This window comes from Entelurus aequoreus, linkage group LG06 (assembly GCF_033978785.1).
Source record: "Entelurus aequoreus isolate RoL-2023_Sb linkage group LG06, RoL_Eaeq_v1.1, whole genome shotgun sequence".
Lineage (NCBI taxonomy): Eukaryota > Metazoa > Chordata > Actinopteri > Syngnathiformes > Syngnathidae > Entelurus > Entelurus aequoreus.
Window position 1 is genome coordinate 63,379,024 of NC_084736.1, and position 110,000 is coordinate 63,489,023.

The window sequence follows — 110,000 nt, forward strand, 5'->3', positions numbered from 1 at the left end:
ACGGGCTTCACTGACATCGCTTTCCCTCGAGCAGCGAGCGTGCTCGCAGTCAAAATGGATATCTTTGCAATTGAACCAGGTGCGCACAACACCATGACTGACAAGCGCTTGGGTGCATGAGAGCTCAGAATTGGTTCTTAGGTACACTGAGGGTGTTGATTTGCATGTAAATGGCTTGTAGGAATTGCTTCTCTATCTAAAGCAAAAGTGCTCAACATGGCTGACGAAGTAATTGATCAATCAGCCTGATAAACGGTGATTATTATTGAAGTGGGTCGTCTTTGGCGTTGGTCGATTTGCGCCCAGTAAAGTCATGGGCGGAGCTTTGAGCAAGTCTGTTTTTAAAATACAGGTGCTTAGGTTGCCGATACATCAGAAGTGCAGAAAAATACTGATATTGTTTTATATATAATATCAAACAACCCTTTATTTATTGATTAGTTATTTTTTTCCTGGTTTGCATACTGTTGCTGATTTAGTCAGATGTGTTTTTCATGCTGTGGAGAAGACCACACTACAGATGGAAGAAAGAAAAATGGTTTGGCAATAAAAAAGTAAGATTGAACAGAAACCTCACTTAATGTTTGTGTGTATTTGTTTCAAAACCAACATTATTTGTACTTTGTGACCCAGTAGTGTTACTATGCATGTCAGACGTTTTCAGATTGAGAAGATTGATTTCAATTGTGATCAGTGTGGTGATTTTACAGTATGTTTACACTATTTCTGCGCTTTATCCCAGCATTTTAGTTTATATGTTTGTCATCTGTGTAAATATTGTTTATACATTTAAAGCGTGTTCAAAATAAAACAAATGCTTCATTTTGTTGTTTTGTGTTTTGTCATCCACATTTTGGGCCCGATTTAACATACAGTTAATACAGAAATGAAAGTGAATTTATATTTGATTAATGGGTGTCTTTTGCATGTAAATGTCCTTCGAACGTTTCAGGAGTTGGGAGATAAAAAATAGTGGCCGGTTTTTATATTGGAGATAAAAATTCACAACATTACAAGAATATTTGATAGTCCAGTTAAAGGACACCTACTCTGAAATAACTTGCAGTGAAAATATGGCCTGTCTACAAATAATTTTTGACTTAATTTGGCTCATTGGATTATTAATGTGTGTATGTCTTTAAAAGAACAATGAACCTAAAGTATTTGGACCATGAAAGGATTTATGAAATGTAAAATTAATAAAAATGTTGGTATCAGGAACTGAATGTAACATTAGCACAGTATTGAACATTATACACTCTTATACACTCCTATTCATTCTTATACACCTAGACGTTCTTATACTTGCCTATTATATTCTTACACCCTCCTATACACGCCTTGCACTGTGATGCACTCTTATACTGTACATAAGTACAGTATTGTAGTATACATTTGTATACTTGCCTAATATATTCTTATACACTCTTTTACACACCTATTCATTTTTATACACTCTTAAAACATTCTTATACGTTCTTATACATTTTTATATTTTTCTACACTCTTATACACTCTTTTACACACCTATAAATTCATATACACTGTTGCACACTCTTATACACTCATACACTCTCATATCTATGTGTCAAAGTCAATGAATGAATTATCTATGGCCCCTGGGATGATATTTGATTGGTATTAGAACCGGCCCGCAGGCCACAGCCGCCTGCTGCTGTTTTGCACGCACCAAAACTCCATCAGTGTTGGCGCTAGGAATTTTCAAAAAGGGGTCGACCCCATCAAGTCATAAAAATGGCGTTCCACAGTAAATTTTGTAACCCTTTTGAAAACAAATGATAAATGTATGCATTATCCTGTTATATGTCACATTCTATATTGTGTTTTGGAAAAAGCTTGTCATAAACGTTAATTCATTAAAAAAAAAAAAATACAAAAGAAAACACATTTTTATGCATATGTAAATGTATTCAGTTATAAACATTCATTCACTTTCTTCTTTCCTTCATGGATTTAAACTTTACCGCTGCCGGTATTTTTTTCTATATTTTTATTGTAATATTTTCAAGATGTGTTTGTTCTATTTTTGGCCAAAGTAAGACAAAGAAAACAATCTGAAGTTGTCTTTATTTTTTAGTTTTAATGCTATCATTTTAATAGATTTTCCTCCATGCGGCCCCTGAGCTAAAATGAGTTTGACACCCCTGCTCTTATACTATCCCAGGGGTCACCAACCTTTTTGAAACCAAGAGCTACTTCTTGGGTACTGATTAATGCGAAGGGCTACCAGTTTGATACACACTTAAATAAATTGCCAGAAATAGCCAATTTGCTCAATTTACCTTTAACTCTGTTATTATTAATATTTAATTATATTTAGACTTAATTGAACAGTTTAAAAGAGGAGAAAACACGAACAAAATTACAATTAAATTTTGAAACATAGTTTATCTTCAATTTCGACTCTTTAAAATTCAAAATTCAACCAAAAAAAAGAAGAGAAAAAATAGCTAATTCGAATCTTTTTGAAAAAAATTTAAAAAATAATTTATGGGACATCATTAGTAATTTTTCCTGATTAAGATTAATTTTAGAATTTTGATGACATGTTTTAAATAGGTTAAAATCCAATCTGCACTTTGTTAGAATATATAATAAATTGGACCAAGCTATATTTCTAACAAAGACAAATCATTATTTCTTCTAGATTTTCCAGAACAAAATTAAAAGAAATTCAAAAGACTTTGAAATAAGATTTAAATTTAATTCTACAGATTTTGTAGATTTGCCAAAATGATTTTTTTGAATTTGAATCATAAGTTTGAAGAAATATTTAACAAATATTCTTCGTCGAAAAAACAGAAGCTAAAATTAAGAATTAAATTAAAATGTATTTATTATTGTTTACAATAAAAAAAAAAAATACTTGAACATTGATTTAAATTGTCAGGAAAGAAGAGGAAGGAATTTAAAAGGTAAAAAGGTATATGTGCTTAAAAATCCTAAAATCATTTTTAGGGTTGTATTTTTTCTCTAAAATTGTCTTTCTGAAAGTTATAAGAAGCAAAGTAAAAAAATGTATGAATTTATTTAAACAAGTGAAATATTTTCTTGGATTTTCAAATTCTATTTGAGTTTTGTCTCTCTTAGAATTAAAAATGTCGGGCAAAGCGAGACCAGCTTGCTAGTAAATAAATACAATTTAAAAAATAGAGGCAGCTCACTGGTAAGTGCTGCTATTTGAGCTATTTTTAGAACAGGCCAGCGGGCTACTCATCTGGTCCTTACGGGCTACCTGGTGCCCGCGGGCACCGCGTTGGTGACCCCTGTACTATCCTATACACTCACATACACTCTTTTACACAACTATACATTCATATACACTCTTACACACTCTTATACTATCCTATACACTCTTATACACTCACATACACTCTTTTACACACCTATACACTCACATACACTCTTTTACACACCTACCGTATACACTCTTATACACTCTTGGACAGTTCCAAAGTTTGATGCTGTCCATACGTTCCAGGCAGTGATTACCTACAAATTTCCCACTAATACTATACACTCTGGACTTACAGTGAGCGTCCTGCCCGAAGTCGTAATCGAACAACATATTGAATCTGACATCTGCGACTCACTGAGATATTTCGGTGTTCGCCAGTCTAGACGTTGTCGATCAAACACGGTGTTACTGCGCCTAAGAGCCTTACAACTTAATAGTCTTAAAAGGACATACAACTTCCTTTGGTATGTGGCAAGAAATCCGATTGATTAGCAGCGCAATAAGCTGTTGGCCCTGCGATGAGGTGGCGACTTGTCCAGGGTGTACACCGCCTTCCGCCCGATTGTAGCTGAGATAGGCTCCAGCGCCCCCCGCGACCCCGAAGGGAATAAGCGGTAGAAAATGGATGGATGGATAAGCTGCATTGGCCTAAACGCCCTGCAGATCAAAAGAATTTGTGAAATATTTTCCAGTTTGAAAGATGGTTTCTTCCACGTTATTTAGGACAGGAAGCAAGAGAGCAGTTTGTGTGCGCAGACTCGTGTTGAAAGCTGGAAAGCTACTCTGCGGTTAAGTGACTTAAGTTAATGAGCAAATAAACAAGGCATTAAAAAGAAAAGGGTAAGGTGAAACACTCCTGTCTCTTCTAAGAAAATACAGCTTACGTGATGACGTCCCACGGTGGACTCAGCAGGTGGTATTTATACGCCGCCTCACGTAGGAGCTTCATTCTGAGCGTCAACCATGCTGGCATCCAGGGCTCTGCTGTCCAAACAGACGCTGGCGGTTCTCGTCCAACAGCCAGCAGCCTTTGTCCATCAAGGCAGCTGGGGGAACACCAACGTGGCCGTGGTAAGTGACGCAGAACCGCCGCCTCGTCAAGTTGTTTTTGCAATGGCGAGTGGCTGAGAGCTGATGTTTTGCAGGTGTTTTCAGGATGCGGCTGGTGGGACGGCACCGATGTCCACGAGGGCGTGTAGTGAGTATCCCGGGTTGACTTCCCACCCAGCAAGCTGGAACTGTAACTCGCACCTTTGTCCTCAGCACCATGTACCATCTGAGCCGCAATGGCGCCCGCTTCCAGATGTTTGCTCCCAATCAGCAGCAGACTGAAGTGATGGACCACATGAAGAAGCAGCCCGCCTCTGGAGACCACCGGTACGTCACCCTTTTGATGTCGTCAGCGTTATCGTGACGCAGTCTTGCCTGTCCACACAGAAACACGATGGTGGAGTCTGCTCGCTTCAGTCATAACCAAGGAGAGATGCTCATGCACGATCTGTCCAAGCTGGACGTCAACACTTTTGACGCCGTCATATTTCCAGGAGGCTACGGGGTCATCAAGAACCTGTGAGGAGCAGTGAAGACACGTGATGGAGGAGGAGGTTCATGTGTCGCTTTCTCTTCTGCAGGTCCTCTTTTGTGAAGGATGGCAAAGACTGCAAGCTGCACGCTGACGTGGAGAGAGTGCTGAAAGATTTCCATCGCTCTCGTAAGCCCATTGGGTGAGTTCCTCTTTTTAAGTCAACAAAAGGCTGACTGTAATTCACAAAATTCACTCTTTTACACTCTTAAACACCCCTCTACACTTTTATACACCCCTCGACGCTCCTATATACTCTTATACACCCTTCAACACTCCTATACACTCTAATACACCCCTCGACACTCCTATACACTCTTATACACCTCTCGACACTCATATACACTCTTATACACCCTTCGACACTCCTATACACTCTTATACGCCCATCTACACTCATATACACTCCTCGACACTCTTTTTTACTCTTATACACCCCTCAACACTCCTATACACCCATAGGTGGATTAATGACCGGGCCTACCGGGCCCAGGCCCAGGGGGCCAGAGGCCCCAAGGGGCCAGGCCAACTTGGCCCCGCGGCCGCGACCCAAGCAAAACTACTTTTGCAAAAATAATAATCTTAAGCCCCAAGGGGCCAGGCCAACTTGGCCCCGCGGCCATGATCCATAGAGGGTAAGAGGCCCCAAGGGGCCAGGTCAACTTGGCCCCGCGGCCGCGACCCGCAGAGGGCCAGAGGCCCCAAGGGGCCAGGCCAACATGGCCCCGCGGCCATGATCCATAGACGGTCAGAGGTTGGGGGCCAGGCCAACTTGGCCCCGCGGCCACGATCCATAGAGGGTCAGAGGCCCCAGGGGGCCAGGTCAACTTGGCCCCGCGGCCACGATCCATAGACGGTCAGAGGCCCCAAGGGGCCAGGCCAACTTGGCCCCGCGGCCACGACCCACAGAAGGCCAGAGGCCCCAAAGGGCCAGGCCAACTTGGCCCCGCGGCCGCGAGCCACAGAAGGCCAGAGGCCCCAAGGGGCCAGGTCAACTTGGCCCCGCGGCCACGATCCATAGAGGGTAAGAGGCCCCAAGGGGCCAGGTCAACTTGGCCCCGCGGCCGCGACCCACAGAGGGCCTGAGGTCCTAAGGGGTCAGGCCAACTTGGCCCCGCGGCCATGATCCATAGAGGGCCAGAGGCCCCGAGGGGTCAGGCCAACTTGGCCCCGATCCATAGAGGGTCAGAGGCCCCAAGGGGCCAGGCCAACTTGGCCCCGCGGCCACGACCCACAGAGGCCCCAAGGGGCCAGGCAAAATTGGCCCCGCGGCCATGATCCACAGAGGGCCAGAGGCTCTCAATCATTATTATCAAAGCTAATTCTCAAATTGGATGGATCACACAACCTCACTCACATATTCTTTATCAATTATTAAAGGTTGTTTCTGAATTTTGATCACAGAACTTAATGCAAATATTCTTGATTGATTGACAAAGCTCATTCTCAAATTTTGATTACACAACCTTACTCTGACAAATTATCATTATCAAAAAGCTCTATCTCGAATTTGGATCACAGAATCTCACTCAAGTATTCTTAGCTGTGCCCCTCCCCCATCAAGTCTTTCATAAACCGGTCTGTTCTTTTAGAATCTCCTCATTTGGTATTTTGAACTCGTGAGAGACTGCTCAAAATTTGGTTTCCTTTCCCTCAGTTCAGACTCAGAGATAATTTGAAATCATTCAACAAGAAGTTTAACGCGCGCACACACACACACACACACACTTGAGTTGAGCATTACTTGGAAATTCTTATATTTTCCATTTTGCTGTTATTATCAGCATCTTCCCATTTTGTCCTTTTCTTTCGAGAAAGTTTACAGTCTGACATTTGTCACTGCTGTCAGTTAATAACTTTTTGGTCTTTGACCCATTTTGTCATTTTCTCGATTCGATCGTCACTGACCACTCTCTCCTGTCTGGCAGACATCGTTGCTGCCATCATAGCTAGCAAGCTGCCTGCAGCGGGTCATCCCTATGTTCCCCGTCCCTATGTTACCCGGGTCCTATGTTCCCCTCTACCGGGGAACTAAGGACCCTTTTTAAAAAAAAGGGTTCTATGTTCCCCGCTGCGGGGAACGTACAACACTTTTTCCAGAAAAGGGTTCTATGTTCCCCGCTGCTTCCAATGCGCGACTAAGTAAGACGCACGCAGACACGCATGACAGAGACGCGTTTAAGTTGTCGAAGGAAGGAAGTTCGCGTTTGAGTTGCTCTATCTGCTGCCGCACGCCCTGTGACAGGTTAGGTTTAGGGATGGTTTTGGTCAGGGCACAATTTCGCCAAAAAAGTGCTCCACAACGCCCTGTGACAGGTTAGGTTTAGGGATAGTTTTGGTCAGGGCACAATTTCGCCAAAAAAAAGTGCTCCACAACGCCCTGGGACAGGTTAGGTTTAGGGATGGTTTTGGTCAGGGCACAATTTCGCAATTTCGCCAGATACAATGCAGGGAACATAGGACCCTTTTTTAGAAAAAGGGTCCTAAGTTCCCCGGTCGCATACAAAGACCCAGGAACAACCGGGGAACATAGGACCCGGGGAACATAGGACCCGGGGAACATAGGCACGCTCCCGCCTGCAGATAGCAACATTTTGGTGTCCTTTGGGAAAATATTTAGAAAGAAGACAAAAGTACACACAGTTGTACAACTATTATCTTTATGATCTTTTTTTTGTTAGTTTCTCTGTTACTGTGTGTGGCCAATTAAGCGACTTTTGGCCATACCTGGCTGGTGACATTTAGCGACTTTCTGGTTGATGTTAAGATTAATAATAGCAACAGTTCTCTTCATCTTAATGCAATTTATTGTGTCTGTCTCTCCACATTTTGCCATTAGGTACTTTGAGCTCTTGTTGGTCAGTCACTCTAAGGTACATTGTTGCTGCCATCATAGCTAGCAAGCTGCCTGCAGATAGCGACATTTTGGTGTCCTTTGAGAAATATTAAGAAAGAAGACAAAAGTACAAGACATTGTACGATTACTATCTTTTTAAAATTATTTGTTTCACTGTGTGATTGACCGACTTTGCCGCTAGATTTCGCGTCTTTTGGCCATACCTGGCTAGCGACTAAAAACATCATTTAGCGACTTTTTGGTTGTGAAGATAAGTGGTAAAAGCAGATCTTCCTGTTGGTCTTCCCACATTTTGCCATTTGGTACTTTGCACTCTTCTTGGTCACTCCAAGGCATTTGTCCCTGCCTTCAGCTAGTCACTTGGCTCTTTTGGAATATATTTCACTGTAATTGGCTCTCTCTCTCTTTCTCCTCAGTACAAATCAGTCTGTTCCCTTGCCATTTAGACATTTTCTTGATTGGATCATCACTGACCACTCTGCTCTCCTGCTGTCTATCAGACATTGTTGCTCCCATCATAGCTAGCAAGCTGCCTTGTTGTCCTTTGTGAAAATATTTAGATAGAAGACTAAAGTGCACAAAGGTGTACAATTATTATCTTTTCAAAATATTTGTTTCACTGTCAGTGTGATTGACCGACTTTGCCGCTAGATTTCGCGTCTTTTGGCCATACCTGGCTAGCGACTGAAAACATCATTTAGCAACTTTTTGGTTGTGAAGATAAGAGGTAAAAGCAGATCTGCCTGTTGGTCTTTCCACATTTTGCCATTTGGTACTTTGCACTCTTGTTGGTCACTCCAAGGCATTTGTCCCTGCCTTCAGCTAGTCACTTGGCTCTTTTGGAATATATTTCACTGTAATTGGCTCTCTCTCTCTTTCTCCTCAGTACAAATCAGTCTGTTCCCTTGCCATTTAGACATTTTCTTGATTCGATCATCACTGACCACTCTGCTCTCCTGCTGTCTATCAGACGAATCAGTTGATTCTCTGCTCTCAATTGTCTATGCTAGTAAGCTGTTATTCTCTGCTTTGGAGTGTTGATGCTGGGTTGCTAGTTTTCTAAATCACCTCACACACTTGAAGGAAGCAGCACCGATCATAAACACACAAACAAACTCACACACACACACACACACACACACACACACACACACACACACACACACACACACACACACACACACACACACACACACACACACACACACACACACACACACACACACACACATAGTTGGTTTATCTGTTGTGATAGGCAAAGAGCCAATGTGCAAAGAAAGAAGGGAAATATGGATCATAAACGTTTAAGTGGAGGAGCTAGAAAAAAAATTCAGCAAGAAAAGAAAAAAAAGGAATCAGTTTTACTTGAGAGTGTTCCAAATATCTCCAGCTTCTTCAGTACAAAGACATCTGCTGAAAGCAATTCTATAAATGCTACTGCAAATTCAGCTAAGGTTAGCAATGCACCTGAGCTAGCATGTAGCTCCCAAGATCCTGAGACCACTACAAGTGTAGACACTGAACCAAATGCTTCTGATGCTTATGATTCAACCAATTCAGCAGTAGCCAGTTGCTCGGATGAATGTGAGGTCACTGCACCTCTGGACAGCATAGAAAATGAGCTGAATCTTTCTTCAACACCATCTACAGTGACAACTCTACCTAGTGATCCCGCTAAATGGGCTGAGACCCTCACTGAGTCAATGAAGGAAGTTCTTATTCAAAGAGGTGCAAAATCATTTCACAACCGTCACAGCCATTATCCAGCTTCTGTGAGGAACAGTGGGCTAGGAGGCAAAACCCGATGCCTAAACAATGAACATTTTACTTCACACTTGCCCAATGGACAACGAGTACAAAGAGAGTGGCTGATGTACTCTCCCTCTACTGGTAATGTTTACTGCTTTGCATGCAAACTGTTTTCCCCAAAAACGCATTCTTTTGTGACAGGCTATTGTGATTGGAAACACTCAGAAAGATTTGGTGAACATGAGCGAAGTGCTGAGCACATAACCTGCATGCAAGCAGTCTTGAACCGCGCCAAAGGTGCCACAGTTGATGCAGACCTGTTCAAACAGTTTCAGGCAGAGAGCAGCTATTGGAGGCAGGTGTTACAAAGAGTTGTTGCAGTCATTAAATTCCTTGCAGAAAGGGGCCTTGCATTTAGGGGTAAAAATGAATCGTTAGGGTCTCCTCTCAATGGGAACTACCTTGGTATTCTGGAGGTCCTGGCTGAATTTGATCCCTTTCTAAAGGATCACATCAGAAAGTTTGGGCAGATGGGTCGAGGTAATACCTCATATCTGTCCTCCACCATTTGTGAGGAATTCATTGAATTGATGGGTGCAAAAACCAAACAGGCTATAGCAGATGAACTGCAAGCAAGCAAATACTACTCTATCATTGTGGATTCAACCCCAGATTTATCTCATGTGGACCAATTGACATTCATATTCCGTTTTGTTAGCAAAGAGGGCAGTGTTGTTGAACGCTTTGTGGGTTTTGAGCCCATTACTAGCCATACAGGTGAAAGTTTGGCTAACTGTGTCATGTCTGTGTTGGAAAATCTAGGGTTAGAGCTGTCAAATTGCAGGGGGCAGGCTTATGATAATGCCAGCAACATGTCAGGGAGGTATAATGGGTTGCAGGCTCACTTAAAGAAAAGCAACCCATTAATACACTATATTCCATGTGCAGCTCACTCTTTGAATTTGGTGGGAGGCAACAGCATTGACAGATGTGGAAATGAAGTCTCTAAGTATTTTGACTTGATTCAGTCTATTTACAACTTCACAACTGCATCCACACACCGATGGGACAGGGTATTTGGCAATTCCAACATAGATCTCACACTTAAAGCTTTATCCAACACGCGTTGGAGTTGCCGTGCAGAATCTACCAAAGCACTGTGGCAGAACTACAGTAAAATAAAAGCAGCACTACAGGTTATTTCCACTGATGACACAGAGAAACGAGACACACGAACTGAAGCTGACAGTCTAGTGCGGAAGCTGGATTCACTTGAGATGGCCTTCATGGCAGGCTTTTGGGACACTGTTCTGTCCAGATTTCAGGCCACAAGTCTGCAACTTCAAAAAGCAGACATGGACCTTGGTACAGCAGTTAGATTGCTGGAATCTCTGCGCACCTTTGTTCTCTCCCAAAGAGATCTATTTGATCATTTTGAGCAGAAAGCCTTAAACATGTTGGGTGGCACCCCATCTTACAGGGCTGAACGGACGAGGAAACGTAAAAAGTTTGCTGATGAATCAGCATCCCCAGATGTTGTGCTTGAGGGAAGGCAACTGTTTCAAATAGAGACATTTATTGCCTCTATTGATCAACTGAGTTCAAGCCTTAATCACCGTCTGGAGGCCTACAAACATCTGAACAATTTGTTCAGTGTCCTTTTCTCTTTGGATACAGAGTCCAATGCTTCAGTCCTTCACAAGGCCAAGATTCTCACTGAATCATACCCATCTGACCTCAATGAAAGTCTTGGACAGGAGCTTATACAGTTCAAATCTTTTATACAGCTCAACAACACTGATGAGGAGAGGACCCCTTCAGGACTGCTCAAAACAATAATACATTTTGGACTACAGCCTACGTTTCCTAATACATACATTGCGCTACAGATTTTTCTCACTCTACCGGTCAGTAACTGTGAGGGAGAACGCTCATTCTCTCTTTTGTCAAGAGTAAAAAATGAGCTGCGCACAAGAATGACTCAGAAAAGATTAAATGCGTTATCTCTAATGGCAATTGAGAGTGAGCTGACAAGAGAGTTGGACTTCAATGATGTGGTGGATGATTTTGCAAAATTGAAAGCACGAAAGAAACCCCTTGCTTAAAGGTGCACTGTGTAAGATTTTTAGGTTATTTCCAGAATTCACCCATTCACTAATGTTAGGCTACCTGTTTTCATGAATACTTACCACCACCATAAAATTCTAAGTATCCATTATGACTTGGAGAATTGCACTTTTGCCATTTCTGGGAAGTGTCACCTGGATTGTGAAGATAGGATTGACTTTAGGCAGAAGCTTGGTGCTTTCTCTGGCAAACTGAACCTCAAGCTTCATTCTCTGCAGCTTTGCATTCTTGTGCAGACTTTCATCCACAAGGAACTTTTCAACTTCCCCACTATCGTGAAGGGGCCATCAAAAGATTTCAGTGTGTCCAGCATGTCTAGTCTCTTACTCTCCTTTCTTTGAGCCATCTCTTGTTTCTCATCTGCCCTACTCTCGAATTTTGCCTTCATGAATTTACTCCAGTTGAGTTCAACCTCCCTTTTTGCTTGTGCTGCTGCCTTGAAACCTCTGAAGCTCCTGGCTCTTCTGTAAAATTATTGACCTATTGACTGCGTTCAGTGTGCCCAACTTCTTCAGTTTGTAGTCCACCTTGCCACATTGTCTCTCCATCCCAATGTTGTGCACAGGGGTGCCATCAATGTTACTAGCCTGTTCACTGACAGGGTCCATTGGGAAGGTCTCCTCATCCATCCTCTGCCTGGCCAGGACAGTCTTCAGATGGGGCAGCATGAGATCTGTCAGATGCTTCACTTCATCCAAGTATTCGGCAGCCACGTCTGACACTGAGTTCAGGACATGTCCAGTGCCTGTCCAGCCACTATAGCATTCTTGGAAATGGGCTATCTTGACCTGCATGCAGCCCTTGTACCATGAACTGGCCTACACCTTTCTTTGTGGTGCTCTCCGATGCATGTTATCATTTTACCTTTCTCCTTCTCCTCAAGCTTAACCACAAATAGATACAGACTTTGAGCCTCAATTTGCTGCACAGCTGCCGTTATGCCAATGTGTTTTCCTAAGATATTATTTTATTTTTAATGATAGAAGGGAGGAAAAGGGGGCAAAAATCATGTCCGATTTAGTTTTTTGGGTGGGTTGGGGGGTTTATTTCATGATAGCTACCAACTTCCAATACATAATATCTCTCAAATGACCCAATGCACCATCACTGAAGTGGGCGTAATCATTTTCAAAAATGTTTATTTTTAGGCCATTTATCCCCTCCCCCTGTGTCTGTGTGAAACCTGTGCTTGTCAGTGTCTGTGTGGTATACCTAATAGTGTGTGTGCAGTATGTGCACTCTTCTGTACAGTACAGTGTGCATGTCTGTTCACAGTATACAGTATTTCTTGCATAGTGCGTGCGTGTGTGTGCGCCCACACGCGCGGGGGGTTGAGGGGCCAAGACCATGTCAGGCCCAGGGGGCCAAAATTTCTTAATCCGCCCCTGTATACACCCCTCTACACTTCTATACACTATTATACACCCCTCGACACTCCTATACACTCTTATACACCTCTCGACACTCATATATACTCTTATACACCCTTCGACACTCCTATACACTCTTATACGCCCATCTACACTCATATACACTCCTCGACACTCTTTTTTACTCTTATACACCCCTCAACACTCCTATACACCCCTCTACACTTCTATACACTATTATACACCCCTCGACACTCATATACACTCTTATACACCCTTCGACACTCCTATACACTCTTATACGCCCATCTACACTCATATACACTCCTCGACACTCTTTTTTACTCTTATACACCCCTCAACACTCCTATACACCCCTCTACACTTCTATACACTATTATACACCCCTCGACACTTCTATACACTCTTATACACTATTATACACCCCTCTGTACTCCTATACACTCTTATACACCCCTCTCCATTCCTATACACTCTTATACACCCATCGACACTCCTATACACCCCTCTGCACTCTTATACACCCCTCTGCACTCCTATACACTCTTATACACCCCTCTACACTCATATACACTCTTATAGATCCCTCTACACTCCTATACACCCCTCTGTACTCCTATACCAGGGGTCACCAACGCGGTGCCCGCGGGCACCAGGTCGCCCGTAAGGACCAGATGAGTCGCCCGCGGGCCTGTTCTAAAAAAAAATTTTTTTTTAAATTAAATCTTCATAGAAAAAACACAAGATACACTTTCAATCAGTGCATCAACCCAAACAACCTCCCCCATGCACACTCATCCACACCCACTCACACAAAAGGGGTTATTTCTTTCTGCTACCAATATTCTGGTTCCCACAACATAGACAACACATCTGCAAGGGACACAGCCCCTGAAGCACACATGATTGTATAGGCTGCTGGTCCACTAACATTTTCATTAATTACTATTTTTTATGTAATTATTTTTATATTGTTTTACTTTCTTTTTTATCCAAGAAAATGTTTTTTATTTATTTATCTTATTTTATTTCATTTTTTTAAAAAAGGGCCTTATCTTCAACAGACCAGGTTGTCAATGAAATTAGATTTGTTTAAAGGGTTTTTTAAACCAGGCCCAGTCCAGATAATGTCCAAGTCGGACTCAGCAACACACACCTTCATTCATGTACACAGAAAAAAATTAGGGAACACAACAGATTGCATATAATTTAAAAACAAAATTACATTTTCAAAATAAGCATTTATGTACAGTCCAGATTATGTCCAGGTCACTCAAATTAGGGAACACAACAACAGATATCATATAATCTATAAACATAATTATACTTTCAAAATAAGCCTTTGAGGACTTCTCATCTTTTTTTTTAATGTTTTTTGGCATCATTATCGTTTTCAACGAAAGTAATACTAAGTGAATATCTGTTTTTGGCCTTAAAAATAAACATTTTACCGAGTACTATAATTAAATTGACTAAATCATGATTGTCAATGAACTCTCCTAAAATAACAGAAACCACATTAAGCTTCATAAACAAACCAATCCTTAAACACATTTTTTCAACTTCCACCCAAAACAAAGACACAATATGACAATACCAAAACAAATGCAGGGTGGATTCAGGCTCCTGACAACAAAATCGGCAATCATCTGACTCTGTCATATTCCATAATTTTAACATTTTCCCTGTGGGTAAGAAGTTATCATTTTAATTTGAAAATAACGATTTTGCACATTGATAGTGGTTTTATAGATTAGTTTGAATATGGCATCCCATGGCAACGGGCAGTCAAAAAAGTCCTCCCATTTTCCATTTGTGTTGTATGAGGCAGCCTTCAAAGATTTCTTTATTAAATAAAAAATATATATTTTTCTATTTATTTTAGTTCCTTTTTGCCAACTAGAATTTCTTATTAGAGGTTTACAAACTAATAATTTAGTAGTTCCATAATTAATTATTTGTTTCCATCTTTTCCCAATTACTCCAGTTAGTTGATAAAATGAAAAAGCTTGAGCAAGCATCACCATACATAGCTCTAAATTCATCATACTTCATAATTTTACCATTCTCATTGATAATATCATTGACAAAAATGATTCCTCTTTCAAACATATTTTTCCAAAAGAAAGGCTTTCCATCTATTACAATATTAGAGTTCATCCATATTAACTGCTGCAAAATATTGTCTCTTTTTTCTGGCACATAAAATTGAAAACACCACTATGAGTGGATTGTTTCCTTTATGAACCCCGCCATGTTTCCCAGCAGACTCTCTGGGAGGGGATCACTTGTAAAAAAGGATACAATTCTTTTGATACAGTACATATTTTTTGTCCAACAGGACATTTGTGTACCACTCAATGTTTAAATACATCTTTGGAACAATTGATGCTTTTAAAGACAGACACATAGCTTCAAGGTTGAGAAGTTTCAGGCCCCCATATTCATACTCTTTGTACAAAACCTTTCTTTTACTCTTTTCTGGTTTGCCGTTCCAGACAAAATCGAAGACCCTCCGCTCATAAATCTTAAAAAAGTTTTGTGATGGAGCTGGTAATGACAAAAAGAAATAAATAAATTGAGGAATAATTAACGAGTTGGCAATAGACATTTTACCATACAAGGTTAGGGATTTCCCTTTCCATAATTGCATAATTTTGTCCAGCTTTCTTAGTCGATTATCATAATTTACTGAGCCTAGATCTTCCAGATTTTCTGGGACAACAACACCAAGTATGTTAACTGGTCCATCTGTCCACAAAACAGGCACTTTGCATTCCATTCGAAAGGACGTTCCCTTTAGATTTACGATCCTTAACATTTTACATTTATCATAATTAAGCTTAAGGCCAGATTGCTGTGAAAATTTGTCCAAAAGATTAAGAAGGTTCCGCAAACAATGAGGAAAAATCTTATCTTTGTGAATCAGCCTTTTCTGACATGAACTTCATCAAGAACAAACACAGAACACGCCTCACTGATGCACATCTGCAAGACTCACTCAGAGTTGCAGTGTCAAGTTACACACCAGAGTACAACACACTAGTTAACAGCATGCAATGCCAGGCTTCCCACTAACTGACAAAGAAACAGATAACAGATTTGGTGTCCAGTTGGAAGTGTGACATGATTTAAAAATTTGAGAGTTTACTTTTGTATTTTACATGAGTTATTATTTGTACAAACATGGTGCAAAGTAATTCATGATTTGTTAAAAAATGTTAGTGGCTAGCTAGTTAAAATGGGATATTGTGATTTCACAAGACTGTCTTAGAAGTGATCATTTGAAAATGTTCAATTTGAAAAATGTGCACTTAGAGAAAATATAAAAATAAAGTGTTGCATATTGATATTTATCTGTTTCTATATATATTTATTGTGAGAAATCATTAAGATGATCAGTGTTTCCACAAAGATAAATATCATTAATTATTAATAATAACAGAGTTAAAGGTAAATTGAGCAAATTGGCTACTTCTGGCCATTTATTTAAGTGTGTATCTAACTGGTAGCCCTTCGCATTAATCAGTACCCAAGAAGTAGCCCTTGGTTTCAAAAAGGTTGGTGACCCCTGTCCTATACACTCTTATACACCGCTCTCCATTCCTATACACTCTTATACACCCCTCGACACTCCTATACACCCCTCTACACTCATATACACTCTTATAGATCCCTCTGCACTCCTATACACCCCTGTACACTCCTATACACCCCTCTACACTCCTATACACCCCTCTACACTCATATACACTCTTATAGATCCCTCTGCACTCCTATACACCCCTCAACACTTATATACACCCCTCTACACTCATATACACTCTTATAGATCCCTCTACACTCTTATACACCCCTCAACACTCATATACACTCTTATACACCCCTCGACACTCCTATACAACCGTATACACTCTTATACAATTGTATACATTCCATTAGACTCCTATACTCTCGTATAAGCTCTTATACACTCATACACACTCCTTTACACTCTTGTACACTCATAACCATTCTTAAACACTTTTATACACTCTCTTACACTTCTATACACTCTAAATATTCCTATACACTCTCGTACACTTTTATACACTCCTGTAGACTCTCATACACTCTTACTGTATATACTCTAAACAGTCCTATACTCTACTATACACTCTTATACATTTTTAAACATGCTTATACCCTCCTAAACTTTACTATACACTTATACACTCCTCTACTCTCCTATACACTCCTATACTTTACTATACACTCGTATACATTTTTATACACTCTTATACCCTCCTAAACACTCCTATACTTTACTATACACTCTTATACATTTTTATACACTCTTAAATACTCCTATACTCTACTATACACTCTTATACATTTTTAAACACTCTTATACCCTCCTAAACTTTACTATACACTTATAGACTCCTCTACTCTCCTATACACTCTTATACCCTCCTAAACTTTACTATACACTTATAGACTCCTCTACTCTCCTATACACTCTTATACCCTCCTAAACACTCCTATACTTTACTATACACTCTTATACATTTTAAACACTCTAATACCCTCCTAAACACTCCTATACTTTACTATACACTCTTATACATGTTATACACTCTAATACTTTACTATACACTCTTATACATGTTATACACTCTAATACCCTCCTAAACACTCCTATACTTTACTGTACACTCTTATACATTTTATACACTCTTATACCCTCCTAAACACTCCAAAAAAATTTTAATTTTTTTTTGTCATAAAGAAATACAATCATGTGTGTTTACGGACTGTATCCCTGCAGACTGTATTTATTTATATTGATATATAATGTATATATTGTGTTTTTTATGTTGATTTAATTAAAAAAAAAATATATATATATGTATGTGCAGCCGCGGCCCGGTGGTTGGGGACCACTGCTCTACTGTACACTCTTATACATTTGTATACACTCTTATACCCTCCTAAACACTCCTACATGTTACTATACAGTCATACATTTTTATACACTCTTATTCCCTCCTACACACTCCTATACGTTACTATACACTCTTATACATTTTTATACACTATTATACCCTCCTAAAAACTCCTATACTTTACTATACACTCTTATACATTTTTATACACTCTTATACCCTTCTAAACACTCCTATACTTTACTATACACTCTTATACATTTTTATACAATCTTATACCCTCCTAAACACTCCTATACTTTACTATACACTGGTATACATTTTTATACACTCTTATACCCTCCTAAAAACTCCTATACTTTACTATACACTCTTATACATTTTTATACAGTCTTATACCCTCCTAAACACTCCTATACTTTACTATGCACTCTTATACATTTTAATACACTCTTATACCCTCCTAAACACTCCTATACTTTACTATACACTCTTATACATTTGTAAACACTCTTGTACCCTCCTAAACACTCCTATACACTATTATACATTTATAAACACTCTTGTACCCTCCTAAACACTCCTATACACTATTATACATTTGTAAACACTCTTGTACCCTCCTAAACACTCCTATACACTATTATACATTTATAAACACTCTTGTACCCTCCTAAACACTCCTATACACTATTATACATTTGTAAACACTCTTGTACCCTCCTAAACACTCCTATACACTATTATACATTTGTAAACACTCTTGTACCCTCCTAAACACTCCTATACACTATTATACATTTGTAAACACTCTTGTACCCTCCTAAACAATCCTATACACTATTATACATTTGTAAACACTCTTGTACCCTCCTAAACACTCCTATACACTATTATACATTTGTAAACACTCTTGTACCCTCCTAAACACTCCTATACACTATTATACATTTGTAAACACTCTTGTACCCTCCTAAACACTCCTATACACTATTATACATTTGTAAACACTCTTGTACCCTCCTAAACACTCCTATACACTATTATACATTTGTAAACACTCTTGTACCCTCCTAAACACTCCTATACACTCCTATACACTATTATACATTTGTAAACACTCTTGTACCCTCCTAAACACTCCTATACACTCCTATACACTATTATACATTTGTAAACACTCTTGTACCCTCCTAAACACTCCTATACACTATTATACATTTGTAAACACTCTTGTACCCTCCTAAACACTCCTATACACTATTATACATTTGTAAACACTCTTGTACCCTCCTAAACACTCCTATACACTATTATACATTTGTAAACACTCTTGTACCCTCCTAAACACTCCTATACACTATTATACATTTGTAAACACTCTTGTACCCTCCTAAACACTCCTATACACTATTATACATTTGTAAACACTCTTGTACCCTCCTAAACACTCCTATACACTCCTATACACTATTATACATTTGTAAACACTCTTGTACCCTCCTAAACACTCCTATACACTATTATACATTTGTAAACACTCTTGTACCCTCCTAAACACTCCTATACACTATTATACATTTGTAAACACTCTTGTACCCTCCTAAACACTCCTCTACTCTAGTATACACTCTCGTACACTATTGTATGCGCTTATACGTAAAGCAAACAAATGCAAAGGTCTAAGTGCAGCGACAGAGTTGACACTAATAAATCAACTTTGACAAATTGGCCTTCTTGAGGCTGATGAGGTCAAGGCGTAGGGCTCGAGATCTGGTCGGGTCAAGACACAGGGTCAGGTGAGGGGACGCCTGGTGGTCAAGTATGAGAAGGACAGGATTTAGCAGGGACAAGGGATTTGCAGGGATTTTAGGTGGAAGGAAGTATCTTTACAGAGAGTTTAAATTGTCCTTCAGTGTGAATGGTTGTTGGTCTATATGTGTCATGTGATTGGCTGGTGACCAGTCCAGGGTTTACCCCGCCGCTCACCATAAGTCAGCTGGGATAGCCTCCAGCTCACCTGAGACCCTACGAATGGTATAGAAAATGGATTGATATACCGGTATGCCATTTTCTTCTGGCAGGAGAACAATTTCAGCCCCTAAATAAAAAGTAATATGCAAATAGTAAATACATAATATTATAACATTTGTACAATGTAAACAAGTTGTAGAGAGTATGTAGAAATCTTGCCACAGCCAAACTGTCATATTGACTCAAATGTAGGTGACCATTAATATATAGGACAGTTTTTCAAAAAAGTATTTTCAAAGCAAATAAAATTATTACCGTATTTTTCGGACTATAAGTCGCAGTTTTTTTCATAGTTTGGCCGGGGGTGCGACTTATACTCAGGAGCGACTTATGTGTGAAATTATTAACACATTACCGTAAAATATCAAATAATATTATTTAGCTCATTCACGTAAGAGACTAGACGTATAAGATTTCATGGGATTTAGCCATTCGGAGTGACAGATTGTTTGGTAAACGTATAGCATGTTCTATATGTTATAGTTATTTGAATGACTCTTACCATAATATGTTACGTTAACATACCAGGCACGTTCTCAGTTGGTTATTTATGCCTTATATAACGTACACTTATTCAGCCTGTTTTAAATTGCCTTTCAAATGTCTATTATTGATGTTGGGTTTTATCAAATAAATTTCCCCAAAAAATGCGACTTATACTCCAGTGCGACTTATATATGTTTTTTCCCTTCTTTATTATGCATTTTCGGCCGGTGCGACTTATACTCCGGAGCAATCTATACTCCGAAAAATACGGTACAAGCAAACAATAAAACATAATCTTATTTTTAAAAATCATATTATATTATGTTATTTTTGTTATTTGTTTATATATCTATTTTATAATTTTATGTTTATCATGTAGTATAATTATTAGATCAAGGTGAATGTTTATTTATTTATATAGCAACATTTTAAAACAGCTTCTACTGCCCCAAAGTGCTGTACAGATTAAAAACAGAAAGGTAAAAGATAAAAAAAAATAATACCAATAATAATAAAATCACAATAAGTACAGAACATTCTATATATAAAACACAAATAAACAAAATAACAATACAATGGTAACATCTAAATAAGTACTACGCATAAAAAAACAATAAAACACTATTAATAGAATAAAAAAAAAAAAAATGTATAAAAATAGTAAAAAAAATTATATATAAATTAAAAAAAAGATTATTATTTTGGCTTTTACCCTCAGGAGTCATCACAGTGAGTCAATGAGGTTTAATGTGGCTTAGTTTTTTTTACGAGGGTATGCCCTTCTCGGCACAACCTTTGGGAGTGTGAGTATGCTTTAAACCTATGTCTTTGTGCAGTCTGTCCAGCACGGCTCCCGTGCTGGCATGCCGTGTGCTGCCCAGCCTGGAGGTGACCATGGGCTACGAACGAGAAGACAACACCAACCGCTGGGGGAAGTGGCCTCACACCAACATGGTGCAGGCAGTCAAGAGCATGGGGGCTCGTCACAATGTCCGTGAACCATACATATCCTTCCGAAAAAACAGCATACACTACCGTTCAAAAGTTTGGGGTCACATTGAAATGTCCTTATTTTTTAAGGAAAAGCACTGTACTTTTCAATGAAGATAACTTTAAACTAGTCTTAACTTTAAAGAAATACACTCTATACATTGCTAATGTGGTAAATGACTATTCTAGCGGCAAATGTCTGGTTTTTGGTGCAATATCTACATAGGTGTATAGAGGCCCATTTCCAGTAACTATCACTCCAGTGTTCTAATGGTACAATGTGTTTGCTCATTGGCTCAGAAGGCTAATTAATGATTAGAAAACCCTTGTGCAATCATGTTCACACATCTGAAAACAGTTTAGCTCGTTACAGAAGCTACAAAACTGACCTTCCTTTGAGCAGATTGAGTTTCTGGAGCATCACATTTGTGGGGTCAATTAAACGCTCAAAATGGCCAGAAAAAGAGAACTTTCATCTGAAACTCGACAGTCTATTCTTGTTCTTAGAAATGAAGGCTATTCCACAAAATTGTTTGGGTGACCCCAAACTTTTGAACGGTAGTGTATGTTCCCTCATAAAAGCTTTGTTTGTTGCGTTGTGACCTTAACCCTTTTTCTTGCACGAGGCCCACGTGGACGAGAAGAACAAAGTGGTCAGCACTCCGTCCTTCATGTGGGAGACGGAGCAGCACTACCATTATATATTTGACGGCATCGGCAACATGGTCAAGCATGTCATGCGCATGACCAGCAAGTGATGGAAAACAAGGAAGATAACATTAGTGTCAAACATCATAACCTCTGAATGACATGCACGGGCCACGACATTAGGTACACGTGCACAATCCAATGAGATTCAATACACAATGATCATGACCAACTTACTCAGTTTTTGAACATCTGCTGTGGAAATTCGAAACTACAATATTAGCACTACAACAAATTATTTTACAGAACTGGATTTCAGATGTACCTAATGAAATGGCGAGTGTGTGTGGAGGCTTTAGTCAAAGCAAGTGCTCTGTGGTGTACTTGAGTAATCGAAGTATTGTGTACGATTTTAAGGGTAATTTGAACTGAACGCAGTACAATGACAGGAGTTAGTCAACACATTCCAATATTTCAACCTGTGTTGCACCACTGCCCAATAAACATACAGCACTACACACATACATTACATTAATTTAGCTATATAGCTTGGATGTGAATATAAAAATGCCCTCATAATTCCAAAATAAAGAGAAATAATGAGCGACATTTTCTGAAGACGAGTCAATTTTTTTTTAACAATTTAAAAAAAATTTCAGGACATCAGTGTAACTGTTGTGTACAGGAGGAAGGAGACGGCACATACAGCAGGGATGTAGTTTATATATATATATATATATATACATATATATATGTATGTACATATATATGTATGTATATATATATATGTATATATATATATATACATATATATATATGTATATATATATACATATATATATATATGTATATATATATACATATATATATATGTATATATATATATATATATATATATATGTACATACATATATATATATATATATGTATATATATATAAACTACATATATATATATGTATATATATATACATATATATATATATGTATATATATATATATATATATGTACATACATATATATATATATATATATAAACTACATATATATATGTATATACATATATACATATATATATATATATATATATATATATATATATATATATATATATATATATATATATATATATATATATATATATATATATATATATATATATATATATGTATATCAATCAATCAATGTTTATTTATATAGCCCTAAATCACAAAAGTCTCAAAGGGCTGCACAAGCCACAACGACATCCTCGGCACAGAGCCCACACAAGGGACGTCGATGTGAATGACTATGAGAAACCTTGGGGAGGATCGCATATGTGGGTAACCCCCCCTCTAAGTACAGTCCCTAGTGGATCCAACATAACAGTGAGAGTCCAGTCCATAGTGGGGCCAGCAGGAGACCATCCTGAACGGAGACAGGTCAGTAGCGCAGAGACGTCCCCAACCGATGCACAGGCGAGCGGTCCACCCCGGGTCCCAACTCTGGACAGCCAGCACCTCATCCATGGTCACCGGAACCGGAATAACCCGGCGAGGGGGCAAAGGAGAAAAGAAAACGGCAGATCAACTGGTTTAAAAAAGGGGGGTCTATTTAAAGGCTAGAGTATACAAATGAGTTTTAAGATGGGACTTAAATGCTTCTACTGAGGTAGCATCTCTAACTGTTACCGGGAGGGCATTCCATAGTACTGGAGCTAGAATAGAAAACGCTCTATAGCCCGCAGACTTTTTTGGGCTCTGGGAATCACTAATAAGTCGGAGTTCTTTGAACGCAGATTTCTTGCCGGGACATATGGTACAATACAGTCAGCAAGATAGGATGGAGCTAGACCGTGTAGTATTTTATACGTAAGTAGTAAAACTTTAAAGTCACATTTTAAGTGCACAGGAAGCCAGTGCAGGTGAGCCAGTATAGGCGTAATATGATCAAACTTCCTTGTTCTTGTCAAGAGTCTAGCAGCCGCATTTTGTACCAACTGTAATCTTTTAATGCTAGACATAGGGAGACCCGAAAATAATACGTTACAGTAATCGAGACGAGACGTAACGAACGCATGAATAATAATCTCAGCGTCGCTAGTGGACAAAATGGAACGAATTTTAGCGATATTACGGAGATGAAAGAAGGCCGTTTTAGTAACACTCTTAATGTGTGACTCAAACGAGAGAGTTGGGTCTAAGATAATACCCAGATTCTTTACCGAGTCGCCTTGTGTAATTGTTTGGTTGTCAAATGTTAAGGTGGTATTATTAAATAGATGTCGGTGTCTAGCAGGACCGATAATCAGCATTTCCGTTTTCTTAGTGTTGAGTTGCAAAAAGTTAGTGGACATCCATTTCAATAAGACACGCCTCCAGCTGACTACAATCCGGCGTGTTGGTCAGCTTTAGGGGCATGTAGAGTTGGGTGTCATCAGCATAACAGTGAAAGCTAACACCGTATTTGTATATATATATACAGTATACGTATGTATATATATATATATATGTATATATATATTGTATATATATATATGTATATATATATATATATATTGTATATATATATATGTATGTATATATATATATGTATGTATATATATGTATATGTATATATATATATATATACATATTGTATATATATATAAAAATATACATATATATATGTCTATATATATGTCTATATATATATATATATATATATATATATATATATATATATATATATATATATATATATATATATATATATATATATATATATATATATGTCCTTACCAGTGACGTGCGGTGAGGTTCATGGCTGGTGAGGCACTGACTTCATCACAGTCAGATTTACAAACATATGAACCCTAAAGAGTATCTTATTCACCATTTGATTGGCAGCAGTTAACGGGTTATGTTTAAAAGCTCATACCAGCATTCTTCCCTGCTTGGCACTCAGCATCAAGGGTTGGAATTGGGGGTTAAATCACCAAAAATTATTCCCGGGTGCGGCGCCATTCCTGTAACTTTCTCTAGTAACAGTAGTGATGGGTCCGGCAACACAGATGAATCGGCGCATGCGTCGAGCAGCTCATAGAGCGAAACTCTGTGTCGGTGCGCGTACCGCTTTTAGAAAGTCACGTGACCGATCATGAGCTGCTTTGGTCACGTGACCGATACGCGAACTGTATCGCACTGACGCCTCCTCTGTGCCCTGTGCAACGTTCCCTCTAAGGTGCGCGCCTGCGCAATTGCGCACTGCTCAAGCGCCGCACATCAAATATATGCCGCGCACCAAATCAAACCCATCTGAATTCTAAACAAATTAAACACATTTATTCTGTGTAATTTTTAAATGCAACTTTAGTGACAGTGACAACAAGCGGCCCTAACGGTGTTCGTCAACAACACGCATACCACTAAGCGTTTAAGGCCACACAAAAAGTCGGACAACTCAAACACCACACAAAGTTACACTATGACTCCTCAGTCATACGTGTGCTTATTTTTCTGTCATTTATTATTAATATTAATTTATTGATATTAATCATGGAATGCTGTTAGTCAATAAATAATGTGAACATGTATCAGAACATGGAAATCTAAGAGAACGTGTTGTGAATGATGATGCTTGTGGACTGGGATTTTTTTTTTTTTTACATATTTTTATTAAAAAAAAACAGTTTTTCCAAAGTATTAAATTTTAAACGATTTCTCTTTTTGGTTATTATTTCTCCGGCTGTAGAAAATACCCGCTCACAGGGCACAGAGGAGGCGGGAGTGCAGAGGAAATGAAGTGATAGCTGGAAGAGGTTTGGGAAGGTGGTTTTCTGTTGGTCCCAGTATTTTAATGGGTCCTGGGACCTAGCTACATTTCCCTCTGCCAGGTACCGTTGGACCTCTTGTATGGCATCTGCAGTAGAGTTTTTTGTCTGCCTTCCCACTTCCATATCCAGATGTTTCCAAAGGTTATCTTAAAAACAAAAAATATGCATTTTATTACATGATTTCAAACAACAACAAACAAATAATGCTGAATAAATGCCTGAAGTGGGTGCAGACAGCTGTTCTGCAGATGGTCCTGGCAGGGGCTCATTTGTGTGTCCGATGACAGACGCGCATTCGGAACGTAGGCGAATGATGGCGTCATTTAATTTAAAAGAACTGCGGAACCCGAGTGATTTATATCTGGGGTCAAGAAGTGTTGCTAGGGTCAACACACTTAATGACTCCAGATTGGAAGTAGTGTCTGTGACTCGACGCTTCCAATTTTCATGGAGGTGTTTGGCTGCCTGTGTTTGCAAGGTTGAAGCACTATGCTCTAGTGCAAGGTAGAGCATTTTCATCATCGGGATGACCTTTGACCCTGACACTCGCCTCTCCTCAGACAACTCCACTGTGGCTTGATGGAAAGGAGCAAGCACAATAAGTGTTTCTCCTACGATGTTAAACTCATCAGCTGTAAGTGGAGTCAAATCTGTTTTTAGAGAGGCCAGAGATACCCACACTGACTCCTTCTCATCATGTAGCCTTGACAGCATTTCATATGTGCTGTTCCAGCGTGTTGCCACCTCATTGATGAGTTTCAGGGTTGGCCGTCCCATCTGTTGCTGCACTTGAGCAAGCTTCTCCTTAGCTGTAGTGCTCGATCTGAAGTATGTGACAATGTGCCTAGCTTTGTGTCTGATGGATGCAAGTGTGGGGATCTGGTCACATGATTTTCTAACTAATAAATTAAGACTATGTGCAATGCAAATTGAGTGTCGAATTTGGAGCTGTCTAGTGGATGCAATCATGTTTGGTGCTGCGTCGGTCACAAAACACTTTACTTTATTAGTTATGGCCCAGTCTGCCATCATGTCCCTTTTGACCTGGGCCAAATTGTCAGCAGTGTGACTTTGTGGAAAGTATTGCACACCCAACACAGATGTACACAACTGCAAATTATCATTGATGTAGTGACAGGTAAGAGCCAAGTAAGCCTCCATGTTTACAGATGTCCACATGTCAGCTGTTATACTCACTGCCACAGCTTGCTGTACTTCCAATTTCACTCGTTCCCGTTCCTCCTCATATTTTGTCACCAGCATTTTTTTGATGGTCTGAAAATAACACCAAGTCAAACCAAAAGCAACTCAACGTATTCAATTTAAATATTAAATAAATTGGATGTATCAACTACAACTTTAGATAATTTCCACACAAACCTTTCTGGTAGGCAAAACATATGATGGCTCAAGGACCTGCACCAGTTCCCTGAACCCTTCACTCTCCACAATGCTGAAGAGCTGGCAGTCTTTCACAATGAAGTTCAGCAGAGCCTCATCCAGCATCTGCTTCCTGGTAGCTTGATGGTTAAAAATGAGATAAAGAAGAAGGGAATTAATTCTCAAAAAATTAACTGAGTAAGTTGTAGAATGGCTGTATACCTGAGTTTATCCTGGGTGTCTCTGGAACTTCATTTTCATGCCTGGCCCTATAATGCCTCAGCATTGAGGAGGTGGATTTGTTGATGTACGACAATTCTGTCGAACAAATGCGACATTTAACCCGCAGAAAATATGAATAGTAAACTAAGAATCATTTTGAAGAGATTTTGAATTCTAATAGATCAAGTGGAAACTTTGAGAGAAGAGGATGAAACGAGAAGGAAATGAACACCAATACCTTATTATCCGGTATTTGATCAAAATAGTCCCACACGGCGTAACTTTCTAAAGTTAGAAAATACTGAATAAATGTTTTAAAGAAAGTAATAATAAGTGAATATCTGTTTTTGGCCTTAAAAATAAACATTTTACCGAGTACTATAATTAAATTGACTAAATCATGATTGTCAATGAACTCTCCTAAAATAACAGAAACCACATTAAGCTTCATAAACAAACCAATCCTTAAACACATTTTTTCAACTTCCACCCAAAACAAAGACACAATATGACAATACCAAAACAAATGCAGGGTGGATTCAGGCTCCTGACAACAAAATCGGCAATCATCTGACTCTGTCATATTCCATAATTTTAACATTTTCCCTGTGGGTAAGAAGTTATAAATAATTTTAATTTGAAAATAACGATTTTGCACATCGATAGTGGTTTTATAGATTAGTTTGAATATGGCATCCCATGGCAACGGGCAGTCAAAAAAGTCCTCCCATTTTCCATTTGTGTTGTATGAGGCAGCCTTCAAAGATTTCTTTATTAAATAAAAATTATATATTTTTCTATTTATTTTAGTTCCTTTTTGCCAACTAGAATTTCTTATTAGAGGTTTACAAACTAATAATTTAGTAGTTCCATAATTAATTATTTGTTTCCATCTTTTCCCAATTACTCCAGTTAGTTGATAAAATGAAAAGCTTGAGCAAGCATCACCATACATAGCTCTAAATTCATCATACTTCATAATTTTACCATTCTCATTGATAATATCATTGACAAAAATGATTCCTCTTTCAAACATATTTTTCCAAAAGAAAGGCTTTCCATCTATTACAATATTAGAGTTCATCCATATTAACTGCTGCAAAATATCGTCTCTTTTTTCTGGCACATAAAATTGAAAACACCACTATGAGTGGATTGTTTCCTTTATGAACCCTGCCATGTTTCCCAGCAGACTCTCTGGGAGGGGATCACTTGTAAAAAAGGATACAATTTCTTTTGATTCCTTTACATGTTTTTTGTCCAACAGGACATTTGTGTACCACTCAATGTTTAAATACATCTTTGGAACAATTGATGCTTTTAAAGACAGACACATAGCTTCAAGGTTGAGAAGTTTCAGGCCCCCATATTCATACTCTTTGTACAAAACCTTTCTTTTAATCTTTTCTGGTTTGCCGTTCCAGACAAAATCGAAGACCCTCCGCTCATAAATCTTAAAAAAGTTTTGTGATGGAGCTGGTAATGACAAAAACAAATAAATAAATTGAGGAATAATTAACGAGTTGGCAATAGACATTTTACCATACAAGGTTAGGGATTTCCCTTTCCATAATTGCATAATTTTGTCCAGCTTTCTTAGTCGATTATCATAATTTACTGAGCCTAGATCTTCCAGATTTTCTGGGACAACAACACCAAGTATGTTAACTGGTCCATCTGTCCACAAAACAGGCACTTTGCATTCCATTCGAAAGGACGTTCCCTTTAGATTTACGATCCTTAACATTTTACATTTATCATAATTAAGCTTAAGGCCAGATTGCTGTGAAAATATGTCCATAAGATTAAGAAGGTTCCGCAAACAATGAGGAAAAATCTTATCTTTGTGAATCAGCCTTTTCTGACATGAACTTCATCAAGAACAAACACAGAACACGCCTCACTGATGCACATCTGCAAGACTCACTCAGAGTTGCAGTGTCAAGTTACACACCAGAGTACAACACACTAGTTAACAGCATGCAATGCCAGGCTTCCCACTAACTGACAAAGAAACACATAACAGATTTGGTGTCCAGTTCAAAGTGTGACATGATTTAAAAATTTGAGAGTTTACTTTTGTATTTTACATGAGTTATTATTTGTACAAACATGGTGCAAAGTAATTCATGATTTGTTAAAAAATGTTAGTGGCTAGCTAGTTAAAATGGGATATTGTGATTTCACAAGACTGTCTTAGAAGTGATCATTTGAAAATGTTCAATTTGAAAAATGTGCACTTAGAGAAAATATAAAAATAAAGTGTTGCATATTGATATTTATCTGTTTCTATATATATTTATTGTGAGAAATCATTAAGATGATCAGTGTTTCCACAAAGATAAATATCATTCATTATTAATAATAACAGAGTTAAAGGTAAATTGAGCAAATTGGCTACTTCTGGCAATGTATTTAAGTGTGTATCTAACTGGTAGCCCTTCGCATTAATCAGTACCCAAGAAGTAGCCCTTGGTTTCAAAAAGGTTGGTGACCCCTGCTCTAGTATACCTTTGAGTCTTTCATATATATATATATATATATATATATATATATATATATATATATATATATATATATATATATATATATATACAGATGTGCTCATAAGTTTACATACCCTGGGAGAATTTATGATTTATTGGCCATTCTTCAGAGAATATGAATGATAACACAAAAACCTTTCTTCCACTCATGCTTAATGGTTGTGAGAAGCTATTTATTGGCAAACAACTGTTTACTCTTTTTAAATCAAAAAGACAAAAGAAAGTACCCATATGACCATGATCAAAAGTTTACATACCCCAGTGACTTTGATCTGATAACATGCACAAAAGTTGACACAAACAGGTTTGAATGGCTAATCAAGGTTCCAATCCTCACCTGTGACCTGTTTGTTTGTAATTAATGTGTGAAAAATGGGCTGCATGGTCGAGTGGCCAAAAAGTAAAATTTTGGTTTCATCACTCCAAATTACTTTGTTCCAGATGTTTTGAGGCTTGTCTCTGTGCTGTTTGGCATAATGTGAGCAGGATACTTTGTGACATTTGCGCAGAAATGGCTTTCTTCTGGCGACTCGACCATGCAGCACATTTTTCTTCAAGTGCCTCCTTATTGTGCATCTTGAAACAGCCACACCACAATTTTTCAGAGAGTCCTGTATTTCAGTTGAAGTTATTTGTGGATTTTTCTTTGCATCTCAAACAATTTTCCTGGCAGTTGTGGCTGAAATCTTTGCTGGTCTACCTGAATCCCTCATTTCCCACTTCTTAATCAGCGTTTGAACACTGCTGATTGGCATTCTCAATTCCTTGGATATCTTTTTATACCCCTTTCCTGTTTTATGCAGTTCAATTACCTTTTCATGCAGATCCTTTGACAATTATTTTGCCTTCCCCATGACTCAGAATCCAGAAACATCTGTGCAGCATTGGATGAAAGATGCAATGGTCTGTCAGAAGCCCAGAAACTCACTGACCTTTTATACACACACATTAATTACAAACAAACAGGTCACAGGTGAGGATTGGAACCTTGATTAGCCATTCAAACCTGTTTGTGTCAACTTTTGTGCATGTTATCAGATCAAAGTCACTGGGGTATGTAAACTTTTGATCAGGGTCATTTGGGTACTTTCTTCTGTCATTTTGATTTAAAAAGAGTAAACACAGTTGTTTGCCAATAAATAGCTTCACACAACCATTAAGCATGAGTGGAAGAAAGGTTTTTGTGTTATCATTCATATTCTCTGAAGAATGGCCAAGAATCATAAATTCTCCCAGGGTATGCAAACGTAGGAGCACAACTGTGTGTGTGTATATAAATATATATATATATATATATATATATATATATATATATATATATATATATATATATATATATATATATATATATATATATATATATATATATATATATATATATATATATATATATATATATATACAGTATATAAGAAAAACTCAGACACCATCTTTTTAGTCATTTTTCTCCTGCGTGGACTTCCGTCTTCCTTTACAATGAGTGAAGCTGCACGAAACCTTGTGTCTGCAATTGTAAATAATTTAGTTTTTAAGTTTTGTGTTTCTTGTAGAATCTATATAAAGTAATATACATTAGCCTATTGTTAAAATAATGAAAAAAACGTCATTAAATATATTTGTTTTATTGTATTGTTGCATTAATAGCTGTTGTATTATTATAGGATGGCTTGTTAAACATGTCATAGGATTTTCAGAGGGAGGAAAAAACAAGACATTTAATATAAAATGTAAAATGAATAAATACATAATAGGAAAAAGAAAAAAAATGGTTAAAAGCCATCGTCCCGGGGAGCTTTTCATTTCGTCCCGTGCATTTTTTTTACCGTCCCCGGGACGACGGGACTACATTACTCTCAAGCCCTGGAAGTTACATTTTATTGTTTGCATTATTTGTTTCAGCATTGTACTTTGAAGATGGTCCCTCAGCTCTTTGACAGGTTTGGCTCTTTTTCAGATCAGCAGACTGTCTTTCTTATTTACAGTATATATAAACGTTTCTCATTTCTATTCAGACTTCCATATATATTTAATTTCCTTAACGGCTTGCCATAATATATATATATAAATATATTATATATAAGCCAAATTATCCCGATCCAGATATTACTTTAAAGGCCTACTGAAATGAAATGTTCTTATTTAAACAGGGATAGCAGATCCATTCTATGTGTCATACTTGATCATTTCGCGATATTGCCATATTTTTGCTGAAAGGATATAGTAGAGAACATCGACGATAAAGTTTTGGTTGCTGATAAAAAAGCCTTGGCTGTACCGGAAGTAGCGTGACGTCACAGGTTGAAGGTCTCCTCACATTTGCAAATTGTTTACACCAGCAGCGAGAACGATTCGGACCGAGAAAGCGACGATTACACCATTAATTTGAGCCAGGATGGAAGATTCGTGGATGAGGTACGTGAGAGTGAAGGATTAGAGTGCAGTGCAGGACGTATCTTTTTTCGCTCTGACCGTAACTTAGGTACAAGGGTTCATTGGATTCCACACTCTCTCCTTTTTCTATTGTGGATCACGGATTTGTATTTTAAACCACCTCGGATACTATATCAACTTGAAAATGAGAGTCGAGAACGCGAAATGGACATTCACAGTGACTTTTATCTCCACGACAATACATCGGCGAAGCACTTTAGCTACGGAGCTTGACGTGATAGCATTGTGCTTAACTGCAAATAGAAACAGACGAAATAAGCCCCTGACTGGAAGGATAGACAGAAGATCAACAATACTATTAAACCATGGACCTGTAACCACACGGTTAATGCTGTACCGCCTGGCGAAGCCTAGCAATGCTGTTGCTAACGACGCCATTGAAGCTACGGGACCTCGACAGAGCTATGCTAAAAACATTAGCTCTCCACCTACGCCAGCTCTCATCTGCTCATCACGACCCGTGCTCACCTGCGTTCCAGCGATCGACGGCGCGACAAAGGACTTCACCACGATGATCGGTGCGGTCGGCGGCCCGGAGACGGAGGAAGTCAAGGTGAGGACAGCGGCGCGGCGGCGGGCGTTGTAGCTTTCGACGACAACCCGGCCGCCATCAGAGTCGGCAAGAAACATATATTTCCCCAAAGTTACGTACGTGACATGCACATAGCGCCACGCACGTACGGGCAATCGATCAAATGTTTGGAAGCCACGGTAGCATGTCTGCTATCCAACTCAAAGTCCTCCTGGTTGTGTTGCTGTAGCCAGCCGCTAATACACCAATCCCACCTACAGCTTTCTTCTTTGCAGTCTTCATTGTTAATTGAACAAATTGCAAAAGATTCACCAACACAGATGTCCAGAATACTGTGGAATTTTGCGATGAAAACAGAGCTGTTTGCATTGGGATACAATAGTGTCCCAATACTTCCGCTTCAACCCTTGACGTCACGCGCAAACGTCATCATACCTAGACGTTTTCAGCCGGAAGTTTCCCGGGAAATTTAAAATTGCACTTTATAAGTTAACCCGGCCGTATTGGCATGTGTTGCAATGTTAAGATTTCATCATTGATATATAAACTATCAGACTGCGTGGTCGGTAGTAGTGGGTTTCAGTAGGCTTTTAAATCAAGTAATTAAGTAATATTTCCAGGGCTTGAATTTACAACCATTTTAGATGTGCCCAAAATGTAATCTGTGTAACCTCAAAATATTTGGGAACAAACAATTATTGTATTGTGAGCGAAAGTCGTGGCATTAGCCTCTATGTTGTGAATTAAGAGGCTAATGCCATGACTTTCATTGTGTTTCAGTGTATCTTGAAGGATCATGCAAGTAATTGTTTCTTGTTGATGCTGTAAACAAAATGCCACTGTGCAAACCCATGTTTGTTGTTGTACTGAACACAGATTGAAAATAAACCGACTGAAATAATAATGAACCAATGAACAACCAATGAATAATTTCTAACTCTTTGTTAGCCGTTTGTGAAGCATTGATTTCACATACATATCAGAAAGAATCCTACCTCATAAACTCCAAGGGAATAAAGTTTATTTTCAATCCGAGGCTCCATTAATGTCTTCTACATCAAACACGTGTTGTCTCATGCTGCTTCCTTAATTCCGTCACATATTAATTGTCCCCCCAACACAGTGACCAAATCGGAACAAAAAATATATTCCCCTCCAATTTACATGGGTTTTGTAATAAAAACAAAGTTAACATAAACTTGCATGAATTAACCCAAGGAAATATCTTATTAATCACATCATGTGTACAATATGAACTTATATTTATGCATTGTATTTATTTATTCTCACCAACTATGAAATTATATAACAAATATACATGTTGCATCTGTCAGCAGCTACACAGCATATTGTCCAAAAAAACAACAGTTAAAAAAAGGGCAAAAAGACTCAGGGCTGATCTACTAAAGCAGTGATTCTCAAACTATGTGATACTGGGGCTCCATCTAGTGGTACGCCAAAGATTTGATTCATTATTTAAGTAAATTGTTTTATTTTCCTGCAATGAGCTAGCGACTTGTCCAGGGTGTACCCCGCCTTCCGCCCGAATGCAGCTGAGATAGGCTCCAGCACCCCCCGTGACCCCAAAAGGGACAAGCGGTAGAAATGGATGGATGGATGGATGGATTCGATTCCGGAGAGGAAGCCTGAGAAACTGGCTTTATTTTCCTATATTCGATAGACGACTTCAGGGGCTGATTAAAACTAATCAAATTGATGTGTTGTGGTGTCTGCTGATATTCTTCAATTACATTTTTTTCATATAGGAAATATTATGATATATCTCCTGTATAAAAAAATAACTGAAAAAAGTGGGTTTTGTCGAATTTCGCCCAGCAGGACTGCTTCTATAATGCCCAGAAAAATCACAACATATAGGGTCATGACAATACGAATGTGCCGTAAATGAGTGTTTCCATGGTGAAATTTCCATAGTACACGCACAAACCTCATTTAAATAGGGTGGTGGACATGCAACTTACCCACTAACAGTACATATCATTTTATAGTTTACACATGCTGTTCAGCGTGTGGTATTTAGATCTTAGCAGATCAGGCCCATAATGTAGCGTGAAGAAGTTGAAATGTTGATCCTAATAACTAGTAATAATATGTTTGCCACATACTGTACAACAAAAACAAATATTGTCTTTAAAAACATGTCTGCTTTATCTTTTTTTTTTTTAAACAAAATACAACAGTATAAAAATGTCCTGCGTATACTTTGACTTTTCAGTAAAAGTTTGGACACCCCCGTCTTACGTTAAATAAAAACAAACAATAACTGCATTTTTCTGGAATAAAACAATTTATTCATTACAAATGTACAAGACCACCAGATATAAAACATTTGCTTTTGTACAAAACTTCCAAATCTTTCAGCAGAAATGAACACTGCCACCACGTGTGACAACTGCCTGGGAGTAAAAATTGTACTTCTCAAAGTACAACAGCTGGTCATGTGACATACCATCATCAGTAAATAACAACAGAATTCATAAAAGACTGAACCACTCACAGTGTTGTCTTCACATCAGTGAATTGTAAACATATTGCATATTAGACCTCACAAAACGTATGTGAGCAAACGATAGGTTAAAAAATAAAAAAGTACATACTTTTAGCTTGTTTATGAAATCCTGCTGGTCAATCAAGTAGAATTTTGAAAATACAAAGGATAAAAATAAGGCATGTGTTTTCTTTGAACTATCATAGCTGACCATTTAGACAGTAATTTAAACACATTTCTTTAGGCAAACAGGAGGGGAATATGGCAAATAAAACATTGTTCTAGTTAGAAAACTAATCAACTGCCCTGAGGTTGTGGCCCTAAAGGGATAAGAACAATATTTATAAGAGAATGCAAGTAGGGAAATGTTTGGAAAAAAATAATGGTACCACATTTCAATTTCAGAACAAAATAATTGTCATAAGCATTCTTTTTTTTTGTCGTAAAAATAATTATTACCATGAAAATGAACACCTTTACTCTGTTGTTAGCTGAAGTAGTTTGTTCCCAGGAGTGCCTGTGTCAGATTGTCAACAAAAAAACAACACAGATGCAAAAAAAATAAATAATCCCTTCTCAGCATCATAATCCAAAGTACAGAGATGGCCATCGGATGACAAATGTGAGCAAACCGCTGGGATTATCAGATGTAACAGATGATGGATGCTACTTCCACAATGTCAAAGGTCACAGTAGTCTGCCGGGTGCACACCTGTGGAAAGAAAGAGTATTGCAGCATTAAAGAATACATGGAAAGAGCAGCAGCTTTGTCAAAACGTTGGCCTGCAAGCACAAATTCACAACATGTAGAAGGAAACAGTGACAAGAGGAAAGTGGGTGAGCAAAGACGGGAGGCGGGCAGGAGAGTGACGGACCGAGTTTAGCTTCTACAGCAGAGCCGAGTTGCCGTCGGAGTCCGAATCGTTGTCACGGGAACACATGGACTCCTGAGCCTGTCTGTACTGTTGGTACTCCTGCCGGAGAGCGTGGAAGCGCGCCTCGCTAAGGGAGTGGCTGCGAGTTGGGTTGGAGACCGGTGGGCGGGCGGAGGGAGACGGGCCTGGGGGAGGGCATGGCGGAGAGGAAATGCATGGGACAAGCTCACAATAATCGGGGCGAGCACATGCAGCACCGTCACGTCCAATGGCACAATGACACATGCAACATCAAGATGGCTGCAGACACAATACCAACCTTTGTGGGTTTGGTCCTGGAGGCCAGCGGGTTGATCGCGCACAAGCCCCTCTCCGGCTATCCAAAAATCTGCTTTAGAGCGATCCAACCTCAAGGCCTCCAGGACTTCCATGTCCACACACGCTTCTCCAGAGTCCCACTCATAACTCTCATCTACTGACGTGTTCCTTCTAGTGGGATAGAACAAAATGGTCAGGAACAATACGAAAGACAAAAACCACAGTGTTACTTTGGCAAGATGAATAAATCCCTCCACCGAGAGTACAGTCCTGTTTGTCGTCTATTTCCTGGTGAGGCAATACTTCACCTTTTCGATCTCCTCCCAGGTAGATCCAGCTCAGCTCTGTGCCGCTCGCTCTCCTCCGTGGTTTCAGGGGAGCTGAGCAGCGTGGGAGTGATGGACAGCGACTGGCGGAAGAGACCAGCACTACCCCTCCCACTGCTCTGACTGGCGTAGCTGGCCCTCCCGCCCTCTCTGACCTCCCGAGGGTCTGTCTCACCCCCCCTCCCCATGGGTCTGTCTACCGGTCGGTAGTTGTCCCCTCCCCTCTGAGGAAAAGGCATGCAGTAGGGTGAGGGCCAGCTGATGCCTCTGGGCAGGTAGGACCTCGGGGGGCCTCTCCTGGGATCCATCTGCCTCATGTCTTCTGTGGGTCTGTGTCCTGGCCACATTTGGTGATGGGGGGGAATGGATGCGGGCATGGGGACATATCTGTACTGAGCAGACCTTAGTGTGTCCGGGTATGAGGGGGACCACCGTGAGGAATCAGAGAAAACGGTAGTCTGCCTTCGTGGATTGCAGGGCTCCGACATTGGGGACAGTGATCTCTCTCTGGGTGGGTACATTGCAGGGGTGAGGTAGGAGGGACTAGATCTTTGCCCACATTGGGATCTCTCTAAGCTGCTCATGCTGGGACGTCTGAAAGGGACATACTCCCTCCACGAAGGACCTGGCCTGAGAAAAGAAGATGAAGGAGCATGACCTAAACTGTAAGATTTCACCCTGACATCAGGATTTGGGAACTCGTCCCAGTAACATCTCTCAGAGATGTATGTTCTCGGGCTCTCAAAGTGCTCCCATTTTTGGGAGCCGAAGCTGATAGATTTCTTAAGGAAAGGTCTGGGTGGTCCCATACCTGAGAGGGTTCGACAAGGGCCAACGCTGAAGGATTTTTTAAGAAACGGTACAGGGGCTTGATTTATTCGCGATGCAATGTTATTGGTCCTGTTTCCTTGAGAACCTTGTCTTTTTGGTTGCTCTGATAAAGATTCACTACTGTCTCCAAAGCTCTGAGACTGTTTTGACACTATATCGACCATACCTTTAGCGGCACTGAGCAAAGTATGAGCTGGCCTAGAACCTAGTCTTGAATCAGTGCCTTTAGTCTCAGCTCTAATCTGTGTTTTCTCGTTGTACAGCTGCTTGCTAGTTTTTTCTGGAGCTGGCGATGGTGATCTGACGCTGTCTGTAAACCTTACACAAAGTAAAGACTCACTTTCGTTGTTATGCCTAGAGCCATGTTTATCTCTAGAAAGTGAAGGTTCAAAACAAGCCTTCCGTTTATTTGATTCACCTTTTTCTTGGACATGAACCTCCCAGTTTTTAGGGACTACGTCTGGCTTAGTCACCTTGGATTCTCCAGATTTTTGTTCCAAACTTTGTACGGCAGTGTCAGACACTTCCGCTGGTTCGAGAGGCTCATCAACGCTCATCTCAATAAAACCCGGAAGGCTCAGATATTCCAGAATTGCACTTGTCTGAAGTGATGACATTTGAGGTGATGCGACAGGCTTGGTCTTGAAAGACCCTGACATTCTCGGGACAGAACATTTGGACTGGTCCCTTTCAGCTTCTTCTACCAGAGTCAACATCGACACAGGGCTGGGACTATCAGAGAAAATACATTTGTCACTCCTCCTGGACCGTGCTCTGACATTTTCTCTTTCTAAACCTAAACTTTGGCGGTCATCACAGCCTTCCCTGTCTTTGGCCTTTGACTTTGTGTGATGTTCGTAGGGTAATGTAGGGAAACCCAAGGGACTGGGACCCCTTGTGGTTGCGTATGATGTTGAAGGTTGAGCTGGACTTTCAGCCCTCTCACTGCAAACTAAAGGACTTCTGGAAGCTGAATCCCAATTTTGTGTTCCATAAGCATAAGATCTTCTGGACCGAGAAGGAGCACCTCTGTCACTGATATTTTGCCTCAGGCTTTCGGCCATAGGCATTGTACACATATCCGAATCTCTCTGAGGACTCAATGACCTGGCTCTGAGGGGTGTCTCTAGACAGCGAGTTTTTTCAAAGGTCACATCAGTGGAAGGCAGAGGCAGGGACGTGTTCTCAGTGACTCGAGAATCAGCCAGTGAATCATCTGCAGTTCTTTCACAGGTACGAGAATGCTGTATCTTGGCCGGCTCCCAGCTGCTCTTTACTGGAACCATGTTTGTGACCGATGTAACAGGGCTAATGTCCCACGGTATGTGAGACATAGGAAGTCGGTCCATGGGACTACTAGTGCTCCCAAAGTAGCACGCTCTTCTGTAGTCTGCTACGCGACTTGTGTGGCCTGAGGGCCTGGGCTTTTGACGGAGAGTAACAGCTTGTGGTTTCCATATAGGTTCGTCATCAGACTGGGATATGCTACAATGAGGGCTCTGTGACTTGGTAAATTGTACATCTTTTCCTTGATCTTGGTTTTTGTGACTATTTGTATAGCGTTGTAGTTCCCGCTCCATTTTCTCCCTCTCCTTGGCTAGTTGTATGCATTTTTGGATGCTATCGTTTTCCAGTTCACTGTCAAGTTGGGTGACTTGTGTGCTATCGTCCGTCAAGTGACTGGTCATTGGTTGATAGCCTGAAGACTGTGCACCGTCTTCTTCTCTATCTAAAATATAAGTTCTCCTGGTCAAAACAGGGAATAAGTCCTCAATGCGGGCAGGCATGCGATGCCTTCTAAGGGGATCGCTGGGCTTTTTCTCACTGTTGTCTGAATAGAAGCTTGCTCTTTCCAGTAGGTTCTCTGAGCCATGTTCATCATCAGAGTAAAAGCAGCCATGACGGGACAAGTTTTGAGCAATAGCCAGAACCCTTCCTGGGGAGGATGAAGGCCTGCTAAGTTCAGGTGCATCCACAGTAAGTGGAGATTTTTTTCTCTCGTTCTTGTCAGAACTCAAGATGCTCGATTTTGGGGAGCCCCTGAATGAGGTCTGGTTGCTTCCGGAGCTACTTGCACCACCATTGCTGAGCAAGATGTCTTTCAAATTTTTCTTATTAGAGGGACTAGAACCCTCTATTAGGGGTTGGATTATGAAACGTCCATCTGGGCCTCTGGAAATTGACTCCAAAGCTGTTGGGGAGGGGGCCTGCGACCCCAGGTGGCTCTCAAAAAGAGCGTAATGTGGTGGTGGAGATGAGTTAGCCAAGAGTTGTTTGCGCTGGTCTTGGTATTCTCCTCGGCTGCCTTTATCAAAGGAGGAGCCATACTGGGAGGAGGAGGTGGGGAAGAAAGGAAGCGGTGGACATAGCTTAAGCTTCAAGACACTGTCGGGGCTGCGAGGAGGAGATCGGGCTCTAAGGAAAAAAAAAAGATGAGACCATAAAAATGTTAAAATTATTCAACAGTCATTCAGCAAGTATATTAAATTAGTATGACTGAAATAAACATATTTCATTCATTCATTCAATTGACATTACATGTCAGAGAAAACTATAAGGACATTATTATAACTAAAAAATGGTGTACTATCTATGTTAGTTCCAGTTGTTTTTTCATGTTTAAGATCTTCACTTACTCTGAAGATGGGCTCTTCTGGAAAGCAGATGGGAGATCTAAAATAAAAGCATAAATTAAAACATAAGACTTGTTGTCCATTCATGACAGTGCACATATATTTAAAGGGGACCAATGATGATTTTCGTCTCTTCTGACTTATAAATGTTGTTACAATGTTAGATACTCATGTTAAACAATATCTACTTTATGCTGTAAGACTGTTATGGCGGCTGCCTGCAGCCTTGTGTGTTATTCATTCTCATATAATGCCCTACCACCTGCTCTAATGTCTGTAAGGCAATTACTTATGTGTTTATTTGTCTTTATGACATTTAACACAGAACTTTTTTGACCAGATGGACCAGTACAAAATTGGACTGAACTCAGATGAAAAAAGAAGGCGACATTACTACTTGGTTTGAGAAAACACAAGAAAATGTAAGATAACGTATTATTTGATTATCTAATCTTGGCATATGCACAATAACTCTTATGTGTGACATGCAGAAAAATAAATAATGCGGAAAAACTGCTTTTTTATGCAGCTCTGTATCATATGGCGAATGGGCAAGCATACCTAATGTTGCCGGGGAGTCAATATAATATTTATTAAGTTTATTTTCGATCGTGTCGGGAAAAAAACATTAATATTTAAACAGTGTACATTTTCAAAAGATACATTGTAATACTTTTGGAGAGGGTGGGAACTGCATTTGCAACCTGGGAACACCGCCACAAAAGATCATCGTGCACACATATGCAGAAAGTACAAACCCCGTTTCCATATGAGTTGGGAAATTGTGTTAGATGTAAATATAAACGGAATACAATGATTTGCAAATCCTTTTCAACCCATATTCAGTTGAATATGCTTCAAAGACAACATATTTCTCAACCAGCTATTGCAAGGAATTTAGGGATTTCACCATCTACGGTCCGTAAAATCATCAAAGGGTTCAGAGATTCTGGAGAAATTCCTGCACGTAAGCAGCTAAGCCCGTGACCTTCGATCCCTCAGGCTGTACTGCATCAACAAGCGATATCAGTGTGTAAAGGATATCACCACATGGGCTCAGGAACACTTCAGAAACCCACTGTCAGTAACTACAGTTGGTCGCTAAATCTATAAGTGCAAGTTAAAACTCTACTATGCAAGGCGAAAACCGTTTATGAACAACACCCAGAAACGCTGTCGGCTTCGCTGGGCCTGAGCTCATCTAAGATGGACTGATACAAAGTGGAAAAGTGTTCTGTGGTCTGACGAGTCCACATTTCAAATTGTTTTTGGAAACTGTGGACGTCGTGTCCTCCGGACCAAAGAGGAAAAGAACCATCCGGATTGTTACAGGCGCAAAGTTGAAAAGCCAGCATCTGTGATGGTATGGGGGTGTATTAGTGCCCAAGACATGGGTAACTTACACATCTGTGAAGGCGCCATTAATGCTGAAAGGTACATACAGGTTTTGGAGCAACATATGTTGCCATACAAGCAACGTTACCATGGACGCCCCTGCTTATTTCAGCAAGACAATGCCAAGCCACGTGTTACATCAACGTGGCTTCATAGTAAAAGAGTGCAGGTACTAGCTTGGCCTGCCTGTAGTCCAGACCTGTCTCCCATTGAAAATGTGTGGTGCATTATGAAGCTTAAAATACCACAACGGAGACCCCCGGACTGTTGAACAACTTAAGCTGTACATCAAGCAAGAATGGGAAAGAATTCCACCTGAGAAGCTTAAAAAATTTGTCTCCTCAGTTCCCAAACTTTTACTGAGTGTTGTTAAAAGGAAAGGCCATGTAACACAGTGGTGAACATGCCCTTTCCCAACTACTTTGGCACGTGTTGCAGCCATGAAATTCTAAGTTCATTATTATTTGCAAAAAAAAAAAAAAAGTTTATGAGTTTGAACATCAAATATCTTGTCTTTGTAGTGCATTCAATTGAATATGGGTTGAGAAGGATTTGCAAATCATTGTATTCCGTTTATATTTACATCTAACACAATTTCCCAACTCACATGGAAACCGGGTTTGTAGGTTATAAACGTGACTATGAAGCTAAATTTACACCAAAGTATATCCAATACATATTATCTAGACCAGGGGTTCTTAACCTTTTTTTTACCTCAGGGCCAAACTTTTCCACTAAAGAGGGGCTCAGGGTTGACTCCAATATTAACACTGGATTAGTAATCTTACTATTGATTTTAATCATACTCACTAATTACTGTATATACAGTATAACCTACTTACAGTTTGACAGGACAAACCTTGTCAAATTATATGAAATCATGTGTCAATCACAACGATTATAATCAAGGCTTCATGACTTTTTAAGCCATTCTGATTACCAAATTAAGTACTAATCAAATTTACTGCAAAAGAAGGGACTCATAAAAACTGCAAAAAAAAAAATACTAACAGTTATGTAGTGCTAAAATAAATGAATTCTAACTATATTGATATTAATAAATAAACTTAAATAAATTGTCAATACAATTTAAGTGACAATGAAAACACAGGTTTTAGGTTAATTGAAGACTAAATTGTCACTAGGTATGAATGTGAGTGTGAATGGTTGTCTATATGTGCCCTGTGATTGGCTGGCGACCAGTCTATGGTGTATCTGGCCTCTTGCCAGAAGTCAGCTGGGATAGGCTCCAGCTAATCCTCTCCACTCAAGTCAACATTTTTGCGCTTAAGAAACGTCTCTATGACTTTAGCTCCAGACTTTTTCTGTATGTTGAATGTTGTCTGTCTATCTGTGTTGGCCCTGCGATGAGGTGGTGACTTGTCCAGGGTGTACCCCGCCTTCCGCTCGAATGCAGCTGGGATAGACTCCAGCCACCCCCACGACCCCGAGAGGGACAAGCGGTAGAAATTGAAGGGATGGAATTGTCATTACTGCCACATGTGGTGGAAAACGTGTATTACAACAGAGTATCGCTGCGGCCCATACAGACCACAGCTGATGAACAGATATTTTTATGCGGCCCAACTATGGTCAAGACACACTGATTCAGACCACGAGAAAGTGTTTTAAATGTAGATTCAAATCATCATAGGTCTCCTTTAAATGATTGTGTTTTATTCCACATCAAAGGCATTCGTATTAGTAAGTAAGATATCTATAAATATGATATTTGACCTTTTTGTCTCTTCCTGCGCCGGCGTTCTCTCCAGTTACTCATATAGCAAGCCGTTACCAAGGATAGCACAATGGCCATGAAAAGGAAGCACACTCCAGCGATTACACCTGCCAGCAGCGGCTCGGGGACACGCTCCAAGAAACTTGGGCGTAGAGGGTAAATCTCCATCCCTGTAAGCCCATCAGTCACATCGTCGTCATTAATATTTTTCAATAAACAATAAATCTGTGCATGCAATATTTTTTAAAACAAGAAAACCTGTCTCTCACCTGTGGTAGATATATTGACGAAATCACTTGGTTCACTGAACACTTTGTTGCTGCAGGACAACAGCCTCAGTTCATAACTGGAGTCCTGAAACACAGCAATGTGATTAACTCATCTTGGAGTAAAACAAAACAATTATTATACTTTTTTTAGGATAAAATGTGCATGCATTGTAACCACAACTGTATGTTTGATTTCAAACACGCCTTACACGAAGCAGCCCTTGTACTAGGATTTCACTCTGATTGGCACTGATGTTGCTGCTGAGGGTGACCCATTGGCCCTGATTCCGGCGAGCCTGCAGCACATAACCTGTCAGCGGAGAGGACGGACCCTCAGGAGGTGACCACTGGAGGAGAACACCTCGTCTGGTGCGGTTGGCAGACAAGAAAATGGGGGGTTCCAGTATTGGTAGAGTGGTGATGACAGTTGGGGCTTCTGTTGGCAGAGCTAACAGGAAAACACAAAGTTAAGTTAAGTCCATGCATTTCACAATACAAAAGTGGTTCAATATATTCACAGACCTTCAGTTGTAACAGTAACTATTTCACTGAAAGGTCCAGAGCCGAGTTTATTCTGAGGTAGGACACTGAACTGATAACTAGTCCCAGCCAGAAGACCAGTAACCAGCAGGTAGTTCTTGGACGTGGGTACAGGTAACGAGGCCCATTCATGTTTCCCTCTAGATGACTGCTTGACCCTAACATTAAAAAGCCATATATAAACGCATGTCAAGAGTTGACAAGGACGACACAATAATGGTGTTATTTACCACACAGTGAACCTCTGGGTGTATCCGCCATCAAATCCAGGCGCCCAGGATACATTGGCCTGGTGCATCTCTGTGTTGACAGATACTGAAGACACAACATGAGGACTGGTGCCTGAAACAGACAAGTAGTTTTGTGAGTTTAACGTGTTGAATTATGAACATTTGCATGCTGATTGCTCCTGTTTTTTTGACAGCGACTCCACTTACCCAACACCATGACCACTGTGCCTGCACTGACAGTTGCTACACGGTTAGAGGCCAAGCATTCCCATCCTCCATGGTGGTCTTTACTGAGAGGTTGAAGCAGGAGGGAACCGTTACTCAACACGTAGTACTGAGAACGGGGAGTAGGGCCAATCTGGTAAAGAAGATGTATTTGGTTGTTTTTTTTAAACTATTTTCTTTTATTAAGCAAAAATTGTGCACCTTGCTCCATGTTATGTTGGGGGCGGGATCTCCACTGGCTTCACAGGAGATGATCAACTCTCTGCCCACCTCTTGAAGATACTCCGGCCGAGGAGGCATTAGGAATGTGGGTGGATCCTGGAATATAGAACCAGTCTTTGTCAAAAAATGTTTCTCTGAGACTAAACAGAGTTCCGTACCTGCAGAAAGACCTGGGTGGGCTCAGACTGACCCATGGTCCCGTAGCTGTTATACGCAGTGCAAGTGTACATGCCCACCGCAATGTCGTTTGCTGTTGCTATAAAAACTGAGCCCTCTGAGTTCACCATCCAACCTGGGAGCTAGAAAGACAGAACATGATAAATGTCCACTGCAAAAGAGTAGTGGTGCTACATTACAGTGCATCTGCAAAGTATTCACAGCACTTCACGTTTTCCATATTTTTTTATGTAACAGCTTTATTCTGAAATGGAATAAATTAATTTTTGTCCTCAAAATTCTTCAGAAAAATCCCCATAATGACAATGTGAAAGTTTTTATTTTATTTAGCAAATTTATTAAAACCAAAAAAATCACATGTACACAATTATTCACAGCCTTTGCTCAATACTTTGTTGATGCACCTTTGGCAGCAATTACAGCCTCAAGTCTTTTTAAATACAATGCCACAAGCTTGGCACACCTATCTTTGGGTAGTTTTGCCCATTCCTCTTTGCAGCACCTCAGATTGGATGGGAAGCGTTGGGTTTCATCAAGGATGTCTCTGTACATTGCTGTATTCATCTTAGTCTAGTCAGGGAGCTGACCAAGACCGATGGTCACTCTGTCAGAGCTACAGCATTCCTCTGATGAGAGAGGAGAACCTTCCAGAAGGACAAACATCTCTGAAACAATCCACCAATCAGGCATGTATGGGATAGTGACCAGGTGGAAGCCATTTTTTAGTAAAAAGTTTGCCAACATGCACATGAAATACTCTCAGACCATGAGAAACAAAATTCCCTGGTCTGATGAGACAAAGATTGAACTCTTTGGCGTGAATGCCAGGCATCATGTTTGTAGGAAACCAGGCACCGCTCTTTACCAGGCCAACACCACCCCTATAGTGAAGCATGGCGGTGGCAGCATCATGCTGTGGGGATGTTTTTCTGTGGCAGAAACTGGGAGACTAGTCAGGATAGCGTGAAATATAAATGCAGCAATGTACAGAGACATCCTGGATGAAAACCGCTTCCCATCCTACTTGGTGCTGCAAAGAGGAATGGGCAAAGAGGAAACAGGCTAAACAGCCCAAAAATAGGTGTGCCAAACTTGTGGCATTGTATTCGAAGATACTTGTGGCCGTAATTGCTGCCAAAGGTGGATCAACAAAATATTGAGCGAAGGCTGTAAATATTTAGTTAAATGTGATTTTTCAAAAGTTTTTTGTAGTTTTTAATAAATTAGCTAACTTTAAAAAAATAAAAATAAAAAATAAAAAATGTTTTAAAGTTTCACATTGTCATTATTATTGTCATTATGTCATTAAAGCGAAAGGAAACTAGATATCATGCTGTTGTGAATGCAGAGAGTCAACATCGCGGCATGGCCACAATTATTGCAATAACAAAAAAACAAAAAATAAATTACAATCTAAAAATTTTAAAGTAGAATTTTGAGGACACAAATTATTTTTTTTGTAACATAACAAAATGTGGAAAAAGTGGAGCACTGTAAATATTTTCCAGATGCACTGTACATAACTTACTTTGTCAAGATTCAAATTATTCCCATCTTTGGTCCAGTTCACATAGAGCACAGGAGGATCAGCCTGGACAGGACAAACAATGACACCCTCCATACCAGACGGCAAGTAGGTTTCTTTGAGCATTCGTCCAACTCGAGCAGGGTCTGCAGTGGGGAGGAGGAATTAGCTACTAACAGAATGCAACATGGAGGGCTCCCTTTTCTTACGTTTCACTTTGAGGTGTGCTGAGGCTGAGGGTGGGGACAGTATCCCATTGGTTGGGACGCAAGTGTAGTTGCCAGCATCTTCTGGGATTAGATTAGGGATCAGAAGGGTTCCATCCACCAAAACCTTCACTCTGGACTTTAGAGATCTGAAGTCAAACATGACAAGAGGTAATTTAATTGACAGAGGAGAAACTGTGTGGTCAACAAATGTTAATTGATATATAACAAGAAATAATTAGAATACATTTTGTCAAATGTGCTGTTTTGTATCTACTATGCTTGGCAAGTATGGCAGTGATCGGACAATGTATGGGCCGAGGGGGGAAAAATACTGTATACAAATGTACGTTAAATTTAATTGTAACATTTTTTTTTCATTATCATTTCACTATCCACTTCAGCCATAGTAGAGTTGAATATCTTAACATGTGTTTTAAGTTAAGTTAAAGTACCACTGATAGTCACACACACACTAGGTTACTCTCTGCATTTGACCCATCCCCTTGTTCCACCCGCTGGGGGGTGATTTTATTTTTATTTTTATAAAGGATCCCCATTAGCTGGTTGCCTCAACAACCCACTAGTCTTCCTGGGGTCCACAATTCAATACAATTACAAGTAAAAACATATAATTATAACTACACAATAAACAAACAAATAAAAAAATAAAAGCATCAATAAGAAAACAAGCAAACAATTTACAGTCACAGAATAATAATTACCATATAAATATAACTACACAATATAAAACCAAACAACTCATCAACGAGCAAACTAATTTAAAGACTCAGATAAAATATTACTCTCTTTTTAAAAACCTGTTTACTTTCAAAGCCGGTGAGAATTTGAGGCAGGTTATTCCAGAGCGATAAAGAGCTATAAATAAAAGATTTCCGCTAAGCATTCTTCCTGGGACGAGGGAGTACAAAATGCCCCTCACTGGACGCCCTGGTATTCAATCAATCAATCAATGGTTATTTTGTGATTATGTATAGTGCTACTGTGAACTATTTGGGCCATGAGAAAAGCAGGAGTTTTACTACTGAGGGGAGCAGTGAGCAGCAGCAATGGCCGTGCTCGGGAATCATTTTGGTGATTTAACCCCCAATTCCAACCCTTGATGCTGAGTGCCAAGCAGGGTGGTAATGGGTCCCATTTTTATAGTCTTTGGTATGACTCGGCCGGGGTTGGAACTCACGACCTATCGATCTCAGGGCGGACACTCCAACCACAAGGTCACTTTTGTGGTGATTCTAACTTTGACCACAGCGTTGTTGCTATTTAGAGCGGCCCTTTCCATCATTTTCAACAGACTGCATTACAAAATAACCAACCTCCACATATTGGTTGATTATTGGGGCCATATGAATCCCTTCCTTACTGTATGTGTCTTATCAAATTTATAGTTAAAAAAAGACACAGAAGTCCTAAACTAAAACAATCAATGGCAGCATTGTGTCTATAAATTTATGAAGATACTATATTTGACACAAAGTACACATGTAATAAACACTATGGATGGCAATATTCGAAAGACTCACTCAATATGGTAAACATTCTGCCCTTGTTTCATCCATTCATATGTGAGGTTGGAAGGGTAAGCATCAGCCTGGCACTGCAGAACTGCATCCTGGGACATGTTGAGAGTGGTGTCTTCTGGTGAGATGATGATGATTGGCGGTCCTTCATAGGCAAAGCGAAAGGAAACTTGATATCATGCTGTTGTGAATGCAGAGAGTCAACTTCGCAGCATGGCCACAATTATTGCAATAACACAAAAAAAACTGCAGGGGTCACTACAGACCATGAGTGTCAAACAGGCTGCAACATCACTGCCAATAATAATGTAGACCTTTAAGTCTGACTTATTTCAAGTTCACCTATGCCACGGATAAACGTTTCGGTGTTACTTCACAAACAATGTGTCTCTCTTGCTATTCCTCAGCACTCACCTTTGACCTGCAGCTGGGTTGTGTGTGTCAGGTTGCCCTCTGAATTGGAAACGTGACATTTGTACACTCCTGAGATGTTTCTTGTGACTGAGGCCAACGACAAGCTACCATTGTAGACCTGAAAATTGCCAAATGAGAAAGAAAGAGCACACATTTCAAAGATGTCATTGTTTATTATCATTAGTACACTAGCTACAACTTTATTAATTGTAATTAATTAATTATGAATGTATTATTATTATTATAACTGTATTTACAATTAGCTACAACTATCACAGATAATTGTTAAGGGTTTCATTAAGATTTGCAAATGCAAGCAAGGCATCTTTCTCACTTTGATTTTTTCATGTTTCTCAATTGGGCTCTCATCTTTGTGCCACACAACAGTTGGACGAGGGTTTCCATGAGCTCCACAGCTGAGTGTCAGTGAGTCTCCAAGAAGAACCTCCACAAAAGTTGGTGGCCTCTTGATAAACACTGGTGGAGCTGAAACAAAGGCAGCACAGGGGAAATAGTTATTCTGTTTATTTCTACCACACCTGTGGCTCAGACTAACAGACTAAATTTTTTCTTTCTATTGCATCACTGCCATCACTTGCACCATTCACTTAAAATGAATGTAACATCAGATATTTTTGTCTATTTTTGGAATGACTTCACCTATTTATACATTTATATGTAACATGACACATTCAACCACTATTGTGTACGAGAATGAATACTGCAACGTGATACACCAAAAGTAGGTATTTCATTCACTAAATGGACAATCAAATCAAATCTACTTTCACATTCACAGTTACATCTTTGGCAGAACTGAAAGAATGGCACAAAACAATGACAAAACCTATGTTGAGCTCTCATATTTGATCATTTAACCAAAAAATATTGAGCTCACACAAAGAGTCTGTAGGGTCAAATGGGACAGAATTAAATAAATACATACATCTTCAAATAATTACTTAAATGTGTAATTAACTACTGACTGAGTTTGACGGATAAACTAAATTAATGAAGCTGCCACACAGGTTAATCAAATAAAAACTTAAATAATTGAATAACTACAAACGTAATTTAAATGTGAAATAATCTATTCATGATATATTTAAATCCAACATGAACTACTTAAATTGTGAAATGAACAATTAACTTGTGAAATATTAAATAATTAATTATACATTGACATAAATACTTAAATAAATATAACTTTACATTAAAACAATAATTGGCACATTTAATAACACATTTTCCTCATGAAATCCCAATTTCAATTAAATAAAGAAACATTTAGAGATATATTTGAATATGTATTTATTTTAAAGACGTCAAAAATAACAAGTTAACTCATGTGAGTAAACATAAAAAATTATTGCCTTAATCATGCATATTAGGGTGCGCAAAAATAATCGATTTACATCCGAACCACGATTATTTTTTTATCCTGCTATTCTTATTCATAATCTAAATCGATTAATATCCATCCATCCATCCATTTTCTACCGCTTATTCCCTTCGGGGTCGCGGGGGCACTGGAGCCTATCTCAGCTACAATCAGGCGGAAGGCGGGGTACACCCTGGACAAGTCGCCACCTCATTAATATTTTTCAAAAATCTATTTTGTTTTTAAAATCCATTTTTTTTAGAATACATTTTTGAAAAGATAAGTTTAAAAAAAGCGTACGTGCTTAGTAAATATGTTTGAATCAACAGTCGTATTGAATCGAGAATCGATTCTAAACCAAATCATCGCTCTAAGAATCAGAATTTAATTGTGAACAAATAAATAACGTGCATTCATGAAAAACATTAAAAAAGTGTTCCTGTATGACATTCTGACAATAAAATTGCATTTGTGTCCAAATATTGGGCTCTTTTTTAAAGTTAATTTTAAATTTTAATTTTAATTTTAAAAGTGTGATTAATCTGATTTTAAAAAATGTATCATTTGGCAGCACTAATTTATTTCATTTGGTCCCATTTGCCCCTCCACAAAGGAGTGGAAAACGTACTGCCTTCTCTCTACAAAGACAGAACGATGCGCTCATCATTGCATAACACAGTGAGAACTGAGGTTGCCAGCACCTTTTTAGCCACATGCTGTGCCCACTGTAAACAATCAAAGTACCAATAATGAACCAGCAAAATAAGCAGCTCTTGTTTGTCCAAAAACCCTGCAGGGCTGCACCTGTGATGGAGAGGAAGGTCCATGTGCCGTTTTGAAAGTCGTCCGTTTTGCTATCTAGGAGCAGGATGCGGCATTCGAACCAGCCCTCATCCTCCAGGGTCAGCTTTTCCACCAGCAGGGAGGCGCCCCGTGACAGAGAGACACGCCCTGCGGGAGGAAGGGAGAGGAGACACAGAGGGGTCAGTGCACTCAGGCGGTCAGAAAGCCACAGTCAGCAAATGCAGGAGCAGAGATTACAGTGTGGATGACACAAAGGCCACAGCCGCTCATGAACTTTACAGCTGAGCCCCTAATATTTTCAGCATATATTTACTGTATCATGAGGGATAAGAAACTGTTCAGGCGTCTCTTCTATAAAACTGCTTAAAGGACTCCGTACAAAATGAATGAACCTTCATTCATTCCAGTAAATGTTTTTATTGATCACATACACACAGTCCGCAACTTTTCAGTTTGCGGTGTTTTGTCGGGCCTCAGAAGTTGAGCTGAATTTGAGTGCATTATCAAATTGCGGCAAGAAAATTTTAGATCCAGCGAAATCTATGAACGGGCGACTGCACATGCTCACCACAAACAGGTACCCATGCATTCCTACACACTCTCACACACTGGACATTTCACATCTCACTATCACATCTTCCTGAATCCACTCCTTCTGTGTACTTGGTCTATTTCCTTTTTAGACTTTGAAACTTGATCTGTTGGTTGCCTAGTGACTGCAGACTGAAGCCCCCCCCCACCTTACGCTTTCTTTCCTTTTATTCTGCCTCTCAATGAACTCTTTTTTATTTTTTTACCCCCTTCAGCCTTTTAACGACAGAGGGATGTGAGAAGGAGGGGGAAACACACACGTTGTTCATACCAGGCCGTGGCCAAAGCAGTTTGAAAGTAAATATGGGGAAGTTCCCAGCATTCCGTCATTCTTGTTTGCGACAAACAATTTTCTTAGGTTACGTAGTGTCGTCAAACATCCGTTCTAGGACTGCAGCTATCAATTATTTCAGTAATCAAGCAATCTATCATTAGTTTGTTCGATTAATCAAGTAATCGGATAAAACGTTATAACCTTTTTGGTGAAAAACTAGTTAAACTAAATAAATAGTTGAAATACAATTGTTCTGCTTGCCATAACTAGGTTTGCGCAATATGCGGTATCAATTATATCAATTTGGCCGACGATAGAGTCAATCAATCAATCAAAGTTGACTTATATAGCCCTAAATCACGAGTGTCTCAAAGGGCTGCACAAGCCACAACGACATCCTCGGCTCAGATCCCACATCAGGGCAAGAAAAAACTCAACCCAATGGGATGACAATGAGAAACCTTGGAGGGGACCGCAGATGTCCATTGTACCCCCCGGTGCAATGGACGTCGAGTGGATCTAGCATACTATTGTGAGAGTCCAGTCCATCGTGGATCCAACATAATAGTGTGAGAGTCCAGTCCATAGTGGGGCCAGCAGGAGATCATCTTGAGTGGAGAAAGGTCAGCAGCGCAGAGACATCCCCAACTGATGCACAGATGAGTGGTCCACCCCGGGTCCCGATAGAGCTTTTATTGCTATCGTTGTATCGTGATAATGCATATTAATGACACATTCTAGCTGTGTCCCACAAATTTGACAGCGACAAGCGAACAACCGCGTCCTCAAAGCAATGTAGCGTCTTCGCTACTGGCTAATGTCCCTCCACAGTGCAACTGCAAACCCACTAAGTCTGTAATCCTCGCTGCCTTGGCAGCAAATAAACGATGTTTCTTACAGATATCATCCCAATAGGACGAGGAATAGCTAAACATGCTGCACGACACACCGTAGGGGAATATGCCAACCGCTAACTACAAGATAGAGCTCTTGAATGGAAACAAGGGTGGACAAATTGATACAAATATCGACAGTAAGTAACAGCAAGTAGTACAATATCAGGTTGATACCACAGTGGTTAGAGAAATATTTTTTTACCATCAAAACATCTTTTGTTGTTGTTTGTTATTGCTAACAAACTCCGGAAATAAGTCCTTGGACACACAAAAGGGCTTTAAGGACAAAAATCAAAGGATTTGGTCATAATCGGTTGTTGTGGTTTGTGCAGACCTTAGAGACATTTGTGATTAAGAGCTATATAAATAAACTTTGATTGATTGATTACATTTAAAAATGCAATTGATATTGTTACACCGCCATTCTGTGTTTTTGTCTGATTGTAATTGTGATCAAAAATTTTATCATTCAATGATCTTGAAAATTCAAAGTATCAGTGTCAGCATTGGTATGACCAATACTGCCCTTGTAAATACTTAGTATTGGATCAATACCCAAATTTGTAGTGTCGTCAAAACTACTGGGGTGTCAAACGTACAGCCCGAACAGGTTTTATCCGGCCCATGGGATGAGTTTGCTCAGTATAAAAATGAGCCGGAATTTTTGAATGAAAGAAACTGCTGTTTTAAATGTGTCCACTAGATGTCGCAATAGCAATTCTTTGTATCTTTGTAGATGATGCTCTATATATATACTGTATATATATATATATATATATATATATATATATATATATATATATATATATATACTGTATATATATATATATATATATATATATATATATATATATATATATATATATATATATATATATATATATATATATATATATATATATATATATATATATATATATATATATAAAAACACATGATGTTAGTGCACCAGTCGAGGAAAATGAGAGAACTACATAAATAACATCCTGTAATTTGATTTTGATATAATTTTTTTTATCTTGATAGATTGAAAATTAACACCAATGAGTTGACTGATGAACATTATCACATCATTTATTCAGAAAGTATAAATAACAACAAATAAAGATAGATTACTATTAACCGCAACATGTATGTGTAAAAAAAACACAACAACATTCTGATTTGTACATTTTCAGAATGTGCTTGTTCTAGTTCTAAACAAAGAAAACAATCTGAAGTTGTCTTTATTTTTAAGTTATCGTGCTGTGATTTTACCTGTCAGGCCCACTTGACAGGTAAAGAGGGTAAAGATGTTTCTCCATGTGGTACCCCAATCTAAAATGAGTTTGACACCCATGCTTTAATACGATTAATAATTGCAACCAATCAGTTCCTTGGTGCAAGGTGTTCAACTAACACAGTTGTGCAATTAATTCTTTTTAGCTGGGCCCTTCACTTTATATTTCACACAAAAGAAACAATTGTATAAAAGAGGTAACAATACGAAATGGCGTGGAACCTTGAAGCAGGCACAGCACACAACAAAGCCAACATCCTCACTATTGACTTCCCTTCACAAAAGCAGTGTCTGGATGCGAGCCTGGAAGCTATGAAATTCATTTTGACTTCAGAAACAGGGTGAAACACACACTGAGCATAGACAAGCAACAATAGCTTCTAATTAACTCTGCATTCCTGACTGGGGCTGTTGCTGTGCTTAATAGTCGGGTTTAATGATTGACCGAACTCATGCAAGCGTTTGATGGGCAGTACTCTCCTCAGAGACGCTCCATAAAATGAATACCTCGGATCTCAGGTCAGTATCGGGCAAACAAGGGGGCGGATTATGGCTCGAGAAAATGTGCCTGAAAACAGGTGAGGGATAACTTCAGGCATTTATCTCAGAGGAGTACGTGATATGCTCATTTCCCAAGAAGCATTTCCTCCTCCAGTTGTATATGGAATTAAATGCAGTGTGAGAGGCAAAACACTTTCACGTGTAAAACCAAAGCTAATCCTTGAAAAAATATCCCACCTTCGGACCATGAGTGCTGCTGATCTTGTGGTTTCAGCAGCACGTGAGCGTGTGTTGATTTTCAAAAATTGGTGCTCGCCCCCCCTGGCTCACGACCAGGGAATTCTGGTTTGCCTGTTGGACATTTAACCCTTTCCCGCTGCCTCTCTCTTGTCTGTCACTACAAAGAGACGACAGCCCCCCACTCCGCATTTTCACAGGTTGCCATAGCGACGAGGCAGTGAGTTTAGATTTAAATTCGGTTGCTGTGGAAACGGGACGGCATGGATAGGAGACGGTCGACCACGTGGGGAGGGGGCAGATTTGAAAAATTACAGGAAGAGGAAGTACATGTTTGGATTTGAAAAGCAAAGTCTCGTACAGCGAGGGGACTGGAGACGACTTCATTTTGCATCCAAACAAAAGGCTGCCGCTGCGTGACAAATGTTGCCTTTTTAGTTGAAAGCTTAGTCTCTGAACTTGAACTGGCGTTTTGGCAGGTGTAACCCTGCATCAAGAGCTGATGCACACGTACAATGCAAATACCTCAACACATGACCCAATCACATTAGAAGAACAACAACCAAGGAAGGGAATGAGAGGTTGTGGAAAGGTTACTCAAATTGTGAGCATCAATAATCCACTGACAACCAATAAAAGGTGGACCCTTTTGACCTCTTTGCGCCGTAACTCCCCCGCAGACACATCTATCACTCTCCTCTGCTTGAAGGGACAAACATCATTAGACTGCATGGCAGAAAACGGGAGAGAAAGGCGAGACAATAGCTGCTGCGTCTCCCTCGTGCACACCCTCCTCGTCTTACTCCTCTTCCTCTGGAATACTTTTCTCCAGCAGATATCACATGACAGTTTCAGTCGACCTTAAAATCAACCCTTGTTCCAACAGGCTATGCTTCAGTGCAACTAAGTGCAGGAAATGGATATGCTAATCCACTGGTGCGGTGAAAAGATCTACCAATTACTCACCCAAAGCAGGGTTTCCCCTAAATGTTATTGATTGTGGCGGTGCGCCATGGCAATATATTAGCCGCTACACCTTAAAAATGTGGGTTTTTTACGTGAAAACAAATTAAAATAATATAATGTATTGTAGCATCCAGAAGAAGACCCACAAAGTGCAACACTCTTTTTAGCTTTTATTGCCAATTTTATGCTTGCAATGGGCCCAATTCCAACAAGTATTTCCTCCGTGCACCCTCCGTGTTTCACTCCTAGACACACAACACTTCCAATCTCCGCCGACACGGTGTGTTCACAGACCATGGGAAAAATGAACATCATAACACACTAACATACACATTACCGGCAGGTAGTTACAGTATTAATGGATATATATAGTTATATATTATTTGTGCACTATTTACTAGTCCTACACAGACAATTTGGCCGAAAAAAGACGTACTTTGATCAATGGAACAGCGCTGCCGAAACCGAATGTTGTGATGATGTAAAGAATACGCACGGGGTTGTCTGGAGCAGAGACAGCATGTCCGCGATGTAGACATACTTTAAGTATCCCAGCTATGCCCGCAGATAGCGATCTTCCAAATTTAAGATGACAGTGACGCATACTTGCCAACCTTGAGACCTTCGAATTCGGGAGATTGGGATTGGTGGTAGCGGGGGTGTATATTGTAGCCCGGAAGCGTTAGGGATGCAAGGGATTCTGGGTATTTGTTCTGTTGTGTTTATGTTGTGTTACGGTGCGGATGTTCTCCCGAAATGTGTTTGTCATTCTTGTTTGGTGTGGGTTCACAGTGTGGCACATATTTGTAACAGTGTTAAAGTTCTTTATACGGCCACCCTCAGTGTGACCTGTATGGCTGTTGATCAAGTATGCCTTGCAGTCACTTTTGTGTGTATCCAGAAGCCGCATACAACATGTGACTGGGTCGGCACGCTGTTTGTATGGTGAAAAGGCGGACGCGTCGACAGTTTGTAGAGGACGCTAAAGGCAGTGCCATCACGGCACGCCCTTAATATTGTTGTCCGGGTGAAAATCTGGAGAAATTCGGGAGAATGGTTGCCCCGGGAGATTTTCGGGAGGGGCACTGAAATTCGGGAGTCTCCCGGAAAAATCGGGAGGGTTGGCAAGTATGCAGTGACGGCTTTTAAAGAGAGGAAGGCTCCCTGCAGCGCAAGGTAAGTGTGACGTCAGGCTCTCTGCAGCTCTCTTTTTGTTCTGGACATGAAGCGATAAAAGTAAAGAGTCTCTAAACACAAGTACACTCTCCAAAAACCCCAGACATAGATGCTATATTTGTTGCCAGTCGTTTTTAATAAAGAAAGAGTGACTAAAAGGATTGTAGAAATCTTAAGAAGAAAAAAAAAATTCTCAACAGAAGTACATTTTGCAATAAGCAGCAATAATTGAAAAGTAGAATAAAACAATATTATGTATAAAATATATATATTAATACTATAATTAATAATAACATATTTGTTTTAAATATATGTATGAATTGTTTGCTTTTTTAAAGAAAATCATGCATCATAGCAATTCATGTGATGATGTCGTATTGACCACGCCCACACCGCCCCAGGTATCTTGGGAATCTAGGGGAAACCCTGCAAAGGGTGAAATGTTGTTAGAGATGTCTAATATCAGAGTGTTGAGCTACTCATATCCTGCCATTGTATTCCTATTGACACCTCTTCCAATACATGGCTTAAAGGGGTCATATTATGATGTTTTTTTTACTACATTTAAAACCTTTTCCTGCGGTCTACATAACATCTAATAGTGGTGCTTTGGTCCAAATTTAGCATAGATTTAGTTTTACAGACCATCTTTGAACCGTTTTCTAACTGGCTCTTGAGAATGTCCCGTTTTGTGGGCAGTCTTAAATTACGTGCCGTTGTCGTCCTCCAGGCCAAGCCCACTTCGACCGCGTCGTTCTGCCCTTCGGCCATTTTATAGGTTTTAGCTCTTCCATATCGAGTGTACTGACAGATAAGTTAGAATTGTACTTTTTCCAGAAAGGTAGAGAAAATAAGGAACTTATTGACTACAATGTCGGACTACAACTGGATTAAAATGGCGGATTCGTGCAAACATCTACTATGTATGGAGATATCCGCTGACGTAACTAAGGCAAATAAGTCACTAATGTCTCAAATTCTAAACTGCACATTTGGATAAAGTTTGGAACAAGGCAAGATAGTTTTATAAATATAATAATAATCTTTGCCATGCCTTGATTATTTCATTTAACATTTTAGGAGGTATGGGTATTCCAAACATACAAAAACAGGTACCAACGGGTAAGAAAAGTTGATTTTGCCTGAAAGGATATTTTGAACACTTTTTGTGAAAAGGCACAATGGTATTAGTAGTGGTGCTGGGCACATATTAGAAATTATGACGTCACACCAATAATTAAAAAATTCCTTCGATAACTGATACATTTAAAACATTCTCCAATCAGGCGAGATTACCCATACTGTGTCTGTTCTGTAGGTGGGTTCGGGTCAACAAATGAATCCCTTCTATCTTGTAGAAGTTCCAATCTGTCTCTAAACTCACCAGAGCTCACAAACTTGGTTGTGCGGTACTACTTAACTCCTTTCCGAGGAAGATATTTTGCGTCCTGTCCATACCGAATGCCCTGCAAACACTCTGCGAGGAAGGAAAAAAACACTAGTTTCAACACATTACACCTCACTAGCAACCTCGAAACACCATCAGTGTCCATGCCTTGAAAGCCCATTAAATGAAAACTTGTTGGTTTTGCAGCAACAAACCTTTTTATCATCAAGTTTAAAATACCATCTTAAAGCGAAACATGCTCGAGAATGGCGCCGATAGCATGAATACTACATCAATAACAAGCAGAGGAAATCGCTACGCTGGCAAAGTTAACAGTCAATGTTGTCAACAAAAGTACCACAGTTAAGTTAAACATAATGTATGCCTTTGCTAAACAAACAGCCACCAAACGTAGACCACTTAACATCTGTGAAGAGAACCAAGTCCTGCCTGTCATTCATATCACCACAGCTGATCTGTCGTACAATACCTTGGAGAGGGCACAATTACAGCAAGGATGAACCAACTGTACTATTCAAACAAGAGCATCAAGTTGCATCTACCGGCTGAATGTGAATTTATTTTACTAACTGGAGAACATTGGATATCTGTAAGTAATCACAACGAGCTGGGGTCGAATTGTACCAAAAAAAGAGATGAGCATTGTCATCTGAAGAGGTAATTAAGACTGTTTGTTTAAACAACTGGTTAAACTAAAAAAGAGTAAGTGCAGATTTAAATGGTGTTGGTGTTGTTTATGAGTGTGTTTACTATGTTATTGATTAGTAACTGTACCTTGTTTGCAATATTATTGCAAAGATTTTCAAAATGTGCACTTAATTCCTAATATACTTACTGTCACCAAGTTTTGAGCAAAACAATAGGCCTTTTTCCACCACCTGGAACTTCTAGTTCCTGTAGAAGTCCAGGGTTGTTTTTAAAAATCAGGCTGATGCTGTATGTAGGAGTGGTTTAGTATATTTCTACACTGATACCATGTAAATAAACAGACAACATTAGGTCACAGTTCTTTGATGAAAAAGTAAGTAAATGAAATACAAAGCAATAATATACAAAATTATATGATTTAAAAAATTAAGTGTATCAAATTGTTCATAAAAAATCAGGCTTTTGTCTGCAGTGTCCAACAGTCAGAAAGTCGTCCTCTCTGTAAATTATGAATTCATGAGGGTCAGGCAATTACTTTTGGTCCATTTTAGCTGTAAATAACAATATATAAATAATAAATGTCAGGGTTTATCTCACGCCGACAACACAAACACATCGGCTGAGGTCAATGCTTTGAGTCCGGCTTCATACTCCTCTATGAATACATTTAAAAGAGTCTGTACACTTCTTGTAGCTTCACGTAACAAAATTATAATATAATAAACATCATTAAACTGCATAGATAGAGTTTAAAGACTACGGCTGAGTAAAAAAACTGCAAGATAGTTTCTCTGAATAGCTTGCTTTAGCACACAGATGCCCCACAAAAGTTGCTGCATTTCGAAAATTCCTTTCGTTCTTCTTTCTCTTCGTTGTCAAGTTTGTTGTAATAAAAATACACAAAAAAATAAGAAATGAACAATTCGTCTTCACGTAGCTTTACTCCGCAATGGCCGTTCTGTGTTCGAAAAATAAGTTTAAGGAACGCCCCAAACTATGTTCAACCAATCAGCGTTCGACAGCGTAGCCCTCCCCCGAAAAGGTTCAGGGTAGCTTCAAAAAGTCCCATTGAGCTAGGAGCAACTTCAAAAGGTTCCTGAACAAGTAAATCTACTCTGGTAGTTTTTGGTGGAAACACAGGGGGAACTCTATTTACCCGGTAAGTGGGAAAGTTCCTGAAAAAGTTCCTGCAGGGGAAAAGGGCCTAATGACTTGCAGTGCAGTAAAACATTTAAAAAAAACTTTCCTGTATGACATTCTGACTACCAAATTGCATTTGTATCCAAAAATTGGGGTATTTTTTAAGCAAATTTTAATAATCCAAGCAAATAATAACCTGTGATTTATCCATCTTCAACCGCTTATCCAGAATTGGGTCGCGGGGACAACAGCTATAGCAGAGACCCCCAGACTTCCCTCTCCAGAGCAACATTAGCTACTTCCTCCTGGGGAATCCCGAAGCGTTCCCAGGCCTGTGATTAATCGTGATTAATGACAGTTCCAAGAGTGTGATTAATCTGATTAGAGAAATTAATCACCTGCTGTCTCTGCATCCTTGGGTCCAGATCAACAACACCAAACACAGCCCGTAACAACAGTATTAGTGAAAGAAATATGATTTAGTTTTGAGTAGCCTGAGGACTGCTTTTCTTCGTCTATCCGAATGTGCATAGGAGACCAGGGCAGAGGTGCATTGTGGGATATGTTTTGACTTGAATACAATCATAAGTCTAGGACACGGCCCCATGCTTCGGACAGCCCCCCCCGTCCCGTTCCCCCAAATTTCCCTCTTCAATCCTCCGGTCTCCCTAATCAGTTTAAGCCTCTTATGAATAGCTCTTTGTCGTGAGATAGATTACAGTTAACTCTGCCCCTCTCACTCTGTCCAGCTCGGTTAACCCCTGCACCAGCAAGCACACCCGCCTCACGTGCCAACTTTCACCACGGGCATTGACACTCTGACACGACCACATAGCAAAGTATCAAATGGATTATTCTTAAATTAAAACTTCCATGACTCATCAGAATGTGGTGACACAGAAAGGGCCCGGATGGGCAACCGCTCTGCTGCCAAAAAAATCTAACTGGACTAGTTGTGATAGAAAAACGGGTTCTTGTTGGCTTGAAAGGATCGGTTTTCACATTTCTACTGATTTTTATTTGGAACTAACTCCTTTCAACAGCTTTATGATTACGAGCCTCTGATAGCACATGTGGTACTTACGGTCCTTGAGTCTAAATTCAGTTTCTCAAGTCATCTCAAGGCATGCAAATGGAGCAGGACCAAGCGCACACTCCTTACACAAAAAAGCAATAATTGTGATCAAGGCAACAGAGACAAGGAAAAACTTCTTTATAACAGAAAAAACTTCTGGAAAAGAATTGAGGCCAGTTTTACTGTACACCTCCCCTTCTCTGGCACAGTTGAAAAAGCTGGGCCATGGATGATTACTCATTACTGGTTCTCAATGATTACTGGTTCAACTCATAACAGAAATAAATAGGAATACAGAAAGTGTTGTAATCCAAAAGTTTAGATCTTTGGCACGCACACTCACCTGCGAGTACATTTGTATGTGCGTAACAAAGACATGCAATTTTATTAACACAATTTTCAGATTAATCGCGATTCTTATTTGTAATGATTCCTAATCGAAATTTTTTAATGTTAAATTTTTTTTTTTAAAGTTCTCATATATGTCCTGTGCAGCCACTCAGGCACTCGAATCATGTGGTCCCCAAAGAGTCACAGCCCTAATAAATATATATATATATACATATATAATAATAAATGTTCCACCCTTGCTCCTGATGGGTCGTGGTTAGGGCCTTGCATGGCAGCTTCCGCCATCAGTGTGTGAATGTGTGTGTGAATGTGGAAATAGTGTCAAAGCGCTTTGAGTACCTTGAAGGTAGAAAAGCGCTATACAAGTATAACCCATTTATCATTTATATATATATATATATATATATATATATATATATATATATATATATATATATATATATATATATATATATATATATATATATATATATATATATATACATATATATATATATATATATACATATATATATATATATATATACATATATATATATATATATATACATATATATATGTATATATATATATATATATATATATATATATAAAATGTATATATACATATAATTATAAATATACATATACGTATATATATATATATATATATATATATATATATATATATATATATATATATATATATATATATATATATATATATATATATATATATATATACATATATATTCTATATATTCCACCGCAGCCAATACTTAATAAGTTTGGGCTGGTAGATCTATAGTCCGGTGTTTGCTCTAATCATTAGAGTAAGTCCTGTATGTTTGATTTTCTTGCTTGCACAATTACCTCTCCTACTTTCAAGTGTTTAATCTGTCAATTACTGATAACTTCAGTGTTTATTGACGACCTGTATTGCCACTCTTTGAAGTCAGTTCATGTTTGCCTGCTCTGTTTTTATCAATTTTCTGTATCGCTTATCCTCATTAGGGTCATGGTAGTGCTGGAGCTTATCCTAGCTGATATTAGGTGAGAGGCAGGGTACACACCAGTCAATCACAGGACACACATAGACAAAGGGAGGAAGCTGGAGTACCAGAAGAAAAGCATGGGAAGAACATGAAGACACCACACAGAGATGCTCCAAAAGAGATTCAAACCCTCGCACTACCGTGGGACCCTGCTCTAGTTGATCCCTCTTAAAATTATATTTTTACTGGGGCTTTTAAAAAAATAACAAGTAATCTCAGTTGATTAATCTCAAAAAAATATTGCATTAATCATGCAGATTAATCACACAATTTATTTTGACCGCACATGCCCAGATGTTACCTGAAAGGCGGCAGGGGTTGTTATACATTCAGTGATCAGGTCAGTGCATGAGGAGAGACTGGTGTGCTCCCTGGCAAATTTCACTCCAAAATAACCCAGACTGGACTTTAGATAAAAATGTTAGCAAGTTTTGAGCAAATAAATGACGTGCATTCAAGTAAAATATTTTTTAAATGTTCCTGCATGACATTCTGACAATAAAATTGCATTTGTGTCCATATATCGGGGTCTTTTTAAAGTTAATTTAAATTACACAAGCAAGTGATTAATCATGATTAATCTAAATTCAAAAGTGTGATTAATCATGATTAATCTAAATTCAAAAGTGTGATTAATCTGATTAAAAAGATCAATCATTTAAAAAGATACATTTTTACCTGACTTCCTGCTTCCTGTGCTACTATCTTCTTGTTGTTCATACTAATAAAAATGCTGGGCTGCCTTCCTATAATTACAGTTAGGGCTGGGCGATATATTGAGATTGTAAGTTGTATCGATATATTTTTAAACAAGATATCAATTAAGAAAATATCGTAATATCGATATAATTTTTTTCCACGTTAAAAGATAGGCTCCAGCACCCACCCCGACCCCAAAAGGGACCAGCCATAGAAAATGGATGGATGGATGACCAAACACTGCATATTTGTTGTGTTCCTTGATTCTCCCCTGCTTCCCACTCCCTCTCATGGGCTACTAAACCCTTCCAAGACGTGCTTGCACGTATAAGAACATCCATGATTGGTTGGTAGTTTACTATGATTAGTCGCGATTTGTTGAGTTTAGGCCAATCAGAGGCAAGATAGGGCGGGTCATGGAACCAATGACAAAGACAGAGAAGAGAAGAGGGAATATTCAAGCGGGCGATTTATATATTAAAAAAACTAGTGGAAGATGGCAGAGGGATTCTCTTCCTTAGATGTTTCTTTTAGCGATGTAGACGATGTCCAGGAAACCCACAATGTGTCTACATGGCCACATTTGGACGAATGTATGCGTCTGGATAAAACATTCATTTGAGTTGTTTACCATGTAAGGCCAAGTCAAAACTGTTCTCGAGTTGCCAGGAGAAATGCTGCCAAAAATGTATGGCAAAGTGAGGAAGATCATAGCCACACAATTAAGTCATGTCACTTACTTGGCGCTGACCAGAACCGTACATGTGTAACAGTCCATTACATCGTCGACTGGGAATTAAAAAGTCCTTGCCTGCAAATTTATTTTTTATCTGAGTTTGTTACATATTGTATTATTTGCACAGATATGTTATTTATTTAATTTAGAAATAATATTGTTGTATTTTATATATATTATGTAATTCTGTACTACTTAGACTGTTTCTTTTCTGTGCTGTTAATACCCATCTTGACTAACTGGGCTAATAAAAGTGTTTACAGTACAGTTGTCATTCACTTCAATTTCAGTCAATCTCGCTCGAAAATGAATATCTTTATATGTATACTTTCACCGGAAAATATATTGAGATATATATCGAATATCGAGTTTAAGTAAAAATATATCGAGATATACTTTTTTGTCCGTTTCACCCAGCCCTAATTACAGTATGTGCAAAGTGTGTGACCTACTGCTGGAAATCATTTTGGCATTCTGACCAAAGTGTACAGTAACATAATGCAATCTCAGGCATGACACAGGTGCCACACTTCACTTCACCCAGTTAAAAGGATAAAGTGTTCATGATTTGTGTGTGTGTGTGCGTGCGTGTGTGTGTGTGTGGTGCAAATGCCAGAACTTCTCCCATGCTCAGAGGGCCCACTGAGTGTATAATGAAGGCCTGCTGAGACTTGGGGGCTTGCCCATTGTTGTACTGGCCTCAGGTCGAACTCTCCTGCTCACAGTCTCTGAAGATATCCCTCAGTACACGGGGGCCATTTGATCTTGCCCTGCAACAGTAAACCCCCCTGACACCGCCAGATCTCCACATTTCTTCGACAAATTCAACCCAAACAGACTATAATAGCGTGTCAGTCAGAGTTTATCTGGCCGTTTCCTCTCTGTTATGTGTTCACTGATGTTCAGCCCTGCAGGGCATGCTGGGTGTGAAACAAGAGAAGACAGAGAGATACATTCAGAGAACTAAAGCAGGTGTCTTGAAAGGGGCCAAAAGAAGCATGCCATTCTGTAGCCGTGACGCATACGGAGCACAATCTTAAATACTCCTGATATCATATCAAAACATGCATTAAATGGTCTAAAATAGTCGTGTTGGATATCATTGTTCTCATTCTTTCATTGTACTTTCTAAAAGTGGCTACTGGCATGAGTGACATAGAAACAAAGCAGCTGATAAATATCAGTTTTAACTGCTGTTGTAGTTCATTGTGTCTGACTTGTAACTACTATATGTAGAGCACTTGCACTGCATTGTGCTCTTAAGGAAGAACGGAACATTATATAGCAGGTCTGGTGCCTGAGTACTGCTCTAAACTGCTAATATACAGTACTGGTTCAGTAGGGATGGAAGGATATGACCTAAAATCTATATCGCAATATAGATTGCAGCCTCCTGTGATAAAAATTTATAGCACAATGTATTATTTAGCATATAGATAGACTCCAGCACCCCCCGCAACCCGAAAGGGACAAGCGGTAGAAAATGGATGGATGGATGGATGATAATAGAACCATTTCAAAACCAGTTACCAAGTCTCCTAATGTAGCTGCTGACGTATTCGACAACATGTTTCGTCATTTTCAGTTGTATTATCTTATCAAAACTATCATTAATTTACTTGCTAATTTACTGTTAATATCTGGTTACTTTCTGTTGCAACATCACTGACTGATTACATTTTTGATCACAGTTATAAAACAATATACAGAATATCAATTAAATATTTTTATTACATACAATATTTTGAGCAAAATAAATTATAAGGTGAAAAAGAACAAGACACAAGCAAAAACTACTCTTGGCTCTGATTTAAAGTCCTAAAGCCCTGTAAACAATTTAAAAAAAAAGATTTTGTGATAGTAAACATTGTTGATCTAATTACTGTTGTATCAACCATATACTATGAAATACTTGGTATCGTTGCTGTCGATATTTGTATCAAACAGCCGCTCACTCCTGTTTACATTCAATAGTTTTAGCTTAGCGGTTAGCATGGCTTCTCGTATAATGTCCAAAAGTCCTCTTAACAATAACAAAAAAACAACCGAAAAAACAATTTTATGATAGTAAAAAGTTTCAATGTAATCATAGTAATATACTATACATGGCATAGTTACTGTCAGTCCTGGGCATGATGTTAAAGTGCATCCGGCAGTGGAGGCTCCTCTATGGGGTCTTGGGGCACTAGGAGGTTAACCCCTTTACTACTGTTACCCCAGGAGGTCCTTGGCAAAGGCCTAGTACCTGACTGCCCCCTAGCCAGGGATACGGTGAAGACCTCAATGGTGAAGCAGGCGGAAGATGGTAGATTTAAGAACTACCACAACGGCTGCGATGGCGGAAGAAGGCTGCAGCAGAAAAGGGTCCCCAGTCGTCTAGGACTCCATGCCACTGGACCCTGACCCGATTCTGTCAAGGATCGTGTGGTAACTGTCTGTGCACCAGTCTCCTCACGTAAAACAAAGTCAGGCACAGGCATCCTCCATAAAGGGATACACCCCTACCAGGAGGATCGTCATACTCGTTCGAGTGACCGCCGATGATGATAGTTACTGTCAATATTTATATCAATCTGTACACCGCTGTTTACATTCAACAGCTCTAGCTTAGCGGTTAGCATGGCTTCCTGTATCCTTCAATGATGTGTAGTGTAGCGTGTTTAGCTACTCCTTGTCCTCCAGTCCTCCAGTGTACTTGTAAGAAACCTAGTTTATTTTCTGCTATGGAGGCAAGGTATGTTAGCCGCTATCTCACTAGTGAGGAAGCTACATTGCTTTGAGAACATGGTCGTTTGCTTGTCGTTGTCAAATTTGCGTGACACAGCCACAGTAGAATGTGTCATCAAAATGCTTTCGTATTAAAAGCTCTATCATCAGCCAAATGTATGTAATTTATATTGTACTTCGTTTATATCTCGCAACCCTATGGTACAGTACTGTAACTTTTCCACCTGTATGAAGATCAACAACTAGTTTACAATTACATTTCAAAAATGTTTAACTGAGGAACATCCTGGCTTGTGCTTCTGATCTCGGACGTGCAGAGACAAAGATCTGCAAGCTGTCATCAGCGACTCAAAAGTCTTAGATCTGAAATCCAGCAACACTGTAATTTGAGGGTGAGATACACTAGACCTACAACGCTGACACGCTTCACAAGCTGCCATCTGCCTCCAGTGGGAGGGGTGACAGGAGGTTTCCATGCAGACGGGGGCAAAGCTCACAGCGGACAACAACACACAGGGCATGGATCTGCCAAAATACTGGGACATCCCAAACAGTGTTGCTCACCTAGAGCAGCATTTCTGCAATGTTATTTACTCCATTAGGACTGCAGGTGCATCAGATGACTGCTCAGAAACAATGGCCTCGTTAACGGCCTAAAATGCCACACACATGTAGCCCAATTGCTCATTGGGAGCAGCCTGTTTTGTAGCTGTCCCTGCAAACAATCAATGTAGTGTTATTAAATCCCCCAGAGGTGCATGTCACGATACTGCAGGGGCTTTTATTCTTAGCGTAGCGGTTTTGCCAGTCCTATTAAGACAAATGCAGTGTTCGTGTAAGTGAGGGCCCCTCCACATTTCCCCAACCTATATGGGCCAGCTGGGGATTGTTGGTGTCCTAGTGGTTCTGTTGGTTTTTGAAAAGCAAAGGGAGGCTGTGATACCCCTCTTTGTCTTTTGTTCAGTACTAGACAATAACAGGATTATAGGGATCCAGTAAGAAAACTCCCATTATTCCCCATGCTTCATCCTTCCTCCTACACTCACCATCTTTTACTGGGTCACCCCTTGGAATACTAATAAAAACACTGTCATCAGCCCCCACCTGCACTTAATCCCGCCATGCACAGGGCTTCCTGTACCCTCCCCCTCGGTCCTTGCAGAGCTGCCCCACCCCCTTTGGCTGCTTCCATTAAAACATGGAGTCTGGAAATCTGCAGACTAAAGACCTGCTGTAATTGCGACTGTAGTGTGTTTGTATGACATAGTTGGGCTATCATGGCCTCTTATGAAGATTTTTGACCACTTTTCTGTCAGACAGAAAAAGTAAAATGTAACAATAATTAAACAAGGCTATGGATTTGATTGTAAGCCCTATATGCTCAACACTTGACATCACATCAGAAGATTGAGACATGTTTTCAGGAAAAACGAGAAAAAAAAGGTCAATGAACCCTTATTAAAAGAAACCAGAATTTAACACTACAGAACGGTTCTTACCCTTGTAGTTGGGATGAACTCTGGGAGCATACACTCCAAACTTGATAAGGATTGGAACGTTGTAGCCGAGCCGCACCCACTCCACCACATGCAACGGGAAGAGGTTTGGGCTGGTGGGGTCATTGAATTTGGGAGTGAGACTGCAACCCAGCTCTGCAGAGCTCCCCTCTCTGCCACGAACCACTAATGACCAACCTTGTGACACACCTGTAAAGACAAACGCATATGATCCGAGATAAAGCACACAGTCGGACGTGATAAAAACGAAACACACACAAATCATTCATCATTCAGTGACGAAAGACTATGACCCGGTAAGTTGTAGACAATAATGGCCTCTAGAGCAGTGGTCCCCAACCACCGGTTGGGGACCAACCGGTGGTTGGTCCAATCGGTACCAATCGTGGTACAATCGGTACCACGATTGGTACCGGGCCGCACAAGAAATTAAAAAAAAAAATATATATATATATATATATATATATATATATTTATTTATTTTTTTATTTTTTATGAAATCAACATAAAAAACACAATATATACATTATATATCAATATAGATCAATACAGTCTGCAGGGATACAGTCCGTAAGCACACATGATTGTATTTATTTATGTAAAAAAAAAATATATTTTTTTTAAATTTAAATCCCCCCCCCCCCACCCCCCCCCCCCCCCACCCACCGGTCCGTGGGACACATTTTCAAGCGTTGACCGGTCCGCAGCTACAAAAAGGTTGGGGACCACTGCTCTAGAGTAGTTGGAACCTATTTTGATTAGGGATGGGTACCGTTAACATTTATAAAGTACTCAACGGTACCAATTTTTGATAGTTTCTCTGTTCAAATTAGTTAAAAAATATATATACTCTATTTTTATGAATTAGTCCTAAATCTGGGCTGTCCAGTTGTTGTCTTGTTTTCTTACACTTCTGTGTCTAATTTGCAATTACTGTACTGTATTATATTACATAGTAGACGTTGCATTCCGTTGCAATTCCAAGACGCTAAATGCCAGTAGTGTAAGTTGCCTTAGCCCGGAAGTAGACTTTGTCATTAAGTTGAATGTGCTAGTCTTTTCTTTTGTTGAGCCCTATAAAGTGTACCGTAATTTCCGGACTATAAGCCGCACCTGACTATAAGCCGCACCAGCTAAATTTAGGGGAAAAGACAGATTGCTCCATATATAAGCCGCACCCGACTATAAACCGCAGGGTTTTGATGTGTAATTACCGTAGTATATAGGGGTTCCTGCTACCACGGAGGGGATTGTCGGGACAGAGATGACTGTTTGGGAACGCAAAGCGTCCCATTTATTAACAATAAATCTTTCAATCATTCAATCAAACTTTCACATCTTTGACATGGCGAACAGCATTCGTGCAGAGCACAAATAATACAACGGTGCAAAGTAATACAAAGTGCTCGCCTGTACGTTATCAAAATAACCAGCCTACCGGTATATGAAAAGTCAGTCTTTAATCATTGTGTCATCGTCTTCCTCCTGCGTACTAAAACCACCGAAATCCTCTTCGTCGGTGTCGGAGAAGAACAGGGCGTAAATAAGCCGCACCGTTGTATAAGCCGCAGGGACCAGAACGAGGGGGAAAAGTAGCGGCTTAAAGTCCGGAAATTACAGTATATACTTTACGTATTGTGTTTATTACACACCAACTGTTTGATTGTAACGTGCATCTTAGTTGTAGTTTTCATTACCAGAAGTGGAGGTGTTGAAATCGCCATGTGGAATGGCTAATGCTAATCAGTAGCATGTCTAAGGCAAATCTAAAGTAAATTAGCATCGAGCTAGCACATTTTGAAAAGTAGAGCCTTACTGTTACTTCGGCGGCCTTCTTCTTGTTTGTAACATTACCTAGAGGCGGTTTAGAGGGCTTGCCTGCCTTTTTCCCTGTCAAGTCTGCAACCGGACGTGGCATCCCGTGTAACAAAGTTACCGCTCATTTTGCGGTGTGTGTGTGTGCGTGTGCGTGTTACGGACAGCAAAGTCCTGTCTGTCTGTTATTTCACTTTACCTTTTTCTGTGTTGATTGAGCTGTGTTGAAGCAGCAAAAAAAGACATTATGTTAAATGAGTTGCTATAATAATGTAACTGCATCATTAAGCCTACATGAACTCCATGGTGTTCAGGGATGAATAGTCTCTCCTATTGCTATTGTACTATTTTTTCAGCTATAGTTACATTAATCATTAGTAATGGAGCAGCCTAGTTTTGAATGGCAGGGTCCCTGCTATCACATGTTGATAAAAATATAACATTTACATAATAAAAATCAACTACAGGCTTCCCAAATGCTGTAATAAATTAAGCATGGTGAGTTGACTTGAAACTGTTTAATGTTGCACTTTTTATATGTAGAAGAAAAGTTTTGTCATTGTATTTAATCTGAACAACAACTTGAGGCAGTTTAATGTTGATTAACATGGGCAGAATTATTATAGTGTTCCCAATGTTAAAAGGATAAAGCCATTGTTTACAAATGTGTAATATGTACCGAGGTACATACCGAACGGAAATTTTTGTGTACCGTTACACCCCTAGTACTCAGTAGTACGGACGGATTATAGGTGGTACCTATAAAAGTCCCAAAATCGATATCCAGGCCTAATTTTGGTATAAACTAGTTATGTTAATATGCATCAGGATATTTGAAATGAGAACCAAAGGGAGAGGTTGATGCCGTTTTTAAGTGGAGCTTGGTTGAACCTGTAACTTGAAACACTTTCCCAGAGTGACCCTTATTAACAACCAGGGGCACGTAAAACAACAATGTGCCATTTGGTGACAAGATCGTATGGCGGCAAAGCCTGCAAAACACACAGCAATCCCATTAGTGACACCTGGAGTAGCCTTTCCTCTCCGTCTTAACATACTCCGTTTAACATACTGCCATGTGCTCACGTGGGCGTGTGCGCTACTGGGTGCCAGCGTTTGCTCTGCTGCTCATCTGGCCCGGTCATTACTTTAATCTCACAAGGGGGTGGGGGTGATACGCTGATAGAGGGCAGCAGGCCTCTTTGCGCTCTCTCCAGCCAAGCTATGACCACCCCCTGGGGTACACACATGGCTTGCGGACCAGCACAAATCAATCCCCCCCCGACGACCCCCCCGTACACACACACATGCATGCACTCAAAGAAGCGTGCCTGCGGTTGGGTGCAGCATAAATCCCAGATTGATCTAATTCCACACCCAGAGATGTTATTTAAGTTGGATTTTGTCCCTCATTCTCTGTCATACAAGCAAAGTGCTGTGCTAGGGCGCTTCCTCTTCACTTTACAATGGGAGCTGTGCCAGAGCTCCCATCATCCTGCTGCTTACACTTGCTGTAGATAGTTTAACAACATGTGTGCCAACTGCTAAACGATGCTTTGACAGGGCAGGCGTTATGCCAAAGCAATGAAGCGATGTTGACCGACAAATGTCTTTTAACCCCATGCAAGGAGGCACAAAGCACTTTTACATTAAAATGAGTGTGTACAAAGTTTGACCCGGTGGGCATTCGGGCCATTTGGCAGCCACGTAAAGGTTGCAAACTCTCCCTTTAAAACATCAGTTTTATTTAGAGTAAGAGTGCTTTATAAAATATATTATGACCCCAAGAGGGACAAGCAGTAGAAAATGGATGAATGGATGGATATTTAATGAATGCATAAATAACATTATTAATTTATCATTATAATTACTTAAATCAAGGGTGTCAAACGTACGGCCCGAGGGCCGGATCAGGCCCACGAACAGGTTTTATCCGGCCCGCGGGAAGAGTTTGCTAAGTAAAAAAATTAACCTTAAATTTTTAAATGTAAGAAACAGCTGTTCTAAATGTGTCTACTGGATGTCGCAATAGCAACTCTTTGTATCTTTGTAGATGATGCTACATATGTACAAAACAAACCACATGATGTTAGTACATCAATCGAGGAAAATTATCAAACTACATAAATAACATACTGTAATTTGATTTTGATATAATTTGTTTATCTTCATAGATTGAAAATCAACACCAATTAGTTGACTGATGAACATTATCACATAATTTATTCCTAAAATAAAAATAACGATAAATATATTATATCTATTATTAACCGCAACAGGTAATTGTAAAAATTGTAAAAAAACAAAAACAACAACAACATTATGATTTCTACAATTTCAGAATGTGCTTGTTCTATTTTAAACAAAGAAAACAATCTGAAGTTGTCTTTATTTTTAAGTTATCGTACCATGAGTCCATCCACTGGAAGTAGATTTTTCTCCATGTGGCCCCCGATCTGAAATGACTTTGACACCACTGAGTTTAATAATTATTCTGTCGTTATCACATTTGTTTAGATCTTGGCTGACCGTGTACTAGCTCATCTACTCTAACACTGTTGTCTTTGTACAGTGGTACCCCGGTTTTCGCTAGTTTGTTAGTTTTATATGCAGAAAACAATGTGAAATACATACGAATGACAAATGAAATGGATAAATGAGCATTTAATATCTAATTATTTATATAATTTCTCTATTGGAGACTTTTGTTTGCAAAAGTGGCGATGAGCAGCAAGGGATGAGGGGACTGGAGTTATTTCTTTTTTTTTAGTAATGTTTCTCACATTCTTTATCAAAGTGCTGGAACTTATGCTATATCCAAGAACGCACACTGCGTGCTTAAACTACTTTATTCATATCAACTGATGCAATCACAGACACACAATAAGTCACACTATGACTCTGCAACACCACAGCAGGTATTACAACTCGCAACTTTCTTTAATGGGTAATTTTGCGGTTGTACTCAATAACAAAAAAGTGCATAGACTCATTCACCAAAATGTGGGATGCTTTGTTGGCTGTACAATAACCAGGAGAGCATACGAAAACCGAGGCAAACTTTGGCAAAAAATGTTGTCGAAAACAGAATCACACAAGTTTTGGGGCGTACAAAAACCGAAGTACCAATACTGTTAACTGTTAGATCCCTAATAATGATAAATGAGGACAGCAATATAATATATAAACAACTATTTGCCTCTTCTGGTAAATATATGTGAATATTAAGTGAACTAACTTATTTATGAATGCTATGATATTGACAATGGGTAGAAGTAAATAAGCTTTGCTTTTTCCTACTCATTTTTGGACATGTTGAGTTGTGTACATTGTACAGGATATGTATGTATTCTGATGTAATTTCTGAATATGTTCAAAATAAATGTCATAAATTATGTCAATGAATGTCATAAATCCATCTTGCATTAGCATACTCACTTAGCAGACAGATGGCTAGAGCGGTAGTGACAGCCTGAAGCCACCGTCTCTCCTGCCCCATGGCCGTCCGTCACACTCCTTCACACATCTCCCAACCTGAAAGAAAATTAAAAACCACCATTTCAGTCTCTATCATTATTGTCAAATTTGGAGGGGTACACCCTTCACATTCCCTCCTGGACAAATAGAATCTGAGTCATAGCCTAAGAACTACACCTCCCAGATTCTTCATAGTAAATAAACAATTGTATATCCAAGAAGGACAAGTGGTAGAAAATCAATGGATGGATGAATGAATGGATGAATGGATACCTTAAAAACAAGTAATCTTCTGGAAAATAATTGTGGTTGGATTATGGAAAATACCTTATTTTTTCATGAGTTTTAGAAATATAAATGCAGCAGTTTTGATAATTACAGTACATATAGGTTTGTGGACATTTTCCTGCCGTTGCAAGAGTGTGTTGGTGTGTGTTTTTGAAGAGGGTTTGTATACTATTCAAATGCTACCTAACATATTTTTCAGACAAAAGAGCACTTTCAATTTCTCAAAAATTGACTGTGCGCCTTATAACCCGGTGCACCTAATGTACAGATTAATTATGGTTGTGCCTTCCGACCTCGAATCAATTTTATTTGGTTCATGGTGCAATGATAAGTGTGACCAGTAGATGGCAGTTACACATAAGAAATATGTGTGGACTGCAGGATGACGCCTGCTCAATAAATTCCGACAGCAAGTACAGGTTAGCAAGCAACACCAAAACTTGGATGTTTGTTGAGAACATGGAACATTACACACTATTTTAGTACAGCTTTGGTAAGCTACGAAGCCGCACCGCTTGATGGATTGTCGGCGCATCATAGCTACAGTAGTCAAGCGTACTGTGCTTTAACATACAGGTATTGTTATGGTGTGCAGTGTTTCCCATAAACTGCCAAGATACCTGTGGCGGTGGGGGCGTGGCTATGGGCGTGGTCACCATGACATCATCGAGTAATTTCCATAATTTACTACAATGATATGATTTTCTCTAAAAAGGCTCAAAAAATGTATACTTACTAATTAATAATAACAGTTTTGTTTTAAAGTCCATCCATCCATCCATTTTACAATATAATTACAACACTTTATATACATATTTATATACAGATTTGAACAATAAGTTATTCACTGAAATATATTTAATAATTGTGGTTCTTACAAAAAATATATCTTATAAAAATACAAAAGCTAAAATGTCTCTTAAAGCTCTGCCCCTTTAATTAGTGCATACTAAATAATTTAACTTTAGCCTACTACTACAACCATATTATTTACCAGCAACATAAAGTGAAACAGAGGCAGAGGTGTCCTGCCACAGTCAGTAACAAATAAACAGAAAACAGTAGTGGTGGTAGATAGACACAAAGCTTCATCAATCATCTGATCCACTGAACAAAGAGCTCAAAAAATCTTGATCCTACACTTCTCTTTTGTAAAGTAAATCTGAAGAGCTGATATGGGCATATACATCAACTATATGATTTGCCTGAGAAGCTGGACAGGACAAAAAAAAAAAAAAAAAAAATTTTAAAAATAAAATACATTTTTGTGGCGGCCTTAATTTTTTTGTGGCGGGCCGCCACAAATAAATGAATGTGTGGGAAACACTGGTGTGTGTATATGGACACCAAAATGGCACATATTAAAATACATATTATCTGGCAATTTGTTTAGACATTTACATTTAACATTTACGCCTTCTTTTTCTCCATCCTCTTGTTATGGGGCATTCATCCACTGCTGTTGCCATTTCTAATACAAAGTAGCGTACAGTTCTAATTTATATCTGTCAGTTGACTCGCTGTGAAAGCTACTACAAAGATGATGGGGAGAAGACGCTGTCAAAATGGAGCCACGTAATAAGACCACCCACAAAACGGTGCATTCTGAAGAGATGGTCAGAATGCGACTTGAAGATGGTCTGTAAAACATAATCTATGCAACATTTTGACCAAAGAACCACCATTACATGTTATGTAGACCATAGGAGAGTGTTTTAAATCTTAACATGACCCCTTTAATGCCTTTATAATCCGGTGCCCCTTTTGTATGAAAATAGACCTGAATAGACCCCCTCATCAGCTAGGCACTTTATAATCCAGAGCGCCTTATGGTCCGGGAAATACGGTACTTTAAAAACATTTGAAAACACAACTATACACATGCCAGCATAGCAACATTTTCCCAACTGATTTCATCTGCTAATGTGCATTAAAAACAAGAATTGAGCCTAACCTAATTAAGCGTCAACAGAATGTCAAGAGGAGCTGCAGCCACACTTGAAGTCCTCTGCATCAAATTGGTGTTTGAGTTGTTGCTTTTTAAACACAAACGAGCTCCCAACTTCCCCTCAAGTCCCTACGTACAGTTATAATACCCTCTTATCACATTATAGTCTTTTCAGGTAAAAGTAGAATGTTGTTGTTATTTGAAAGCAGGTGTGTGTAGGATTTTAGGGCTACTAAGTGGCAGTTGGAATAATTAGCTTGCAAAGAAACAGCTGACGGATGCCTCTAATCCCCCTTGCACTTGACTGTAACATACATGAGTTCCTCTCCAAGGTTTCTCATAGTCATTCACATTGACATCCCACTGGGTTGTGAGTTTTTCCTTGCCCTTTTGTGGGCTCTGAACCGAGGATGTCGTCGTAGCTTGTGCAGCCCTTTGAGACACTTGTGATTTAGGGCTATATAAATAAACATTGATTGATTGATTGATTGATGAGTTAATGATGGGTTTCCACTTCTCTGTGAAGCGCTTTGAGTGTCTAGAAAAGCGCTATATAAATCTAATCCATTATTATTATTATTATTAATTATAAGGCATGTCAATAACCCCTTTTACATTGCCTGTAAAAGCTGACTTTTTTATGCTTCTCACCAAAAAAAACAGCGCCACAAAAATATGCTGAGGAAATATTTTTTTTCAAAGACTACGTTTACACTGAAGGCCAAAGTCGCCCAAATCAGATTTTTCTAAATCGGATTTTTTCAAAATCGGATTTTTTCTAAATCGGATTTTTTCTAAATCGGATTTTTTCCAGCTGACTTTTTACACTGCAAGTAAAATGTGACATTTATCAGATCCCAGTTTAAATGTGCACAAGCCCCAATGTGGCCCCGGTGTGGCCTTAACATCACTTGCATGCGTCGTTAAATAAAGTGAAAACTAAGAAGGTTGGCTGGATTCCGTAAATGAACAAGGAAGTCGCTACTACTATTACAAAATAAAATAAAAGTCGACACACCTTAAAAAAAAAAGTTTTTTACGTGAAAATAAATGAAAGTAATATAATGTATGAAATTATTTATGTAGTGTAACATATTTGGGAGTGTTGTAATCTTTTTATAGCTGTTAAGTAGAGGCAACTCGGATTTACGTTAGCTTTATTTTTCAACTCACTTACGTAAATAACTTATGCAACATGTAAGCAAAAATGCCAACAGCGTCAATTCCGGTCCTTCAACAATCGCTATTTCTTAGGAATCAAAATAAATATTCATATATTACATATAGCCTATTATTTACGCACTGTTGACTAGCGATGCACCGAAAAGTTGGCCATCGAAAATAGACTTTGCTCACCAAAACCAGATGTTGTGATGAAGTATCCACTTCCGCTGGCGGGTTGCGTCAGATTTGGTGTGCAGTGCAAACGGGTTAAAAAAGACTTGTGAGTGGTGGAGACATTACCAGTCTCATTTCAGATCACCACAGAAGGGAGTGTGGGAACGGAAAGGTAGGCCCTGCAGGCTCTGTCTGCACCAGAGACAACCAGGTTATTACCCCACACAGTTGAGTAAGGGGATACTTAAATGACAAAGGTGGTCTTAAATAAGAGCCAGGCCTTGAAGTCAGCCAGCTTTATATTTTTCTAATGTACAGCTAGTGACAAAAGCATTCATAGGCCCCGCAAAAGTCCCAAACGGCAATGTAAATAAATCTAAAAAAACCCCACATAGCACAGCAGCTAGTAATACACCTGCTGGGTGTCTGCAGCATGTGCTGAATGTGCGCCCATGTTTCACTGGATTTCATTGACACAAATTGCTTTGGATCTAGTCATGACTTAGCCTTATGGCTGGTACATTTGTGGCACCTCAAGTAATCCTACCCTGCTGCTCTGAGTGTTAGTACAGTAGTCTAATCAAATTAGAGATCAAATGGTGAGACAAATCGAGGACATCTGGCACCGTGGTCATCCATTACTTGAACATTAAAGGGTCCCTCTAATGCTGACAACATTGGCAGTGGCACTTATTTCATAATTTAATTTCATAATGTCTATAGGTATCCCCCAACAAAAAAATAGACACGGTAGTGATTTTAGGCTCAGTTCACAGTATGTAACATATGGAGAATGACAATGATAATAAACCTTAAATCTTTAATTTTGGAAAGGCTACTTTCAGCTTCAAAATGTGGGCGGGTCTGAATCAGCCTGCTGACGTCACCCACAGAAGACTGGACGCAATGTTGTATTGCATAGTATGTGTTTTGGTTGCATCTTCAGCCAGAATCACGTTAATTTTGTGCAGGATTTGTAGAAATGATCAAGTATGTCTGACAGATGCATTGTTGCAGGTTGTAGCAATACAACTAAAAAAGGGGTTCAGCCTGCATACATTTTCAAATTATGGAAATAAGAGAAAAGACGGGAAATCTCCAGTCAAATTGATTCACGCAAAATAGGACAGACCAAATGAGAGAAGTGTAATTTGCAGCGACCATTTTGATGATTCTAACTTCGAAGAAGAAAGGTTTTGGTCGAAGATTGGATTGAAAAATATAACAGACTCAAGTTCTGTCTTATGACTAAAACTGGACGATCAAGCATTACATTTGTTCTCTAAGTCTTTTTATTTATATAATACACACTACACACACACATATATCCGTAGCAGTCAACCTCAGTATGGCTTCCGGTCCGTCACTCAAATACGTCCGTGTGCAACATAAATACAAATAACAATTCCTATTGTTACAAAGTGCACTCCCACATTACATGCTAATTGATTGTATTGATTTATATGATATATTTAATATGATATTTGATGTTATAAGCTATAAGGATTATTCATAAAGTAGATTACTTAGAACACACTAACATATTATTTATTAATTCGGGTTTATTGAAATTACAGGAGCTAGTAAAGTTAAGTTAAGTTAAAGTTAAAATACCAATGATTGTCACACACACACTAGTTGTGGTGAAATCTGTCCTCTGCATTTGACCCATTCCCTTGATCCCCCCCTGGGAGGTGAGGGGAGCAGTGGGCAGCAGCGTTACAGACATTATGTGTCATGTTTAAGGCTAAAAGTGTTTGTCATCACTTGTGAGAATGAAGAGCATAGAAGAAAAGGTCATTTCCAACATCAGTATTCAAGGACAACTTTAAAACAAATGTGCATATCAGTGGTGGGGGTTAAACTATGGAATTCTCTTTACAATGAGATAAAAGATTGTAAAAATATATTCCAATTGAAAAAAATATATAAAGACAGAACAATAAAATCATATGGACAGCCATAAGTGTTTACATTTTGCTTTATATTTATTATTTTACTTATTTTTTGCCTGGTTTTGTATTTGTTTTGTATCATCCCGTGAGGTGTATATTACTTATTTTGTTTTTTTTGTTCGGTTTGTACTTCATGAAGTTTTGCACTTGTTGTGTTTTTGTGTGTGTTTTTTTGTTTGTTTTCGTTATATTTGGATGCAATTGTTGGTTTATATGATATCATTAAGTAAGACTACGTATTATGTTGAAGGGGGCAGGAAAATATAAGACTTTTCTTCTCAGGCATTGGTGTGTAACTGTATAATTGAATAATTGTGGTATAATTGTCTATCGATCAAAAATGCACATCAATGAAGGAGATAAATAAAAATGAAATGAAATGTAAAAGGTATGTTCTCTGCACATGAATGCCATTTAGAAAGAATATTTCCAGCTGAGTGTAATTGTGATGAGTAGAAACACAGCGACGGATCTGTGTGCTTTTTACAAGAATATGACATAACTGCATTTCACCTTGCAAAACACACATATTTGACTTGTTTAAGACCTAAAAAACATGTGTTGATAAAAGACTTCCCCGCTCTGAGATATTACAGTACATTATGTTGAAGGTGTTCAATCTCTTGTGCTAATAGAAATGCTACTTAAAATGCATTTTTTCACATCTTTATTTCCACAAATTACATACATGTAAGAGTACTGATACATTGATAATGAATATCGATAAGAGGTGGTGACATATCCAGTCTAGTGATGGAAAGGGGGAAGTCCAAGTCCAGTTAGTTATATACCCATTACTGAAAAACGAATTGATATTTTAGGAAATGACTGTCAGGTTAATTTTCAGGAGCACGACATACATTAAGAGGATGTGTTAGTCAAATGTTGGTTATCTGGACTCTATGGGTCCTTTCACCTATCCTAGTTCAGTACAAGCAACAGACAGCCTACAACGCAGGGCACATAGGGACCAACAACCATTCACATGTACAGAACATCAACACAGTAAGTGAGAAATTAGCACTTTACACTATACTATACTCTTGCGTTTTATTGTGTTTACTGAGATTCTATGAAAGTTGGTGTTTACTATATACAGTATATTTCTAGCGTTCCTGGATATTGGGCTGTGCTCGACCTCTGCAGATGCTTGTTTTCTCAAATCTAAGGTTTTGTTTATTTTAGCCTTGCTACCGATCTCCAAAAACGAGCTCAACACAATGCACTGTATCAAACAATCTCCAGTAAAGTGCGACCTCATTAAAAATGAAGAATTAATAAAAACAACCTTATTTGTGCTCACATCAAGTTTGACAGTAATTCTGGATGTCACAACAGCTGGTGTCCCTCCATATGAATCTCTGCTATCACACTTGAATACACTCTTTAATAATGCAGGTTTCCCCCAGCTTGCCAATATACATGTGGGGGTCGGGGTGTGGCTGTGGGCGTGGTCAATGTGACATCATCGTGTAATTTGCATAATTGTTGATGACCATGGAGACCAGCCACACACCAAACAAGAGAGCTGCGCTGCCCACGCATCAAGCCACCGACACAGACCCCACAGCGCAAGGCCGGAACAGACGGGCACGGACCCCGCCCAACAGGAAGCGAAACCCACGCGACGCCACACAAACTGGAAGTGAAGACAACTGACCACCAAATCCGCTTCCAATAAAAACAAAATGTAATTAAATCTTTTTTTTTTTTTTTAACTGAAAACCTTACATCCTCAGCGAGGTCTCTGCACGGGAATGGCAGGCCCCCAAACCGCAGTCCCCGGAGCCTGTGCCGGCCGAGGAGGCAATGAGGGGCGCGCCACACCCCCGAACCCGAACCCACCCGTATATATATTATTTTTTTAATGCTAACCATTTTTTACATACATTTAAAAACAAGTCTGTGTTTTTAGTAATTAATATTAACATATTTTTGTCATATCGTTTTACTCTATTTAATTGTTATCATTGTACAATGTAACACAGGCTGTATACCAGCTGGTCTTTCAAGTGGCGGAAGCTATTTTTCAGCTACTCTTATATAAACATACTAGATTTTACAAGGAAAACTTCACTCAAAAAATTACAAATGTCTCCATAGCAACAGGAACAATAGAATGAAAGTTGAAAAATACTTTGGCGTTTTTATATTTCAAGATTACTGATATGCTCAGTTTGCTGTTTTTCAGTGGCCACATTTTTTTTGCAGCACCAGTCAATAGTCCGTAAATAATAGGCTATATACAGTCGTGGTCAAAAGTTTACATAGAATTGTAAAGAACTTAATGCCATGGCTGTCTTGAGTTTCCAATAATTCCCATTCCAATTCCCATCTACTCTCTGGAAAGCACCAGTTCCATTGGCAGCAAAACAGGCCCAGAGCATAATACTACCACCACCATGCTTGACGGTAGGGTGGTGTTCCTGGGATTATAGGCCTCATCTTTTCACCTCCAAACATATTGCTGGGTATTGTGGCCAAACAGCAAAATGTTTGTTTCATCTGACATCACATGGACAAAGATAAGACCTTCTGGAGGAAAGAGCTGTTTGCCCACAATACCCAGCAATATGTTTGGAGGAGAAAAAGTGAGGCCTTTAATCACAGGAACACAAACCTACCGTTAAGCATGGTGGTGGTAGCATTATGCTCTGGGCCTGTTTTTCTGCCAATGGAACTGGTGCTTTACAGAGAGTAGATGGGACAATAAAAAAGGAGGATTACCTCCAAATTCTTCAGGACAACCTAAAATCCTCAGCCCGGAGGTTGGGCCTTGGGTGCAGTTGGGTGTTCCAACAGGAAAATGACCCCAAACACACGTCAAAAGTGGTAAAGGAATTGCTAAATCAGGCTAGAAATAAGGTTTTAGAATGGCCTTCCCAAAGTCCTGACTTAAACGTGAGGACAATGCTGAAGAAACAAGTCCATGTCAGAAAACCAACAAATTTAGCTGAACTGCACCAATTTTGTCAAGAGGAGTGGTCAACAATTCAACCAGAAGCTTGCCAGAAGCTTGTGGATGGCTACCAAAAGCACCTTATTGCAGTGAAACTTGCCAAGGGACATGTAACCAAATATTAACATTTCTGTATGTATACTTTTGACCCAGCAGATTTGGTCACATTTTCAGTAGACCCATAATAAATTCATAAAAGAACCAAACTTCATGAATGTTTTTGTGACAAACAAGTATGTGCTCCAATCACTCTACCACAAAAAAATAAGAGTTGTAGAAATTATTGGAAACTCAAGACAGCCATGACATTATGTTCTTTACAAGTGTATGTAATCTTTTGACCACGACTGTATATATGCATATTACTTTAATTTGTTTCCACGTAAAAGATGCTCCTTTTTAAGGTGTGGCGGCTTCTATTTCGCCGTGGCGTCGCACCATGATCAGATACATATAGAGGAAATAGCAGTAGGTAATGATTATTTAATTGTCGTGAATCATGAACATACAAGAGGCTTGAAACTAGGTGGCACATTGCTTTTGTCTGTACTTCCCATAAGTGTGAGTGTGTGTGTGTGTGTGTGTGTGTGTGTGTGTGTGCGTGCGTGCGTGCGTGCGTGCGTGCGTGCGTGCGTGTCTCCAAGGCACAGCAATGATTGACACTAGTGACAGAGACTGTTCTGTTAAGCAGCAGCATTACTTTGTTTTTAATCCTTGTTAATCCTGACGTAGACTGCAGTGTTAGTGTAAACCAGCTTGGCGGGGGAAGGCAAGTATTATTTAAGTCAACACTTTCACAGGTGCATAAAAGAAGTGGCAGATAGAAGTATTGACAAACAGCACCTACTCTCTTGCTATTGTCAAATGTCAAATATATTTAGTATAATTACAAAAGAAGTGGACGTACTCCTAAAACAACTTATATCAGACCGGACATTGACAGGTAACTATATGACTTGCTCAAGGTAGCGTGGCCGAGCGGTCTAAGGCGCTGGATTAAGGCTCCAGTCTCTTTGGGGGCGTGGGTTCGAATCCCACCGCTGCCAAATTTAATTTTCCCCAGGCCAACTTCCCCTATTTCCTCTCAGGATCCAAAACTGATTAATTTTGCATCACAACAATCAAGTATAAATGCAACAATAAAACATCTAAACTTATTCGGGATAGGATCTATTCTCACTTGGGGTTTTTTTAACCTTTATTTACCCAGGATAGAATCAAATTTGGGATTAAGAATCTCTTTTTCAAGGGATTACTGCACATTCATACACCAGTGTAGGTGACACTGGGAGCAAGGTTGGGGAAGTGTCTTGCCCAAGGACACAACGGCGGAAGAATGGCGGAAGCTGGAATCGAACCTGTAACCCTCAAGTTGCTGGCACGGCCTCTCTCCCATTCAAGCTACATACAGTACGTGGTAGAAACCGGCTTTGCATGGTAACTGGTGTAAAGCTACTCAGTAGAATGTACATTGGTACCTCAGTTTTCGTCAGTAATTTGTGCCAAAAGCAATACAACAAAAAACAACACAATTTTTCCTCACAATAAATAATGTAAACCCAATTAATCAGTTCCAGACACCCAAAAATATTAACACAAATCACATTTTTATAGGAAATTATTTTAGTTTTACGTTCTGAAAACAATGCGAAATACATAAAAACAAAGAATGAAATGGATTAATGAACATTTACACATTAGTGAAGACTTACCGAGGTTAACACCTACTTTATCAAAGTGCTGGCATCCGTCCATCCATCCATCCATCCATTTTCTACCGCTTGACCCTTTCGGGAAGCCTATCTCAGCTGCATTCGGGCCATGTTGGATTTATTTGTTTGGGCACTCGATTTAGCGGAATAATACACGGCACTAGCTTGTTACTCACAATATTTGGCCATTCGATAACGGAGAAGGCTTATTTTGAGTGGCGTTTGAAAACCGAGGTATTTTAAAAAAAAACTGTATTTAAAAAAAACCTGCAAATTATTCCTTGTATGGTTGCATTGCTGAATGTCACATTTTCTCTTGACAAACATTGTATTTTTTTTAGTTGCAGTCCTTGTTTACGTTTGACTGTAACGTCTGAGGTCGGACTTTGGAAGTTGCAAGTGACATACTTTGTACTTCTGTAAGTCGGGCAGCAGTCTCGAATAAAACATTAATACTAATACTGTATGTAAAAGTCACATTCAAGGTAAACTAAATGATTAAACCCGTTGTTGACTGCCTTGCTCCTCTACTATCAGGGATGTAACCATATGAAAATTTCTTATTACAGTTATCGTGACCAAAATGATAACGCGGTATTGTTGAATGTGCTCAAAAAGTACATATATACCCAATTTAAATATTTTTACCAAGTTATTCTTCTTTAAATAACTAAAATGAACACAGTTCGAAAACCCACTATTTTGCATATTTTGTGTTTCTTATGTTTCACTGATAGTGTTTTAGTCTTAGTACTTTAACTTTTTTAATGGCTCTGCTTTTATTGTGTTAACTATTGGTTTGTACTGTAGCACTTAAATATTTATTTCAATGAAAAGTGTGTAACAAATTAAATCTATTATTATTATTTAATATTCCTTGTGGCGTCCTACTCTGTTCAGTGGTCCTTGAACACACTGTAAAAACACCTCCGTCTTGTATTCCTCCGAGTATAGAACGATCACTCTGTCCTAAGAGAGCTCAGCTTGTAGGTTCAATGTGCACAAGTAAATAGTTTAGTTGCTCAGACAGCAATGTGTTCATATAAGTTTAGATTGGGGTTTGTTGTTTCTTAATGGGGAAAGAGGTTAATGTCTCTTGTTTTCATGTAAGCATTTAAGCGGGGGAAAAAGCTGGCGTTAGTCAGCCAGTGAGTTTATTAAAGTGCAGTCTTCTGTCACGGTTTTTCGATCATTTTAATTCAAAGTGGTAATACTGTTCAAACCAGGTCATACCAAAGACTATAAAAATGGGAACTGTTACCTCCGGCTCAGTGGCCTTGTGGTTAGAGTGTCCGCCCTGAGATCGGTAGGTTGTGAGTTCAAACCCCGGCCGAGTCATACCAAAGACTACAAAAAAATGGGACCCATTACCTCCCTGCTTGGCACTCAGCATCAAGGGTTGGAATTGGGGGTTAAATCACCAAATGATTCCTGAGTGCGGCCCACGCTGCTGTTCACTGCTCCCCTCACCTCCCAGGGGGTGAACAAGGGGATGGGTCAAATGCAGAGGACAAATTTCAACACACCTAGTGTGTGTGTGTGACAATCATTGGTACTTTAACTTTAGTGTGTGTGTGACTATCAGTGGTACTTTAACTTTAACTGTTGGGAGTTTTACCATTGTTACCTACATCCCTATATACCATAACAGGATAAAAATCTGCCATCTCAGTCTTTTTGTCCCTGTAAGAGTTTTTTGGGAGTGAACACTGGAATTGCATTTTTTCATCAGAAACTAAAACCTCCACTTCTGGTCCCATTTTAACCCTCTTTAAACAAACCCTAATTGTAGAAAATGTAATGTGAGCACCTTATGATTTACAAGCTTGCACCACCATGCCACTGTCCACCACCTTCTTCACATCAAAAATGTCAAATAATGTAAAGTTTGAGTGCACAATTGGTGCATTCATTCTTCGACTGTGAACTATCAATCCAAACATGACTGGTTGGACCAGAATTCACACCAATCAAATCATTGGTGATGTTCCCTGGCACAGAAACCTACTTAAATAATTTCAATGATTTATTTCATTTTTTTGAACAAAAGGAAATGAACTAAGCACGCGGTGGGCACACGCGTGGTGGAACCCTGGTTTCGTGAGCAGGAAAGCCGGCTGTTTATGGATTACCGCAGCACTTTCTGCTAGTCTAATGCGTGAAGCCGCAGGGTCCATCAATAAGGGCTAATGAGAAAGGATTGAATGTTTTCAATATTAAGTTCACTGGCAGCAATTGAGCCTACTATACAAACAATGACACGTATAAATAATACAAATAAATTAAGAGGAGGGGTGTAAGGATTCGCTTTAACAATGATTTGATTTGAATCATAATTTGACATTGCAGATTGAATTCAGGGACGATATTAGTCTATTTAGAACGATACGATCCAAAACGATTAAGTGAGTTGAAATCGATTCAGTAACTTTTAGCCTTATAAAATACATTCTGCAGCTGAAGTGTCCTATATTGCTGAATATACATTCAATGACAGCTAATGCTAGCTACCCAAATCGCTATTATTAGCTAACAACACCCAAAGCTAATGCAAAGCATGTGTTACGTATAGAGATGTCCGATAATATCGGACTGCCGATATTATCGGCCGATAAATGCTTTAAAATGTCCATCCATCCATCCATCTTCTTCCGCTTATCCGAGGTCGGGTCGCGGGGGCAGCAGCTTAAGCAGGGAAGCCCAGACTTCCCTCTCCCCAGCCACTTCGTCCAGCTCCTCCCGGGGGATCCCGAGGCGTTCCCAGGCCAGCCGGGAGACATAGTCTTCCCAACGTGTCCTGGGTCTTCCCCGTGGCCTCCTACCGGTCGGACGTGCCCTAAACACCTCCCTAGGCAGGCGTTTGGGTGGCATCCTGACCAGATGCCCGAACCACCTCATCTGGCTCCTCTCGATGTGGAGGCGCAGCGGCTTTACTTTGAGCTCCGCCAGTATGGCAGAGCTTCTCACCCTATCTCTAAGGGAGAGCCCCGCCACCCGGCGGAGGAAACTCATTTCGGCCGCTTGTACCCGTGATCTTGTCCTGTCGGTCATAACTCAAAGCTCATGACCATAGGTGAGGGTGGGAACGTAGATCGACCGGTAAATTGAGAGCTTTGCCTTCCGGCTCAGCTCCTTCTTCACCACAACGGATCGATACAGCGTCCGCATTACTGAAGACGCCGCACCGATCCGCCTGTCGATCTCACGATCCACTCTTCCCTCACTCGTGAACAAGACTCCGAGGTACTTAAACTCCTCCACTTGGGGCAGGGTCTCTTCCGCAACCCGGAGATGGCACTCCACCCTTTTCCGGGCGAGAACCATGGATTCGGACTTGGAGGTGCTGATTCTCATCCCAGTCGCTTCACACTCTGCTGCGAACCGATCCAGCGAGAGCTGAAGATCCTGGCCTGATGAAGCCATCAGGACCACATCATCTGCAAAAAGCAGAGACCTAATCCTGCAGCCACCAAAAAAAGTCCATAAAAGTTATGAACAGAATGGATGACAAAGGGCAGCCTTGGCGGAGTCCAACCCTCACTGGAAACGTGTCCGACTTACTGCCAGCAATGCGGACCAAACTCTGGCACTGATCATACAGGGAGCGGACCGCCACAATCAGACAGTCCGATACCCCATACTCTCTAAACACTCCCCACAGGACTTCCCGAGGGACACGGTCGAATGCCTTCTCCAAGTCCACAAAACACATGTAGACTGGTTGGGCAAACTCCCATGCACCCTCAAGGACCCTGCCGAGAGTATAGAGCTGGTCCACAGTTCCACGACCAGGACGAAAACCACACTGTTCCTCCTGAATCCGAGGTTCGACTATCCGGCGTAGCCTCCTCTCCAGCACACCTGAATAGACCTTACCGGGAAGGCTGAGGAGTGTGATCCCACGATAGTTAGAACACACCCTCCGGTTCCCCTTCTTAAAGAGAGGAACCACCACCCCGGTCTGCCAATCCAGAGGTACCGCCCCCGATGTCCACGCGATGCTGCAGAGTCTTGTCAACCAAGACAGCCCCACAGCATCCAGAGCCTTAAGGAACTCCGGGCGGATCTCATCCACCCCCGGGGCCTTGCCACTGAGGAGCTTTTTAACTACCTCAGCAACCTCAGCCCCAGAAATAGGAGAGCCCACCACAGATTCCCCAGGCACTGCTTCCTCATAGGAAGACGTGTTGGTGGGATTGAGGAGGTCTTCGAAGTATTCCCTCCACCGATCCACAACATCCGCAGTCGAGGTCAGCAGAACACCATTCTCACCGTACACGGTGTTGATAGTGCACTGCTTCCCCTTCCTGAGGCGGCGGATGGTGGTCCAGAATCGCTTCGAAGCCGTCCGGAAGTCGTTTTCCATGGCTTCCCCGAACTCCTCCCATGTCCGAGTTTTTGCCTCCGCGACCGCCGAAGCCGCACACCGCTTGGCCTGTCGGTACCTGTCCGCTGCCTCAGGAGTCCTATGAGCCAAAAGAACCCGATAGGACTCCTTCTTCAGCTTGACGGCATCCCTCACCGCCGGTGTCCACCAACGGGTTCTAGGATTACCGCCACGACAGGCACCAACTACCTTGCGGCCACAGCTCCAATCAGCCGCCTCGACAATAGAGGTGCGGAACATGGTCCATTCGGACTCAATGTCCAGCACCTCCCTCGTGACATGTTCAAAGTTCTTCCGGAGGTGGGAATTGAAACTCTCTCTGACAGGAGACTCTGCCAGACATTCCCAGCAAACCCTCACAATGCGTTTGGGCCTGCCAGGTCTGTCCGGCATCCTCCCCCACCATCGCAGCCAACTCACCACCAGGTGGTGATCGGTAGAAAGCTCCGCCCCTCTCTTCACCCGAGTGTCCAAAACATGAGGCCGCAAATCCGACGACACAACTACAAAGTCGATCATGGAACTGCGGCCTAGGGTGTCCTGGTGCCAAGTGAACATATGGACACCCTTATGTTTGAACATGGTGTTCGTTATGGACAATCTGTGACGGGCACAAAAGTCCAATAACAAAACACCGCTCGGGTTCAGATCCGGGCAGCCATTCTTCCCAATCACGCCTCTCCAGGTTTCACTGTCGCTGCCAACATGAGCGTTGAAGTCCCCCAGTAGAACGAGGGAATCACCCGGGGGAGCACTCTCAAGTACTCCCTCGAGTGAATCCAAAAAGGGTGGGTACTCTGAGCTGCGGTTTGGCGCGTAAGCGCAAACCACAGTCAGGACCCGTTCCCCCACCCGAAAGCGGAGGGAAGCTACCCTCTCGTCCACCGGGTTGAACTCCAACATGCAGGCTCTGAGCCGGGAGGCAACAAGAATTGCCACCCCAGCCCGTCGTCTCTCACTGCCGGCAACGCCAGAGTAGAAGAGAGTCCAGCCCCTCTCGAGAGAACTGGTTCCAGAGCCCTTGCTGTGCATCAAAGTAAGTCCGACTATGTCTAGTCGGAACTTCTCCACCTCGCGCACTAGCTCAGGCTCCTTCCCCCCCAGCGAGGTGACGTTCCACGTCCCAAGAGCTAGCTTCTGTAGCCGAGGATCGGACCGCCAAGTGCCCTCCCTTCGGCTGCCGCCCAGCTCACATCGCACCCGACCTCTATGACCCCTGCTATGGGTGGTGAGCCCATTGGAGGGGGAACCCACGTTGCCTCTTCGGGCTGTGCCCGGCCAGGCCCCATGGGGACAGGCCCGGCCACCAGGCGCTCGCCATCGTGCCCCACCTCCGGGCCTGGCTCCAGAGGGGGGCCCCGGTGACCCGCGTCCGGGCGAGGGAAATCTGGGTCCATAGTTTTTATTTCTCATTGAGGTCTTCGAGCTGCTCTTTGTCTGATCCCTCACCTAGGACCAGTTTGTCTTGGGAGACCCTACCAGGGGGCATAAATCCCCCGGACAACATAGCTCCTAGGATCATTGGGACACGCAAACTCCTCTACCACGGTAAGGTGGCAGCTCAGAGAGGAGCTTTAAAATGTAATATCGGAAATTATTTAAAAAGTCATAAATTTTCTTTTTGAAACCGATACCGATCATTTTGAAACCAATACCGATAATTTCCAATAAAAAAAAAAGTAATATCGGAAATTATCTGTATCGGTTTCAAAATGATCGGTATCGGTTTCAAAAAGAAAATTTATGACTTTTTAAAATGCTGCTGTGTACACGGACGTAGGGAGAAGTACAGAGCGCCAATAAACCTTAAAAGCACTGCCTTTGCATGCCGGCCCAGTCACATAATATCTACGGCTTTTCACACACACAAGTGAATGCAAGCATACTTGGTCAACAGCCATACAGGTCACACTGAGGGTAGAGGTATAAACAACTTTAACACTGTTACAAATATGCGCCACACTGTGAACCCACACCAAACAAGAATGACAAACACATTTCGGGACAACATCCGCACCGTAACACAACATAAACACAACAGAACAAATACCCAGAACCCCTTGCAGCACTGACTCTTTCAGAACGCTACAATATACACAAAAATAATGCACTTTGTGACTTCAATAATAAATATGGCAGTGCCATGTTGGCATTTTTTTCCATAACTTGAGTTGATTTATTTTGGAAAACCTTGTTACATTGTTTAATGCATCCAGCGGGCATCACAACAAAAATAGGCATGATAATGTGTTAATTCCACAACTGTATATATCGGTATCGGTTGATATCGGAATCGGTGATTAAGAGTTGGACAATATCGGAATATCGGATATCGGCAAAAAAGCCATTATCGGACATCTCTAGTTACGTACGTACATGATACGCCCTACGTCATTACGCCCTAAAAGCCGGAAGAGGGCAGGATTTACTGTTTAAAATACCTTGGAAAGTTAGCACCCTCTAGACATCTGTGTAAATTTTGCAAAAAGACCCTTTAATAGGAGGAAACCTTTTCAGCTCCCATTGTCAATATTCAATAACTTTTTTATTGAAGTACGGTAACCAACATTTTAAGAGTACATTTACCTGCTACTTTTGCTCTAGTTTTTCCAACATAAAAAATTAAATATTAATATCACACATAAAGTGCAATCAACATATTTTCAGGTTCAATTAACAGTTTGTTTACCTGAAAAAATAAGTGCAACCAAATCTTTTCAGGTTAAATGAGCAGTGGTTTGACCTGCTATTACTCTCATTCTAACACGGGTTATACTTACTTGTGTAGCGCTTTTCTACCTTCAAGGTACTCGAATATAAACCGCGACAATAGCAGAGAAAAGTCACGACAAATGCAAACACAACAACACAACAACATGAAGCCATAACACAAGGACTTTCAGTTATAGCACGATAGCAAAAGTCACAACAAAAAGCCAAAACACGACATTGAAGACGCGACGGAAGTGACAGCGGATAAGTTACGCCAACGGACCAAAGCGGCTGAGACAGAAAGTTGAAAACGGTTTAATGAACTAAGTCAAGTGTGAATTCTTTTTCAGTCATAAATAACTTGTTTTGTTTTTCAGCTAGTTCTGCCGGCAAAACAAAACTTTTTTGGAATTTTGAATATCATTCACAATCCTTATGCAAGACAAGCTCACATACAGTCGTGGTCAAAAGTTTATTCCTTTACCACGTCAAAAGTGGTAAAGAAATGGCTAAATCAGGCTAGAATTAAGGTTTTAGAATGGCCTTCCCAAAGTCCTGACTTAAATGTGTGGACAATGCTGAAGAAACAAGTCCATGTCAGAAAACCAACAAATGTAGCTGCACTGCACCAATTTTGTCAAGAGGAGAGGTCAAAAATTCAACCAGACACTTGCCAGAAGCTTGCTGTATGTATACTTTTGACCCAGCAGATTTGGTCACATTTTCAGTAGACCCATAATAAATTCATAAAAGAACCAAACTTCATGAATGTTTTTTGTGACTAAAAAGTATGTGCTCCAATCACTCTATCACAAAAAAATAAGAGTTGTAGAAATTATTGGAAACTCAAGACAGCCTTGACATTATGTTCTTTACAAGAGTATGTAAACTTTTGACCACGACTGTATGTTTTTATTTTTCTATGCATTCTAACGAGTAAATAAGTGCAATCAAATGTCCAATTTTAATAAAATCTATGGGAGTCGCTCTATTCTGCCTATTAAGCCCTTAAAACATCCAAAACCTTCCATTAAGGTTTTATATACATCCTATAAGTATATACTGTATGTAATGTAGTAGCAGGCACATTCATAATATGTAATACTTACGTATTTTGCTCATTTTAAGCATACGACAGTGCATAAAATTCTCAAACACATCACAGCGTTCGCTTTTTCCTTCAACAATAACAACACTACTATTCATGGCAGACTTCATGAGAGCCAACAAACATAATAAAACATCAATTACTGTACAATGTCTGCTCTCACTGGGATGCCACCTGTTAAGATTTTGATATTCCCGTTTAGATGAAGAATGACTCATAATCCTCGCGAAGAAAAAAAGAGGGGTGGATGCATTAAAAAAAAGACGTATGTTCTTGTCTCTCATGGGGATTGTAAATTACAGGCAAAGTTCCAAATATTTTTTTCTAACATCATTTAAAGATTTTGAAGCACATGACGATGGATGTTTGTTTTTTTTCCGCATTCTAAATATTAAATAAATACGATCAAAAGTCTGCTTACAATGCCTATGGACACCGCTCTATTCTGCCTATAAAGCCCTTAAAAAACATCCAAACACCTCCAGTAAGGTTTTATATAATGAACAAAAATATAAACACAGCCCTTTTTTTGTCCTCCCATTTTTCATGAGTTGAATTCAAAGATGTAATTTTTTTTAGTATATACACAAGGACATATTCCTCTCAAATATTGTTCACAAATATGTCTAAATCTGTGTTAGTGAGCATTTCTTATTTACCAAGATAATCCATCCCACCTCCCAGGTGTGGCATATCAATATGCTGATAAAACAGCATGATTATCGCAAAGGTGTGCTTTAGGCTGCCCACAATAAAAGGCCACTCTGAAATGTGCAGTGTTGCTTTATTGGGGGTCTGGGGTGGTGTCAGAAAAGCAGTCAGTATCTGGTGGGACCACCATTTGACTCAAGCAGTGCAACACATCTCCTTCGCATGAAGTTGATCAGGTTGTAGATTGTGGCCTGTGGAATGTTGGTCCACTCCTCTTCAATGGCTGTGCGAAGTTGCTGGATATTGGCAGGAACTGGAACACGCCGTCGTATACGCCGATCCACAGCATACCAAACATGCTCAATGGGTGACATGAGTATGCTGGCCATGCAAGAACTGGGAGGTTTTCAGCTTTCAGGATTTATGTACAGATCCTTGCAACATGGGGCCGTGCATCGTCGTGCTGCAACATGAGGTGATGGTCTCGGGTGAATGGCACGACAGTGGGCTTGAGGATCTCGTCACGGTATCTCTGCGTATTCAAAAGGCCGTCAATAAAATGTACTTGCGTTCGTTGTCCATAACATACACCTGTCAATTCCATAACCCCGTCCCCACCATGGGCCACTCGATTTACAACACTGACATCAGCAAACTGCTCTCCCACACGACGCCACACACGCTGTCTGCCATCTGCCTTGAACAGTGAAAACCGGGATTCATCCGCGAAGAGAACACCTCTCCAACGTGCCAGACGCCATCGAATATGAACATTTGCCCACTCAAGTCGGTTACGACGACGAACTGCAGTCAGGTCGACGAGCATGATGAGCTTCCCTGAGACGGTTTCTCACAGTTTGTGTAGAAATTCTTTGGTTATGCAAACCAATTATTGCAGCAGGTGTCCGGGTGGCTGGTCTCAGACGATCATGGAGGTGCACCTGCTGGATGTGGCTGGTGTGGTTACATGTGGGTTGCGGTTGTGAGGCCGGTTGGATGTACTGCCAAATTCTCTGAAATGCCTTTGGAGATGGCTTATGGTAGATAAATGAACATTCAATTTATGGGAAACAGCTCTGGTGGACATTCCTGCAGTCAGCATGCCAACTGAGTGCTCCCTCAAAACTTGCGACATCTGTGGCATTGTGCTGTGTGATAAAACTGCACATTTCAGAGTGGCTTTTTATTGTGGGCAGCCTAAGGCACACCTGTGCGATAATCATGCTGTTTAATCAGCATCTTGATATGCCACACCTGTGAGGTGGGATGGATTATGTTGGCAAAGAAGAAATGCTGACTAACACAGATTTGTGAACAATATTCAAGAGGAGTAGGTATTTTGTACAGTAAAAGTTTAACATCTTTGAGTTCAACTCATGAAAAATTGGAGAAAAAACAAAAGTGTTGCATTTATATTTTTGTTCAGTGTACATGATGTAAGTATATATGTAATGTAGTAACGGGCACATTTATAATAATATGTAATATTTACATATTTTAATCATTTTCAGCATACACGATGCATTAATTAAAAAACGCATCGTGACATTCACTTTTTTTTTACATCACTGATTATTGCTCACTGCAGACTTTATGAGAGCCAACAAACATAATAAAACATCTCTTACTTTACATGGTCTGCTGGATGCCGACTGCTAGGATGTTCATATATTCCCATTGAGATGAAGAATGACTCGTAATCATAACAAAAAAAAGGTGGGTGGACCCAAGTGTTTTTTCGGGCTGTTCTCGCCATTTCCGGGTCCTAATCGGCTGTCTAAGTGTACCAACTTATCGGAATACGTCTTCTTCTATCCAGCTGAGATGCGTGATTTATGACCTACAATAATCTTCCAGGTAGCAAGGAAGGGAGGAAACACCTCACCAGTCGATCATGTCAAAATTGTACACAAGCTTGTGATCTCCGCGCCGCTATAAATAGTTTGTCTACGTTAGCGCTTATAATAACAATATCACTAATACTTGGTTAATATTCAAGTCACACAATGTAAATGGAGTATTGCTGGCTCTTTTTGAATGGCTATTTATTGGGTTTTATGGACGAAATGTAGGACCTCCCATTGGCTCCGCAGTAAGCGGACTTTTTGATGGCATTTTTTAAAATATTTAGAATGCATTTAAAAAATCCCTCCGTCGTCATGTCTTACATAATGATTGTGAACGATAGGCAGAATTCCCAAAAAAGTGCAGCTCCCCTTTAAAGTTGTGTTGCGGCTTTATATTATTGTGTTGTGGCAATTACCATGAATTGATTACGTGGACCCCGACTTAAACAAGTTGGAAAACTTATTCGGGTGTTACCATTTAGTGGTCAATTGTACGGAATATGTACTGAACTGTGCAATCTACTAATAAAAGTTTCAATCAATCAATCAATCAATTGTATTTGTCGTGGCTTTTGCAATCGTGCTTTGGCTGAAAGTTGTTGTGTTGTTGCTTTACGATTGTCTTTTGTTGTGACCTTTCTCGGCCACTGTAGCTATCCGCCATTCTTGTTTTAATGACTAATGACTTAAGTAACGTTTAACGTCCTTATCATTAACAATGTTAAACTTCGCATAAAGTCTGTGCGTTCTTAAAACCAAAGTTGTCCTTCTATCCATCCATCCATTTTCTACCACTTGTCCCTCTCGGGTAGTATTGATAAAATGGATATAATGCCTTTTTTAAATGATGTTGGATCGATACCTGTCTTCCAAAAGGCCAACTTGTTGAGCACAGATCTAAGTAGTTGAATTTTAGGAATATAAATCGATATATTGATTAATCTTTACACACCTAATAAATTGACAGCTTGGCGTTTTGATATCCTGTTTAGTGAATTTACTGCAAGTCAAGCGGTGACAAGAGAGTAGAGAATTCCACTGGTCCTTGTCCCCACCTGCTCCCAAACCCCTGGGGTCAGCTCAGTCCTATTAAGCTACTTTACCGACATGATAATGAGGAGAACTTAAGGAGAAAATCTAGAGATAAGACATTTCCGAACAGCAGACATGACTAAACTGCTCTTTAGCTGATTTAAAAACCGTAAGGCATTAGAAGAACTTTATATGGAACACTTAGAGGTTTTCACATGGACCCTGCATTTTGTTGCGGTTTGCCGATCACAAAAAGACAACATGTGGGACATGAAAGTCTGTGTTTGCCAGAGCTCAACACTGTCAAACAGCATCCCCCATAAAATCCTGTGGTAGAACACAAAGGATTACAGGCGTCCGGAGTGATGGGAGTCTCTTGGTAGCACATTCTCCCCCACCACTGTCACACACTCACAAGATGAACAAAAGCAAACAGGAGGGTGTCCCTGTATTAAATATAAAAGCAAAACAGTACTTCAGGTGCTGTGCTGCAGCAGGTGTGAAAAGGCAAGCCCATATATCTTCACCCCTACATACTATTCTATTCCACCACCCAGACAGACCCCCTGGAAACCAAAACAGGCACACCTTTTGTCTGATGCAGCCAACTGGAAAAGATGACTATTTCTATCCAGGGGACAAAGTATTGAACTACTACACTGGTATTACAACATCAAACTCAGAGGTGGGTCATATCTCTATAAACATAAACAAATGTTGCAGAAATAACTTACATTTAATTGTTTGCTCATTATTATGACACTTGTGTGTGTAGGTGAAAAGACTAAAATAACACATTTAACAAGAAAACAAGAATGCTGCAGTTGAGAATGTAATAATGAATAATAAACATAATAGAGTTTTCCACTAATGAAATATTAAGCAAAGTAGGGTTGTTTGGTAAAAAATAATAAGGTATCATTTGTTCTGCTTACCTTGCTGGAGGCACTTTAGCACTTGAAGCTTAAAGTTGAACGTTTCAGTCCATGGATGTTCTCACTTCAGACTCCTTTTGCAGATTCAGTTCATGCTTCTTTTTGGCAAAACAACTTTCAAAACCTTTTAAAAATTCCAAACTACTTTCAGGAAGGTCGTCACATTTTCATCCAAAAATAAGAAAACACTCAAAGCAATTAGTCCTTTAGATGATCAGTCAAAAAATTATCAGAATTCCATCAACATTTAGTCCAGCATTACGCCTTTTAAAGTCCATGTAAACTTCGCCAGAGTTTATTTACGTATTTTCCACTTATTTAAAGATGGTGAAAGCGTCTTAAAATCATGACTGACGGCCAAAAATACGACTTAAGAGAGGAAATAATCACGACCTGCCTGCATGTGTCCGCATGTTTAAACGGGGGGGAAAAGCACGCAGCACGTTCGGCTTGATGTTGATAGACTCCAGCCTCCTCCTGTTATTAGCATGCAGCCCTCCTCCCGCTCCTACCTCAATCACACAAAATCGGTCTAAACCACTTCCGGTTGGACATTTCAAAATAATGCTAATCCCGTAAAAATATATCTGTGTTATTTGCCATGATACAGTACAACCATATTGATATTTGTCACGTAACTATATTTCAAGGATATCTAAAACGTACTGTGTGTCTTTATGTTTTACAGAACCTTTTTATCTCGACTTGAAATGCTTTTATGCCATACAAACGAAACTACTTCCGTTCCAGGGTTGCCATTCAACGTATGCTTCATGCAGCACTGTTTGGGCGCCTCAAACAAAAGGTGGGAACAATTGGGGAAGACTCCATGCTAGAAAGTACTAAAAGTCGGCATAAAGGCCGAGTGATAAGCTTTTCAAAATCAAAACACACATTTGAACTAAAAGGTTGTACTGAAAATAATTCAAACTCATCCTAGTATTTAACGTAACGTAAAACAATATTTTGAAGCAGACAACACATCTACATTGATGGTTAGAAATAGCATTTTAACGAGGCACACATAATTTTACATTTGTTTGAATTACAAGCACCCCCATTGATCAGTCTACAATTAAAGCATCCAGTCTTAAATATTCATGTTTCACAATCACCGACGTTTCCATCGTAGCATTTTTTTAACATCTCTCTATGACTTAAGATTAGCTCGGTTGTTTTCACAAATGGGGTAAACTGTATTTTTTTCTTTGACATGTCCACTGTAAACAAGTGTAGTGCAGTACATCGCCTTACCACTTAGGGGCAGTAATTCCACTAGACAAGGGTCAAAAAACATTTGTTAAAAACTTTCATGACTGTTTAATTTAGACATTATAAATGACACAAAAAATTGTTTGAATTGGGATTTGCTTCTTAAATAAACATCACTTTTTCACAATTTTTTTTCCAAAGTAGCTCGAATAGTGCTAAAGAATAAAAACCTGCCCTAGAAAGAAATACATACTGAAATATAAGATGCAGATTAACCTTTTTTTTTAAATCAAAATGTGAGTTGTAATGCAAAAGAATAAAAAACTGCCCTAGAAAGAAATGCATACTGAAATATAAAATGCAGATTAACCATTTTAAATTTTTTTAAATGTGAGTTGTTGTGCTAAAGAATAAAAACCTGCCCTAGAAAGAAATGCATACTGAAATATAAGATGCAGATTAACCATTTTTTAAAAATCAAAATGTGAGTTGTAGTGCTAAATAAAAACCTGCCCTAGAAAGAAATACATACTGAAATATAAGATGCAGATTAACCATTTTTTTAAATCAAAATGTGAGTTGTAGATACCAACTTTTTGTTAATGCTTTGGCAAAAAAAAGGTTATTCCCCTTGTTCGGGTTGAAATAATATATAAAAATAAGCATTAAAAAATGAACAGCTCTCTGCCAATTTTATTTTGCAAAATAAGCTCTCATAAGAAAAAGGGTTGGAGACTCTGGCACGCAACAAAAACTAAGAAAGAAGGCAAATTCCCCAAAATGTGGTTGATATAAAGGCAATCCACAAAAATGAATCATACATCCAATTGCAGGTGTCTGAGTTTACTATGGGAAATAATACAAATGCACAAATCAGGCAATATCTAAATTAGTCTTCTATCAGCGGGGGTACAATATGATTATTCTATAATACAATAAACAAATAATCAATTAAGTTAAAAGGCATTCTTCAAATACAGATTTACATCAGAAAAATGCCTTCAAAAAAGCATTAAGCACTTCAGTCATCAAAGTTTGGGATATCATCATAAGAGTATCCCGGGTATCCTTTAGATGCACAGTAAGCTATTCGCAGGTGGTAAATTCCAGGAAGAAACACAAGGATTCCTATGATCAGGACGGGAATGGTACGATCCGAGTGCTGAAAGACAGAGAAAAACATGTCAATGCAATACAATATAACATATCTGTGACAATTATTATACTTACAGTAACACCAAAGTATCCAGCCAAAAGAAGAGAGCCAATGATGATTAACACAGAGCCGATTAGGAAGAGGACTGCAGCGAGTGCTATGGCTTTGTATGGGACTTTGGGTGGGCTTCTCTTGAACTGTAAACAAAGACAACATCGAATTAAAACACATTGAACTCACACTTAACTGCTTGTCTCGGGGGCATTCTGACAATATTGGAGTATGCGTAATGAAGTCAAATTCAATATGTCTAGAAGAAGTACATATAAGAAACAAATAGATCCAAAGTGTTTTGTTTTAGGGAGTGTATTTCCATGTACATTACGTGCTAAGTGATCAATTTAGTAGTTTTCTAAAAGAGTCTGTCACGCAATGTGGGTTATCATATGTAAGGAAAAATGCCGTACGAATACACTTACCAGAGACTCCTGATGTGCATATTCAAAACATGTGCGATTTAATAGTGACGTTTACCTTATTGGAAGAGAGTGTCAAAATATTTAAAAAAAGCTTGGCTACAATTATAAACGTGTTTTTATTTTCAGAATAATACTTCTATGACAGTGTCAATTAAAACCATTTTTGGAAAATTTTAATATTGAATAGAGCTGCTCCTCAGATTGTGCAGATGTATTAGCGATGTGACGTTTGAGAACGAATCAAGTCTTTTAAATGTTTTTTTTAAGTGAATAATGAGAATCGAGCCGTTTATTTGGGAGCTGTTTTTTTATGCACATGCAGAGGCAGCGTCGGTAATTATAAATGATAAATAAATAAATCTTTAAATAAATGAGTCATAATTCATTATAATTGGAATTAAATGCATTTAAAAAGTATCAATTATATGTGATTAATTTATATAATGTAAAATGACATTGAATGATTTGATCATTTAATTATTTCAATATTTTATTTTAGTTTAAAGATTTGATTAATGATTCAATAAATGAATCACACATTTAGTGACATTATGTCATTATTTAAATATTTATTTAGTTGGGTCCCATTTTGCCCATGAAAGTGCTTCAAGAATTTATTTTATTTGTATAAATTATACACAAATAAATACATCTTTAAATAATTAGTTAAGTGGAACTAATGAAATTATTGAATAAATCATTGAATTGTGAAATAATGAAATCAATAATTATTTAAATCATCAAACAATTTATTTTATTTGTATAAATTATACACAAATAAACACATCTTTAAATAATTAGTTAAGTGGTACTAACGAAATTATTGAATAAATCATTGAATTGTGAAATAATGAAATCAATAATTATTTAAATCATCAAATAAGTAAATCATCAAACAATTAAATAATGAAATCATAAAATCCATGATTAATTCAATTATTAAATAATTAAATGTAATTTTATATCAAATACATTGATGATAATTTAATGGGTTGTACTTGTATAGCGCTTTTCTACCTTCAAGGTACTCAAAGCGCTTTGACACTATTTCCACATTCACACACTGATGGCAGGAGCTGCCATGCAAGGCCCTAATCAGGACTTAGGGTGAAGTGTCTTGCTCAAGGACACAAGCTGGGGATCGAACCAGGTACCCTCAAGTTGCAGGCAAACGAGCCACGCCGTCCCCATATTTAATACCAATTAATATGTATTAAGAACACATTTAAGTAATTATTTAAATATGTATTATTTTATTAACAGTTGTCCCTTGGCCCGCCATGCTTTTCTGGTTGGATGTGGATGTGTAAAAAATTTGTAAAATAGTTCACGTGTACACACAATTACGATTTTGTATTCACATTTTTATCATGTGCTCATTCTTCTTCCAGTTTTATTTACATTTGTTATAAACATTTTATTCTTACTTATAATTTGTATATTTTTTCTGTATTGGTAAAATGTAAAGTTGTTGTTCTTTTAGGAAAATTAGTGACGTCCCTGTCAAAAGAACAGGGATGGACTTAATGGAATGTTTACAATGAAAATAATAAATATATAGTCAATATTCCAGAATAATTCTTACCAATAGAGCAGTGGTTCTTAACCTGGGTTCGATCGAACCCTAGGGGTTCGGTGAGTAGGATTTAGGGGTTCGGCGGAGGTCAAGACACACCCGACTCATCGTGTAAATAAAAACTTCTCCCTATCGGCGTATTACGGATACGGCAACAGCAGAAGTCAGACTGATTTGCAGGTGTGTAATTTGTTGTGAGTTTATGCATTGTGTTGGTTTTGTTGTTTGAACAAGGTGATGTTCATGCACAGTTCATTTTGTGCACCAGTAAAAAAACATGGTAACATGTATGGGGAACATATTCACCATTAAGTAGTTGCTTATTAACATGCAAATTAGTAACATATTGGCTCTTAACTAGACATTATTAAGTACTTATTAATGCCTTATTCGGCATGGCCTTATCATAACCCTAACCCTCTAACCCTGGCCCTCTAACCCTAACCCTAACCAAATAACTCTAAATTAAGTCTTTGTTACTTAGAATATGTTCCCCATACTAAAATGTTACCAAAAACATATAACTTTGTCTTGAATTTGAAATTTTATTTTTCACTAAAGAAGGGTTCGGTGAATGCGCATATGAAACTGGTGGGGTTCGGTACCTCAAACAAGGTTAAGAACCACTGCAATAGAGTAATGTTGGTATACATTTAAATTATTCCGGGCCACACATGATCTAATAATTTTTACCGGTGATTGTTTCTATAAAAAAAAGAAAAGAAAAGAGAACCATGTCTTTTTAAGCGGTTCTTTGAAAAGAACGACTCCCCAAGATCCGGCTCCCTTGAAAGAGCCATGAATCCCAATACGGTATCCAAAATTCAGTTAGAAAACGAGCCGCTAGATGGCAGAAATAACTTAAAAATAACAGCTCCAGTTTCTCGACCTACTTTTATAGTACAAACCTGAGGTAACTGCTTTTTAACAATACAACCGGATTAATGACTCAAGATTTGAGATGGTATGATTCTCTTCTTTATGGTATCATAAAGCAAACAATAAAATAGCAGTGACTATGTACACCAACAAATGGCGTTTCAAATTAACTTTCAAGGCAGTACATACACATATAGTTCTATGATATGTTTGGAAAAAAAGCAAACTAAAAAAATAATGCATATAGCAAGCCGCTCTTACCTGTAAATCAATATATCCGTCGTCATGAGTGGACAACCTGGAGTACTTCACCTTAGTCGAGGGAATACCGTTGGACACGATGCTACGAGCTGGCATCTTTCATTAAAAGCGGTTTACTGCTTATTTGAATAATGTTGTCTATAAGGACATTGACGACGCAAATATCATCATTCAGAGGAGTCACTAGCAGTAAGTAAGCACAAAATACGTACAGATGAGATTATAGCGTTCGATCTACGAAGTAAGGCGCTTCCGTGTTTTAGTACGCATGCGCGAAGTGCTGGCATAAACTGAAGTTTTTTATATATTTTTAACAACCTTTACTGCGTTAATAATATTTTAAACAAAACACTGTAGAAGTGAACAGTAAATAAATATTATTTAAATTAATGCCATTGTTTATATATAGATATATTTTTGTTGTTGTTGTTGTTGTTGCGTAAACTGGACGGTTCCAAATCACCCGCTAGAGGGCGCTACCGAGTCTCAGAAATGATGACCAGTGGCCACAATGAGCTGCAGACTTGAAAAGCTGCTGTCAGGATTTATATGTGTGCATGCTCATTTCCTGAGGGGGTCACTTTTGTGATCACAATGTGCTCAGTCTCACAAGATAACGTTTCTGTCTAAGCTGCGGCTTTGCGAATAAATCATATGACAGATGATGATATTCCAGAGATTTTTTTCCCTGTCTGTCTGAAATGTTTTTCTTTATAACCTCTTAAGGCCCAAGCTGTTTGTTTACATGCTTCTTTTATTTTTCTTTGCTATTTGGGCTTATTGGACCCTAATTAGAATAAAAACTAAGAATAATCTTTTTATATGATGTACTTAGTCCATAAGTAACAAACGTGGACCCCGACTTAAAGAAGTTGACAAACTTATTCCGGTGTTACCATTTAGTGGTCAATTGTACGGAATATGTACTGCACTGTGCAATCTACTAATAAAAGTTTCAATCAATCAAAAAAATGTGTACTTCATGTTTAGTGACATGCTAATTCTTATTTTTACACTTTTTTTTCCAAATTCCATTGTATGTTATACTCTTCTGACACCACCAGATGGAAGTAAAAGTGTCCACATAAGCGGCCATAAGACTCCAATTCATTAGTGTACACAATTTTGGAAATACGAGCTAAAAGGTGCTGTCCACGCATGTGGCCACTAAGGCCTTTAGAGGTTTTAAGGTACAAATATAATTTTGTCAGACGTTTCATGACAATTTTTTAATTGTATGTTTTTAATCAAATCACAATGTTTAACTAGAGGAGGCAATTCCTAAAGGAATTGTGTGTGAATGCTCCAATGCTGAAGTTGAACTGAAATGCTGACAGAATGTAGTATGAATGTAAGATTAGTTTGAATGTTGGAATGGTTTGAATGTTGAAAAACTGACGCTGAATTGAAATGCCAATGGAACGTAGGATGAATGTAGAAATGGTTTAAATGTTGAAATAGTTGAAACGCTGAAATAGTTTGAATGTTGGAATGGTTTGAATAGGTTGAAAAATGTGGGAACTGCGCAACTTGGAAAAATTTCCTATTCATTTCAATGGAAACTTCCTGGAAATTTGGGTAAAGCGTGATTTTTTAAAAAATGATTAGGAGCATGAATGTCCTGAATGAGCTGAATTGTTTGGAGTTGGAATTGTTTAAATCGGTCACGAAATGTTGAATTAGTAACAGTTAAGAAATTCCTGGAATTTCGGGAAAACTGGGAACTTTTCTAGTTCCTTAACCAACTTCGTTTTTGTCCTGAATATGAGGAGTGTTTTGACAGTGGAACGGTTGAAATGGGTTGAAAAATGTGAAAGGAGTAGTCAAACTTAAGAAGGCTGGAAATAGGTTACCAAAAAACAGGAATTCCTGGAAATTTGTTGAATGTGGAAAAATGGTAGTTTGAATATCCAGGATGAGTTGAATGTGTTGAAGGTGGAATGGTTTGAATCGGTTGGAGAATGTGGGAATTATGGAAGTTTGAAAAATTACCAATTCGTTTTGAATGGGGAAAATGCAACAACAACAAAAAAGGAATTATGGGAAATCCGGGATTTTTTTTTTGAATTGTTGAAGTAGAGCCCACAATTCATGAACAGGCTGAATATTTTGAAGTTGGAACGGTTTGAATCAGATGAAAAATGTGGGAGTTGTGGAACTTTGAAGAATGTCCCATTGATTTCTATGGGAATTTCAGAAAAAATTGGGAATTTTGGGAAAAGCTGGAATTTTTTTGAAAATTGTAAAAAACTTGATTAGTCAGAATAAGTTCAAACGGTTGGTTTTGAAATGTTTCAAATCAGTCAAGAAACATGGTAACAGGTTGAATTGAGAAATGGTATTACGGAATTGGAATTTCAGGAAAACCGGGAATTTTTCCAATTAAAAAAACAATAATTTTTTTTCTTCCTGATTAAGAAGAATGTTTTGACGCTGGAACGCTTGAAATGCGTTGAAAAATGTGGAAGGAGTAGTCGCCAGAAAAAAAGGGTGTAAATAGGGCTTCGGAAAAGCAGGAATTCTGGAAAATCCTGGATTTTTTTTTTAACTTGGAAAAATGATAGTTTGAATTTCCAGAATAGGGGAATGTGTTGAAGGTGGAATGGTTTGAATAGGTTGAAACATTTGGAAATGGTGAAAGATTGAAAAATGGCCAATAATTTTGAATTGGAAAAATGTCCCGGAAAACCTGGAATACTGGGAAATCTGGGAATTTTTGGAATTTTTCAAGGTTTGAAGTTGGAACGGTTTGACGGTTTAAATTGGGTGAAAAATGTGGAAGGTAGAGCGTGCCAAAATCTGGAGAAGAAACATAATAATAAGTTAAATGATAAATGATAAATGGGTTATACTTGTATAGCGCTTTTCTACCTTCAAGGTACTCAAAGCGCTTTGACAGTATTTCCACATTCACCCATTCACACACTGATGGCGGGAGCTGCCATGCAAGGCGCTAACCAGCAGCCATCAGGAGCAAGGGTGAAGTGTCTTGCCCAAGGACACAACGGACGTGACTAGGATGGTAGAAGGTGGGGATTGAACCCCAGTAACCAGCAACCCCCCGATTGCTGGCACGGCCACTCTACCAACTTCGCCACGCCGCCCCTTGTTGAATAAGGTTGAAGTTGAATAATAAATAGATGAAATTTGGTGTAGAAAACCACATGTGTGAATGCTTTGGAGCATTCACACAATAACAAGTAAATCCCCTGCTGCAGCATTTCTCTGTAAAGCTGATTTGAAAGAATCTCATTGTTGAGATGTCATACCATGCCCTCCAGGTATTGACATTGTCCCCATCGTGCATAAAAATAGCCTTTGCTATACGAAGAACACAAAATGCACAAAACCACAACATTTGCAGAAAATTCCCCAGAAATGAATACATAAAGCTGCTGCGATCGGGGTATCGTTGACCCTGCTAGCCCTTTGCTCTGCTCATGTGTTGGAAAATTGGACTGTCACTTGGACAAATATATCCTGTAGGCCGAATTCACATTGCTGCCTTGCCCTACAGGGGTCATCATTATATGACCCAGGCTTTCTGACAGGTTCAGTGATGACTGTCCACAGGTTGTAAATATAGCCATTTCTTCCTCAGCAGTGATAATACACTGAATGTATATTTATAATAGAAATGCTGGGGGAAAACCAATAACAAACTCCCAAAGTACACCTTCGTGGTGGCCATGATGAGTATGGTGGCTGACTTTGACAGCCAGTCGCAATGCAGCACCATTTAGACTTCCTGAGATGTGTAAAGATGAAAGCGACAGTTTGTCGTTCCCCTGAACAAGCATCAATCACCATGCAGGATTGGCACAGCCGAATCACTGAGGTCGTGCCGAATGACCACATCACTGAGACGTGTAAGCAACGAGAGACAGAACAAAGGCCCACCGACAGCCATAGACGAGGCTGTAAACAAGGTAATAAAGAAGGTGATCTGTGTTTTCTCTCACGATACTCAAGGGGATGCTGAGCCTCAAAATCATCCCTTTATGTTTCATGAAGTATTCTCGTGGCGCTGCAGTGCTTAGTGGTAGAATCGCACAAATCCATGTGCGTCATGCAGGACTACACTATGTCTAGCCACAACCTCTGAACTTGTTTTTTGTGACCACTTTGACCCATGCACATATGCAATGCAAATAACCACTTAAGGTTGTCAAAAGTATCGACGCTTTGATCCCAAGTCAATACCAACATGCAAGGTTCACATCGATTAGGGTTGTATGTAGGGCTGCAACAACTACCGGTAATCGATTAAATCGATTATAAAAATATTTGCCGATTAATTTAGTCATCGATTCATTGGATCTATGCTATGCGCATGCACAGAGGCAATTAAAAAAAAAAAAAAAGTTTTTTTTTTTTTTTTTTAAATAAACCTTTACTTATAAACTGCAACATGTACAAACAGCTGAGAAACAATAATCAAAATTAGTATGGTGCCAGTATGCTGTTTTTTCCCCATAAAATACTGGAAAGGATAGACATGTAGTTGGTCTCTTTTATCTGATTATTAATCAATTAATCAAAGTAATAATTGACAGATTAATTGGTTATCAAATTAATCGTTAGTTGCAGCCCTAGTTGTATGGTATACCGGTATTAGTATAGTACCGCGATACTAATGAATCATATTCGGTACTATATCGCCTCTGAAAGGTACCGGTCCCCCCCCGCACCCCGTCGTCGTCACGTCGTGTCATTGCTGATTTATGAGCCTGTTCGGTAGCGCACAATACAGAGTACTTACAAGCAGACACAGGGTGTAGACACAAAAGGGAGAACGGACACATTTTGTCTTAAAAACTAACAATAAAGGTGAAGTTATAACACTGAAACGCACACCGGAAGAGGTGCTTTAAGACATGGCTAGCTAGCAAGCGGCGAACGTCCATTCGCAGTCGGCGGTGTTTTAGCTACTTCTAAATCACTAATCCTCGCTTCCATGGCGACAAATAAAGTACGTTACTTACAAGTATCATCCCTGCAGGACGAGGAACAGCTAAACATGCTTCACTACACACCGTAGCTCACCAGCGTCAAAATGTAAACAAACGCCATTGGTGGATCTACACCTGACATCCACTGTAATGATGCCAAGTACAATAGCGTATCTAGTCGATACTACTATGAGTACGTCGATATGTTTTGGCATCACAACATCTTCTTTTATTTAAAAAAAATTGTAATTATGTTTATAAACTCAGGAAATATGTCCCTGGACACATGAGGACTTTGAATATGACCAATGTATGATCCTGTAACGACTTGGTATCGGATTGATACCCAAATTTGTGGTATCGTCCAAAACTAATGTAAAGCATCCAAACAACAGAAGAATAAATGATTATTACATTTTAACAGAAGTGTAGATAGAACATGTTGAAAGAGAAAGTAAGCAGATATTAACAGTAAATGAACAAGTAGATTAATAATACATTATTTTGTACCACTTGTCCTTAATAATTTTGACAAAATAATAGAATGGAAAATGACACAATATGTTACTGCATATGTCAGCAGACTGAAATAGGGAGCCTTTGTTTGTTTACTTACTACTAAAAGACAAGTTGTCTAGTATGTTCACTATTCTATGTAAGGACAAACTTGCAATAAGAAACATATGTTTAATGTATCATAAGATTTTTTTGTTAAAATAAAGCCAATAATGCAATTATTTAGAAAAGTATAGAAAAGTATCAAAATAATTTTGGTACCGGTACCAAAATATTGGTATCGGAACAACACTAACATCGATACCTACTTTTTTTTAGCATTGTCAGTAGTGAATACTGTACAACATTTTTCGCTGAGTCAGCGCTGAAAAACAAACACCGGCTGTCTTAAAAAAAAAGCGAAGGTTTTTGTGTATTTACTTGGTTGTGGAGGCTTGTCACGGATGCGGATTTGGTGCTTTTGTTTTGCCTTAGTGTAACCCAGGTGGATTCGAACTCTTGACCTTATCGCACACCACACAGGGATGCAAACTCTACTTGCACGCATTAGAGGCGAGTGGGCTGACCACCGAACTAAAAGCCCATGCTGGGTAGCTCGGCGGCCAGCACACTATTGAAGTTGTCGGGCACTGAGGTTTGCTAACTTACGGGCTTCTGTTACACTGGCTCATAAACAAATTAAAATTAGAAGTGTGGCAGTGTAGCATAACTTGTAGACGTGGCGTAACTCGGCTTCACAACACGTCTTGTGCGCACCTGGTTTGCCAGAGAATAGGACGTAGCAGAAATGATCTGGGATGCACTTTAGTGTCTTTGCCAGGTACATAATTGTCAAAAGTGAAAAAGAGGTGTATCTTGCGAAATTCCATCATCAAATACAAGCGCTCAGTACAGTATTTACTGCGCAAGTGAGAACGGAGGTCCGCCACCACAAGCCCAGGATGTGTGCATTACCACAGCGTACAAAAAAACCTCCAGAAGCGTGCAACACAACCTTTATCACTTCAATAAGTGCTAAAATAATAATTAATAGACTAAAAAACTCCTTTGTCCCACACGCCATTAGACTGTACAACTCCTCTCTGGGGGGGGGGGGGGGGTGGTACTAGGATGGCAGGCGATGCAAAACAATAACAGTGCAATACTTTTTCATAACATGGTCACTACTGCCTAGTTTCTCTTGTTATATTCCTATTTTACTGTTATATTTTTATTCTCATTGTTGCTTTTTATTTTTATTCTTATTGTAATATTTTTGTATTTTGTTTCCATTTATGCCCCCATTATTTACTTTTTACTTTTTAAATTCGATCTCAATTCTGTACACTGCTGCTGGAATTTTAATTTTCCTGAGGGAACTCTCCTGAAGGAATCAATAAAGTACTATCTATCAATCTAAAAAAAACCACAGCTTAGAGACACTCTTCCGTTGTTTGGCAACATTTTGTACACCAATGGGTTATTTATTCCACCAAGAAGGCAAAGTGTGACCTGTTAAACACAGCTCTTTTTTATGGACCTAAGGCACATTGTAGATTAAATTAACAAACAAAAAAGACAGCAAAATTGCATGACATTATAAAAAAAAAGGCTGAAATGTTACTTATAATAAATAATAACACAAATATTTGTCTTTAAATGTATGTTTCAGCTTTTTTATTAGCCTATTTCATTACAAATTCCACAATGACGTCACTCTACCACCATACGGAAAGCATATTAAGAACAATAATGTTTGTTTTATATACTTGAAGGCTTCACACCACTGCTGTTCTTTTTGGAATTAAAAATAGTTGGAAATTGTTGTTATTTATACTATTTATATTTATAAGCACAGTATTGTTTGTTTTGATATGCTGGTAGGTTACGGAACACTGCTGTTCTTTTTTTTAATGTACAGTTCTCTCCTGGCAGCTGATACTTCAATTTAAATTATGTGCCAGAAGATGTTGAAGTACAGTGATCATAAATATTTCACACTTTGAAACAGTACATGGGTTCAGTTTTTTTTTTTTTTTTTACCGTGGTATCGAACAAGTATAGAGAATTGTGGAAATTCACAGGTATCAATGTGGACTACTGAAATTCTGGTTTCATGACAACCCTACATCCACTATCTTAATGATGTTTTCCCTTCTTCATGTTGTCCACTTTTTATCTGGTGGCTGGCACACCCTTCTTCGTATGCCGACCATATATCTGTCCCGTCTCTTCATTTGTAAATTAAATTCCTTCAGTTCCGAGTATTTACGTCAGAGAGCGTTAATCTCCCTTGGAAATATTGTCTTTAATTTAGTTGATATTCTGCGAGGCAAATGTGTCGCGTGCACTCACTGACTGCAACATCAGTGCCACTTTTACCAAATAATGAGATCCCTTTTAGGAGACGTATCAAAAATTCTGCCCTGACTAAGAT

At 39.4% G+C, this 110,000-nt stretch overlaps 5 protein-coding genes and 1 non-coding gene across 8 annotated transcripts in view; 3 read left to right on the top strand and 3 right to left on the bottom strand.

The window, feature by feature from the left end:
- Window positions 1–576, top strand: part of tmem127 (transmembrane protein 127) — a 6,165-nt gene extending 5,589 nt beyond the window's left edge. Inside the window, exon 3 of the mRNA XM_062049614.1 lies at window positions 1–576. This exon is cut by the window's left edge and continues 310 nt beyond it. Coding sequence (XP_061905598.1) covers window position 1 — 1 coding nt within the window. The 3' untranslated portion in view covers window positions 2–576.
- A 3,601-nt stretch (window positions 577–4,177) lies between these two features.
- On the top strand, window positions 4,178–22,660 carry gatd3l (glutamine amidotransferase class 1 domain containing 3, like). Its single transcript, XM_062051195.1, has 7 exons — window positions 4,178–4,330; window positions 4,405–4,457; window positions 4,523–4,636; window positions 4,697–4,828; window positions 4,891–4,983; window positions 21,250–21,416; window positions 22,025–22,660. Exons 1-7 carry the CDS (start codon window positions 4,223–4,225, stop codon window positions 22,159–22,161), a joined length of 804 nt encoding a protein of 267 aa, XP_061907179.1. The 5' UTR covers window positions 4,178–4,222; the 3' UTR covers window positions 22,162–22,660.
- A 2,996-nt stretch (window positions 22,661–25,656) lies between these two features.
- LOC133651627 (E3 SUMO-protein ligase ZBED1-like) lies at window positions 25,657–34,088 on the bottom strand. Of its 2 annotated transcripts, XM_062049617.1 has the most exons (5): window positions 33,971–34,088; window positions 27,447–27,542; window positions 27,225–27,364; window positions 27,042–27,119; window positions 25,657–25,990 (listed from the first exon to the last, which is right to left on the bottom strand). In XM_062049617.1, exons 2-5 carry the CDS (start codon window positions 27,508–27,510, stop codon window positions 25,886–25,888), a joined length of 387 nt encoding a protein of 128 aa, XP_061905601.1. In that variant the 5' UTR covers window positions 27,511–27,542; window positions 33,971–34,088; the 3' UTR covers window positions 25,657–25,885. The 2 variants fall into 2 exon arrangements, with proteins under 2 accessions (XP_061905601.1, XP_061905600.1); XM_062049616.1 differs by having other exon boundaries at window positions 25,658–27,119.
- A 1,185-nt stretch (window positions 34,089–35,273) lies between these two features.
- igsf9b (immunoglobulin superfamily, member 9b) lies at window positions 35,274–97,019 on the bottom strand. Of its 2 annotated transcripts, XM_062051196.1 has the most exons (22): window positions 96,554–97,019; window positions 73,643–73,738; window positions 68,372–68,578; window positions 51,135–51,281; window positions 49,284–49,435; window positions 48,950–49,067; window positions 48,539–48,680; window positions 46,998–47,143; window positions 46,792–46,934; window positions 45,245–45,385; window positions 45,066–45,182; window positions 44,847–44,997; window positions 44,640–44,751; window positions 44,392–44,567; window positions 44,079–44,317; window positions 43,870–43,954; window positions 43,600–43,770; window positions 40,471–40,507; window positions 36,986–40,249; window positions 36,679–36,848; window positions 36,360–36,544; window positions 35,274–36,196 (listed from the first exon to the last, which is right to left on the bottom strand). In XM_062051196.1, the coding sequence occupies exons 2-21, from the start codon at window positions 73,701–73,703 to the stop codon at window positions 36,372–36,374; spliced, it is 5,952 nt and encodes a 1,983-aa protein (XP_061907180.1). In that variant the 5' UTR covers window positions 73,704–73,738; window positions 96,554–97,019; the 3' UTR covers window positions 35,274–36,196; window positions 36,360–36,371. The 2 variants fall into 2 exon arrangements, with proteins under 2 accessions (XP_061907180.1, XP_061907181.1); XM_062051197.1 differs by lacking the exon at window positions 36,360–36,544.
- trnal-aag (transfer RNA leucine (anticodon AAG)) lies at window positions 83,134–83,215 on the top strand. Its single transcript has one exon. It is a non-coding gene; the product is annotated as a tRNA-Leu (tRNA).
- Window positions 97,020–98,440: 1,421 nt separating the features above from the next.
- On the bottom strand, window positions 98,441–102,379 carry tmem230b (transmembrane protein 230b). Its single transcript, XM_062049618.1, has 3 exons — window positions 102,117–102,379; window positions 98,996–99,118; window positions 98,441–98,927 (listed from the first exon to the last, which is right to left on the bottom strand). The coding sequence occupies exons 1-3, from the start codon at window positions 102,210–102,212 to the stop codon at window positions 98,787–98,789; spliced, it is 360 nt and encodes a 119-aa protein (XP_061905602.1). The 5' UTR covers window positions 102,213–102,379; the 3' UTR covers window positions 98,441–98,786.
- Window positions 102,380–110,000: the final 7,621 nt, after the last annotated feature.

Excerpts from the sequence above, each read along its gene's own strand:
- tmem230b (XM_062049618.1), bottom strand. The coding sequence starts at position 102,212 with ATGCCAGCTCGTAGCATCGTGTCCAACGGTATTCCCTCGACTAAGGTG. Across the intron at positions 99,119-102,116 it reads ACGGATATATTGATTTACAG|TTCAAGAGAAGCCCACCCAA; the intron begins GTAAGAGCGGCT and ends CTTTGTTTACAG. Across the intron at positions 98,928-98,995 it reads CTGGATACTTTGGTGTTACT|CACTCGGATCGTACCATTCC; the intron begins GTAAGTATAATA and ends TCTGTCTTTCAG.
- igsf9b (XM_062051196.1), bottom strand. The coding sequence starts at position 73,703 with ATGGGGCAGGAGAGACGGTGGCTTCAGGCTGTCACTACCGCTCTAGCC. Across the intron at positions 49,436-51,134 it reads GACCTTCCTCTCCATCACAG|CTCCACCAGTGTTTATCAAG; the intron begins GTGCAGCCCTGC and ends CCTTTGTTTCAG. Across the intron at positions 47,144-48,538 it reads CAGAATGTTTACCATATTGA|ATCTCTAAAGTCCAGAGTGA; the intron begins GTGAGTCTTTCG and ends GTTTGACTTCAG.
- LOC133651627 (XM_062049616.1), bottom strand. The coding sequence starts at position 27,510 with ATGCTGAGGCATTATAGGGCCAGGCATGAAAATGAAGTTCCAGAGACA. Across the intron at positions 27,365-27,446 it reads GACACCCAGGATAAACTCAG|CTACCAGGAAGCAGATGCTG; the intron begins GTATACAGCCAT and ends TTAACCATCAAG. Across the intron at positions 27,120-27,224 it reads ATGTTTTGCCTACCAGAAAG|ACCATCAAAAAAATGCTGGT; the intron begins GTTTGTGTGGAA and ends TGTTATTTTCAG.
- gatd3l (XM_062051195.1), top strand. The coding sequence starts at position 4,223 with ATGCTGGCATCCAGGGCTCTGCTGTCCAAACAGACGCTGGCGGTTCTC. Across the intron at positions 4,637-4,696 it reads CCCGCCTCTGGAGACCACCG|AAACACGATGGTGGAGTCTG; the intron begins GTACGTCACCCT and ends CTGTCCACACAG. Across the intron at positions 4,984-21,249 it reads CGCTCTCGTAAGCCCATTGG|TCTGTCCAGCACGGCTCCCG; the intron begins GTGAGTTCCTCT and ends GTCTTTGTGCAG.